This window comes from Bos indicus, chromosome 28 (genome assembly GCF_029378745.1).
Source record: "Bos indicus isolate NIAB-ARS_2022 breed Sahiwal x Tharparkar chromosome 28, NIAB-ARS_B.indTharparkar_mat_pri_1.0, whole genome shotgun sequence".
In the NCBI taxonomy this organism is placed as follows: domain Eukaryota; kingdom Metazoa; phylum Chordata; class Mammalia; order Artiodactyla; family Bovidae; genus Bos; species Bos indicus.
This window is the reverse complement of record NC_091787.1, coordinates 44,302,530-44,426,345: the sequence shown is the minus strand read 5'-3', so window position 1 is coordinate 44,426,345 and position 123,816 is coordinate 44,302,530. Positions and strand designations below refer to the sequence as shown.

Here is a 123,816-nt window from a genome sequence, read left to right as displayed (position 1 = left end):
AGCGTGGCCGGGAGGAGCTATCCCATGTCCAAGGAGCGGTGGCTGCGCGGAGGGCCTAGAGGAGCTACTGGGGCAGCCGTGAGGAGGTACCCCTCGTCCAAGGTAAGGAGCAGCAGCTGTGCTTTGCTGGAGCAGCCGTGAAGAGATACCCCACGTCCAAGGTACGAGAAACCCAAGTAAGATGGTAGGTGTTGCGAGAGGGCATCAGAGGGCAGACACACTGAAAGCATAATCACAGAAAACTAGCCAATCTAATCACATGGACCACAGCTTGTCTAACTCAGTGAAAGTAAGCCATGCCATGAGGGGCCACCCAAGACGGGCGGGTCATGGTGGAGAGGTCTGACAGAATGTGGTCCACTGGAGAAGGGAAGGGCAAATCACTTCAGTATTCTTGCCTTAAGAACCCCATGGGGAGTATGAAAAAGCAAAATGATAGGACACTGAAAAAGCAACTCCCCAGGTCGGTAGGTGCCCAATATGCTACTGGAGATCAGTGGAGAAATAACTCCAGTAAGAATGAAGGGATGGAGCCAAAGCAAAAACAATACTCAGTTGTGGATGGGACTGGTGACAGAAGCAAGGTCCGATGCTGTAAAGAGCAATATTGCATAGGAACCTGGAATGTCAGTTCCATGAATCAAGGCAAATTGGAAGTGGTCAAACAGGAGATGACGAGTGAACACCGACATTCTAGGAATCAGTGAACTAAAATGGACTGGAATGGGTGAGTTTAACTCAGATGACCATTATATCTACTACTGTGGGCAGGAATCCCTCAGAAGAAACGGAGTAGCCATCATGGTCAACAAGAGAGTCCGAAATGCAGTACTTGGATGCAATCTCAAAAACGACAGAATGATCTCTGTTCGTTTCCAAGGCAAACCATTCAATATCACAGTAATCAAAGTCTATGCCCCAGCAAGTAACGCTGAAGAAGCTGAAGTTGAACGGTTCTATGAAAACCTATAAGACCTTTTAGAACTAACACCCAAAAAAGATGTCCTTTTCATTATAGGGGACTGGAATGCAAAAGTAGGAAGTCAAGAAACATCTGGAGTAACAGGCAAATTTGGCCTTGGAGTATGGAATCAGGACAAAGGCTAACAATGTTTTGCCAAGAGAACACACTGGTCATAGCAAACACCCTCTTCCAACAACAAAAAAGAAGACTCTACACATGGACATCACCAGATGGTCAACATGGAAATCAGACTGATTATATTCTTTGCAGCCAAAGATGGAGAAGCTCTACACAGTCAGCAAAAACAAGACCGGGAGCTGACTGTGGCTCAGATCATGAACTCCTTATTGCCAAATTCAGACTTAAATTGAAAAAAGTAGGGAAAACCACTAGATCATTCAGGTATGACCTAAATCAAATCCCTTATGATTATACAGTGGAAGTGAGAAATAGATTTAAGGGACTAGATCTGATGAGTGCCTGATGAACTATGGACGGAGGTTCGTGACATTGTACAGGAGACAGGGATCAAGACCATCCCCATGGAAAAGAAATGCAAAAAAGCAAAATGGCTCTCTGGGGAGGCCTTACAAATAGCGGTGAAAAGAAGGGAAGCGAAAAGCAAAGGAGAAAAGGAAAGATATAAGCATCTGAATGCAGAGTTCCAAAGAATAGCAAGACGAGATAAGAAAGCCTTCCTCAGCGATCAACACAAAGAAATAGAGGAAAACAACAGAATGACAAAGACTAAGGATCTCTTCAAGAAAACTAGAGATACCAAGGGAACGTTTCATGCAAAGATGGGCTCGATAAAGGACAGAAATGGTATGGACCTAACAGAGGCAGAAGATATTAAGAAGAGGTGGCAAGAATACACAGAAGAACTGTACAAAAAAGAGCTTCACGACCAAGATAAGTACGATGGTGTGATCACTCAGACATCCTTGAATGTGAAGTCAAGTGGGCCTTAGAAAGCATCACTACGAACAAAGCTAGTGGAGGTGATGGAATTCCAGTTGAGCTGTTTCAAATCCTGAAAGACGATGCTGTGAAAGTGCTGCACTCAATATGCCAGCAAATTTGGAAAACTCAGCAGTGGCCACAGGACTGGAAAAGGTCAGTTTTCATTCCAATCCCAAAGAAAGGCAATGCCAAAGCATGCTCAAACTACCGCACAATTGCACTCATTTCACACGCTAGCAAAGTAATGCTCAAAATTCTCCAAGCCAGGCTTCAGCAATACATGAACTGTGAACTTCCAGATGTTCAAGCTGGTTTTAGAAAAGGCAGAGGAACCAGAGATCAAATTGCGAACATCTGCTAGATCATGGAAAAAGCAAGAGAATTCCAGAAAAACATCTATTTCTGCTTTATTGACTATGCCAAAGCCTTTGACTGTGTGGATCACAGTAAACTGTGGAAAATTCTTCAAGAGATGCGAATACCAGACCACCTGACCTGCCTCTTGAGAAATCTGTATGCAGGTCAGGAAGCAACAGTTAGAACTGGACAAGGAACAACAGACTGGTTCCAAATAGGAAAAGGAGTACATCAAGGCTGTATATTATCACCCTGCTTATTTAACTTCTATGCAGAGTACATCATGAGAAACGCTGGGCTGGAAGAAGCACAAGCTGGAATCAAGATTGCCAGGAGAAATATCAATAACCTCAGATATGCAGATGACACCACCCTTTTGGCAGAAATTGAAGAGGAACTAAAAAGCCTCTTGATGAAAGTGAAAGAGGAGTGTGAAAAAGTTGGCTTCAAGCTCAACATTCAGAAAACTAAGATCATGGCATCTGGTCCCATCACTTCATGGCAAATAGATGGGGAAACTGTGGAAACAGTGTCAGACTTTATTTTGGGGGGCTCCAAAATCACTGCAGATGGTGACTGCAGCCATGAAATTAAAAGATGCTTACTCCTTGGAAGGAAAGTTATGACCAACCTAGACAGCATATTCAAAAGCAGAGACATTCCTTTGCCAACAAAAGTCTGTCTAGTCCAGGCTATGGTTTTTCCAGTGGTCATGGATGTGAGAGTTGGACTGTGAAGAAAGCTGAGTGCCGAAGAATTGATGCTTTTGAACTGTGGTGTTGGAGAAGACTCTTGAGAGTCCCTTGGACTGCAAGGAGATCCAACCAGTCCATCCTGAAAATCAGCCCTGGGATTTCTTTGGAAGGAATGATGCTAAAGCTGAAACTCCAGTACTTTGGCCACCTCATGTGAAGAGCTGACTCATTGGAAAAGACTCTGATGCTGGGAGGGATTGGGGGCAGGAGGAGAAGGGGACGACAGAGGATGAGATGGCTGGATGGCATCACTGACTCGATGGACATGAGTTTGAGTGAACTCCAGGAGTTAGTGATCGACAGGGAAGCCTGGCGTGCTTCGATTCATGGGGTCGCAAAGAGTCAGACACGACTGAGCGACTGAACCGATGACTCACCTGGTGCCCTTCTCTGAGTTTTGAGACATTTCCTTTCTTTAATTAGCAGACTGCTAGTAGCTATATAACATCCAGCTAAAGACTAGCAGGGGGGTACTCTTTCTGCCCCCTTCTGATGCCTATGTCAGAAGCTTTCTCTATCTTATACTTTAACATACACAAAATCTCTGAGCGATGAAGCCCCGTCTCTGGCCCTGGATTGAATTCTTCTCCTCCGGAGGCCAAGAATCCTGGCGTCTTTTGTGGTTCAGCAACAACCTTTCACCAGGAGCCAGGAAGTACAGCTAGGCTCAGCTATCACCAGCAATGCTGCCTGCCCTGCCGCACTTCCTCACTCCGCTGGACTGCATCAGTCAATGATTTAACAAAATGAGGCTAGTTAAGCCATGGACCACTTCAATGGTCATGGTGCCATACACACCCTGAACTTGAGTCTGGCTCTCCTCAGTGCGGTGAGTCCAAGTAGAGTCTGGATATTTGGAACACGCACATTTGTGAGAATGACTTCAGCTTTCGCTCCCATGCTCACACACTCTCCAGAACCTACTCCTCCTCCCCACTGACTGCCAGCATCTGGTGGATCCAGCCTCCCTCACAGGGACAGACCGAGGCTGCATGACCTTCTCTGATACGGAAGCCAGAGGAACCCAGAAAGGGGATCAGACCACTGGAGTGCCTGCCAATATTCCCAGCTTCCTGGCAGGAAAACACTTGCGTGGCAAAGCTCCTTTTTAAAGAAATGCTTTATTGCTGCAATTAGACACTCCGTGTATAGTACAAACACCCCCCCACCCATACAGAGAATTATTCAAGCAGTAATACTGAGAAACAGTGACCATACACAAAATGATACAAAACTAGACATTTAGATAACTAGAAAGTTTCCAAGTCGAGGAAAACTTCAAGTGTGAAGTGCCTGTTAGAAACCACACCACGTATGCCAGTGTAAATTTGGTCTTTATTAACAATCAACATCCTACAAACATTGCATCTGAATAGGTGATGAGTTGCACAGTTTCATTACTTTCAAAACAAAGACAGACGCTTTTGTTTCCCTATGTTTCAGTCTTTCCTTGGGCTAGAGACAGAAGCTGCAAACTTCAGATCAGATGCAAGAGAGAAAGTATCTCAAAAGTGTGTTTGCGTCAGGCGAAATCCACGCCATCGTGGACCTTTATCCTGTGTGCCCCAGCCTCCTCCGGCTCCAGGGCCGACCACCGGTCAGGGGGGCAGCTCTACACGAGGCTTTCGGACCTGCCCAGCTGCCCGGGGCCTGTATGTCTGTAGCTAGGTTAGGGCACAGCTGCAGGTTTTGAAACTGGACCCATAAGATTGAAAAGAGTGGACCGAAGCAAAAAAAAAAAAGCAAGAGACCGTACAGGTCTGGAGGATGAAGCCACCTTTTATAATTTTCAGTGAAATTTTAAACTCAGCCACAAAAGCGCTTCAGTGGGACTACAGTTTGAGGGGAAGCAGAGGCCGAGTCAGAGACGGTTGGCTGGCGACACCCCAGGCTGCTTCCCTCTCCCCCTCGCCTGGCGTTCAGATTCCAGCCCTCCGGGCCCTGAGACCTGCAAGCTTACCCCGCGTTTCTATCATTTGTTCAGTCAGGTGCCAAACGATGAAGAAATGGGGAATGATTAACTCTTCAAAGCAACGCCCGGCAGATCCACAGCCCCACTAGGTGGCAGCACAGCGCCGCTTCACCGGCCTCGCACCTCAGGGTGGGTCCCTGCGGGCGGGGGTGGGGATTAGTTGGGGGTCAAAGGTGGTCAACAGACCCTGTGAGGGCAGAAAACGGCAATGGGTAAGCTGTGTGTGTGCCAACCCAGGAAAGAAAAGGAGAACGTGGGGCTGACCATCCACAGGCAGAGGCCTTTAGGAGCTTGGCTGGAGGTGACGGGATGGTGTGAGCGCGCTTCCCGTGAGAGCCTGGGTGGGCCATGGGAGCAACGTAACGGTGCTGGTTATGAAGCCACCTCTGCCACAGGTGGGGCACCAGCCACACTGGCTGGGATGTCCTGGGGCCACCCCCACCTGAGCACACTCTCCTCTCTATCAGAAGTCTCCGTGCTTTTCAGGGACAGCGCAGGGAGCTCCACTGTGGGAAGGGGAATGGTGCCCACTCAGAAATCCAGTATTCCCTGACGACTCACCTGCCATCAAGAGGGACAAGGGGCCTTGCCCGGGCAGTTCCTAAAGGGCGCCGGCAAGGCAGACCTGGGATGTGGCTCTCCTGAGCAGACTGCCTGTAGCTATTCGGTGTCCCCAGGCTGGGAGGGGGCGTAGGTAATTGCACTTTGGGGCACAGTGAGCACAGGCACGCGCTGGATGTGGCCTGGGAGGCGGAGAGGGCGAGCGGACCTATTTCCAGGGTGAGCTATGGCTGGATAGCACCTGCCAGGCCAGAGGAGCCATGGCAGGGCAAAGCCCTCCCCCGAGGCTTTCAAAACAAACCACTTCACGCTGAAATGCAGAGGAATCGTCTTCTGTTTGCTCCTTACTCTTGACAGGCTGGATCAAACACCTGAGGCTCAGAGGATGGAGGGCAGGACCCGGGGCCTCCACCCAAGACATCCAGAGAGCTGCCCGGAGAGTAAGTGCCTGGGCACACTCATCTCACACTGCAGAACTCCCTGGGCTGTTTTTCTGGAGTTGACTCTCTTTTGCCTGGTATGATGAAACTGGTCTTTAAAAACAGAATTTTAAGCAGACCTTTTTAAAGGTACAAAGGCCATTTGATGGTAGTGATTTTGGTTTTATGAAAAAATGGTACAGGAGATAATCCCTGACAACAGAATGGACTGAGAGCAGGGCCAGGGGTTCAGCCCAGTTAAGGCGGCAAATGGGCAGGGCTGTGGCTGGGAGCGGGACGCGGTGGGCCGTGGCAGTCTCTGCTCAGTCCTGGCCCTCAGCCAGAGGCAGCCCATCTGCCTCTCTGCCCCGGGCAGCGGCCCACGGAAGGTGCCAGGAGCACGGGCCCCTGAAAGCGCCTTCAGCGCGCGCCCCAGCTGGGCGACACATGCCTGCTTCTTCAGTGTGAAGTCAGCACAAACCGGAGAGCTCTGTCTGTAAAGGAATAGGTTTTAAATATTCCGTTTTGTTCTGATACCTCAACTTCCTTTCATTTAGATCTCATGAACCCTTCTTCTTCAGGACTGACAAAAAAAAAAAACGTTTAGGGCAGCCCTGTGACATGAAGACTTGTCATAAAACAGGCTTAAAACCACAAGATAACGCTCGAACTGCCTGCCATTTACCATCCATTCATCCCACAAAATGTTACGAAAAATGCCTCCGACCTGTTTGTTCTGCTTTACAAGTCCCTTTTATGGACACAGAGTAGAATCACATTTCTTAGCATATATAAGGCAAAAAGGGCTTCAGACCTATTACAGTGTGAAGGAGACAATCAGGGTCACGAAAGGAAGGTTTCTAAATGAGACGTCCTTTCCAATGTCAATCCTGCGTGACACACACATCACAAAATAAAGCTTCTCTTTTTGTAAAGTGCTTTGCTTTGCTTAGTGAATCACTCACCACCACGCACAGAGCACCACGGCCCGTCTGCTTGGGAACTGTGGCAGTGGCAGCCTCCCCGGGCCCTGTTTAGTGGTGGAGAAGCCTCTCCGCAGGGCTGGTCCTCCCCAACAGTTCAGCTAGTGGGCGGGAGGTGGGGCCTGCCGACCAGAAGAGGTGCGGCAGGGCCAGGTGCCGCCTGCTCCCATTCTCCCCTCAGCTCTGGCATCTTGCTCTCTCATCCTGCTCAAGGCTACGAGCCAGAACCCAGCCAGCACCCCATCATGGGGCCACAGGCTCATCCACCCTCCCTTCCTGTAGACTCGCTGGCAGAAGCAGAACCCAGCCAGGCACAGCTGACATGAGGGTTTTCCAGGAGAGTCACTAAGGAGGGTTTAGAAAAAAGAGAAGCCATTAAAAATAGTCACCTGCCCAGCCTATGCTATTAAAGGACGTAAGAAAATGCATACAGTGGCAGTAAACAATTTCCCTCAGCTGTTCTCAGCTGTCCAGGAGCTACAGCCTCCGTGCCATCAGACGTGAATGATCTCTGCTCCAGTGTCTTCAGGCTCTGTGCAACAAGAAGAGTTCGTATCGGAATGACAGACTCCACGTCCATCTTTACTTTCAAAGTTGGGCTCTGGTAGTGCAGGTTTTTCAAAAATGTTCCTTTTGCTTGTTTCTGGACAGTTTTGGACATAGATTACTCTGTTATAAGCCTTGAGTCTCCTCCATAACTGTACGTACACTTTGCACTGAACGTACATGAATAGAAGTCCACCGGTAAAACCAATGGCCACAACCACCAACTTAGTCCAAAAGGGCCACTCTAGGATTCCTGGAAGGGAAAAAACCCGATTAGCCTATCAGCACCCTGGTGGCTCAGACGGTGAAGCGTCTGCCTACAATGCGGGAGACCCGGGTTCAATCCCTGGTTTGGGAAGATCCCCTGGAGAAGGAAATGGCAATCCACTCCAGTACTGTTGCCTGGAAAACCCCATGGACAGAGGAGCCTGGTAGGCTGCAGTCCACGGGGTCGCAAAGAGTCAGACACGACTGAGCAACTTCACTTTCACTTTCAGACCTTATTTAAGATGTGAAATAAATAAAACACAGTTTCTGAACCTGTCCTAGCCGCAGATTCTTAACTCATCAAATGCAGTTTTGTGGAGGAGGCATGGACGAGCTCGTCCAGGCCCTGTCATCCTGTGCTTCCAGGGGCATTCGTGGAATTCTCTCCATGATTCGATCTCTCCTAACTGGGGTTTTTTTTTTTTTTTTTCCTTTTTTTAAAAGATTTTTTTTTTTAATATGAACCATTTCTAAAGACTTTTTATTGAATTTGTTACAATACTGTTTCTACTTTATGTTTTGCTTCCTGGCCACAAGGCATGCAGGATCTTAGCTCCCTGACCAGGGATCGAACCTGTGCCCCCTGCATTGGAAGGCAAAGTCTTAACCACTGGATTGCCAGGGAAATCCCGACTGGGTTATACAAAGTACCACCACAGCACAAGAAACATCCAAAAAGGACGTACGGTGCATCATAATGGATACCTCCCTCCAGAAGCCCAGACATTGGAGGTCAGACTTGGAAATCAACCTGGAGTAATACCCCAATCCTAAGATCCACTGTGCCATTCAGGATACCCTGGCTGGGCACACCTTTCGTTCTGACCACGTACCTGTTGCCTGCCCCTGCCTGATCTCCTCAGCAGTGCGGTCGATGAGCACGTACAAGGACCAGACCACACAGGTGATGGCAATGACGTGGAAGGTCACGGAGCACATGATCTTCCTGCGCTCGCTGGACGTCATCTGCAGCTTCTCCCACTGAAAAGACAGCACACAGACGTGAGGCTCAGGCTCCCAGGCCTCAGGGGCTACCCTGGGGTGAGAGCTTTGTTGATGGTAAGACTGGCTTCCCTCCCCACTACCCCTCACCCAAGCTAGATGAATTTCCCCAGACACTGAGTCATTCCCTTTAAACCACGTGGCTTCAACCAGGTACCAGGCTCTGGTATTCTGTCGACAGCCAACTTTCTATGCAATGAAGAGAAGCCGGGATCGAGATGATCTATGAATCACCACCAGCAATCCGGTCCCCCTGGCTGCTTATTCCTGCAAGCAGGCATTCACTGGCTTGATAAAAAGATTTTATGGTTTTGGTCCAGATGAAAACAGCATGTTGGGCCAAGACCCGGGTGGCACGCTTTTGTTTCCGTGAGCTGCTGACTGGCGTGAGTGAGGGGAAGAGGGGGCGGATGGCACCACAGCACGCTAGCAGATGGGCAGGCACTATGGAGTGGAGGTGATGGCGGCGGGCGCTCACTCTTTGGTCCTCTGCTACTTTGGCAGCAACACCGTGAAATCGATGCTAAGAGTTCCTGGCACAAGCAGTCTGTCCCAGTCCCATCTCCTCTAGGAGCTCATTGATTTACTCCAAATAGCCAGATTTTCTTTTTCATTTACTGGTTTCCGAATCAGCAGAAAGCACAAAAAGGTAGAGAAAAAAACGAGTGTGAGCACTGCACATGCCCTGTTGGCCCCAGCCACAGCCTTTCCAGATGGTTCTATGCAGGACAAGCTGAAAGCAGAGCCTTGGGGACCACCTGTATTGGCCACAGTGCCCTAAGACTCGCTCGAGGGATCAGGATGGAGTAAGGTACCTGATAAATGATAAGGCTTTTGTGGGGAAGAGCATTTTTTTTTAAGTAGCTTGGGCCTGCCTTCTCTAACATCTAGACTGCTTTCTGCTGCGGTGTGATAGCGTATCTTCACTTGGTTTCCCTCCTAAAACACTCCCCTGAGTTCCTAAGATACACTTAGTTTCAGCCTTCGTCCTTCTCTGAAATGCTCGCCCACCTTTAGGTGGGTGCTTTCCTCTGGAGACAATGCGAGCCCTTTAGACTCCTTCACTTTCCCTCTAAGTCCGAGTGATCTTTCAAGAACTGCTTCAACACCAAACATTCTATGGTGCTGCCCCACTCTGCTTCCCCGGCATTTCAATCCACAACGAACACTTCCTTCCTGAATATCTGACCCGCGCTCTCCCTGGAAGTTGGCGTTGTATTGGCACATCAAGTGCTACTACCTGATTATGTGATTCTCCCTGCAATTTACGTATTAAAGTTCTGAGATAAGAACAAGCCTTTTATTCTTCCAAACAAAACCTCTCCATGTGCTGGGCACAAAAACACATAGAGCAGCCAGTCTTTACACAGGAGGGGAGTGCCAGAGAGGCTCCTCTCAGCGAAAGCAAGGACACGAGGCCTGACGAGAGTTGTGCTTCACGTAATGCCCATGCGTCCCTTCTTTCCCATCTGCCCCCACCTCCTATCTAGCAAATATTTGTCACAAGCGTATAAAAATACATTTACTGCATCAGGCTGTGCTTCGTGCAGGAGAGGCACTCATCTCCGCAATGTGGTCTTAATTAGAGGCAAGGCCTGGATAGTTAACACACGTGAAGTCTAATACTGACTAAGACTTCACAGAATGGTGTGTGATCCAGGGCCAAACGACTGATACAGACGAGCAAGCAGTCTTAGATTCAAGGAAAAAGAAAACATGATGACTGAACGGTCAGAAAGAGCCTCTTCCTGCGAGGAGGGACTTGGAAATCAGCACCAGTAACACGAATGTACACACTGGCCTCCACTTCCAAAGGAAGTGGACCCAAGTCAGCCTCGGCCCACCCAGTCCCAAGTGCTGACTCCAGGGGCTCATCTCTGCGAGACTGAGCTGCCGGGAGCAGGCATATTGCATATTGAGTGCAGCACTTTCCACAGCATCCTCTTTCAGGATCTGGAATAGCTCAACTGGAATTCTATCACTGCCGGGAGCCAGCGTGAGGAGCTCCACCCATGACAAAGGTCATGAGGAAGGAGGCTCGGCAAAGGCGGGATCGAGCCTCAGGAGTCCCCCTGGAAATTCTCGAGCAGAGTCTGCCTACTTTCTGCTTTGTGCTTTCACCTACCCCTCTGACTTTACGGGGGGCTGTCCCCCACTACCTCTCTCTGAAAAAAGAGTTAGCTTACAGCTCCAGTTAATAATTCCTGCGTGTGACAGTGTTTCAACCTACAAACTCCTTTGGAAGTCCTCTAGCCTGCCTGAATAGGTTTTTCCGGCCTCATGTGATTGTTCAGAGCCTCCCAACTGTGAGAGGCAGGAGATGTTCTAAACTGTCTAAACACAGATTCCTTTGAGTAGTTAAAAGATTGATTAGAAATTGTATTGGTGAAGGGATTTTCACTTGTTGGGCCAATGTTTGCTGCTAAGTTTCCATATCCCTTACCTGCTGTGTCCCTGGCAGTGTATTGATTAATTGGTTTAAGTAGTAGCTTTAATGTTTGTAACCTTGGACCCTTGAGTTAATTCTTTTCTTGATTGAGCCCACCCCACCTTTGCCCTATAGGAATGCAGCTTTGTTCAATGATTTTTGGAGGCTGGTGCCTGACTTTGGAATAATCACCTTTAGAGAAAAATAAGTTTCTTAAAATGTTAACAGGCCTCCTGGCCAGAACATGATGTAATTCACCTGAACTTTTGCATATGATAAGTTTGAAAGCCTGGCTTTGATTAGGACCAGGAGCTGCTGTCCTTGCATGACTCCACTCCTTCCCCCATTATCCTCTATGCATAACTTAAGGTATAAAACTACTTTGGAAAATAAAGTGCGGGCCTTGTTCACCGAAACTTGGTCTCCCCATGTCGCTCTCTCTCCCAAATTCTGGCTGAGTCTCCATCTGGAGCGCAGAACCCGCCATGCTTGCTAAATATGCCTGGGCTTCTAAGATCCGACCGGGAAGGCCTCAGTGTCTCCTCTCCTTTGGGAGAACGGAAGGACGCCTGTGGCCTACGTAAGTGGTGCAAACTTCTTGTCTTGAAGTTTTATTGGTCTCCCGCGTAAACCAAGCTACTCAGCCTCTTTTCTCCACTGAATTTTCCTACTGAGCTATCCTCATCCTATTACTCTTTATATCTTTGATAAATATTTAAATAAATAGATCGCCTATGCCATCTCTCCTTCGAATACCCTGGATCAGCCGGGGCTGGTCCCCGGCACTGAGCCACTGCCGAGGGCGGCCTGCACGCACTTTTCTCAACGGCTTCAGCTTGGTCTCCATGATGAACTCGTACTTGCACAGCTCGCAGCAGCGCGTGTCGGAGCTCTTGATCCACTGCTGCAGGCAGGTCTGGTGCACGAAGTGGAGGCTCCCTGTGCAGCGGCAGGGCGTGATCAGAGGGCTCTCGTCATCCCCTTCACAGTGACAGATCCTGCGGCGGAAGCAAAGTCGGTCCTTACAAGCAGGGCCACACGACAGGGAAGACGACGCTTCAGTGGAAGGTCAGTCCACCCAAGGAAAATGTTCAGAAATAAACATCACAAAATGACTATAAGCACAAAAACATACAAACACAAAAGAAAACAGCTACTGCAAACTAAGACTTTCTAGCTTACCGCACCAACATGGAAAGTCTGGATGGCATTTGGCATCAGAGAGGAAAAAATGATATAAGAAATGACAAAGCAGTCATTTTCAGTAAGACTTTAGAATTTCACTAATAGGCAATGTGGAAGCATCTTCCAGAACTTATGACGTTAAAATAATCAGAGGTAAAATTCCTGTGTAAAACAAAACCACACTCTACCTTTCAAAAATACCAGGAACTTGGAATGATGAACACTGCTTGTCAGCTATAATCACTGACCTCACCTTCACACACCACACTACATATTCCCGTCCTCTATCAGCAAGTAAACAGAGAAACCACAGAGCTTCTCCTGGACCTGAAAAACCATTATAAGATACTTCCATTTCATTTCTTTTTCAGGACCACTCAGCAATGAGTGAGAAATTTAAATCATTATTTCTAAGGGTGCATGCAGCAGGTGTAGGCACTAACCTCAAGAAACTGAACAGACTGAGAAACAGAAGGGCCTTTTCCAGCAGCTGGAGAGCAGGTAGGGATACCTGGCCTAAAAGGAGCTGGGCTCTGGCCCAGCCCAGGCTCTCAGCTGTTTGTGTCTATGAGGGCGGCATCTGACCCAGCTGTTGAAAGAAATGATGATAGCTGATCCTGAGGAGGGGACGCTGTGGAAAGGTCAGAATGGGGAAGAAGGCTAAGAGTGGCGGCAAAAGGGATTCTGAAAGCTTCTGGGGGCCTGACAAGGAAGCTACACCCGGGAAGATAAAGCTGAGAAGTGGCTGAGGACCTGGGCAGAGGTGGCTGCATCCAAGTTAAAGAGAAGGGAGGAAGCAGCTGCTGGAGAACAGCCCTTCCCCCACATGTGGTGCTGCAGGTGGAGCAGGGGGCCAAAACGAGGCCCGGAGGGGAAGCCAGCACTTAACATCTAGACCATCGAGCTGGAAGACTGGAGGTACTATTCCTTCTTCCACTTTCTTTATGCAAACGCTACTTATTTTTGGTTGAGAAGAGTCAGCTTGGCCTTTAATATGTGTAGCTTCTTCATCTTTTACCATCTATGAGACTATCTTGGGGACCCATGTCATAGAAATTGGATTTTCAAATGAATCAATAATCTATTCCTCTGGAGAAAAACTATTAATCTGTAATTGTGTACAACTGTCTATACATTCTCCGGAAACTTCACATATTAAAGCAAGATGAGGCCGTGGAGCTACGGGGAGCAGAGGTGGCCAGGATGCTGGTTCTCAGCAAACCAACCTGCAGGCATCCCCTGCTGTGGACACAGGGGAGAGGCGGGGGCCCTTTTCAGAGGTGGGGGAAGGACAGTCCAGGTCACTGTCCTTCTCCGCGGAGCAGAGGGGCGCCCGCAGCAGCCTGCTCCTCAGCTTTGCAGACGTGCTGTCCTCAAAGACGTCGTCATCACCCATCTCATCGGAGCAGAAGCCGGTGCTCCCGGCCAGCCTGCTGGAGGACTTGGCGGGCTGCGGACTGCTGGCACGGCTCTCCAGCTCATGGAAACGGTGCAGGCTGCTGCTGCTCGAGCCGCGCGAGAGTGAGAGCAGGTACCGCAGCAGCCTCCGGCTTCGGGACAAGGCCTCGCCATCCACATTCTCGTCCAGAAGCAGGACATGTGTGCCCCCCTTGCTGGCTCCTGCCTCTGAGGCTGCTGAACGATTGGCAGAAAGGGATGAAACACAAGAATGTTTGGAACTGCCCAGGGCTTTGCGATTCAGTATTCTTTCTCTCTGGTGGAACCTGTTGGTTCTGAGACATGGGTCCTGAGGGAGTACCAATTTCCCTTCAGAGCAGGTTCTCTCCACATAGTCAAAATTTTCCAAGGCATCCCGGGCGTTCTCACCCACATCATTTAGGGATTTTGAGAACTTTAGCGTTCTTCTGGCTCTGGTATTCTTAGTAGGCTTCAAGGCCTGGACCCACTCTGAACCATAGGAGTTTCTCTTTGACGCCTGCGCTGTGTCTTGACAGACAACTGTCACAGTGAGCCCTTGGGTCAGAGGACTCTGGCAGGGAGGAGCTTTCAAGACAACAGCAGATGGCACGGGACTGTGGTGACAACACTCAGAAAACACTGCACTGGAACTGCATGCAGAGAACAGTGGGATAAAAGCACAGAAAGTAAAACAATATTAAAAGAGAACAGACATCAAAGTGAAGAAATGAGACTCGCATGGTAACCTGGTGAGCACATAGCACATAAAACCAGGCTGACTGTTTAGAGCAGAGGCATATGGAGAATCAAGAATCTGCAGACATTAACGCGTGTCCCCAGGATGCACACGAGCCACGGTAGCGTGCAGAGTGTTACCTGCAGATGTCCTGATTGGAGGGCGTGACAGAAGTGCGAGGGAAGGAGGACACTGGAGCCGACGCCACCGAGGAGCCCCCAGCCTGCAATACACAGCTCTGGTCAGTGTTTAGGAGGAGCCAGGGGACCACGAACACCACCTCCTGAATGGCGCTGGGCCTGCTGCTGCCCACGGCTCAGTGAACCGTGCTCGTGTTAGGTCCCTACGAGCCAAGGCAAGAACAGAACAAGCAGCATTCTTCTTTTCTCAGATGAAGGTAAAACTGTAGTCAAGAATATCTGAGAGCGTGGAGCAGCAGCATCCACCTTGTATGGATTCAATGGGCATTCATCTTCTAAGCAGCTAAACTGAAATTACTCGTACAGAAGCCGAGAAACCGAGCACCACAGGTACACGCAAACACAAAAGGACCGCGAGGCGCCTTCCCTGCGGCCTTACTTCCCCCAGCTGGCACTCTCTACCCCCGTGTCTGGGGCCATCCTGTGCCCTGCGGCCTTACTCGCCCGGCCGGCGCTCTCTACCCCTGTGTCTGGGGCCATCCTTGTGGAGGTTGGCAGGACACAACAGCCCTCACCACTTGGCAGTGGGTCCATGAACCCCCAAGCCCCTGCCAGCGCTCCTTACACAGAGGGGAGACTCCCTGAACTGCCAAACTTAGAGAAAAGATCCGGGAGGGTGAGGAAGTTCATGGTGGGAAGAGAAGCAGAGGAGAGAAATAGAACAGGGAGTACAGCTGAGCTGAGGCTGCAGGACGACTGTTCTGGGCGTCCCCCAACATCTACTCCAGCCCCTGCGGGGCACCTGCGAGGCCTCATCAAGACTGAATCCTGAGATTCCTCGGCCCCCGCAGCGGCACGTGCACTCTTCCCTCCTCAGGATAGCTATTCTGAGGGAGCAGCTGCTCCGTGCAACCTCAGGGGCCACACAGAGACAGCACTGAGTCTGTTACCAGTCTGACAGCAAGCCAGCATGTCCTCCCCACCCGCCCCAGGCCCTGTCCCTTGATTCTGGAAAGCCCCACTCTTGCAAAGTGTTGCCCCCGGGGCACGCTCTCATCCCAGCACTGCAGCTAAGGAACCCCTGACTTGCAACACCAACCCCCCTGCCTGGCATGTGCATCAGCCTGGACAGAACCAGAGAGAACCGGCGCTCTGCCTGAGGTGTTCATTGCACAGTGACTCCTGTTCCTCAACACGGAGATGAAACCATCGTAAACCCAAGTCAACCTTGGATTTGACTTGATCCGTGAAGTTACACGTTATCATGGCACGTGTGTATGCCAAAATTACGTGGCATTACTCAACAATCATATCTTCTGAGTCACCAAAGAATCCACATTTATTTTCTAAAAGCATTTCTGGTCAAAATTCTTAAGAATCTAACGTTTATTTGGAGCCAGAAAAATGACATTCCCCCAAATGACCTTGCACTACTTGGTTACGATTCTTTCTAAAACAAGAGGTGTCGGGGGGGGCTCAGGGGGGCTCTCAACACTTTGCTACTACATTCCCGTTGCATGAGCTACCCACTGCCCACACCCCACTTTCTCCTGTGCCCTCCTCCCAGACAGCTGTCAGAGGCTCCTCTATTCTCCCGAAATGGGAACAGGGAGCCTTTACTGTTACATCACAGGGAGATGGGCCAAGGAGGGCCACACTAACGTCCCTAGCTCCTACAATCGGCCAGGTCTCTGATATTCAGTCCCAACCCTACTCTGAGATGGACAGCCTCCTGGAACTTCTCGCTCCCTTCTTTAATCTGTGAGGGTGACCAGTTTTGTTCAGCATCTGTAGGCGGGGCCAAAACCCAGTCACGGTGTACAGCATGAGCCTCCGCAAGCAGACCTGGGGGGAAGGGAGGACAGGAAGGTCGGTTCGCGCCCTGTGCCCTCACACACCTCCCTGGGCCCTCAGATCTGCTTCCTCGAGGTTGCTGGGTCAAGCTGAGTCGCTCAGACTAAGGCAGAGAAGGAAGCGCCCGCCCCATGTGAGGATCGGCCAAGTGTGTGCTCATCCAGACGCAAGGCAAAGTCTTGTTATCTCCTTCCCTGTTGCATGCTGAGGCCTGGAGCCTCATGAAACACACATACTGTCTGATTCTGCAGAGAAGGCAGACCCTGTGAAAGGAGAGTCGGGTCTCATCTGCAGAACGCGATGCTCCCAGGGTCAGTGTCCTTGAGAGGAGGCAGGAGTCAGATGGGAAGCTGGAATCAAGACAGATGCTCTCTTACTACTATTCTGAACCTCGAGTAATTCACACGAGAAAGGGGCATCCAGGGGAACAAGGCACACCATCCCAGGCCCTGAAGGGGGCACGGCTTAGCAGCAGGAGGGAAGAGCCTCAGGGCGGAGCGAAAGCCTGCACTGAGGAGGAGGCCAGACTGCCACCCCCCCTGATGTCCGCCACCCTTCCCGTGAGCCTCCTGTCTCAGGCGTGCCACGGGGACTCCCACAGTCGTGTCTGCACTTGCAGCGGCCCTGCCACCCGGCTCCGTCTGCTCAGCACACAGGATCAGCTCCGGCCGCCTCTATCTGTGCCCCTACGCTCACTCCATCCTCTCCGATCCCACAAAGGACAGCACAAGATGCTCTGCTCTCAGCAGGCAATATCCAAGCCTCAGCAAGCCTCCCTCTAGCAGAGGCAAACTCTCCGTTCTTATGAGATCAGGAGGTTATGGGAAAACTGTTGATTTACATACATACAAACCAACAAATGCCTTATCCTTCTCAAGAGCAAGAAAATGAGCAAGACTCACGGGGCCATCACAGCCCCATTCCTTCCATTAGCAGCTAGAGAAGAGCACGTGGTGAAGGTCAGGACCAGGCCTCCTGCAGAATGATCGCCGAGCACAGTGACAGCATCTTTCAAGAGCTCAACTTGTTGCTGATACCAGGCTGAGTAAAATCTATCAACCTACCCACAAGGATTTAATGGCGACAATGAAATGAGGAAGACAGCTTCAAACACAGTTCCAGGGTCCGACCAGGGGGGTCTAGGTAAGTTAAGCGGCTGCAGTCCCCTATCAGACGCTCAGCCAAGAGCTACCTAGCCCCTCCGGACAGCAACAGCGAGTGGGGTGACATGTGGGAGGTTGTGGGGCAGTGCTGGCTTAAGGGAGAAGGAGACTGTGCCCCACACAACACAGGGAACATACTTTCCCCTCCTCGAGGGAGGATCAGGCCACACACGACTCTGCAGTTACTGATAAGAGGTGTGAATGTTCATAATGAGAACATTCAAATGTGTTGAGAAAACTGAAGCCCTCTGTTCCTGAAGTTCTTTGTTGGTTCTCAAACAAGAGACACTCCAGTCACGAAAAAGAATGTAAAGCAATCTCACTGCAAAAAAATTTTCATAAAAATCCCCTTTTTTTCAGATGTTGTAATCAATTATGCCCAAACAAACCTCTGGATTCTGTCTAGGCCTGAATCCCGGTTGCTCTTATTTCTTAGGAATGACAAGTTTGTTTTGCTGTTCTCAAGTCACTTAATGGTGGCTTTTCTATCAACTCACTGTTCCAAATGATTTTATCAAGGCTGCCAAGCACTTATAGCCAACAGAAAACTTTCCACATATCCCTGGTAGAAGTTGGCATGCCCCCCACCTCTGTTTCCCTTTAAGAGGACAAAGCACCACTGGGGCGCCTGTCAAAACAGACTCTCCAAGTAGCGTCCTCGGTCGCTGGAAGGAACTCAGCAACGTGGCGCTGGAGAGGACTTCCTTCCTGCGGGACGCCAACTGCACCTTCCCTCACCTTAACCTTCCCCACCGGCTTTTTGCTTCACTTCCTTCCCTTGCTCCTTTTACTACACTACTTTCCAACCTCCCTCTCGGCCACTTCCTCCTCCTTCTCTATTGCAGAACTTCACTGGGCCCTTCTGCGTTTACCAGCAAAGCTATTTTTAATACATTTTGTGCTCTCCTAAAAGTGAATCTGTCCACCTGATTTTCATCACCAGGTGTAGGGCCACAGGAAATGGTCTTGTTGGGCCTGTCTGCTTTTTAAGCCAGGAGGAACTTGAGGAAGGACTATAGAAGGAGATACAGAGAGCATGTGTTTACAACGGATCTCAAATTATAGCATATCAAGCAATGACTTAATAAAAAAAATGGGAAAGGAAATACAGACAGCTCTTACAACATAAGAGCTTAGCCTTTCTCACAATGAGAAATACAAATTAAAGCTCAAATGAGAAATGCCTTCATCATTAACAAGAGTTTTTAAAAAAATCAAATACCCACGTTGGCAAAAGTATGAGCTAACAATCACTCTCACACATTGTGTGAAAGCAACCCGGTAACCCTCCCCCTAAGATGGAGATTTGGCAATTTCACTCAGAATTACAAATGCATGTGCTGTGTCCCAGCAACCCTTCTTTTAAGAATTCATCTTTACACATATGCAAGAAAAGGTTTGTACAAAACTGTCTGGGAGCAGAGGGCTGACAAGTCATGACTTGTGGGCTTGGACATGAATGTCAATAGTAGTATAACAAGTCACTGCACTACTGTATTTCTACCAAAAAACAAAAACCCAAACATCAAAATGAATGTTGTAAGAGCCATGTATATTTCCTCCTTTAGAAGAATATGGCTAAATTAAGAAAGCATGTTACATTGTCAGCATAGAGATTTCAGAAGTGAAGAGTTCTGACAGCTACCAAGAGAGAGGTTTTTCCTCTGCAAAGATGGCATTCGCCACCTGTATCAGATTGTTATTATCCTGTTAACAAATTACCACACACTTAGTGGCTGAAAACCACAAGTTTGTCATCTGGCCCACAGCGCAATGGGACCTCTGCTCAGGGCCTCCCTTCTCTGCGGAGGCTCTGGGGAAGAACGCACTCCCACGTCCATTCAGGCCGCTGGCAGAAGGCAGTTCCCAGCAGCTTTAGGACTGAGGACCCATTTACTTTCTGGCTGTCAGCCAGGGGCTGCCTGCATTCCCCATCCATCCTTCCCCATCTTCAAGCCCACTCTTGCTTCTAGTCTCTGCCCCCAGGCAGGGAAAGCTCTCTGCCTTTAAGAGCTCACATGATTCCTTTACAATGATCTTGTCAGCAATATCTCTCATCACACTGACAAGCTTCGGGCATCAGAGTGGGACATCTTGGGGTGGGTTGGGGGGTGGCACTTCAGAAATTCTGCTTACCAGACCACCTTACCTTTACTTTCTGCTCAGGAAATTACTAAATGCTTCTGCCCTCCTGCCCTCAAAGCAGGAGACAGAGATCGGGTCCTTACTACCACTCAGCAGGTCTGACTTCAAATAATAAAACCAAATAGCATCTCACTTGGTGTTTAGACACTGCAACGTACAAACTGAGGCAGCATTTCAGCGAACTTTCTGCTCAGCACAGAAGTTTCTCCATGAAAAGAAATGTTTCATTCTGAGAGATTCTTGATTTCTAAAAATAAACACCCAGTTGTATTCAACTTCCAAGATGATCTACAGTTAAAGGACAGGCCAGTTCTGTGGCTGCTCTGATAAATACATGTTGACTCCTGACCAAGGGCTGTGCCAAGAATGAGCTTTCTCAATAGCAATTAATTAAAACTGACCATTAAAAAAGTCAATATAGAATATGTACAATATAGAATTCATGGAGGAGAGTGTACTGAATTCTAAAATGATTTCCATTACAAATGACTCTCAGTATTGTCTGGTGAGTAGCACAAACACTGAATTCTTTTTTTTGGTGGCCTTTTAGAGAGGGTTGGAATTACGTGAATAACAATATATCCCCAGCATAATGAGGGGCCTATGTCACAGCACTGCTAGAGGGAAAGCAGCAGCTGAAGGGGCTCTGCCACGGCCCATCTCACAAAGCAGGTCTTTAAGCTACTGTTGGGAAACTTGCAAATATAACTTGTTTTCAATAAATTACATTGAAGGCAATAGTTTCTGAGCAAAGATGGATTCACATTCCCAGAAGCTCCAATTGTAACCATATAAAGATCCCCAAGTCATCAGAGATCAAATTGCCAACATTCGTTGGATCATAGAAAAAGCAAGAGAGTTTCAGAAAAACATCTATTTCTGCTTTATTGACTATGCCAAAGCCTTTGACTGTGTGGATCACAACAAACTGGAAAAATCTTAAAAAGATGGGAATACCAGACCACCTGACCTGCCTCCTGAGAAATCTGTATGCAGGTCAAGAAGCAACAGTTAGAACTGGACATGGAACAACAGACTGGTTCTAAATAGGAAAAGGAGTACATCAAGGCTGTATATTGTCACCCTGCTTATTTAATTTATATGCAGAGTACATCATGAGAAATGCTGGGCTGGAAGAAGCACAAGCTGGAATCAAGATTGCCGGGAGAAATATCAATAACCTCAGATATGCAGATGACACCACCCTTATGGCAGAAAGTGAAGAGGAACTAAAGAGCCTCTTGATGAAACTGAAAGAGGAGAGTGAAAATGTTGGCTTAAAACTCAACATTCAGAAAACGAAGACGATGGCATCCGGTCCCATCACCTCATGGCAAATAGATGGGGAAACAGTGGAAACAGTGACGGACTTCACTTTTGGCTCCAAAATCCCTGCAGGTGGTGACTCAGCCATGAAATTAAAAGACGCTTGCTCCTTGGAAGGAAAGCTATGACCAACCTAGAGAGCATATTAAAAAGCAGAGACATTACTTTGCCAACAAAGCTCTGTCTAGTCAAAGCTGTGGTTTTTCCAGGAGTCATGTATGGATGTGAGAGTTGGACTATAAGGAAAACTGAGCACCAAAGAATTGATGCTCTTGAACTGTGGAGCTGAAGAAAACTCTTGAGAGTCCCTTGGACCGCAAGATCCAACCAGTCCATCCTAAAGGAAATCAATCCTGAATATTCAGTGGAAGGCCTGATGCTGAAGCTGAAACTCCAATACTTTGGCCACCTGATGCGAAGAACTGACTCATTTGAAAAGATCATGTTAGTGGTAAAGATTAAATGCGGGAGGAAAAGGGGACAACAGAGGATGAGATGGTTGCATGGCATCACCGACTCAAAGGACATGAGTTTGAGTAAGCTCCAGGAGTTGGTGATGGACAGGGAAGCGTGGCATGCTATAGTCCATGAAATCACAAAGAGCTGGACACGATGGAGCGACTGAACTGAACAGAATTCACCAGAAATACCATGGTAGAAGGGCTGGGTTTCTGAGTCATTTACTACTCAAAAGGACCCTTTACTACTACAGACTTCTTTTAAATATTTAACTTTTCAAATATAACTGAAATACATTTTTATTTCCAAAAATTCTTGGAGAAAATTCTGAGGTGGTAGCAAAAGCAGTGGCTTTTGACTCCAAAGTCCTCAGTCTGTGTGTGTTCTGGGGCCACCTGGCTAAGCACACCACCTCCCAAGAGCACACCACTCGGCACAGGAATTTAATCCTACGAGGGTCTTATAAAATCAGAGATGCAGAAATGTGACACACCATTCTTGGAAAGCCCCCACTGAGGAGAAGGCTTCCAGCTATACTCCTAGCTGCTGCTCGCTGGTCTGCAGAGTGAACTTTCAGGTGTTTCTGCGATGAACTGCCCCGTTCCAACAGGCTACCACTGTCCACTCACAGGGGATGAAAAGTTTCTGCTCAGGCTACTCACCTGGCAGGTAAACCTTTGCCCTGGGAAATGCAACTGAGAGGAACTCGGAGACAAGATGAACTCAAACTTAATACTAAGGCTCTTCCTCTAAAGCCAACATGTTAGGTAACAAATGAAATCAGTAATCTCTTTAAGCACATGCCCTCCCTGACCCAAAATCTAAAAGAATATTCAGAGACCTGCCTGAAACCCCACTGCTGCCTCAACATCCCAGGCCCCGCCTCCGTCTCTGCTCTGCGACTCTGCGCCAGCCTCCACCTAGAATCTCACCCACTCCTGCCTCCTCCTGGGGTGCTCTCACACCCCACCCAGCATGACTGGCCCTTCCTCGGCTTCCTCCCCAAAAAAGGCTTTCCACACCTATTATTCACTATCTGTGCACCCTGTTCACTTCTTCCCTGGCACTGTCAAGGTTTATAAGAAGATGTTACAGAACAACACGTTCGTTCAGAAGTCGCTGCTGTTTAGTCCTGCATGGCGCCTTGCACACAGGACGTGTTCAATGAACACTCGTTGAATGAATAAAACAAGGACACTCTGGAGCAACTGCATCTCTGTTAATATGTCTAAAACAGAGGTTCTCCAACTAGTTGGTCTCAGGGTCACTTTACACATTGAAAGAAAAAAAGAAAAACCAATGAGAGCCCCAAAGAGCGTGTGTTTATGTAGGTTACATCAACCAAAGGTTAGAAACTCCCCAACACAAGACTACCAGCTCACATGCTGCTAGTGACAGACAGAAGATACCATCTTGCATGCCACTCAGACTCTGGAAACTCCACTGTACACGTGTGAGACAGCGAGAGTAACAAAAGCAAATCATGTCTTCAAATTATTAGGAAACCAGTTTTAGCCTGGCCCCTTATTCTGCCAGGGGGTCCAGAACAAAACTGAAAGCTGCTGGTCTAAAGCTTTAACCAAAGACTCAACTGTGACAAATCAGGAGGAAGAACGAGAAAACAGAGTCAGTCAATTTGGCAAAAGGAGAGCCAAAGAGCAAGACATTGACCACGGAGCGTCATCAGGACCCAAAGTGAGGCTACATGGTATTCATGATACACATTAAGCAGGCTGTCACCTCTTGACGCCATTAACCCTGCCAATTCATTCTCCTTGTTTCTATTGAATGAAATAAGTACACTGTCTTTGAGATAGCTGCTTTCTTCAGTATAAATTGAGAAAGGCACATCTGCCTTATACTTAACCCACAGGTCTGAGTAAACTGTCTGTCACTAGTTAACTGTGTATTCAGAAACAGAGAGAAGGAGAACTTGATTGTGACAATCAAATCAAGGTGTGTGGCTAGCGAGTCGCCACCCTAAGGCTGTGTTTACATCTGACATGTGACATTCTGCTCCTCCTCATTCCTAGCTAATGGCAACACTAACAGGAAAATATTCAAGAGCTCTAGGCAAGCTCTGCTTGCCAAACAACAGAACAGCTATAATTTTAAGTGTTCATTACATATGTCCAATCTGACTTCTCCCCAGGAATACGCGATTAACCAGAGGCAGGCACATGATTCTTGAGATACTTGAATAACATTACGCAGAGCTCTAAAATATTCCGCTGGGTACGAGCCTTCGGAAACTGCTGGAGCTCAGTCGCCTCACCTGGCTGCAGGGAGGAGGCGGCACACGTGCTCCAGGCTTCTTGAGACGGCTTGCCGCCGCCATCTCCCTGTGGGAAGCACTACTCGTTGTGAACTTGCTCAAGAAATTGTGTCACCTGGACCAAATCCAGTTCCCAGAGTTGAATGAGAATGCTTCCCTCGGGGTAAGCTAATGCCGCGTCTGGGCGCTGCACTGTCCTGCAGATAACTCTCCCAGAGAGGTGTCAGCAGAGGCTCAAGGAAGCACAGCCCCCACAGTGAACCCGGCCTAAGCTGATGCCTTGTATCTGAAAAAATTTCATTTGGACAGAGTGAATTCAAGCCTCCTCAAGGAATCCCAATCTTCCTCTAAAGGATTTCTGGTCAAAGTACAGTGGTCCTCAGGGCTTCTCTGGTGGCTCAGTGGTAAAGAATCTGCCTGCCCATGCAGAAGACGCAGGTCCAATCCCTGGGTCTGGAAGATCCCCTGGAGAAGGCAAAGGCAACCCACTCCAGTATTCGTGGCTGGGAAATCCCATGGACAGAGGAGACTGGCGGGCTCAGTCTATGAGGTCACAAAGAGTCAGTCACGACTTAGCGATTAAACAACAACATGCCAAGTCGCTTCAGTCGTGTCTGACTCTGTGACCCAACGGAAGCAGCCCGCCAGTTTCCTCTGTCCATGGGATTCTCCAGGCAAGAATACTGGAGTGGGTTGCCATGCCCTCCTCCAGGGGATCTTTCTGACCCAGGGATCGAACCCACTTCTGTCTCCTGCACTGACAGGTGGGTTCTTTACCACTAGCACCACCGGGAAGCCTCACCAACAGTGGTCCTCACCGGAACAGCCCCAGCCAACACGGCCCCAGGGTTTACAGGCGCCTACAACTGGATGTCCAGGAGAGCCATCACTCCTACTGACTAAGACTGCAAATACCTTCCTTTTATCTCTACCTAAAGCACTGGATTTCCCAAGGAGGTGACAAACCAGTTTTCTACTACAGTTTAACCCCATCCTGGCCAGCTCCTTTCAACCCTTTAAGTCCTGTTGTAAGCATCCCCTCCTCAGCCAGACCTTCCCTGAGCAGCCCTTCCAACTCTGGTGCCTCATAATTTTGTACCTTAGCCCCTTTTCTTTCCCATTCATGATTCTGCCTAAAGGTATTTTATGGACATCTGCTTATTCCTCTCTCCTCTGTTTAGCTCAGCATTCAAAGCATAATGTCTGGCACAGAGTTATGTGCAGACAAAATCTGAACTCATGTAATACTCCTAAACACCACACTGGGCCTCCTTGTACACCTGACACTTGAGGGTACTTTATGCCAGGTGATGAGACAGCTTGCAGGTGGGGGGCAGTAATGGTACAATACCCCTGGACAGGGAGTCAGGTCACCTCACCCTTACATGGCAGGCCTTCCAGGAGCAACCTCTGTGACCACCTGAGTCCCCCGGAAGGCCACGTCAGTACCTGGGCACATCCCCCCACCAGCTCGCGCTCCAAGTAACCCAGGAGTGATGGCCATCAGTCAGAGGCTGCCCATCACTCCGAGAGCAGAGACCCACCTCACGCCCTCCCTTCTCTCCAACACAAAGCCTCCCAAATCCCACTGCCTGTCAGAGCTCTAGTTCACAAAGGGCAGAATCAGCACCAGTGGTGGTTGACAGAATAAGAGTTTAGGCGACATAACGAAGAACATTTTGTAAGCTTTTTAAACGGAGTGTAACGCAGACTGCACGTGACTGACTGACATGAGCACAGGCCAGCCTGAAACCCGGGCACAGGCCGAGTCGGCAGGAAGCGTCTCTTGACAAAAACAAAACCTCAGGCAGCATAACCTGTCCATAGACTGACCTCCCCTTGTATCTTCTAGTTCAAGGGTAGGAAGCATCTGCTTAAGTATATCTGCCACACTGAAGACAGGCGTTTTACATGTCTTGGCCTCAAAGTAGCCTCAAATAACAGGCTTGTTTTATAAACAGAACAAGCAAGAGCTGCATTCTCAAAAGCAAGTGTCATAGCAGCCCCGCCCTCTGTTCTTCAGCCCCATTTAACTTGCTCATCCCTAACATCCTTACAGAGAAGGCACTGGCACCCCACTCCAGTACTCTTGCCTGGAAAATCCCATGAACGGAGGGGCTTGGTGGGCTGCAGTCCATGGGGTCGCTAAGAGTCAGACACGACTGAGCAACTTCACTTTGACTTTTCACTTTCATGCATTGGAGAAGGAAATGGCAACCCACTCCAGTGTTCTTGCCTGGAGAATCCCAGGGACGGGGGAGCCTGGAGGGCTGCAGTCTATGGGGTTGCACAGAGTCGGACACGACTGAAGTGACTTAGCAGCAGCAGCAACATACTTAAGGAAGCTTTTGCAACAAAATTTCGTGCTGAGATCACTGCGAAGTTAGCTGTGTGCGCAAACAATACTCCCCACTTCCGAAGTTTTCTTTTGATCCCAGTGAAGTGTGCAGGAATTCCTGCTGTTGAAATGCAAGAAGCCCAAATCTCCTTTCTGAACTATGGAAAAAAAGCTTTGGGCTTTCACAGTTCTTCATTAACTCTGAAGTAACACTATAATTAAAAAACAAAGTTAAAGTCGCTCAGTGGTGTCTGACTCTTTGCAACCCCATAGACTGTACAGTCCATGGCATTCTCCAGGCTGGTACACTGCAGCGGGTAGCCTTTCCCTTCTCCAGGAGATCTTCCCAACCCAGGAATGGAACCCAGGTCTCCCACATTGCAGGCGGATTCTTTACCATCTGAGCCACATGGGAAGCCCAAGAATACTGGAGTGGGTAGCCTATCCCTTCTCCAGATCTTCCAGACCCAGGAACTGAACCGGGGTCTCCTGCATTGCAGGTGGATTCTTTACCAACTGGGCTATCAGGGAAGCTATACCTCAATTAAAAAATACATTATTGTTAAAAAATGCTAACCATCACCTGAGCTTGATTCAGCAAATCACAGTAGTAACATCAAAGACCACCAATCACAGATCACCATAACAAATACAATAATAGTAACGAAAAAGCTTGAAATATTTGGAGAATTACCAAACTGTGACACAGAGACAAGTGAGCAAATGCTGTTGGAAAAACGGTGCTGATTGACTGCCTCGAAGCAAGGTTGCCACAAACCTTCAATTTATAAAAAATGCAACATTTGAAAAGTGTAATAAAGTGAAATGCAATAAAACAAAGCCTGCCTGCAATTCTTCAATCAGGAGTGAAATAATAAGAAGACTGTCCCGATCCAATCAACTGAAGGTCTCCAGGGTTGAACCAAGTTTAGCAAGAGTCACTTTATTTATTGACTCACAACATTGAGGAAGCCGCCACAACATTCTGGCAAACGTTATCGCTAAGACTCACAACAAGCCTGAAGGTCGCATTGTTATCCTAATTTTACTCCTCAAAAAATTAAAGTTCAGAGGAGTATCCCTACTCAAAGTCACATGGCTGGTAAACCTTTGTTCACCTTACCCTAAAACCCTCACCAAGTAGCTTAGAAGGCCCACACCCCAGGTCTGTGTCAAGCCCATAAAATGTTCCTCTAGACACTGTTGCAGAGTTGTGTCTAGAGAAACATTTTGGACAGCTCCTTCAACAAGTCATAGGTCAAAACTGGCCATTTTATTCTGACAGTAACGATGCACCACTGCATGGTTCTACAGCTCCTGCATTCCTGGCTGAAGGAACAGCAAAGGGAAGAAAAGGAGGCTGGGACAGCAGACAGTATTCACTGAAAGGCATTTATATGAGGGGGCTAAAGCCACCCCCACTGATCTGGGGGAAGGCTTCCTAGGTGGCGCAGTGGTAAACAACCTGCTTGCCAACACAGGAGACGTAATGAGATGCGAGTTTGATCCCTGGATCAGGAAGATCCCCTGGAGAATGAAACTGCTACCCACTCTGGTATTCTTGCCTGGAAAATCTCACAGACAGAGGAACCTGGCGGGCTATAGTCCATGGAGTCACAAAGAGTCAGACATGACTGAGCGACTTTACACACACACACAGGTCAGCAATGAACCAAGAAGCACTCTGTAAATATTGTTCAGGCACACTAAGCACTATGGATTTTCTTTTTATGCAAAACTCAGTGGCAGAATGTCATGGTTAGATCACAAGCATGCCTAAGAACAGACCGATTAATGTCTTAGAGGATGTTCTACATCCTACATTCTACTTTTAATTCCAAAGGATACTACAGAGTGATCTGAGTAGAAGGACATGCGGCATATAATGTGGCTACTCTGAAGAACGAGAGGCCTGCGGCGCGGCCGGGTCTCCCCACGCTGCCGACCTGACCAGCCTGGGAGAGGGTCCACCCTTGCCAGGAGCCTTCCCAGACGCGCCTGCAGGACACGGGGGGGCGGAGCCTGTGTCTGGGCTGAGAGGTGAGCAGGGCACGTGAACAAGCTCACTGGCACGGGAGACGCTGTCTGTAGGCTCTGGGGTCACCCCAAGCATCCGATGTACTCCTGACAGACTACCCAACTGACTATCCCACAGGTGATCGGGCTGGCTGGCTGATTCACCCTCTCTGCCCTCCTTTTCCTAGCCACGTTCCCGCTGGCATCCAGCTGTGATCCAGTTCTCAGCAGTGAGATCTAAGCAGAAGTCAGGCAACCGAGTGGGGCTTCTGGGAAAGCTGGTGCCTTCTGGCTGAAAAGGGTCACTCTCAGCTGACAGACTGCACAGCTAGAGTGTCAGCTAAGGTCCAGCTCCCACCGCAAGACCATCAGGTGTCAGACAAGAGGATGACAGTGTGCCAAGGAAGATGGCACACAGGAAGCAGAAAGAGCTTGGGTCCCCGGCAACATCTGTGAGAAACAACACACCAGCCACGAAGCATCCACCTCCAGACATCTTGTATCAGAACCACATACATCCAAGATTATTTAAGTCAGTAGAACTGTTGTTACTGTCTCTCAAATGCATTCCTAATCGAGGTGACAGATTCTCTGATAGCTGAGAATTTTTACCTGAAAGTAAATGATTTCTACTGGAAGAAATAGGGTTTTCTCCTATTACTCACTCCCCTCAAACACATGCTCAGAACTGCCTCCCTAGAAAAATATAACTGTTATATACCTCACATATAACCCGGTTCCAGAGCAGATTAAAGCCATGTATTGAGATCTTTATGTCTTCAAAAGAGTATAAAACACACACCAGGTATAAATATGAAAGAAAAGAATATAAAAACCCCAGGCTATAAAAATAACATATTTCAGTGGCACCCTACCTTAGAAATGTTGCTTGAATGACTCATGGAATGTCCCAAAGTCTTCTCATTCTGCAAGAAAACCAAATAGGTTTAGGTTTACCTCACCTAAGGCATCAAGTTTTGATTAAAATGGGCTAACAAGTAACTGAACCTAACGATTCTACTAACACATTGTTCCCTCAATTAGAATTTGCTGTGCGCCAACTACTGTGTACAGGGCCAGCTATTAGACACTGGAGAATTTGGCAAGTATGAATAAAACAAGAGTCTTTTCCCTAAAGGAACTTATTAATAAGAAAAGGACAGGAATTTTGAGCTAACTGTAAAATACGAGGGCAAGACGTATCTTAAGAAGCCTTCAAGAGGAGGTTCAGAGGGGTGAACTGTGTTCCCAGTTGTGTGTGATGTGGTCCATGCGGTGAGGAGCTGCTGTAGGACAGGGACAAAGAAAACAAGGCCCAAGCCCCTCACAAAGGCTGGCTGGAAAGCGCCAGTGCCCTGCAGGGGCACAGCTCACACCCACTCCCTCAAGCATACTCCTCCTGGAGTAGAGACAACGGGGTCCTGCTGGTCTCCTCCCTCTCACACTCCCCTACCTTCAAGCTGCACAGTCCTTTTATCAAATTCTTCCCCACCAAATGCCTCTCAGTCTCAAACCTCCCCACCCACCTCCAATTATGTTGATGCCCTAACTCTAAATACTGAGAATGTGACTACATTTGGAGATGGAAGTCTTTAAAGAAGGAACTACTAAAATGAGGCCATTAGGGTGGGCCCTAAAGCAATATGACTGGTGTCCCTATAAGAAAAGCAAATTAGGACACAGATATACGAACACAGAAGACAGAGGAAGAAGACAGCCATTTATCTACGCATTGAGGAAAGAGGTCCACAAGAAACACCTAACCTGCTGACACCTTGATCTTGGACTTAAAACTTCCAGAACAATAAGAAAATACATTCCTGTTGTTTTTAACCATCCAGTCTATGGTACTTTGTTATGATATCCCTAGCATATGAATACAGCAATACTCCACACTATAAAACTGTAAAAAAAAAAAAAAACCAGAGAGAGAGAATGTTCCAAATGTAAATATGATTTTTAAAAATAATACAGTAACTTTCCTGCATCCACTCAGGCTTGCTCTAAATAAAATGAGTTTAAAAAAAAAAGAAAAGAAAACTACTGGAAATGGAGACGATCTTATGTGTATTTTTAAGATTATCTATTCTCCATTCAGTTCACATGCCAGGCAATACCCACGGCAAAGACCACAAAATGCTGAGACGGAGGCGGACTTCTTTTATCAGAAGGAAGTACAAAGGAGCGGATGGATCATATAAAAACTCCTTTGAGGAAGAGTTGATTCCATTCCACTAAGGCTCTCCTTCAAGAAAGCTGGCCACCAAGAAAATTCTGATTTTCTCCTTCCCCTCAATCCATCAAGTCACAGATTGCTTTGACTTTCATACAGTTTGCTTCTGTACACTTGGTATCACTAAAGTGATTATGAAGAAATGTTTCAAGACCTCCCAAGTAGCCTGCCACTCAGCACATGTTTTGGCAATATTGTCTTGTCTTTATAGCAATGTGTTTGTGTAATTTGGGGAATAATTTTATTATATTCTCCCTTACTTTATAAATCTGAGTACAAATAGAAGTTCATATCTCTTAAAAGTAATACAGTATGACAATGTTCTTAAGTGTTTAGTTTCATGGACTGTTTCTTGGGCTTAAGCTCATCACTTAGCTAGCTGTAAAGGAAAAGAATAAAATTATAAAGAATGTTCAAGGTGTTGGCAATATATCACCAATATCTATTTCTCTGGAAAATGAGAATCCACAGGCAAGGTGAATCTACAAACATGGAAGTTTCACTCATGAGTCGAGAACGCCCTGGCGACACACACAGGACACTGCTGCAAATCCAACCTAAAGGCTCATCTGCTGGCAATTTACTACTAAATTTTAATTTAGTCTACTAAATTAAAACAAAGATACCATATGCTTTGTATTATTTGTATAGAAAACCAATTATAACCGCTATCAAATTACCTGCTTACAAGAAATAGCCAGTTTAACACCGTCTGGAGATCTACAGAGAAGTTCCAAGCAGCAGAAATTCATGCCCTAGACCTTCCCAACATTCATCATTCCATAGGGAATGGTAGTGAGTGGGGAGAGCCTAGCTGTTAAGCTAGGTAACATTATAAATCAAGATTGAGATCTAAAAGTTGCTCTTTACCTTATGAACTTGAGAAATAAGCTTAATGATGTAAACTCTATCCTGTTTTCCTTGTTAGAACAAGTCATTATTCTACAGGCCCCAGAGCCCCGGAAGACACAGATGTTTAAAGCCTCAATATTTGGTATTGCTTCTGTACTATTTGGTAGGAAATTAACAATTCAGTTCCAGTAGACCGTAGTTTTTTTAAAACATTGCTACATTTATTTGGACTAACTGAAAGGAAGCAAGTCCCAGGATTCATTCACATCAGTTTCTCATTCATTCCGTATTTATCTACTACGCGACTGCCACATACAAACACCGTGTCGTGCACAGGGCACTGACAGAAACCAGGCCAGCTCCGAGGCCTGCACCAGGGGCCGCAGTGCCACAGCAGCGCCTGAAGCAGCGTTCCATGAGGAGCGCACAGCTAGGGAAGAGGAGACCGACGCAGGGAAGCGCGCGCGCACCAGCGGGCAGAGCGGGGACGCCGGCCCTCCTACAGTCAAAGAGCGTCAGGTTTCCGATGAGAAGAGGGAAAGTTTACCGAACACCAGTATCAAGAACTGGAATGAGGAATAACAGAGAGAGAGAGCGTTTCGCTGCAGCTCAGGCTGAAACTAAGCTTCAGTGCCCAAGCGACAGAACCCTGGCAAGCTGTCTTCACACAGCCTCTAGCACATTCCGTGACTGCCCAGCGGGCACCACCAGGTTCAGAGGAGAGCCTCACTGCCTGCTCCCTCCTCAGAGAAGGATGCCACACCACACACCTCCCAGCTGACTCTCAGCTCTGCCTCTCTTCGTGGGCTCTTTTTCTCTACATTAAACAAGAAAACTCCTCGGAACACAGCTCCTCTTCTCATCTGTTGCCTCTCTCAGACCAGTCCTTCCGAAACTTGGTACGTTTGAATTACTCAGGGATCTTGCTAAAATGCAGACTGTTAGGTCTGAGGACAGTTGAGATTCTGGGTTTCTAATGGGCTCCCAGGTGACTCCCAGGCTGCTGGCCTCCAGGCCACATTTTAAGATGCAAGTTTGATTGTAAATCCTGGGCCAGAATAATCCATATAGGATCTGACTCATTTTTTAGAAAAGTGAATCATGACTCCTGACAATGTAAATTTCTCTTTAAAAGATGGCAGTGAGCTCATAATTGAGTTAATACAAATAAATAAATCAGTCAGGAAACAGATTGATAAACAAGTTTGAGAAAAACAGTTTAAGGGTATAAGAAAGCAAAGTTCTGTTAATGTTAAGAAGTTACCAAATCACTAAGATAAAGAGAATCTCTGTTGAAAACTATGGGACATTTCCCAATTTAATCAGTTCTGTCAATGATTTTGCAAGTCTATGTGTGACTCCAATGAAATGGACCTGGGGCAGAGCCAAGACGCAAGCCTGCTGAGACCAAACACACCGTGGAAGAAGCCGAGAGCTCACAAGAAGACCATGGAGTGAGGCGTCTAAGCACGTCTTGGGGAATCTGCACAAAAGTGAAATGACAGAACTTCCCTGAAACTCTGACCACAACCAGTTAAGTCATTAAACACACACACACCCCAGTTTATGTGTAAAAGACACTGGTAACTACCTAACCAAAATCCATCATCTCCAGCAGAACTCCAACATTGTTCTGAGCAGCAACAGAATCAAAAGTTCTCACTTTCTCAAACTATTTTGCAGTTAAGGGTAAATATGCAAGACAGTTCTAAAGATATCACCCTTGATGTTTTCTGGGAGCACATTTTCCTTTCCTGATGCAGCTGCTATTCCGTTCTCTAGCATGCCTCCCACCCTGCTCCACCCTCGAGGGGTGCAGCAGTATATGCCACGCACACCCCATGGCACACGCCCGGGGGGGCAGCAGGTGCAGCAGTATATGCCACGCACACCCCATGGCACACGCCCGGGGGGACAGCAGGTGCAGCAGTATATGCCACGCACACCCCATGGCACACGCCCGGGGGACAGCAGGTGCAGCAGTATATGCCACGCACACCCCATGGCACACGCCCGGGGGACGGCAGGTGCAGCAGTATATGCCACGCACACCCCATGGCACACACCCGAGGGGACGGCAGGTGCAGCAGTATATGCCACGCACACCCCATGGCACACGCCCGGGGGGACAGCAGGTGCAGCAGTATATGCCATGCACACCCCATGGCACATGCCCGGGGGGACAGCAGGTGCAGCAGTATATGCCACGCGTACCCCATGGCACACGCCCGGGGGGACGGCAGGTGCAGCAGTATATGCCACGCACACCCCATGGCACACGCCCGGGGGACGGCAGGTGCAGCAGTATATGCCACGCACACCCCATGGCACACGCCCGGGGGACGGCAGCACCGTTAGTCTCAGGACTCCTTCACAACATAAAAACTGTTGAGAACTCCAAAAACCTTTTGTTTACGTGGATTACACCTATGGATATTTACTATATTCAAAATTAAAATGGACGATTTAAAAAATAGGTATCTCTTAATTCATTTAGAATTAAGAATAAACCCAGTTAAATAACATTTCTATGAAAACCAACTATTTTTTCCAAACAAAGTTAGCAGAGTAGCATGTTTTTACATTTTTATAAATCTTGTTATTGTCTAATTAATAGAAGACAGCTGGATTCTCAAATCTACTTGCACATTCAATCTCCTCTGATACATGGTTTTGACTGAAGACTCTTTGGCGTTATACAGTTATGAAGTTAGAAAAGGAATATGCATTTTAACAACCATGAAACAACTATGGTATTACTTTGTACTGCATAAAAACTCAGTAATCACCTGGGATGCAGACTCTGGTATTAATGAACTTTTAATACTCCAGTAAAATCAACTGCTCCATCTTTCTTTGAAACAATATCTTAACCATGCATGACTTTGTAACATCACACACTGGCCATTTAGAAATTACTGGCTCACTGAATTATGCAAATCTCCAAGATTAACACATTGTATTATGCAATATCAAAAAAACCACACTTATTAATATGACCATCAACTGTATCAGAAGAACCTTTAATTATCGCAAAGCGACTAAGCTCACAGTGGTGGATAATGTTTATCATCAATTTTAAAATGAGTAGTCATTGCTTTTCAAATACCCATGATCTGATTTCTCTTTTAAATGTTCAAATCTCCTGAAAACCTCTGGGTTTTGTCTACACAAAATCAAATCCTAAATGTAAAATAAAATACAATAAAAATTAACCTCCAATTAAAATAAATTTATATTAAAAAAATAAAATTTTTTCATATAATATAAAAAAAAAAAATTCATGACATCTTTTGCTCCTAAACCTGTCTTTGAGATTTCCCAAGGGGCCCTGAAAAATGACAAAAATGTATCTTTTTTTGTATCCCTATCCTATGAAGGGAGAGGTACTGAGACTCGTTTTACTTGATTTGTTACTACTGATGAAATCCATAAGAAGTCAGGAGTGAAAAGAGATTCGTGAGCGAGATATACTCATGCTCTATTATATTGTTGTTGTCAGACATGATTTCTGTTTTTTTAATGTTAACCTGGTCACTACTTTAAATATTTGAATCTAGCATCATCTAGGCCAAGGTTTTCAGTTGGGGATTCCCAACACTTTCTATGGAGTTTCATTAATATACAGGAAGTTTAGGACCTATTCCAGGCTTACTGAATCTCTTTACTTGACAGCCCTGATAAATCTGTGTTGTATTCATGGTATGTTAATGTCTAAGGATTATAATATCTCAAGATTTTTTTCTCTGCAAAGTTTATGCTCACTCATTTTTATAAACCAGATATACTGTTCACTGCATTCTTTGAACACAGAGTTAATTATGTTTATAATTATTTCTCCAAAACTGGGGGGTTGACTTAATTATCATGCTTTGCATGTGAGAGAAATAACCAAATTTCCCTGCCAGTTACATTTTTCTAAAAGAAATTCTATCAAATATTTCATTTTTAAAATGATCACTAACAGAGTAAGCAGAGCCATTTAAGTCTCTGTCATCTACAAACACTTTCTATTTATTTCAGTCTGATGTTTCCCTGAAGCCCCTCTGCAATCAGCTACAGGCTAGATGGCTGTGTCAGAGGCTCACTGCAAAGGACTCTGCCAGGTACTTTTCAGCACAGCCTTCTGACAGCATCATTTAAACAACCCTGAGACCACACCAGTGGACCAGGCCATGATTTCCAGAACTCGTATCAAGAGTCAATGGAATAAGAATTAATCGAATAAGGTTAAATGAACTGCTGGAATATTGTTAGTCTTGTTTAAGCTTTCTTGATATTGTCTGAATGTTCTATTTTCTAAATATAGAAGGAAGCCCTTTCTCTTTCCTTTAACTCACAATTCAAAAGACTCTGCTTTCATAAACTGAAACAAAATAACTCCTGTCAATGATCTTATTCTTCCTGTCTGAGCCCTCCAGAATTCAGAAACTCTTACTGCATATTCTTATTTTCGTAGACATAAAGTTATCTGCATAGGTTTCAATAAGAATCTGTCTTCTTTCTTACCAGGACATAATTGGAAACACTGAGTTTGCAACCAAGCTCACATTTGAGGATGGTGTTCATTCAATCAGATATGACAAGGCACATTTCAGGAACTTAGGTTACATTCTTGGAGCCATGAATGCAAAGCCTTTTGGGGAAGACTGGCTTACAGGGTTTCCAGCCTTACAGATAAGAATGGAAAGCTACTTGCTGGCAGACCCAGAAAACTTGAAATATTTATGAAATATCAAGAAATTAGAAATTTTTATAGGTACTGTAGGTGAAACTGGATAGCAAGTTCTTGGCTTGGCTACCTACAGTTAGGACCACAATTAATGAAGCTTTAAAAAATCCAGTCTGATATTCCTTAGAAAAACTCAGAGTAAAACAAACTTAAGAAGGACTGTAAGAGACATTAACACTTTTATTGTGCCTATATATATATATAAATCATTAGGCCAAATATAATAGTATCTTAATTTTGATCAATAGTAATTCTTCTATGAGGTTTTATTTTTTTATCAAAAGAGAGAAGGAAAAAATGTTGAGTTTCAGTTGAAAACTACTGAGCTGTGTGCAATTCTTTCTACACTGTAGATACTTGACAGATGTCCTATCTGAGAGTGACTTTGACTTCCACCCCTCACCCCCATGGAAAAACCAGTTTTTATCTCCATTTGAAATTATCTCAATATTTCCTTTACATAAATTGATGCTCTTTTGACTCTTTCTTTGAACTGCTTAAGCATCAACTTAGTTCTTTCATATCACATGAATATAATAAATTCCTTAACATGTGTTCATGAGAATCATGATTTCACCTTTTCCTGAAATATTTTTTCTGCTTTTAAGCTCATCTTATCTGTTTCATTCTTTTTGTATGTGGTGAAACACACAGAAAAACGATCACTCCAACCATTCTAAAGGACACAATTCAGTGAAACTTAGTACACCTGGAGCGTGCAGCAACCACCTTCACTCTCTAGTTCTAAAACATTTTTCATTCCCCTAAAATGAAACCCCACTCCTCTCTTTCAAGCCCCTCCATAACAATCACTTATCGCCTCCTATCTCTGGATTTTACATAAATGGAGTCAGGCAAAAAATAATGTGGCCTTTTCTGTCTGGTTTCTTTCACTTGATATAATGCTGTCAAAGCTCACTGATTACTTTATCCTTTTTTGCAGCTATATAACATTCTATTGTTTGGATTTACCACATTTTGCTTATCCCTTTGAGAAGGAAAAGAGAAAGAGATCCTTCTCTGTCTCTATACACATAATGTTTTATTAAGGCAGCCCAAGCAAACTAACACAGTTGGTAAAAAGGATTTGGAAAAATTAGGCAACAATCTCTACCTGAAAAATAAAAGCAAAACCTAGGCAGTTTTAAGGAATAACAAAAACAGCACAAAATATCATTTTACCAAAAAATTCAAATTTAAAATAAAATTTAGGGCACATTTAGTCATTACAATTTTAACTCAGAAAAAAATATAGTGAAAACCCTGCAATTTCTAAAACAGTATTTCAACAAATAGACTAATGCAATAAGTAACGCAAAATAGTTGCCTTCAGTGACATACAGTCCAAACTCATAACAGTGTGATTATCTGCCTCATTTTTTAAAGTATACTGTGACAACAACAAAGTGACAAGCAGCTAAAAAATCTGAGTTTGTCAAGCATAAAACCCTATCAGCTAACCAAGCATTTGTTCTTGGGCCATTCATCTGGGTTTTCTGGATTCAGTTTTGTTCTTTATTAAGTGGGTTTGTGTGGGAGTGGGGAGGAGAGAGAGGTTAACAGAGATAACTTCTTTTCATTGCACAAGGAGCTCTCAAATGTGATATTATCTATGAGGAATAAGTTGCCCTGCTTAGTTCCACTCAGCACCACATACACTGGTATCTTAAACTTACCCTAGAAGTTATGAATAAACAGGTTTATACTTTAAAAAGCCTCTGACATAGACAAATAAATTCAATACCTTTTAAAACCTTACATGTAACATGGCATGATTATATCCCTAATAATGTATTGACGAAAATAATCCTTTTCAAATCTATTTTTCCATTAAGTAATTTTCATTTTTTGAATATAAAGTAAAATGAACAATTTTAATTCCTGCTATTTTAAAATTCTTTATATATCCAAAAATACATAAATCCTTGAAGTCAGCTGAAAAATCTTTATCAATAAAATTCAGACTACATTTTTATAAAAGTTATTATAAAACAGTTTCCCTGATACCGGGTTTTTGAGAATTCTCGAGTAAGTAACTGTTGCTTCAGTTTATTCTTTTTGTTGGCTCAGAATATTATGTACTCAAATTCATGTGTAATTTTATGCCAGTTTACAATCCATATAGATATGATTAATAATAAATACTAGTTATCACTTTAAAAGTTACAGAAATTGTAACACTGTGAGTACTACCACCTTTGCAGGAATGATTCTAAGCATTCTTTAGTATAGACTGTTCTCACGTAGGGAACACATTCATCAGCCACTATGTGCCTGCTCTGTTCCAGGCCCTTGGGAATGATGAGTGAACAAAATAAAGATCCCTTTCTCTTGTGGAGCTTAAGAAATGATGCAGAAGGAGACTGCTGATCTTCTCTGTTTGTGTAGGAGCTCTCAGTGCATGTGTTTAAGGGATGTTTGCTTACTTAAGAGTTTCAAACTATAAACAGTATTTCATTATCAAATATATATACCCCATTTGGCCCAGATTCCTGGAGACTGACTTTTTGTATCTCTACCAGTTTTGTCCCTCCAGCTCAAGAGCATTTGATAGCCTCAGCAAGGTTGACAGACAGAGCATCCATACAAAATAAGACAGACGCGCAAATGGCAACATCAGAACGTCCCTGCAAATGAAATCACATGTCTGGCTTACTGAGAAAGATAGCGCAAGAGTGAGACAGCGCACGCACGCAGACACACACACACACAGTCAATAATACCAACAGACAGAACAAAGGCCCTTTGTCACTGTTCCATCTCTTATGCATTTTCCATCTTATGAGAAGCTAAAAGACCTTCCCCGAATGAATGCTCCGGCAGAAAGGACCAAGGTGCTTTTCCTCTGGAAAACACAATGGACCCTGCAGCTGCAGTCACTCACATCATAAACCAAGTTGTCTTTCTCATGATTTTCTAAAGCCATAGTTCCATGATTTTAAATTACATGACCAATATTAAGTCAATAAAAAAGCCGAGTTTTTTTAAAAAGCCATGTTTTTTACACCAGGAGTAGAAGATAGCATTAAAAAACACACTATAACTTATAGACTTACATGTGTATTTGAAGCAAGAATACTTCTCACAATTTCAAGGAACAGTTCTGTCAGAAACAAAGTACATACTTGAAAAGTGGAAATAAACTGCTAAGCCTGTCTAGCTGGCGACCTTACCAATGAGGCACCCTTGGCGCAACTCCAGTTCTCTGCAGACTTGTTCCATGAGGCCTAATGGCATCCCTAAGATGGATGAGAAATCCGGCTACTGCGAGCAGGGCAGTCCTCCTACCTGAAGCTTCATCTCTGGCAAGAAGCATCAGGGAGTCCTCAGGGAAGCTCTCCGCCAGCAGCATGCTCCCTGGTCCCGCCTGCGGTGCACAGCAGCTGCCGCCCCACAGCTGCCAGCAGAAGCACTCCGTCCCTGCTGCCGGACTTGTGAGGGCTTGCTGGAGCCCGCGGCATGCCACTCCTGTGATCCACTGGACTAACTACTTCCTCCAGCTGATTTCCCAGGAACTAGGTAGTGAATGAATAATTCATGACAAGTCCATTCCAGCAACCAATTTCTGCTCTACCATCCACTACTCCCCACAGCAATTTATAGTGTAAGGATTCTAAACCATGCTTGGTGACAAGCAAGACACAAAAGTTCAGTATTCTGGTCAACTAAAGTAAACGTTCGTGGATTTGTTTGCTGTTCTTTCAAGCTAACCTATCACCCGGACTTACTTGAGAGATTTTTTTTTAATGTAGAAAATGTCAATGATTAACCACAGATGTCTGACAGAACACACACACAAAATTTTTTTTCCATAGAACCTGTCCTACAAAGCGGGTTCTGGTTGTAGGAAAAGCAGTTTGCCCTGAGCTCAGCAGGTCAGGATTTACATTTAACAAAGACCAGTTCCTGCAAAGCCCAGAAAATCGTCGTGTGGTGGGGGAGGGGAGCTTTTAGTATCACTGCCAGGAAACAAATTGCTTCAAAGGGGAATTTTCCTGGTCTCTCAGGCTATAAATAAATCTTTCATCTCATTGGTATTCTTCTAGAAAGAACATGAACATTCATTTTTGCCATTTGTCAATGCTTACACATTTCCAAATGAGTGCTGTCTAAAGTGGTCAGTTTTCTGCAACAAAAAAAACTAATTCCAAGAGGAACTTGAACAGAAAAACTGAAGGCCCATACTTCTAGTTCAGCTCTGTCTCCAGGGACTCCAATGGCCACACCTTCATTTTCACCTGTTTCCATCTTTGTTTTTTTTTCCTTCTGCACTCACTGAATTTCTCAAGACTGCGCTCTGTCAGTCAGTTAATTTTTCAGCCATGATTATTCCGTTCCTTTGCTGTTGTTGTCTAGTCAGTAAGTCATGTCCGACTCTTTGAGACCCCATGGACCACAGTCCACCAGGCTCCTCTGTCCGTGGGGTTCTCCAGGCAAGAATACTGGAGTGGGTTTCCATTACCTTCTCCAGGGGATCTTCCCAGACCAGGGACTGAACCCGTGTCTTCTGCATTGATAGGTGGGTTCTTCACCACCGTGCCACCAGTGAAGCCCTAAAGAATGATCTGTAAGGAGTTGATGTAGTTGATGTAGTTTTTAGTCACTCAGTGATTATCACGGAGCCACTAGGGAAGGCCATTCCATTCCTAATTGCTTCTGTGTGTTCTGCAAACTGGTTCTCTCTGAGTCTCCCTGGCTCCGCATTTTCCCCCTTCCACCTCATTCTGTTATTTTATTATCATCATCATTTCCGAGCCAATGTGCTATGAAACTCAGGTTCTTAAAACTCATGCAGAAATTCTCTTCTTTTTTGAAGGGCAATTATTATTTCTTCCAGAACAGACTGCATCTTTTTTCCTCAGACACTGTGCCTTTCTCTTTGCCTTGCTGTGAATGCAGGGGCCTGGCCATGTCTTCTGCTTGGCTCAGGACATTCTTCACAGGACGTTCTGTGGAGCACTTCTGCTGGTGAACCCGTTCCCTCCCAGCCACATCCTCAGCTGCTAGCAGCTTTGTGTGGGTGTGCTGGGTGGAAGGGAAGTTCAGGAGTGTGATAAAGGAAAAAGCTCAGCTGGGGCTAGGGCTCCAAGCAGCCTCACTCTGCTCTCTTCTCCCAGGGATGCAGTCTGCTGCTGCTGCTAAGTCATTTCAGTCGTGTCCGACTCTGTATGACCCCATAGACGGCAGCCCACCAGGCTCCCCCGTCCCTGGGATTCTCCAGGCAAGAACACTGGGGTGGGTTGCCATTTCCTTCTACAGTGCATGAAAGTGAAAAGGGAAAGTGAAGTCGCTGAGTCTTGTCCGACTCTTAGCGACCCCATGGACTGCAGCCTACCAGGCTCCTCCATCCATGGGATTTTCCAGGCAAGAGTACTGGAGTGGGGTGCCACTGCCTTCTCCAGGGATGTAGTCTAACATTCTCTAATTTCCGCAATCCTTGTGAGATTTCATTCCCATCAGAATCTGGTTGTTCCTTTGTAATCACTCCCTTTCCTCCTAATCCTGACAACCCCCTGCACACCCCACCCCAATCATGAGTGAGATAAGGGAGCCCTGTCACCCTGGGCTCATGTGCCCCTTCCTCCGCTTACTGTGCTCCAGAGACTGACTTTATCAAGGCTACCTTCCGTCCGGGGTCCTGCTAACTCCCGGCTTACTGATGCAGACAACCGGCACCAGGGTATAGTGTCATTCTTTCTTTTCTCCTCGCCCAGCCTCAACATCTAAAGTACTGATCTCCAGTTTGCTTGTCTGGTCACGTGAGAGAAGCGCCCAGGGGAGTCTCCTGGAGACCCCAGAGTCCTGCAGCACGCACTGCCTGTCCTCAGCCACGCTCCCACTATGCCCGACTGATTTTGCAGGATTTTCTCACTATGCTTTTCTCTCATAGAGCTTTTCACAGTGAGAGGCTAAGAATGGCCCTGAGCCAAACCCTCTGAATTTGTGGAAACGTTTCATTTCTCTCACTGACCATCAGCTGTGTTCTTTGAATTTGCTGCTAGCATATTTCTGCTAATGTTTTATACATTTGTTGTTCACATATTTAAGTCTAAAAGGACGGATATTTTGAAATTTGGCTTCACTATGTCATCTTAAAACAGAAGTTACACTACTCAGACAAAAAGAAAGACACCTGATATGGCCACATAAAAAAACAGTCCCAACTCAAAAACCTTATGGCATAACAGACATCAAAAGAGTAGCATTAAAATAAAATGAGTATTATAAATAGAGCGAGTATTATTAGCCTGCCTCCCCTTCTTCCTCCTCAAAGTGAAGTCGCTCAGTCGTGTCTGACTCTTTGTGACCCCATGGACTGTAGCCTACCAGGCTCCTCCGTCCATGGGATTTTCCAGGCAAGAGTGCTGGAGTGGGGTGCCATTTCCTTCTCCAGGGGATCCCGACCCAGGAATCGAACCCAGGTCTCCCGCATTGCCGGCAGACGCTTTACCGTCTGAGCCACCAGGGAAGCCTCAACAGAGCCCCAATTCTCTTCAGTACTCCTCTCTCCCCAGTTACCATCTCAGGATGCTGACCCCAGCATTTTGTTCCTGGAGTAGGTGGACTGGCAAGAACCCTCTTCTGGCTCAGGAGGTAAGATCTGCAGGAGGCACCCGGGGAATACCTTCTCATCCTCAGAGAAACCAACACGCTCTTTCATGTGCAGCCGTGAAGGCCGACAACTAACTACACGTCTGCCTTGAGATGAAGTAAACCCCATTAATGCTAGAGCAGATGGAAAGACAGAACCCGGGTCTTCACGTACGTCCCTGATATGCTGCATCACCACCCCTGAAGCCATCATGATGGCATCAACAAAGCACGCCACGGACACCAGTTTTCCCTAGACTGTCAGTTAGCTGGTGGCAGGATTATGACTTCGTTAGCATTTAACCAGGTTATCAAAACTCTTTCTTATGGACCACACACCATGTACAAATCTACCCTAGGTTTTAGAGGCTTCTTCTACTCCGTAATCCAGGAATGATAGTATGTATATAGCTGTCCCTGTGTATCCATGGAGGGTTAGTTCCAGGCCTCTACGGATATCAAAATCCACAGATGCTCAAGTTCTTTATATAATATGTAATAGCATACAGTCTATATACACCCTTCCATATACCTTAACTCATCCCTAAATTAGTTATGATACCTAATACAATGTAAGTGTTGTGTAAATAGCTGTGACAAATTCAACTTTGCTCTTGGGAAATTGCTGGAATTTTTTTCTCAAATATCTTCGATCCAAAGTCGGCTGACTTTGCAGATGTGGAGCCTACGGATACGGGGGACTGAGCATATATTGTAAAGGGAGAACTTTCATGAGAAGGGCCTGTAACTGTTCTAAGAAGCTAAAACTTCACAAGGGAAGATGTTGGGACACAGTGACATTCAGTTTCCTGTGTTTTCCACGTCCTCCTTGGTAGGCTAAGGCTTAGGGGAACACATCTTAAATATATGTAACACATCTATTTAAGGGTTTTCAACATTCTCCCCATGACAAAACATCAGAGAAGCACAAGGAATTGTGAAGTGATACATGAATTCTATGTGATAAACTAATTCTCCGGTTTTAAGAAAATCATCACCATGGTCACCAATCCACTTTCTTCTATTTTTTAAATTGTAAAGTAAATTTATTGAGTTATCATTTTGTTTCTTCTTACTCTCTCAACTACTATCATCTATTCCTTGACTCATATCCTCTTTTCAAATATCTCTGTCGCTGGGTTTAAAATTCCCACTGACAGAACCATCCTTGATGACCTTAAAACCTACGTGTATACAGGTAAAGGTATTTTTCCATACAGTAGCCTCCCTGGCAGTTAATACAAGTGATGGACTCACACATATTCCAAGTACCTCATAAAGAATCCTGATTCCCTTTGGGTGTTGAGGTGAAAGGCTTGATTATTGGAGGGCCAAGTTTTTGTAAGAATTCTGAAGTAGGGCAAGGCAACAGTTGTCAGGCAAGTCCTTCCAGTTTTCATAAGAACTCTGCATCACAGTTGGGGCTGCCCCAGAGCACTTTTGATTCTATGATCATGGTGCATCATGAAATGTAGAAAAGAGAGACCAAAGTGAGGCAGAATGCAGAGTCCACACTTGAGGATATGTGTATTCTCCTTACTACTGACATTCCAACCCAGACCTTCAAACTCTTAAGACAAATGCAATCACACATCCCTGAAGCAGTAGGAATTATAAAAGGGAAGTATCAATAACCCTGCCTGCCTGCAGTCAACACCCATTCATGGACTGGTGAATTCTCTGCCATTGCTCTGAAGACCCTTCATCTGATGAACTTTTACTCCCCATAATCTCGAAACTCGGTCCCTCAAATGTTGCCCAAAACTCTGAATTAGATATCCCGTTTGCTCTGACCTTTATTATAAGCTTATCTGAGCATTTCAGGAGGACTGGACTTCCTCAGCTATTAACAAGTTGCCTGAGGGAGTGCCCTGTGGGAACCTTTCCACATTATCTCTATAATGTCAGTCCTGACCCTGGTCAGTTGATTCCAGCTCAGCTGGAAACCATGTCCTCAGACACTGGTAGTTTTCTACCCAGGACCCTCTTCTTTATATGCCACATTCAAGAGCATTTTTTAAGTCGTCAGTATCGTATCATCGCTCTAGACCACAATGCTTCTAATAAAGGGTGCATCATACAGTAATTAAAATGACTTAGCTTTCAAACCACTGAACTTGTCAGGGATCTGGAGAATGGGTCAGTTTTATAACAGAAGAATTGAGAATCCCACAGCTATGGAAGCTGTAACAGATATATTGTCAGGAAGTTTAAACAAGAAAATATTTGCCAGATTTTTCCACCTGCCATCTTATACTTTTTTGACCTGCTCTTAACGTGAAAATATAAATATTGTGTAAGAATTACAATTATCATTCACAAAAGATTGAGTATATGTTCATTCAAACATGGATAGCACCATCCTTAGTTACAAGGGATTTCTGTTGATGAAGAAGGTATCATCCCTACCAGTAAGGAATCCATACTCCACTATGGGATACAGACAGGTACGCAACTACCTGGTAACAACCACATAGCAGAATCTCTTAAAGGCCACATCAGAGGCAGAGATGCTCACTTCTCTTTTTCTCTTTTACATATCTACCCACTAGCACCCATCCATGGGGAAAGAGAACGGAGAACGAAAAGGAAGAATGGAGTCTCTATTGAACATACATATTATAGAGAGTTTATAAAGAACCCACTTAAATAGAGAAAAAACACAGTTTCCCAATAATAGCATTCTTAAGCATTTAAGTGATCCTTGAATACTTGACACAGAACATGGCACTTTTAATCTAAATTATATTAACAGCAGGTTAGATTTCCTCAATGCTGGAAAAGTCAATGCTGAAGTAGTGTTGGCCAGGATAAAATGTATGAATGAAGACATGTGTGATTTGGGCAAAGTTAAGTCAGACTTAAGATTCAGAAAAGAACTAGATTCTAAACTGGGCGTCACGCAGGAGTCAGGCTTGGGCCAATCACCAGGCTTCCAGGAGAACTCAGTCATGTGCTTCTGTTATGATCTAAAATTTATGTAGGCTATGAATTCCATTCTGCCACATGAGAGAGTGTGGAGCAAATACAAGGTGAAATTACTAATAACTTACTGTAATTACAACATTGATAAAAATAAATCAGTCTGGCAGCGAGAGTAAAATTTCTTTTTTTATTAATAGGAGGTAGAAAATATAAATTATTTTATGAGAACTAAGTATAATTGAAATAGATATTTCATAATATAGCTCAGTAAAAGAGGTATTAACTACTTTACTGAATGACATTCAGTAAAGTAAAACGACATTTGCATTTTATCAGAAAGATATCAAAACACTTTTATCCTCATATTTTACCTGGAATATCTTGAAAAACGGTATAGACAAGAAAATATTCCAGTCACATTTAAAACAACTGGTTTCACTAGCAAGTGCTACTTCAGCTGTTCAAATGTGCACTGCTCTACAACTAATGACCATCCGAGCAATTAAGAACCAAGAATAGCTAAAAAATCAGCTATTTTTAAATAAGTTACATTTTTAAAAATTTATTTCTAATAGGAGGAGAATTGCTTTACAGGGCTGTACTGGCTTCTGATGTACAGCACCAGGAATCACCTGTAAGTACACCACATCCCCTCCCTCTTCGACCTTGCTCTCAGTCCCTCCCCTAACCCACCCCTCAGGCTGTCAGAGCGCACCAGGCTGAGCTTCCGGTGTCAGGCAGTACTTCCCGTTAGCTGTTTACTCTCCGTAAGTTATCTAGGCATCTCAGTGCTACTCTCTCAACTCGTCCCGCCCTCTCCTCCCCCTCCAACTCCCCGCACTGTCCACAAATCTGTTCTCCCGTCTCTGTCTCTACTCCTGCCCTCAAGTAGGTTCATCGGTACCATTTTGAAAAAGCTATTTGTCACTTGAGGTTTCCTTTGCTTTGCTCTTAAAAGGTTTCTCCCTCAAAAACTCTTCATTGGAGAATGGCATTTTGGGGGGATGGAAGAGATGACGTTATTTTTTATACCAACCTGTATCTACAGTGTATCTGAGCTCAGAACATGCAATCATAGGCCAACATTCCCTACTTCTGAAGCCTCAGAAATATAGTTTATATAAGACAGGAAGAGATAAAATAACCAGGCAGGCACACAGTCATTTGATTATTTAGTAAAAGGAGATTCCCCAAAATAGTAGTTCTGACTGTCCCTTTGATGGCTTGAGATCTTTACTTCCTAGGACAATGCTGCTGAGCGAGTTTCCCACTTGCATCTCCTTTCTTCAGGTAGAGGAGGAGACGCAGGTGGCAAACTCATAGGAGTAGTTTTAGCTCAAGTGTATGTGGAAAAGGAAGATCTGAACACAGATCCTCTTAAGCCCACCCATGCTTGTGTGCCTTTGGAAAACTGCACACGCCTCCCAGCCTTGGACACACTAGTTTGAAGACTTTTCTTTAGTACATCACAGAAGAAAGGGCAACAAGAGACAGAGTAAGCCACACGTCTGAGAACACATCAAGCACAGACATGCAACAGCGTGAAAACCGAGACAAAGGAAGTACACCTCCCAAATACAACACAGAGGAAATCCAATCTAGTCACAACTTACAGTTTGAATATTCAAATGAGATGAATGAGAAACATCCATGATCAGCAATAAACAATTTAAAAACAGAACTCTATTTCAACAACTGGACATAAATATCAACCAATGATACCATAATCCTAAAACATTTGGAATCAGATTTTTAAGTGTCTGAATACCTATGAACTCATTAGATAATTCATCAACCAGCTTTATTAATTATCTATCAACTCTAGCTTTAACTCATATTAGAAAATGGCCTATTATTTCCCAAAACCTTTTATTTTGAAAATTTAAAAAATCCAAAGAAAAGCTGGAAAAACAGTATAATGAATACCCTATTATCCTTCAACAAGATGCAACAACTGTTAAAGAAATTGCCACAATTGCTTTCTTCCTCTTTCTCTGACACACACACACACCCATTTTGTTTCTTTTCCTTGCTGAACCATTTGAAAGTAAGCTGCAGACACACGTTACCTCTACACACTTGTGCATGCACGTCCTAAGAACAAGAACATTCGCCTCTATAACCACCGTGCCATTTTCACATCTAAGACTATTAGCCATAATTCTGTAATTATCATCTAAAATATAGACAATTTTCAGATTTCCCACCTGTCTTAAAAAACTCAGCTTATGGCTACTAATTTTTCCTAGCAGGTTCCATCAAGGTTTATACATTATATTTGGTTGCTATGCCTCTTTAGTTTCTTTAAACCTAAAGTAGTCTCCCCACAATTTTTCTGTTTTTCCTAATAAATGCTTTTTAAGTAAGGGGCTTAAAGCTCAAATTTTCTTCAAAAATCTCTCAGCATTATCTTGAGCTTTAAGGAATAATTTTTTCAAAGGCAGTGTCAAACTTCATTTGGTAAAATATTCTAGTCTCTACACCTGTGAGTTAGATTTAGGATGACAACTGCCATCTGGAGGTTGGTATGGGAGGGCCACTGGCGCCCAGAGAGAAAGACAGTGACACCGAGAGGCCACAAGCACCCTGCTGGAAAGCCAAGGTTCACACAGCACATTTGAAGAGAAGACCTTCGCTCTCAGGGAACAGAGAGGGATGAACCTTAGGGCACTGGATGACTAACCTGCGCGTATCTTTCACAATTTGGGTGGTGGTTCTGCTATATATTGTAAGAGCTAACACGACAGCTAGCAATACACAAGCATTATGCCTTAATCAGCCTAATTCAGTTCAGTTCAGTTCAGTCCAGTCGCTCAGTCGTGTCCGACCTAAGCCTAATTCAAAAACCAAAGCCCTGAGGGAAAAGATAGTATTAAGATGTTCCTGTAACAGCAGTCACTACTGGTTATTCACATATACTCAGATGCTGTGAATCCAGAAGTAGCCTCCTGATGCTTTAAAACAGACAGGCTTCTGAAACGTGGTCAACCGAGTTCACAATCAAACACAAACAACGCACAAACAAAGCACAAGGACAGCTGAATGAAAGGGGCGCCTCTTCTGTGCAGAACAGGCTGGAAGAAAGATGTAAAATACTCTGAAGTGCAGCAAGCGCCAAGGGCAACCATCAGCACAGGTGTCTGTGACACAGTCATACCACATGGTGACTCTGCTTCCTTAGGGTCCGCTCACACCTTGATTTCTCCTCACACTCTTCATTCTAAAATTTTATCTATTCCTAGGGCATCCTTTACTGCCTTTATGTTACCAACTCTAAAGTTTCTATCTCTGGCTTAGATTTTCCTCCAGAGATTCAGACAAAACTGAATTCTGGATATTTTCAGCTCGACGCCCCACAAGTACCTCATACTTGCACATCTGCCACCCAACTCACCATCCTTCCCCTAACCTTCCTCTCCTTTGTCAAAGTGAATGATGTTAGCCTTTAACCTGGGCCAGAGGCTCATCTATCTGGCCCTCTGTCTGACCACCACAATCTATCAGCCACCAACACTGTTGTTCTAGCCTTCCGATCTCTTGATCCTCTCCTTGCGATCTGCTCACTGCTCTCACCCTCAGCACCACCTCCTTGGTTCAGACCATCACTACCCAGTCTTAGCGCTACCACAGAGCCTACAGGAGCCAGGGCTTCCCAGGTGGTGCTAGTGGTAAAGGACCCAGCTGCCAGTGCAGGAGACATGAGAGACACGGGTTTGATCCCTGGATAGGGAAGATTCTCTGGTGGAGGGCATGGCAACCCAATCCAGTATTCTTCCCTGCAGAATCCCCATGGACAGAGGAACCTGGTGGAATACAGTCCATAGGGTCACAAAGAGTTGAGCAGGCAGAGCCTGTAGACTCCAGGACTGGAGTTAGGCCAAACCACTAATGTGGAGGGAGTAAAGCCTCACCCATCAGCAGACAATTGCATCAGAGATTTACTGAGCATGGCCCTACCCACCAGAGCAAAACCTAATTTTCCCCATAGCCAGTCCCTCCCTTCAGGAAGCCTGAAAAAGCCACCTATCCTCATCCATCAGAGGGCAGAAAGAAGAAGCAGGAACTACAATTCCATAGCCTCCACAACAAAAACCACAGTCACAGAAAGCTAACCAAAATGATCACATGGATCAGTCTTGCTAACTCAGTGAAGCTCTATGAGCCATGACTTACAGGGTCACCCAAGACAGACAGGTCATGGTGGAGACTTCTGACAAAGTGAGGTCCACTGGACAAAGGCATGGCAAACCACTCCAGTATTCGTGCCTTGAGAAACAGTATGAAAAGACAAAAAGAATATGACACCGGAAGAGAAGCCCCTCAAGTTGACAGGTGTCCAATATGCTACTGGGAAAGAGCGGAGAAACAGCTCCAGGGGCAAAGCGGAAACAACGCTCAGCTGTGGGAGAGTCAGTAGTGAAAGTAATATCCGATGTGCGCAGAACAATACTTCACAGGAACCTGGAACGTCAGGTCCATGAATCAACGTAAATTGGACATGGTCCGGGAGGAAACGGAAAGAGTGAACATCAACATTTTAGGTATCAGCCAGCTAAAATGGACTGGCGTGGGCAAATTTCATTCAGGTGACCATTATATCTACTGTAGGCAAGAATCCCTTAGAAGAAAGGGAGTAGCCCTCACAGTCCACAAGAGTCCTAATGCAGTAGTTGGGTACAGTCTCAAAAACGATGGAATGACCTCGGTTCCTTACCCATGCAAACCATTCAATACACAGTAATCCCACTCTATGCCCCAACCACTAATGCTGAAGAAGCTGAAGTCAAAACGGTTCTATGAAAATCTACAAAACCTTCTAGAACTAACACCAAAAGAAAAAAAAAAAAAAAAGATGTCCTTTTCATCACAGGGGATTGGAATGCAAAGTAGGAATTCAAGAGATACCTGGAGTAACAGGCAAGTTTGACCTTGGAGGACAAAATGAAGCTGGGCAAAGGCTAACAGAGTTTTGCCAAGAGAATACAAAGGTCATAGCAAACACTCTCTTCCAACAACATTAGAGACGACTTCACATATGGACATCATCAGATGGTCAGTACCAAAATCAGAGTGATTATATTCTTTGCAGCCTAAGATGGAGAAGCTCTATATGGTCAGCAAAAGCAAGACCAGGAGATGACTGTGGCTCAGATAATGAGCTCCCTGTTGCAACATTCAGGCTTAAATTGAAGAAAGTAGGGGAAACCACTAGGTCATTCAGGTATGACCTAAATCAAATCCCTTATGATTATTCAGTGGAGATGACAAACACATTCAAGGGATTAGATATGGTAGACAGAGTGCCTGAAGAACCATGGATGGAGGTCCGTAACACTGTACAGGAGGTGGTAACCAAAACTATCCCAAAGAAAAAGAAATGAAAGAAGGCAAAGTGGTTGTCTGAGGAGGCCTTACAAACAGCTGAGAAAAGAAGAGAAGTAAAAGCCAAAGGAGAGAGGGAAATGTATACCCAACTGAACACAAAGTTCCAGAGAATAGCAAAGAGAGATAAGAAAAGCCTTCTTAAGAAAACAATGCAAAGAAATAGAGAAAACAGTAAAAGGGGAAAGACTAGAGATCTCTTTAAGAAAATTAGAGATACTAAGGAAACATTTCATGCAAACATGGGCACAATAAAGGACAGAAATGGCAAGGACTTACAGAAGCAGAATCGATTAAGAAGTTCAGTTCAGTTCAGTTCAGTCGCTCAGTTGTTTCCGACTCTTTGTGACCCCATGAACCGCAGCACGCCAGGCCTCCCTGTCCATCACCAACTCCCGGAGTTCACTCAAACCCATGTGCATTGAGTCAGGGATGCCATCCAGCCATCTCATCCTCTGACGTCCCCATCTCCTCTTGCCTTCAATCTTTCCCAGCATCAGGGTCTTTTCCAATGAGTCAGCTCTTCGCATCAGGTGGCCAAAGTATTGGAGTTTCAGCTTCAATATCAGTCCTTCCAATGAACACCCAGGACTGATCTCCTTTAGGATGGACTGGTTGGATCTCCTTGTAGTCCAAGGGACTCTCTCAAGAGTCTTCTCCAACACCACAGTTCAAAAGCATCAATTCTTCTGCGCTCAGCTTTCTTTATAGTCCAACTCTCACATCCATACATGACCACTGGAAAATCCATAGCCTTGACTAGACGGACCTTTGTTGGCAAAGTAATGTCTCTGCTTTTAATATGCTGTCTAGATTGGTCATAACTTCCAAGGGAATGGAATACTTCAGTATTCTTGCCTTAAGAACCCTATGAACAGTATGAAAAGGCAAAAAGATAGGACACTGAAAGATGAACTCCCCAGGTCAGTAGGTGCCCAATATGCTACCAGAGATCAGCAGAGAAATAACTCCAGAAAGAACAAAGGGATGGAGCCAAAGCAAAACACCACCCAGCTGTGGATGTGACTGGTGATAGAAGCAAGGTTTGATGCTGTAAAGAGCAATAGTGCATAGGAACCTGGAATGTCAGGTCCATGAATCAAGGCAAATTGGAAGTGGTCAAACAGGAGATGACAAGAGTGAACATTGACATTCTAGGAATCAGCAAACTCAAATGGACTGGAATGGGTGAATTTAACTCAGATGACCGTTATATCTACTACTGCAGGCAGGAATCCCTCAGAAGAAATGAAGTGGCCATCATGGTCAACAAAAGAGTCCGAAATGCAGTACTTGGATGCAATCTCAAAAATGACAGAATGATCTCTGTTTGTTTCCAAGGCAAACCATTCAATATCACACTAATCCAAGTCTACGCCCCAACCAGTAACGCTGAAGAAGCTGAACGGTTCTAAGAAGATCTACAAGACCTTCCAGAACTAACACCCCAAAAAGATGTCCTTTTCATTATAGGGGACTGGAATGCAAAACTAGGAAGTCAAGAAACACCTGGAGTAACAGGCAAATTTGGCCTTGGAGTACAGAATGAAGCAGGACAAAGGCTAATAGAGTTCTGCCAAAAGAACACACTGGTCATAGCAAACACCCTCTTCCAACAACACAAGATTAAGAAGAGGTGGCAAGAATATACAAAAGAACTGTAGGAAAAATGTCTTAATGACCTGGATAACCACAATGGTGTGGTCACTCACCTAGAGTCAGACATCCTGGAGTGTGAAGTCAAGAGGGGAGGGCCTTCAGAAGCATTACTACAAAGTTAGTGAAGGTGAGGGAATTCCACCTGATCTGTTTCAATTCTTCAAAGATGATGCTGTCCAAGTGCTGAACACAATATGCCAGCAAATTTGGGAAACTCAGAAGTGGCCACAGGACTGGAAAAGGCCAGTTTTCATTCCAATCCCAAAGAAAGCAATGCCAAAGAATGTTCAAACTACTGTATAACTGCATTTATTTCACATGCTAACAAGATAATACTCACAATCCTTCAAGCTACGCTTTAGTAAGTGAACAGAGAACTTCCAGGTGTACAAGCTGGATTTTAAAAAGGCAGAGGAACCAGAGATCAAACTGCCAACATCCACTGGATCACAGAAAAAGCAAGAGAATTCCAGAAAAATAATCCACTTCCGCTTCACTGACTATCCTAAAGCCTTTGACTGTGTAGATCACAACAAACTGTGGAAATTTCTATAACAGATGGGAAAACCAGACCACCTTACCTGTCTCCTGAGAAACCTGTATGTGGGTCAAGAAGTAACAGTTTGAATCAGACATGGAACAACTGACTGGTTCAAAATTGAGAAAGGAGTACATTAAGGCTGTATACTGTCACCCTGCTTATTTAATTTATATTCAGAGTACATGATGTGAAATGCTGGGTGGGATGAATCACAAACTGGAATCAAGATAACTGGGAGAAATATCAACAACTTTAGATATGCAGATGATACCATTCTAATGGCAGAAAATGAAGAGGCACTAAAGAGCCTCTTGATGAAGGTGAAAGAGGAGAGTGAAAAAGTTGGCTTGAAACTCAACATTCAAAAAACTAAGATCATGGCACCTGGTCCCATCAGTTCATGGCAGATAGATACGGAAACAATGGAAATAGTCACAGATTTTATTTTCTCAGATTCCAAAATCACTGTGGATGGTGACTGCAGCCACAAAATTAAGACACTTGTTTGTTCTTTGGAAGAAAAGCTATGACAACCTAGATAGCATATTCAAAAGCAGAGACATTACTTTGCCAACAAAGGTCCGTCTAGTCAAGGCTATGGTTTTTCCAGTAGTTGTGTCTGGATATGAGAGTTGGACTGTGAAGAAGGCTGAGCGCCGAAGAATTGATGCTCTTGAATGTGATGCTGAAGAAGACTTTTGAGAATCCCTTGAACAGCAAGGAGGTCCAACCAGTCCAATCTAAAAGAAATCCGTCCTGAATATTCATTGGAAGGACTGATGCTGAAGCTGAAACTCCAATACTTCAGCCACCTGATGCAAAGATCGGACTGGCTGGAAATACCCTGATGCTGGGAATGATTGAGAGCAAGAGGAGAAGGGGACAACAGAGGATAAGATGGTTGGATGACATCACTGACTTAATGAACGTGAGTCTGAGCAAACTGCGAGAGACAGTAAAGGACAGAGAAGGCTGACATGCTGCAGTCCATAGGGGTGCAAAGAGTTGGACATGACTTAGCAAATTAAAACTAGTGGTCTCCTCCCCAGCTTCCCTTACCAAACTACACGGTCACCTAACTAAAACAGAACTTCAGCTCTGGACTCTATACCTGCACTGACATCTTGGTACCCTCAGCAGTGACGTGGCCACTCCTGACTTCTCTCACGGCCTGGCCTGCACACTTCCAGTTCCAGCACAGTGAGTTTCTTCTTAGTATCTCAGACATGCCATGTGTTCTTCTATTCCCTGGGAGTTCTGGCCTTGCACCTGTCTCTCTCTGCCTTTAGCTTCACCTAACTCTTACTTTGTAAGGACTCATCTTTGACATTTCTTCTTCCACAAAAACCTTCCTTGTCACCATGAGACTGGATCGGGGGTGCTTCCCTGGACTATGGTACCTACCACACTGAACTGCATACACTTTTCCCACCAGCAGTGCCCAGGGCAGGAAGAGACAGGCTGAAGCATGGAGAGCAGTATGTCGGCTGCTGCAGCAGTAGAAATAGTGAGGTCCTGGACCACAGCTGTGATGGGGCTGACAGAAGCACACGGCTTGAGAGATTTAAGCAGCACAGAGAGTGTCTCTGTGTTTATACCACATTTATACTGAAAGCCACCGTGTAACAGGTGCTTACATACTTTCCAAAGAATGAATAAATTACTGAAGACATGATTTAGACATACAAAGTAAACAGAATACCTAAAATTGGCTCAGTGCAGACTCATTAAGTGCTACAGGAATGTAGACACAAAGGGAGTGGAGCTGGGTGAGGTTCATTACGAGGGACGTGTGGCTTGAAGAGATAGTAGCTGGCTGAGTGGCATGCAAAGAGCAAGTGAGTGAACAACATGGGTGTGGAGGCTGGATCTGAATACCATTCTACAACAGGCCAATCACCACCCAGAGAACCTTGAGCAGCTCATTCAATTTTTCTGTGCCACACCCATAAAAACAGAGTGACAACAACCATACCTACCTCAGAGGGCTCATATGAGGACCAAATGAATTAATCTTTGTAAAGCCCTTAGAAGAACAGTGCCTTGTACAGAATAAACAGGATGTAAGTATATACATGTGCTAAGTCGCTTTAGTCGTGCCCAACTCTTTGCAACCCCATGGGCTATAGCCCGCTAGGCTCCTCTGTCCATGGCATTCTCCAGGCAAAGATATTGGAGTGGGTTGCCATTCCCTCCTCCAGGGGCCCTTCTTGACCCAGGGACAGAACCCGAATCTCTCATGTCTCCTGCATTGGCAGGCGGGTTCTTTACGACTAGCGCCACCCGGAAAGCCCAAGTATATATAAGTATACTACATCAAATTAAATAAAACAAATCCTTGGTGTGCCTTCACCTATTCAGATGCTGTAGAAATGGCCACATGTGAAGTGAGTAATTAGTGGACAGCTGCACACCTCCTGTTAGAAGGTAATGTATCAAGCATATTTACTGCAAACCATGAAGAACTTTCTTATCATCTAGAGTCTCAGGTTTTTATACATAAGCACAAAATGCATAGTACACTGGGAAAACTAAAGGAAAGAAACCTGAATTACATGTTCACAGAGATAAATGAGAAATAGGAAAACATAATGCAAATACCAGAAATTATGGGGAAAATATGTGAAATAAAAACATGTAGATGTTAAAATCTCAATGGAAGGTCTAGACCTGGCCAAGGAGAGTATCAACGAACAGAAGACAGTGAAGAAATCACCCAGAGCCCCGTGCACAGCCAGCCCTGAGATATGGCGGGAGACACAGCGAGCTCTATCCCCAGGCAGAGAGTGAAGAGGGTGCAGGGAGGCAACAGTTGAGGAAATGACGGGCGGAAAACTTCCAAAAGAAAGAAACATGTGGGTCCTCAAACTCAAAACCCGAAAAAGAACCCCTAAATACCACGCAGAAATGAGATAAAGAAAAACACAGCTACAGCATCATAGATCGGAAAGCTCCCGTCACACGCGCTGGGGAGGCTGCCATGGGAACGCCCAGCGCACTCTGCACCTCAGTGTCACAGTCTGCATCGCCCTCCCGTCTCCCTGCTGGACGGCAGGCTCTGTGCAGGCGGGATCCCGTCCAGCGTATTATATTCTGTGAATACCTGCTTGACATACAACTGCGTGAAAAAATAAATGTGTGGAGTGCATTTGTATTCACGTGAAACTATTTTTAAAGAGCAAGTAAAATAACCTAGGAAAAAATATACAAATTCAAGTGTCCATGGGCAAGACAGTTCTCTTTAGACCTGTTTCTCCATCTGTGTAAAACAAAGGAGTTATCTTGATGACATCAAATATAAAAGTCATTAACAACTATTATAGGATGCTACAGCTATATTATTTTTTGAAACCTCTGCATTTAAAAACAAATTTGGGTGGCTTTCTTATTTCAATAGGCTTACTGACAGAAAATCTGAAAAATGATCTGCCTCTCAATCATTTAATTAATAGGACATCTGTAAGAGAAAAGTGATAACCGATAAACCATAACCACTGAGTCCTGCATTGCTACCACGCAAATATATTCATGTGCCGTTTTCACTCAATTTACACATAACACGCTGAGGCCAACCGCCAGTGCTTCACTCCCATGTGCCCAAACTACACGCCTGGTTTGACCCCCGTGACACAGACTCTTATCTAGCAAATTCTCAACAGACCAACAACACAGAGGTCTGCTACAGTTATTCTGCACATCCGTCCAATTCTATACCCCAAATAAAGAGCAAACCATTACCAGTTTAAGACTTATGTGAGAGTCGGCTGGGAAAGGTAAGTTGCTAATACATAAAACAGCTAGAACCAATACTGCTGGCTTTTGACTAAGAATATTTAAAATGGCCAGACCTCATAGTTGTATATAATTTTATCTACATTTAAGCTTCAAAATCTATGTATGTAGATTAAAAGAAAATGTAATGGTTCAAACAGATAAACTTGTATTTAATGTTTGATAATGTTATTACTAGAAAAATATCTAATCTTATTTTTTCATTCTCAAAGACAATAAGTATATTATATATATATATATATATATATATATATAGTTCTCAAACTGCACCCATGCCATGACTCCCTGCGTGTACTTGAGCAAGCTAGAATAGCCCCCACTCTGTCACAATGAGATCTGATTGCCAGACAGGAAAAACATGGTTGGAAACAAGTTTGAAAAAAACCACTCCAGGGACCAAGAAAAAGGTAAACAGATGACAAAAGAAACCCTGGTTTCTAGGCATGAGGTTAAAACTCATGGGACTCTCGCAGGTAAAGCAGATAGATGATTCCAGAAGCCATACAAATGATCTCATGGTGGATGACACCCAACCAAAGACAGTAATTTGAGACAGGTATATTTTAAAGATGTATATTCATCTCTTTATTTAAACGTATTTCTAGGAAGAAACTAGGCATGGTCTAAAACCCTATACCATGTTTGAGACAAAAAAGCTAACGGCAGATCAGACATTGAAAGAGAAATGATTACCCTGGTGGTTCAGAGGGTAAAGAAACTGCCTGCAATCCAGAATACCCGGCTTCAATCCCTGGGTCAGGAAGATCCCCTGGAAAGGGAATGGCAACCCACTCCAGTATTCTTGTCTAGAGAATTCCATGGACAGAGGGGCCTTATGGGCTACAGTCCAGGGGTTGCAGAGTCAGACATGACTGAGTGACTAACATACAATGAACTTAAAAACACAACAATTAGAATTATCCAAAATAAAACATCCAACAACAGCGAACTACATCCTTTTAAAGTATACACATAATATTTACCAAATGAGACCACATTCTGTACCATGAAACAAGTCTTGATAAATTTAAAAGGATTTAAGTTATTCAAAATATGTTTTCAGACCAAAATGGATTTAAATTAGAGATGAATTAATAGCAAGATCTCTGGAAAGTCCAGGAAATTTGGAAATTAAACAGCACACTTAAAAATAACTCATGGATCTAAGAAAAAATGAAAAGAGAGATTAGAAAGTATTTTGAACTGAATGAAAATTAAACTCAACATAGCAGAATTTCTGGAATGCCATGAAAACAGAACTTGGGAAATTTATAATCACTAAATCCTATGATAGAAAATAAAGATCTCAAATAATCCTGACTTCCACCTTAAAAAGCTAGAAAAGGAATAACCAATTAAAGGAAACAGAGGAAAGGAAATCATAAATACCACACCAGAAATGAAAGAAACAAAAAACAGAATGACAACAGAGAAAAATCTATGACACCAAGACAATTCTTTAAGAAGACCCATAAAATTGATAAACCTCTGGCTAGATCAAGAAAAAGAAAAAAAGAGAGAAAATACAAATTACCAGGATAAAAACTCTTCAAAACTCTCAGGAAACCTGAAACAGAAGGGAACCATATGTTGAAGATTATCTACAAAAAATGTAACTAATGCTTCCCTCTGAGGTCACAAGGAACACAAGGGTGACTGTTCTCATCGCTTCTGCTCAGTACAGTGCTGGGGATTTCACCAGGAGAAGAAAGATGGAGAGAGGTACCCAAAGAGAAAGCGTAGTATAAAACTGTCTTCATTTACAGATGACATCACTGCTTATGCAGAAAATTCAGTGGACTCTACAAAAAATTTACTAGAACTAATAAGTGAGTTTGGCAAAATTGCAAGACATAAGATCAAGACACAAAAATATCTATTTTATTTCTCTGTGCTTGTAATGAACAAGAGGAAATGAAAATTTTAAAAAGCAGTATCATTTACAATAGCATCAAAATTACAGAGTACTTAGGGATAAATCTGACAGGAGGTGTGTAAAGACCATACACTGAAATCTACAAAACAACACTGAGAGCAATTAAATAATTTGGGCTTCCTTTGTGGCTCAGCTGGTAAAGAATCCACCTGCAGTGCGGGAGACCTGGGTTCGATCCCTGGGCTGGGAAGACCCCCTGGAGCAGGGGAAGGCTGCCCACTCCAGTATGCTGGCCTGGAATGGACTGTACAGTCCATGGGTCGCAGAGTCAGGCACGACTGAGTGGCTCCCCTTTCACTTTGAAGAGGAGATGCCCTTGGCTCAGGGCTAAGGCTCGACATTGTCAAAATGCCAGCTCTCCCTCAAACTGAACTACAGAGTCAATAAAAACCCCGGCAGAGCTTTGTGTGTAAAAACAGACAAGCCGATTCTCAAACTCACATAAATGTGCAAAAAACCTAGAATAAGCAAAACAAGAACAAGGCTGAAGAACACTATCTGATTTTTCAGACTTATAAAGTCAGAAAGTTCATGACACTAATGATGTAAAGATGGGCAAATACCTCAGTGGAACAGGAGACTCCAAAAATAAGCACACCCCTATATAAGCAACAGATTTAAGGTAATGTGGTAGAGAAAAGACAATCCACTCAACAGATGTTACTGGCCACAAGTGGATATTCATATAAAAAAATAATACTGGATGTATATTTCATACAGTCCACAAAAATTAATTCAAAATAGATCATAAACACATAAAGCCAAAACTACTGATGAAAGTGAAAGTGGAGAGTGAAAAAGTTGGCTTCAAGCTCAACATTCAGAAAACTAAGATCATGGCATCCGGTCCCATCACTTCATGGGAAATAGATGGGGAAACAGTGGAAACAGTGTCAGACTTTATTTTTGGGGGCTCCAAAATCACCGCAGCCATGAAATTAAAAGATGCTTACTCCTTGGAAGGAAAGTTATGACCAACCTAGACAGCATATTCAAATGCAAAGACATTACTTTGCCAACAAAGGTCCGTCTAGTCAAGGCTATGGTTTTTCCTGTGGTCATGTATGGATGTGAGAGTTGGACTGTGAAGAAGGCTGAGCGCCGAAGAATTGATGCTTTTGAATTGTGGTGTTGGAGAAGACTCTTGAGAGTCCCTTGGACTGCAAGGAGATCCAACCAGTCCATTCTGAAGGAGATCAGCCCTGGGATTTCTTTGGAAGGAATGATGCTAAAGCTGAAACTCCAGTACTTTGGCCACCTCATGCGAAGAGCTGACTCATTGGACAAGACTCTGATGCTGGGAGGGGTTGGGGGCAGGAGGAGGAGGGGACGACAGAGGATGAGATGGCTGGATAGCATCACTGATTCAATGGACGTGAGTCTCAGTGAACTCCGGGAGTTGGTGATGGACAGGGAGGCCTGGCGTGCTGTGATTCATGGGGTCGCAAAGAGTCGGACACGACTGAGCGACTGAACTGAACCGAATAAGACTTTTAGAAGAAAACACATAAGATATTATTTGCAACCCTGGGTTAGGCCAAAATTTCTTAATAGAATGCCAAAAGTACAATGCAAACAAAGAAAAAAAATCAATAAATTTGACTTGACCAAAATTAAAAACATCTCATCTTTGAAAGACACCAGCAGAAGCATGAAAAGATAATCTGAACATTTGGAGTAAACACTTGTAAAGCACGTATCTGACAAAGGACATGTATCTAGATGACATTAGAAATGCTCAAAATTAACAGTAAGAAAACTGGTGGGTTCTTTTAAATGGACAGAAGATTTGAATAGACAGCCCAACAAAAAAAGACATATGGATGATAAATAAGCACATAAGGGAAATGTTACTTATTTAAATCTTAAAAATTCCATCAAATAGATCATATCATTCAGTATTTATTGAATACCCACCTACAACAAATCTGCAATAGGGTTTTATGCAAAAAGCATCCCTCTGCTACAATGTTGGACACTTTCCTTTCTCTATTCCACACAAATATGTGCAGCTTCCACATATAAATACATACTAAGAAATTCCCATCTGGTACCCATTCAACACTACATTGAATGAAGAATTAATAGCCTCAACTTGGTATAGGCAAGTACTCTAGACCAAGGAAATATTCTACTGAGTGGTATTTAAATATCCATTTGGGCTAAGAAGAATTATAAGAAGAGGCTATTAACTTAATTGAACCTTAAATAAAGACTACTAACTTAAATGACAATTGAGAGAGTATGGGAAACATATTTGGAGATATTTTTGCATCTGCAGCAAGTTGAAAAAAAAATACTGAACATATGACATCCAGAAACCATGTACTCTACCACCAGAGATGACTGCAAAATCTGAAACCTAGAAACCTACAAAAAGACAACGTCTTCTGAGTAAAACTGTTCATACCATATGCTTTTATAAATTATTATAAAAAAAACTGGATCATCAGAGCTTATTCTAGACTGTTTTAATAAAAAGAACAAAAATAATGAAGCTAAAAATAGCATTTCCCTCCATACCTGTTCTTCCCTCTCCTTTTCTTTGGTTTTACTTCTGTAGACTCTAGCAGAGGTGGCATCCTGGGATGGAATAGCAGAGATCTGATGCAGTGGCATGTTCATCCCAGCCTCCTGTCTGATCTTCCTCTTTACGGAAGAAAGTCTCCAGTGGTAGAGTCATTTTGGGCCATGGACTTCAAGCTGAGAGAGGGAAGGGAAGACAAGACATAACTGATCTGCAACACTTAAAATTTCCAACAGTGAGATTAGTATTTTATATTTATATTCATATTTATTTAAATAAGTTACAATGTCATTTTCAAAAATGACAGAATATCATTTGGGGGATATTCTGCAAAATGTGGGGGAAGAACTGCAACACTTTTCTCATATAAGACGGGAGCACCTGAAAAAGTTGGTGAATCAGGTACATGTATGCGTGTGTGCACGCTCAGCTGCACAGTCCTGTCAACTCTCTGCAACCCCATGAACTGTAGCCTGCCACGCTCTTCTGTCCATGGAATTTCCCAGGCAAGAACACTTGAGTGAGTTACCACTGCCTTCACCAAGGATCTTCCCAACCGAGGGGTCAAACCTGTGTCTGCTGCGTCTCCTGCACTGGCAGGTGGATTCTTTACCACTGAGCCACATGGGAAACCCCCAGGTACATGCATAACCAGATATTAATCTTCCAATGGCTACTTAGTTTTTAAATGTAGCAGTGTCATCCTTTAATAATATTTTTGAAGTTACACATTTTTTCTTGAACCAGTGGATATCAGTAGTGATCTTTCCTTAAAACCACAGACCTTGAGTCCATATAATGGTGAGACTGAAAGTTAAGAAGTCTAAAATAAGTTTAAGATATCTATGATCCATGCTTAACCTTCTGAAAGTTTAGACTCTCTAAGACCAGTTACTGGCAAACTTCTCCTACAGAGAGCCAGAAGCAAGTATTTTATACACTGTGGGCCTATTTGTCACAACTACTCAATTTTGCCAGTGTAACATGAAAGTGCCCATAGTGAGCAAGTAAACAAACGAGAATGGTCACATTGCAATGAAACTTCACTTACAGGAACAGGTGGCAGACTAGATTCAGCCCATGAGCCTGGGATTTGCTAAACCTGCTCTAAGAATATTTGGAGAAGGCAATGGCACCCCACCCCAATACTCTTGCCTGGAAAATCCCATGGACGGAGGAGCCTGGTAGGCTGCAGTCCATGGGGTCGCTAACAGTCGGACACGACTGAGCGACTTCACTTTCACTTTTCACTTTCCACTTTCATGCATTGGAGAAGGAAATGGCAACCCACTCCAGTGTCCCTGCCTGGAGAATCCCAGAGACGGGGGAGCCTGGTGGGCTGCCGTCTCTGGGGTCGCATAGAGTCGGACACGACTGAAGTGACTTAGCAGCTCTAAGAATATTACAGGGAAGATGAGGGTCATCCCAGACATTCCTGGAACCATTGAAGGCTGCCTGTAGGTAAAGTAACATGTATGAATAAGCTATATTCACGATTCCAGGCAGCCCCTAACTCTTTTTTCTAGTTTTCTCCTACATTCCTCCAAAGTGCCTAGCAACTGAATTATATGTTCTTTATCTCTGCCTACACTGAGAACTATCAAACTCTGTGTATAAAACCAATTAAATATAAATTATCCAAACAATCCATAATGTTTAACAAGATAACATTTGATGCTGCTTGAGTTTTAACAAAGGATGGAAGCCTTAATACAAAAGAATGAATCTCTAACTTGGGGATTTTCATTTATTAAACATGTACTGGAGCTGGGGTGGTAGACAGGGAGTGTGAACAACGTAGGACCTGATAACCCTAAGTTCATGCTTGTCAAGCAGCCATTTGTTACACCTCTCCCCTAACTGTGCTCAGGACCAAAGGTAGGTGTCTGAGTAGCTGCTCCCACCTCTGACAGTGTTACTAACCAAACTGAAGAGCAGCAGGACTCACAAAATTGACTTCTTCCACAGGACTCTGATCAGCAAGCAACAGGAAAGAACAAGAAGCCAGACAGAATCAACACGCATGAGAAAATAAGCTAAAAGAATATCCTGTTTTTAAAAAGCCTAGTTTAATAACTGGCAAGTAATCACTGATAACCAACAGAACAGGAAAAGAGAGTCGATAATATTGAAAAAAGTGAAAGTGAAAGTTGCTCAGTAGTGTCTGACTCTTTGAAACCCCATGGATTTTAACCTGCCAGGCTCCTCTGTCCATGGGATTCTCCAGGCAAAAATACTGCAGTGGGTAGCCATTCCCTTTTCCAGGGGATCTTCCCAACCTAGGGATTGAAGCCTGGTCTCCAGCATTGCAGGCAGATTCTTCACCTGTGTCTAGATATTATATTTAATAATATATAAAATGTTAAAGTCTAGACATTATACATCACACACTCTATTTCAAGCCTTTGTGTGAGGCTGACCCAAGATGGAGTACTGTGCTCAAACAAGTGGTCTGAATCCATGTATCCACATTACATAAGACAAGAGGCACTCACCTACTGCTGTGATGTCTTATACTAATGAATTAAATTCCTCTGTGAGAGATGACAAACTCCATGTGGCCTCAGAACGATTACTCAAACTAACCGTGCCTTGGAGTCCCACCACATGGCATACCAAGAGTAGCCTTCGGTGCTCCTGGTATAACCATCATTATTACATCATTGGTACCTGACCATGTCAAGCCTGGGAAGACTGTGTATGCCACAGAAACACAAACTGAGAGTGGTTTACATTCTATCACAAAGTTTTACAGGACCTCCCTCATTACAGCCACATAAGCTACTCTTCTGCTCTCCACTCCTACTGCAGGTCCTATACCTAAAAGCTTGCCTGAGCAATCCCTGTCCTATGCCAGACATACTTAGGATAAAAAATGATAATTTAAAAAACCAACCTGCAAAATAAACCATGCCACTTTGCATGTGAAGGTTCATACGAAAAGCATAAAGCAGGTATTACTCATACTATTTTCTTTACATAATTTCCAACAATCATTTTATATCAATTCAAGTCATGCTTAAATAAGAGCAATAGTTAAACTTTTGCACTATGCCTGACAATCCAGGCATGAGGACTTCAATTCCACTAAAGTTACCTTGCAAAATACAACACACCTAATATGATCACCCATTATTTAGAAGAACTGAACTGAAAAAACTGATTGCTGAAGAGAATATGGGAATGAATACAGCATGTTCATGGATCAGAAGCCTTACTATTGTTAAGATGGCAATCCTCCCAAAACTTACCTACAAATAAAGCAATCCCCATTGAAAAGTCTGCTGACTTCTTTGCAGAAACTGGACAAGCTGATCCTAAAAGTTATATGGACCCAGAATATCCAAAACAATCTTGAAAGAACAAAGTTGGATAACTCATATCTCCTGATTTCAAAACTTACCTCAAACAGATGGTAAGCAAACCAGTGCGGAGTTGGGTTCAAAATGGCAGCATAGGAAGATCCTAAACTCACTTCCTTCTACAGACACAACAAATAGACAGCTACACAGGAGGACAAATTCCTCGGAACAGAACCTGAGAACTATCTGAACACCGGCTCCACAACAAGGGATAAAGGGTCACATTGAAACGGGTAGGAAAGGCGTGCTCTCACCAAATCCCCACTCCTCGTGTGGTGATGCACAATCCATTGAAACGGGTAGGAAAGGCGTGCTCTCACCAAACCCCACTCCTCGTGTGGTGATGCACAATCCATTGAAACGGGTAGGAAAGGCGTGCTCTCACCAAACCCCCACTCCTCATGTGGTGATGCACAATCCATTGAAACGGGTAGGAAAGGCGTGCTCTCACCAAACCCCCACTCCTCATGTGGTGATGCACAATCCATTGAAACGGGTAGGAAAGGCGTGCTCTCACCAAATCCCCACTCCTCGTGTGGTGATGCACAATCCATTGAAACGGGTAGGAAAGGCGTGCTCTCACCAAACCCCCACTCCTCGTGTGGTGATGCACAATCCATTGAAACGGGTAGGAAAGGCGTGCTCTCACCAAACCCCCACTCCTCATGTGGTGATGCACAATCCATTGAAACGGGTAGGAAAGGCGTGCTCTCACCAAATCCCCACTCCTCGTGTGGTGATGCACAATCCATTGAAACGGGTAGGAAAGGCGTGCTCTCACCAAATCCCCACTCCTCGTGTGGTGATGCACAATCCATTGAAACGGGGAGGAAAGGCGTGCTCTCACCAAATCCCCCACTCCTCGTGTGGTGATGCACAATCCATTGAAACGGGGAGGAAAGGCGTGCTCTCACCAAACCCCCACTCCTCGTGTGGTGATGCACAATCGAGAGAAATTTTAATAAATTAATGAACAAATCAATCAACAGGCAAACAAATAAATGGACCTTCTACCCAAGAAGCAGGGGTTTATACTCGCCCCAGGCACCACAATCCTTGGGTCCTGCATCAGAGTGAGGAGACTCACCCAAATGTCTGGATGTGAAAACCAACAGGGCTTATCTTATGGAGAAACTCAGGACTTCAGGGAATAAAGACTTCATTCCTCTCCAATAGAACCACTCACCCCAAGACCCAGCACAAAGAACAACAGTTTCTAAAGGGCTTAGACCACATGTGAAGGAAATTCATTTACTGATCTTACAGCATCTGTCAAAGGGACAGAAGTCTGCTGGGACTCTCCAGGGACGGAATACTGGCAGATGCCGTTTTTACAGGCTCCCTCTCCCTAGCTGGCACTGGCAGGCACCATTTTGCACTCTCATTCTAGTCTGCTAACAGTGGCGTGTGACAGCCCTGCTTAAGTCACAGCACCAATACCTGCAGTTGGTGAGCAGCCACGCACCCCCATTCCACCCGCACAACCCCACGGGCGCCAATGGGCATGCACAGCCTACACAGGGGATGTCCCTTGAGCGCCAGGCTCAGGCTGATAGGAGGACTGTGTTTCTGGACCCCACAAACCCCAACAAGTGCAAAGAGAGCTCAAGAAACAACCAAAATTAGGGCAAGGGTAAGCGATAAGGTTCATCGCCCACCAGAGCCACCCCTTGGAGACAGGGAGAGGCGGCTGCTTTACATGGTGCACAGACACACACAGAGTCAAGCCAAATGAGGAAGCAGAGGAACCTGCTCCAAATGAGGGAAAAGGTAAAACCCTAGGGGAAAAACTACTGAAGGGGAAAGAAGTAATTTACTTGATAAAGAGTTTAAAGCAATGGTCATAAAATGCTCACTGAACTGGGGAGGACAAGGGAGGAACACGGTGAGAAACTCCACAATGAGACAGAAAATATAAGAAATTTCCAAACGGAACACACAGAGCTGAAGAACACAAGTGAGCTGTAAAACACTAGTGGGAGTCAACAGAAGGCTAAGTGACACAGAAGAACAGACCGGTGACCTGGGAGACAGGGCAGTGCAGATCTCCAAACAGAACGGCAAAAAGGAGAAAAGAATTGCTAAAAGATGAGGATAGTTCAACGGACCCAAGGGACAACATAAAATGCACTAATATCTGCATTATGGAAGTTCCAGAGGGGAAAGACAGAAAGAAAGGGACAGAAAACGTATTTGACATAATGGCTAAAAACTTCCCTAACCTAGGGAAGAAACAGACATCCAGATCCCACAGGCAAAGAGAGTCTCAAACAAGATGAATCCAAAAAGAGTCACATCAAGACACATTATAATTAAAATGTCAAAGTTAAAGAGAGAATCTTAAAAGCAGCAAAAGAAAAATAACTAGGCACAAGGGAACCCACACAAGGCTACCAGCTGATTTTCAGCAGAGATTTTGCTGAAAAGAACCATGGGCACACTACAACACGGATGGCCCTTGAAAAGAGTATACTAAATGAAACAAGGACCGCATATCATAGGATGGCATTTGTGTGAAATGTCTGCAGTAGGTAAAAACATAGGGACAGAAAATTACTTATGGGCTTCCCTGGGGACTCAGATGTTAAAGCATCTGCCTGGAATGTGGGAGACCCGGGTTTGATCCCTGGAGAAGGAAGATCCCCTGGAGAAGGAAATGGCAACCCACTCCAGTCCTCTTGCCTGGAGAACCCCATGGAGGGAGGAGCCTGGTAGGCTACAGTCCATGGAGTCGGAAAGAGTCAGACACGACTGAGAGACTTCACTTTCACTTTCACTTTCAAGGGCTGAGGTAAGGACTTAGGGGAAGGCGGCAGTGATGGCTAAAAGGGTTTCTTTTTAGGGCAAACAATATGTTCTAAAATCTATTAAAACATAACTCTCAAAAAAATTATTATGGTGATGGCTGCATAACTCTTAAGTATACTAAAAGGCACAGAATTGTACCATTTAATGAGTAGACTGTAATGAATGTGAATCATATCTCAATAAAGTGAACGTGAAAGTGTTAGTCGCTCAGTTGTGTCCGACTCTTTGTGACCCCATGGACTGTAGCTTGTCAGGCTCCTCTGTCCACGGAACTCTCTAGGCAAGAATATTGAAGTGGGTTGCCACTCCCTTCTCCAGGGGATCTTTCCAACACAGGGATCAAACTCAGGTCTCCTGCATTGCAGGCAGCTTCTTTACCATCTGAGCCACCACGGAAGCCCATGGCTCAGTAACAATGTGTAAAAGTATGAAAATCACATGGGTTAAGACAGATCGCTTTTTATTTTTCCTTTGTGCTATCCCTAATGTACTTTACCTGATGACACGGAGGTGGCCACTGTTATCATCACTCTTCTGGTTTTAAGAAAGGTAACAGGGAGTACATAAAACTGGCAATCAGAAACCTAAGTTCAAGTTATGATTCTATTAAATAATAATACTAAGTACACGATGTTGGGCAAACTGATGAATTTCAAAGGCTGTTTCTTCATCTGTAACACAGAAAGGTAATACTCTCTACTCAGCTCACAGAGTTATTGTGAAGCCAAGTAAGATTACGTCCACATACACAAATACAGGGTTTTTCGCATCAGCGTATTTTCCAGTCTGCTTTTTCAAGCAGTTGAAATGATGCCTCTTACTGCTTTACAAAGGCCAGTTTATTTGCTTTGTCTTTCCATTACTAGTTTCTGTCCTTCTACACCTCAGTCTGACGCAAAATACACACCATTGGGACCTCAAATCCTTTCTGACGTTTACTGAGGATCTCCAGCAGCAAGACTCCAAGGGGGAGCGTGGCTGACAGTGCTATCCCTACAAGGGCAGAGGCAGGAAGGCCCAATCCAGAAGATGACCAGAGGGGCTTAATAATCAGGCTGTTCTGTGTGCTTCCCAGATGGTCAAGATAAGCGAAGGATTCTGCCCATTTCAGCAATGCTGGGGACAAACACAGATGACAAAGAAGGCAGCCAGGAGAAGACACAAGATATCAGTGGCAAATCCCCCAGGAGACGATCACCCCGGGTCTGCATGCCTCCACGCATCCCTGCACACAGGGTACCAGGCTCCAGCAGCACCCTCCTCCTCCCCATTGTGAGCTGCTGAATTGCAGTATCCTCACTGGCACTCTAAACAAACAACTGTAAGTTAAGCCTGTTTTTAATCAGAAGAATGGTTCCTATAAGAAATGAGAAGCCTATGAACAGCAGCTAGCACACACACACACACACACACACAAAAGCATTAGGAGTGAGGAGACCAGGTGTAACACACAGCACTGAACGACCGAGACCAGACCTAGAACAGAACTTGGAGGGAGGAGACAGACCATTAGAAAACGAGGACTGACATGATCTAGTGAGGGGTCTAAACTGTCCCTGGTTTCTGGCTGTGCCTTCACAAGACTGGAATGCAGAGAGGACTGGGAGATGCATGAGGGTTGGCCATGGGCACACTGAGCCTGACACACCTGTGGGAAACCCAGGACATGTACACAGCGTGCACTGGGGTCACCAGCATATTGTCACATCTGAAGACACAGGAACAGAGTCTGGTTTCCAAGGAAAACCTGCAGAATCAACCATTTATGTCATTAGATGCTATTAATATAATCAAATGATCAAACTCAACACCAGTACAGGATTTTAAAACCTTTTAGGGAAAAGCAAAGGAAAATGCCTAACTATTAAAAAACCTATCTCAACCAAAACTTACCATTATATTCACACAGCAAACTCTTATTAGAGTTTTAAATAAGTTTTAAATTAAAAATCAAAATAAGCATATTCCTGTCATTGTTATTTAATATTAATATGTAGTTAGGTACTAGGAGAGAAATTCACAAAAATGCTAACAGCAGTTTAATGATGTGGCAATACTTAGTGACTTTTCATTTCTCTATTTTCTAAACTTTCAGTAACAATGTAATACTTTTATAGTTTAGATACATATTTTTAAAGTGTTAAAAGCTCAAGTCATTCCACATAGGTCGGTACAGTCAGAACTTTATGTTATTGATGAATGTATACAACCGTAAGAGGGCTCATTTTCTGTGATGAATACATTTCTGAAGACCTCATAGAAATCAAGCCTAATTTTCCTACAGGAATAAAGTAGGAAGACGCATTCTCAGGACACTAATGTCTTCAACTACCGTAGTGTTTGCTTTATGCTCTCTTTAGATTTTTTCCAGCAATTCCTCTAATATTTTTGCACAGTGCTCTTCCTTAAAAATAAAACAGCATAGTGTATTATGGGAATCGCTTGCCTTTCTTTTCAGGGTTTTATTACATCTAACTTTCATTGCAAAGTTACTGATTTTGAAGACTGCTTTCTTTCATATTTTTATGCATAGTAAGCTTTTATTGGACTTCCCTAGTGGCTCAGATGGTAAAGAATCTGCCTGCAATGTGGGAGACCCAGGTTTGATCCCTGGGTCAGGAAGATCCCCTGGAGAAGGTAATGGCTACCCACACCAGTATTCTTGCCTGGAGAATTCCATGAACAGAGGAGCCTTATGGGCTGCAGTCTATGGGGTCACAAAGAGTTGAACATGACTGACTTAAGACTTTCGCAACACAAGCCTTTATTAATATTTCCATGTCACACTACTTTCAGTTTACATATTTCCCACAAAATGCAACTGCAGTGGGATGGCCTTTATACATCCTTAGAAATGGCGGCTCAGAACATGCAGTGCTAGGAACACAGCATTATTAACATGGCAGACAAGGGGAGGTTAGTACTTGTCCACCATCAATAAATCTGAGCATCTGCCCAGCATTGAGACTATCTGCTGCTTACACTGCTTTTTTTCCAGTGTATGTTTGTCCCTGTTGCTATGGCAGAAAAGTGTCTGCAGCAGGAACCATTATCTTTTGCAGAACACAGAAAAGAATAATAAACATGGGCTATTCGTAAATGCTTTTTTCTTTTAATGATGGTTATAAAAGAAACCTCTTGTTCCAAAATAGTGAAAGACTTCTTTCCACCAGAGGAAAAGAGACTGTTCTCTCTTAATAACAGATTTCCTTGTGTGAAGGAAGCCCCTGTGTATCTGACCATGAGATCAGGCACTTTTGCTGTTTAAATGACAATTTATTGTAAAAGTCCCTCAATTTCCCGCCACCAACCATATAAACCTGCCCATTGCTCTCAAGCCTTTCATGAATTAAATAAATTATATTATGCAGTTATGGGAAGAAGCAGCCCCAACTCTAGAAGTGTACCTGGGCTCTTTGCCATCCTCCCCACCTGGCTATTTAGGGGCCTCACTCTATCAGCCACCCCATTTACACCATATTGTCATCCCATCCTTTTTATAAAGACTCCTTCACGTCAACAAAGGAACAGAACCAGTTTTCCCCCAAAATGCATAAAACAAGTAGTTTATATCACTAGATGCTGTAGAAAAATTATAAAAATCTACACTGATACAGAATTTCAAAGTGCATTTTGGGTCTCTCATCTTTAAAAACAGAAGTAGAAAGAAAATACTTTCAATGCTCCTATTCACTTTCGCTCCGTAACCACTTTTTAAGTAACATTTCAGTGCTCTTCATTTTCTTGCTCCCACAACTCAGTTCAGTGCAGTCTATGTAATCTCTGCTCCCTGTTCTTGGCCTTTCTCACTTACTGATCAAACCTAGGAGAAGAGCTCTGAATGAAGGAACCAAAATAATACATAAGCACAAAAAGCAAAAAAAAAAAAACCCTCAGGGAAATAAAGATAACTTTCTAAAGTTTTAAAAATCCATTTAAACAAGCCAATCAACATCCCTATAGATGTACAGCCAGGTAATCAATTTCCCATGCACCCTTTTACGGTAAACTCCTGGAAGATGTACTCTAGCAAAATAAAGGACTAAATCAAGGAAAAGAAAAAGAAAGAATGCACAAAAGAGCCACTATAGCTTCCGAGCGGCACAAAGCGCAAGCTCCAGGACTGTAGCTGCACTGGCAGGCCCGAGACCGCTGGTGCAGAGTGGAGCACATGCGTGTAAGATGTCCAGAGGCAGGTCCCCAGAGCAAAAGAAGTCTCAACAGGGAAGATGGAGTGACAGATAATACCCTGGACATCTTAGAAGAACTAAGGATAAGTCTAATAACGATCATACCAGTGAGAATACAAAGTAACAACAGCAAAACTACAGTAGAAAGACAGCAGAATCATTTGTTTCTAAAGTGAACAGTAGTTCAATACTGATTACGGTGTAAATACTCCAGTGACATAAACAACATCATGACATAACCAAACCCGGTGGACAGGGAGGAGAGAGGTGGGGCACGAAAGGAAGTCAAGAGGTAACGTCTAATACTGCTAAGTCAGGGAATAGCATGAGCGTATCGTTTGAAAACACGGAGGCAACAGTCAGAAGATGCAACGATGACACATACGGAGCTGCCTCTGCGGAGCAGGACGAGGGCTGTGGCGGGTGGGGCAGAGGACCGCTGCTGCTCATTACAGGGGCCGGTACTGCATCTCCCACACACACTTCTAACATTCAGAAAAATACCAAGACAAAGCTAGCTTCTATTTACTTATATTTAGTAAAGAAATGTGTAAGTCTTGTTTAACATTAAGTGTTAGGTCTTATTTAACATTAAGACCTAATCTTAAACTCTTTAGGGGCCAAAACCTGACCTGAACTAATAGGAAGCTATTTATAGTTTCTTTTAATACCTATGCAACTCAGTATAAGTATTATACTTCAATAAGGAAATATTAATGAGTTTTATGGGTATCACCCCAATAAGAGCACTCACTATTACATACCACGTATAGATTACCTTTCTAGAATCTGAAAATTTCTGAAGTTTAAAGTATTTCTGACCTAAGACGTCTGGATGAGAGAGTTTGGGCCTCCATTACATTTTTCAAAAAGCTGTGTGTATTTATTACTTTTTTCATTTTGAAAATACTTTGAAGAAATAAATGGAGAGAAAGTATAAACAGAAAACAGGCAGGAGACTCATGTGACCTCAAACAGAACACTACCCATATCACATATTTTTACCAAATGTGGTATTATACCTGGGTCATGATTTAGGTACTGAATAAGGATATTCACTCTCTCAATGAAAATTTTAAAAAGAAAGGGAAAAAGAAAAGCATAAAACACCATCTGACTCACCATTTGTCTCCTGGGATCATCCCATTTATCTTGCTTTTCTAAAGCAAAACAGGGCTCTTCTTCTATACCCTAGAGCTCTTCTCCACTCAAATTGACATTTTTTTTACCTCCCATGCACATTTCATCTCATCACAATCTAGCTTCAGAACAGTAAGGTCAACAGCCATCTCTATAGCGGTTAAGCCTAAAGGACATTTTCTGGCCCATGTTATTTGACTTGACACATTTACTCACTCACATGACAGTAACTCTTTCGATTCCTCAAAGCTCCATTTTACCCTCTCCCACTCTTATTCTGTGTTCCCTTTTCCCAAGTTATCAAATCCATATCTCTGGCTTCAATGACCACCTCTGCACATTCTACTGAAAGGAAAATACTGATAAATCAGATGATCAAATTTAATAAGACTTCTGTGCTCTAAAAGTCATCATCAAGAAAGCTAAAAAGATGAATTAGGGGAAAAAATAACAATCATCTATCTGATAGACTTGCATCTGGAATATCTAAAGAACACCTACAACTTAACACAATTTAAAGATGGGCAAAAGTTTTTAATAGCCATTTCACCAAAGAAGATAAATGAATAGTTACTAAGCTCATGAAATGATCTGCAAATTAAAACCACAATGAGAAAATACTATACCCCTCCTGGGCTTCCCTTCCTGAGCTTCCCTGGTAGTTCAGACTGTAAAGAATCTGCTTGCAATGCAGGAGACCCAGGTTTGATGCCTGGTTCAGGAAGATTCCCTGAAGAAGGGAACAACTACCCACTCTAGTTTTCTTGTCTGGAGGATCCCATGGACAGAGGAGCCTGGCAGGTCACAGTCCATGGGGACACAAACAGCTGGACATGACTGAGTACCTAACATATCCCCCGGAGAAGGGCTATGATCAAAAAGACCATCGATATTAACTGTAGCATGTGGAGAAACTGGAGCCCTCATATACTGCCCTTGAGAATGTGAAGTGGTATAGAGACCTTGGAAAACAGTCTTGACAGTTATTCTAAGTCAAACGTAAACTTAAACAACAATAACAACAACATCCCCAGGAAATCCCACATTTACAGGCTTTACAGAATTGATGAAGAACCTCTACTTCATTAACAAGGATCACAACTGGAATTTTACTTTTGTTAAATTCTTTAATTAATGACTTTCACCCTTACTGGGCAGTAAGCTCCCTAAAGCCAGAAGTCCTATCTCACTTTGCTCACCCTTGTACTAGCACTCTCTAGCCCAGTGTGGTCACATAATATCCATTCAGTAAATATTGACTGAATCAACTTTTCTCCCACAAGAGCCAGAACTAACTGGGAATTTCATTTATGACTCAAACTATAACTAACACCGTTTACTGTCTCAAATGCTGATCAAGTAGAACAGTGGAAATTCAGACAACACAAAAATTCAGTATTTTTTATCCTGGTACAATTCATATCAAATGGGAAGAAACAACTGATCTTTAAATATGTGCAAGTTTGACCACATCAGACTAAGTCCAAAATTGTAATAATTCAAAATGGAATCCAAGTATTTTTAAGAATAATTCTAAAAGGTTACAATTATAAGTTATTAAGAACTGCGGATAAGAGCTCTTTTAAGAAAGAGAAAAACAAGTTTCATAAAATACAGGTTAGCAATTTCAATCTTTGAGTCAGAAATACAGTGAAGAATAGGTGACAAGTTACTAAAGAAGGGCATAAGATATGCTATTTCACTAACAGTATCCTTAAAGGCCTATTCCCCTCACTCAACCAGGGAAGAACGCTCTCTCACAAGCAACTCATATCTGGACACTGTCATGCCCACCCCAGACCAAAAGGTAACAAGGCATCAAGATTACCCTATTCCCACTCTTTACTGAAATTAAGATCAAAATTTAAGTTCAGGGTTCCGAGAATTTTAGGGAAGTTGGTAGAGTAACACTGCAAGGCCTGCATATGCCACCCAGTAAAAAACAGTCTGAGACAAAGCTCTGACTTGGCCTGTGTAACACTATGGTCTTCAAGAACCATGAGCTTATTAAAAATACCAAAATGCATTTTAAAAAGTTAAATGCATCAGAATAAAGTAGCAACTACCAGAAAATACAGATGCAATTACTGAAAGTGAAGGAAAAAATGATAAAACACACAAACACACCCCACAGACTAAATGAAGTTTACTCAGAAACAAACAAAAAAAAGATTTTGTTAGTTTTAAAGTCCCCTAGAGGGTATCCCTGGTACCTTCTCTCAGTGAGAAAGAATTCACCTGCCAATGCAGGAGACAGGGGTTTGATCTCTGATTCAGAAAGACCCTGCATGCACAGAGCAACTAAACCCGTGCGCCGAAACTACGAAGCCTGTGCTCTCGAGCCTGGGAGCCACAACCGCCGAGCCCACGCGCTGCAGCCACCCAAGACTGCGCACTCCAGAGCCCGTGCTCCTGCAGCAAGAGAAGCCGCCGCAGTGAGACGCTCGGGCACCGCAGCTGGAGACTGGAGCTCACTGCAGCTCGGGAAAAACCCGCACAACGAAGACCCAGCACAGTCAAAAATAAACACATAAATAAAATTAAAGACAGAAATGTTAAATAAAATAAAACCCTCTGGAATAATTCAGAGTATGACCAGAGGTAATAAAGAATAATTTCAATGTTACATGAAGAACAGCAAATAAGCAATGCTGAGGATAACTAGAAAATGAAATCCAAAGAATAAAAAACTTAAAACTGATAATGTAGGAGAAACAAACTGAGAAGTACAGAAATAGAACTTCTGAAGAGTAATTGGCTGGAGAAAAACTAAACAGATGAAGCACTGACAAGTCGTAAATGCTTCACGCGCATTATCTCCTTTGATTCTCACAACAGGGCCAGAAGGGCTCAGAGAAGTTACGCAACTTGCCTGAGGCTGCTCAGCCGTATTTCACTAGATGTAGCAGCCTGTGGCAATTTACAAGGGGAATCTAAAATATGTAGGTTTTTTCTTTTTCATCTCACTGTAGCACAGTTGTTAGAAAAAGACAAAACCCGGTGTGTTGTTGGCTTTATTATGAAAAGAAGAGGTATGATCGACATGGATACAAACAATAACACAGAATCCACAGTTTTAAGTATTAAATAGCAACATGCTTTTTGCTGCAATTTTGTCTGCATAGGGGGACATCTGACCAAAGTAATGGATATACTTATTAAAAATTTGACAAAATAATAATTTATGTACTTCAAGACTGTAAGACATGCCTGAAAAGTTAGGTCTAATTTATAACAAAAATTGGATATTTATCATTTTGAGTTGATTTACAAATATATATCACAAGTCACAGAAAAATACTGCATTTTAAAATTATAGTATATATTCTTAAACCATTGTTACACATATATTACATATATAATAACATAACCTTAAACCACTACAACTATTTAAAACTAAAGCTGTATCTTTAAACTACTCCAGTAGATTATTCAAGATTAATTTTCTAACACGCAGCCTGAAAGGCTGGTGAAAACAAAGTGTTAGTCACTCAGTCGTGTCCAACTCTGCAACCCCATGGACTGTAGCCTGCCAGGGTCCTCTGTCCTTGGGATTCTCCAGGCAAGAATACTGGAGTGAGTAGCCATTTCCTTCTCCAGGGGATCTTCCTGAACCAAGGGCTGAACCCTGTTCTCCTGCGCTGCAGGCAGATTCTTTACCGTCTGAGCCACGAGGCAGCCAAGAAGACAGAAAGTGTGGACTCTAGGTATCCCCCAAAATGCTGGCCAGCGGAAGGAGAAGAGGCCGCTCAAGAAAACTGAGGGAGCCTGGTGGGGAAGTCCTGAGCAAACACAGCTGGGCCAGGAGAGGAGAGTGCTGCAGGCGGCAATGTGCAATTTAGAATCTCAAGGAACAGAGCAAGAGAGGGGCAGGCCAAAGCTGACGGTGAGTGAGCAGCAGACAGTGTGGGGCAGGCAGGACTCAGATCCAAACAGTGCATGCCACCTGTGACCTCCCCAGTGACCCAGAGAGACCTCAGCAGAACCCTCCACCATGTGTGTGAACTAGCTGAGCCTGAGATGTTACAAGGAAGGGGCCTGGACTCTAATGTCTGACTTTCCCAGGAGAGTGTGAACCTGAGCAAAGTTAAGGAGGCATACCCATGGCATTCTTCAGGACAAATACAAGGGTACTGAAAACAGTAGTTCTTAACAAAAGGAAAAGAGGAGACTCGCTGGGGTTCTTGCAGCATTTCACTTCTGAGAAAGCAGTGTGAGTCTGACAGGCGTAAGAGATGGAAAGTACCGTCAGTGGAGTACAGAACTAATCTTCTTCCTCTAGTTCCTCCAAGTGCTCTTCTATGCTTGTCCTGTAGGGAAAAATCTAATCCTTACAGATGAGGAAAGGGGGACAGAGAAGAAGCCAAGGCCGCAGCAGCCCAGAGCCCATCCTGGGCAGGCACCACACTGTCCTGGAGGGACTCCCTCACCAGACTGTGGGCTCCTGAGGTCTCAGGAATGAAGCCAGAATTAGAATTACAGAGAGGAGTTCCTGCAATTAGTCACAGGATGTTTCTGTTTGCCACTGCTGCATAACAAACTACCCCAGCCCCAGTTGCCTAAACAGCAGGGATTTCCTACTTCTCACAAACCCGTGGGTTGACTGCACAGCTCTGCTGCTGCTCTTGCCTGACTTGTGGGCTGCTGCACTGGGCCCAGGTCAGCTGGGAACTGGGCTCAGGGAGGAGGGCTGGGCCTTCCCCCCAGGTGGGCCTCCTCTCAGCGTGGCGGCAGCAGTGAGGAGCTGGCCCGCTGCATGTGGCGCCTCTGCCTGCAGCGCGCCCGCTTATGCTCCCCTGGCCACTGCAGGCCGCCCAGCACGGCCCAGTACAAAGGCGCGGAAACAGACTCCACCACTTGGCTGGAGAAACAAGCAGGCCCACACTGCAGAGGGGCACAGGCACGGAGAGGTGAGCCACTCGGGCGCTGTTCCGTGCGTTATTCCACAGACACTGCTGTTGCTATTCTCTCTGGTAACTACTTTCCTTGGTAGAATTTTTATTTTAAAGTGTCTTTACCCCAATTACATCTAAAAATTTGATTATGTTCCTTAATTTGTAATGTGGGGCAAGGGGGAGTTACTGGGCTGTATTTCTACTTCAGAATGGATCCAAAAACATTTCAAGGCTTAAAGATTGGAATTATTACAGGCAGCAATTCACATCATTTGAAGATCTTATGTTTATTCACAAACATACATCTTTCGAAGCAATTCATTAAACTAACTGAAGAAAGAATTCTGGGCACATGTTATAACAGAAAAATCTAAGGCAGCCCTATCTCACTTGAAACGCTTTATGCAGAAGAATTCTCATCTCATTACACTGTATAACGTAGCATATAATGCCGGTGGTACAGACAGCCCTGCTCCAGCCGTCTGTCATCTCAGGCTGGAGCAAGCACCTTCTCTACTTAACGCAGTATCAAAGTAGAGGAATCAGAGCAGGGCCTGCCTCACCACCTAAGAAATCTCTCTCCAGCCGGGACAAATCCTCTCCCGCCCGTGCCATGGTCAGCTCCACCCTTGTTCATTCTACCACTCTCTTGGGATGTCGCACACACTCTGCACACCAGGCCAAAAATTTCCTGGCCTTCAGAGCACATCTTCACATTTATCTCATCTGTGAGCAAAGAAACATCAAAACAAGCTCCCCTACTCCTATCTTGCCACCCACAACATGTACCCAATACTCTTTACAGTTTGACATTTAAATATACATGCTGGCCAATTTTATGTATCAACTTGAATAGGCCACAGTACGCAGATATTTGGTCAAATATTATTCAAGATGTTTCTGTGAAGGTATATTCATAGATATGATTAACATTTAAATCAAGAGACTTTGTGTAAAAGATATTACTCTCCATAACGGGTCCTGTCCGACTCTTTGTGACCCCATGGGCTGTAGCCTGCCAGGCTCCTCTGTCCATGGGATTCTCCAGGCAGGAATACTGGAGTGGGTGGCCATTCCCTTCTAAAGGGATCACACCCAGGTCTCCTGCATCGCAGTCAGATTCTTTACTGTGTGACTCACTAGGGAAGGGCCTATAATGTGGGTAGGACTCATCTATCATATGAAGGCCTTAGAACAAAAAACCCCTCTAAGCCTCTCTTGGAAGAAGACAGAATTTTGCCAGTAGACCTGTGGTCTCAAATTTCAGATTCAACTCTTCTCTCAGTTCCCCAATCTGCCAGCCTAGCGTGCAGGTTTTAGACCTGGCAGCCTCTATAGTCACATGAGCCAATTTCTTAAAATCTATCAATAAGAATCTTTCTCTATCCATCTATCTTTTTATATACTATTGGTTCTGTTTCTTTGGCGAACCCTAAAACAAAATACTACCTAGTTACAGATCATTCCTCACAGTATAGAACCCTTGGCCTACCAAAAAGGCTGAACCCTCTTTGGACCATTACATATTTCTTTAGCATTCCCTGCAGTGTTCTGGATCGCCATGCATTTCTTTTAAGCATTCCCCACAGTGTTCTATATAGAGCACGGGTGAAATATTTCTGAAAATTTAACTGGTGTTTCTTTATGACTAAACCTTGAATCCTCCCAGTTTCCTAATCTTTCTGCCTTAATTACTGTGATCTGCATGATAATGTATTACAGAGCATAAGCTGAAAGAAAGAAAAGTAACTCTGGCCCCATTTTCCTCTGGGTAAATCCCAAAGGTGGTTAAAGTCTATTAAGAATTGGGAATTTTAATATTAATTTGCATGGGTGGTACAATGTAAAAGCCTTCAGTTTACTGTTTGCTCTATGATCCTGAAACTCAGTTTTCTCCCTCTAGATATTACTTTTCAGTGGAAAAAAACTATAGTGAGAAAAACTTTTCAATCATCAAAGTAGTAACCCAGTGCAAGTCGCTCCGTCGTGTCTGACTCTTTGCAAACCTATGGACTATACAGTCCACGGAATTCTCCAGGCCAGAATACTAGCCTTTCCCTTCTCCAGGGGATATTCCCAACCCAGGGATCAAACCCAGATCTCCCTCATTGCTGGCGGATTCTTTACCAGCTGAGCAACAAGGGAAGCCCAAGTAACCCAAGATCTAATTTAAAAATAATATAAATGTAAACTAGGAAATAGTTATTTGCTTTTAAAGTCAGCTATCACTTCTCAGAGGTTTTCACCTCATTATAAAACCCTTCTCTCTGGGAAGACACACAAAACATCTCAATCAAAGACACAGACAAGCATGCATTTTCATGCAGACAAGGAAGGCAGCGTGACCCCACACTGAAATAACTCAGCTAGTATGTTCTGAGCACCTATAAATTCTGTTTGCTAAACATTTCCTCTGCTCTGGACCCTCCAATAACTCTAATCTGTTGATTCAATCTGTGGTAAAGGATGAGTAAATAGAACCACGTACAACGGATAAGGTAAAAAAATTCAGAACTCTGCCCTTAACCGTTTAAATCTACATTCCACAAAAGATACTCTTTTTTTAACTGTAGGAAAAAAATGTAACAAAATTTATGAAATTAGCCATTTTAGATGTACAGTTCAGTAGTATTAATTATATTCACATTGTCAGGAAAAGATCTCCAAAACAGCTGCCCCTTCTCGGGGGTCATGATGGGCAGCAAGATGGCGTCTGCCAGCAGGGTCGTTCAGGTAGTCAAGCCACATACTCCATTAATAAGGTTCCCTGACAGAAGAGACAATCCTAAACCAAATGTATCAGAAGTTCTACGATCAGCAGGACTACCATCTCATACTTCTTCAATTTCACAGCATTCTAAGGGAAGTAAATCGCCAGACTGGCTGATGCATCAGGGTCCACCAGACACGGCAGAGATGATAAAAACTTTACCTCAGAAATACAGAAGGAAACTTGTGTCTCAAGAAGAAATTGAATTTATCCAAGTATGTTGTTGCTCTTTATCCCAATACTGTGGAAGACACCTTCACATTATTAGCTTTGGAGTTTCAGATGCTGATTTACATGTTCTTCCAATTGTCTTGTCAAGCGTGGAGGTCCAGAATAATCACTGATAATGTGGCTCTAATATTTGTCATCAGATAAAGAAGAGTCTTTCTAAAAAAGGACTTCCAGAATGAGAAATGAAAAATTGTATATTAAACAACTTTAATAAATATTCTGTAAAAAGGAAAAAAAAGATGAAGTATAGAAAATTTAGATGGACACTTATGTCTCCTAATTTATGTATCTTGGTCAGCTTCTCTATAAGCTTACCTGATTGTTTACATACTTTATACCTTAATTAAAGTATACATTTTAAAATGTTAAAAAAAAAAAAAAAAAAAAAAAGATCTCCAAAACATTTTCAATTTCCAAAACTGAAACTCTATACCCTTTAAGGAGAAGGCAATGGCACCCTACTCCAGTATTCTTGCCTGGAAAATCCCATGGACGGAGGAGTCTGGTAGGCTGCAGTCCATGGGGTCGATAAGAGTCGGACACGACTGAGCAACTTCCCTTTCACTCTTCACTTTCCTGCATTGGAGAAGGAAATGGCAACCCACCCCAGTGTTCTTGCCCGGAGAGTCCCAGGGATGGCGGAGCCTAGTGGGCTGCCGTCTATGGGGTCGCACAGAGTCGGACACGACTGAAGCGACTTAGCAGCAGCAGCAGCAGCAGCATACCCTTTAAACAAAAGATGCAATAAACTCACCAAAGTTATGGTAGTAATCATTTCATGATGCATGTAAATCAAATCATTTTTCTGTATACCTTAACCTTATACAGTGCTGTATGCCAATTAGACCTCAGTAAAACTGGAAGGAAAAAAATAAACCAACAGCAAAGAAGATGCTTATTCTGAATCCTCCTACCCACTGCCCATTTTACTCTATACATGAAGCAAAATCATTTTCACAGTGAACTTTATGGACTATACCAGAATAACAGCAGATTTAAAAAAAAATGTTCAAGGAAATGGAAGAGGTCAGAAGTATGACTATGGACAGAAGATCCATATGAACCCCTGTGTGGAGAGAGGACACAGCTGGAATATAGCTTCACGGTCACTCTGAATGCAAGTGAGGAGTCAGAAGAGGCGGGCCCACAGCTAAAGCAAGTCAAACGAGGCAGCACCAACTACAGAAGCAGCAGTCCTCTGGTGACTGCGTTCAGTGGGGTTTACCAGTCCTCCAGCTGCCCACAGTAAGGATGGCAAGACTGCTGGGAAGTATACAGTGCCAATCTAACAGGTGCACTGTGCCAAGCCTCATTCAACAGACTTTTAGCTAAATATGCCTATTCAGGCCTACAAAATAATAATAATGACTTAACTATAAATCTAGTAAAATAATCTACCACAGTATAAGTGTTCAACAAATAAAAGTATCCCTGATATTTTTCTACCTGTTACTATACTTTAAATGTAACTCTGGTGTTTCTATTTTAGAAAGATGAACCCTGATTAAATCACTAGCTTTTAAAATCACTTACATACATTTTCTTCCAAAGCCTGACTCCCAGCTGAGCCTGCACTGGGACGGCTCCAGGAAAGATAAGAGGGATTTTGCACATGACTGAGGTTATGCACAGGGTCAGTCCTGCTAAAGGCCAGTTTACAGAAGTCTGGGAACTCTCAAAGAGGTGGGGGGACAGGAGGTGGGGCGCCACTCATTCTAAACCAACGTCTAAGTTTAGTCCAAAGAAAGCCACAGACCATGAGAACAGAATGTGGCTTGGAGAGCGTGCTGCCTGTGGTTCACACTGCACTGCAGAGGACAAGGGAGCTATGAATACAGAGTTAAAGGCACTGCTGAGAGAGACTGTAGAACAATGAAGGCTCAAGGAACAGGCAGCGCAGGAAGCAGCAGCTGTGAGTCACAAAGCTGGGAGTGGCTCGGGTGACAGGGACACTGCGGACCTTCCACAGGTCTGGGGCGTGAACACTGGACAGCTCCAGCAGAGTAAGGAGCAAAGGCAAAGTTAGAGCCAGGACCGTGACAGCTAAGCCAACCAAGAGATTACTAGAGCCCCTTCCACTCACAAGGCCACGTGAATAAAATGTGCCTGTGATGAGTACTTAAGTACTGTACTCTAGAAAGTGGACAATGTTATCCATGACAAAGGTACACCCTACCTCCTGGCAGAATTCGTATTCAAATGGTCTCTTGAGGAAAATATCTTCAGTTAAGGTCCTTTGGACTCTCACAGATTAAATCTGAATAAGAAGAAAAGCTCACAATCAAAATTTACTTAAAACTGCTAATTAAAATCCAACTTATGAGATAATTTTATAAAATACAAATAGTTCCAGTTATACACTGCTTACAGAAGACACATGATGAATAATAACACAAAAAGTTGAAAATAAAAGAATTTAAAATGTTAAATATTAACCAAAAGAAAACAAGAATAGCTCTAACAACAAAAAATAAGCCTCTTTTATCTGTTACTCACTGTAAGTTGAGAGAAAGTTCAGAAAACATGGTCTTAAAGAATGGAAATCTCAACTGAGAAATGAAAATTATGAAACAGAACCAAACAAAAATCCTAGAACTGAAAAGAATGAAAACTTAACGGATGATCTTAACAGTAGTTTGGAGATGATAGAAAAGTTAGGAAACTAGAAAAAACAGACTAATGTAAATTATCCAAGCTGGAAAATAAAAAAAAAGACTGTAGAAAAATGAACACTCACAAAGCTGTGAAATAACATCAAACAGTGTAACATAGGTATAACTGGAGATCAGAAGGCGAAGAGAAGGATACCAGAGCAGAAAAGTATTTGGAGGCCCAATAGCTGTAAACCTCCCAGATATGATGAAAAGACACTGACTTATATTAGAAACCCAAGAAACGTAGTGAACCCTGCATTCAGTTCACTTCCATCACTCAGTTGTGTCTGACTCTTTGCGATGCCACAGACGGCAGCACACCAGGCTTCTCTGCCCACCACCAACTCCCAAAGCTTACTCAAATTCATGTCCATTGAATTGGTGATGCCATCCAACCATCTTATCCTCTGTCATCCCTTTCTCCTCCTGCCTTCAATCTTCTAGCATCAGGGTCTTTTTCAGTGAGTCAGTTCTTCACATCAGGTGGCCAAAGTATTGCAATTTCAGCTTCAGCATCAGTTCTTCCAATGAATATTCAGGACTGATTTCCTTTAGGATGGACTGGTTGGATCTCCTTGCAGTCCAAGGGACTCTCAAGAGTCTTCTCCAGGACCACAATTCAAAAGCATCAATTCCTCGACGCCCAGCCTTCTTTATAGTCCAACTCTCACATCCATACACAATTACTGGAAAAACCATAGCTTTGACTGGACAGACTTTTGTTGGCAAAGTAATGTCTCTGCTTTTTAATATTCTGTCTAGGTTGGTCATAACTTTTCTTCCAATGAGCAAGCGTCTTTTAATTTCATGGCTTCGGTCTGCAGTGATTTTGGAGCCCAAGAAAATAAAGTCTGTCACTGTTTCCATTGTTTCCCCATCTATTTGCCATGAACTGAGGGACTGGATGCCATGATCTTATTTTTTTGAATGTTGAGCTTTAAGCCAACTTTTTCACTCTGCTCTTTCACTTTTACCAAGAGCCTCTTTAGTTCTTCTTCACTTTCTGCCATAAGGGTAATGTCATCTGCATATCTAAGGTTATTGATATTTCTCCTGGCAATCTTGATTCCAGCTTGTGCTTCTTCCAGCCCAGCATTTCACAGGATGTACTCTGCATATAAGTTAAATAAGCAGGGTGACAATATACAGCCTTGATGTACTCCTTTCCCAATTTGGAACCAGTCTATTTTCAGTTCTAACTGTTGCTTCTTGACCTGCATATAGATCTCTCAGGAGGCACGTCAGGTGGTCTGGTATCCCCATCTCTTGAAGAATTTTCCACAGTTTGTGGTGATCCACACAGTCAAAGGCTTTGTCAATAAAACAGAAGTAGATATTTTTCTGGAACTCTCTTGCTTTTTCGATGACTCAGTGGATGTTGGCAATTTGATCTCTGGTTCCTCTGCCTTTTCTAAAACCAGCTTGAACATCTGGAAGTTCATGGTTTATGTACTGTTGAAGTTCTAGCTTGGAGGATTTTGAACATTACTTTGCGAGCGTGTGAGATGAGTACAACTGTGTGGTAGTTTGAGCATGCTTTGGCATTGCCTTTCTTTGGGATTGGAATGAAAACTGACCTTTTCCAGTCCTGTGGCCACTGCTGTTTTCCAAATTTGCTGGCATACTGAGTGCAGCACTTGCACAGCATCATCTTTCAGGATTTGGAATAGCTCAACTGGAATTCCATCACCTCCACTAGCTTTGTTCGTAGTGATGCTTTCTAAGGCCCACTTTACTTCACATTCCAGGATGTCTAGCTCTAGGTCAGTGATCACAGCATCATGATTATCTTGGTTGTGAAGCTCTTTTTTGTACAGTTCTTCTGTGTATTCTTGCCACCTCTTCTTAGTATCTTCTGCTTCTGTTAGGTCCATACCATTTCTGTCCTTTAGCAAGCCCATCTTTGCATGAAGTGTTCCCTTGGTATCTCTAATTTTCTTGAAGTCATCTCTAGTCTTTCCCAATTTCTTTGCATTTTGATCGCTGAGGAAGGCTTTCTTATCTCTCCTTGCTATTCTTTGGAATTCTGCTATTCTTTGAAGAACTCTTCTGTTGTTTGCTATTCTCTGGAATTCTTTGGATCAGTGGAGAAATAACTCCAGAAAGAGTGAAGAGATGAGCCAAAGCAAAAACAACACCCAGTTGTGGATGTGACTGGTGATGGAAGTAGAGTCCAATGCTATAAAGAGCAGTATTGCATAGGAACCTGGAATGTTAGGTCCATGAACAAGGCAAATTGGAAGTGGTCAATCAGGAGATGGCAAGAGTGAACGTCAACATTGTAGAAATCAGTGGACTAAAATGGACTGGAATGGGTGAATTTAACTCAGATGACCATTGTATCTACTACTGTGGACCCTTAGAAGAAATGGAGTAGCCATCATAGTCAACAAAAGATCCAGAAATGCAGTACTTAGATGCAATCTCAAAAATGACAGAATGATCTCATTTGTTTCCAAGTCAAACCATTCAATATCACAGTAATCCAAGTCTATACCCGATCAGTAATGCTGAAGAAGCTGAAGTTGAATGGTTCAATGAAGACCTACAAGACCTTCTAGAACTAGCACCCCAAAAAGATGTCCTTTTCATCACAGGGGACTGGAATGCAAAAGTAGGAAGTTAAGAGATACCTGGAGTAACAGGCAAATTTCGCCTTGGAATACAAAACAAAGTCAGGGCAAAGGCTAACAGAGTTTTGCCAAGAGAATGCACTGGTTATACCAAACTCCCTCTTCCAACAACACAAGAGAAGACTCTACACATGGACATCACCAGATAGTCAATATCAAAATCAGACTGATTATGTTCTTTGCAGCCAAAGATGGAGAAGCTCTATATAGTCAGCGAAAACAAGACTGGGAGCTGATTGTAGCTCAGATCATGAACTCCTTATGGCCAAATTCAGACTTAAATTGAAGAAAGTAGGAAAAACCACTAGATAATTCAGGTATGATCTAAATCAAATCCTTTACAATTATACAGTGGAAGTGACAAGTAGATTCAAGGGATTAGACCTGATAGAGTGTCTGAAGAACCATGGACAGAGGTTCATGACATTGTACAGGAGGCAGTGATCAAGACCATCCCCAAGAAAAAGAAATGCAAAAAGGCAAAATGGTTGTCTGAGGAGGCCTTACAAATAGCTGAGAAAAGAAGAGAAGCAAAAGGCAAAGGAGAAAAGGAAAGAACCCTATGTAGGATCAATATAAACAGAACTGCATCTGAGCATCAGAAACTAATGGAAATCAAAAATTAAGAGAAAAATCTTGAAAGCACCTAGAAAGAAACAATAACAATGACAACAATAACTACAGTATGAATTATCACTTTCTATCAGAAAAAAGCCAGAAAACAATGAAATGATAACCATAATGTTGAAAGAATTCCATATGCAGCAAAAATATCTTTCAAAAATCAAGCAAAATAAAGAAGTCCAGATGAACAAAAACTAAGGAAATTTATTTCCAGCAAATGATACCTGATAAAGACTAGAATCTACAAAAAGAAAAGAAGGGTAACACAGATGGAAATATGTGGATTAACAAAGAACTATCTCTCATTTTCTCCTCTTAGCACAACAAGTGTAACATGGAGGCTTGCAATGTAGATTTATGTAAAATATATGAAAACAACAGCACAGTGAACATGATGAGAATGGGATTACATTGTTGCAAAGTGCTTCTATTTTACAAGAATTGGTAAGACATTAATTATGAGAGTAGGACAGATTGCACTAAGTTGAGGATGAATGCTGCAACTGCAAATGCAACCACTAAAAATAAGTTATTCAATGGAATATCAAAACAATCAGTAGAGTAAGGGAGTAAGAGAGTAACAGAAAAGGGAGGGGATAAAAGATCTAAACCCGACTTTAGTCAGTTTTCACTGTGTACAGTCATCTTCCATAAAGTTGGCAGGAACATGGAATTAGTGAACACAGAACCATTGCTCCTAGGGGAGATACAAGGTGAGGTTCCAGGGAGCCTCTGGTCACAACACTTCAGTCAACCATCAACACATAAGCTTGTGTTAGTTTGCTTGTGTTTGAAGACACCTTATTTAGCAAATATATTTTGTCCATTCATTAACACTGAACTCATGATCAATAGTATTTTAACTCCTGCCTGAGGAAGCCTGCCTAATAACAAGCCTATTTTCTCCGTAAGGCACACTACAGTCTTCTTTACTTAGGAACACGAGGCAGCATCTCAGCACTATGCTTAGGGGCAATTTTAAACAGTGAAAGCATGAAAAAAAACCCTACAAAATGTGAAAATCATGGCACTGAAGAGATCACAAAAAGGACAGTGTGAGAGATGCAACAGGAAGGTAGAGTATGACTTGCTCAGCATCACTTCAGAGCCGGGACACTAGACGACTCAAACATTTCACTGCTTTGTGCGTGTCCGTGAATGATGCTGAGAGCACTGTCAGTACTGACTTGGGGATCAGAATTAAATTTTAGTGAGTAGGTTTATAGATTCTATTCTATATCTGCAGATATAGAATACATGAATAAAGAGAATCAACTGTGTGTCAGTCAGTGCATTAAATATAAAGGGGCCAAATATTCCAATTAAAAGGCACAGACTGTCCGAATGGGGATAAAGAAAAACAAAAGCCAAAAGATGAGACCCAACCATAGCCTGCAAGACACGCAGAGAGATGCACTCTGAGTCTAAAACACCGGTCTAAAGTGGAGAGAATGGAAAAAGAGAAACACAACTTTCCACAACTGACACATGCTGAAACTTGAAAAATCTGAATAGCAATACGTCTGTTAAACAAATTAACTGGTTAGTCTACCCTTCTACAACAAGAAAACTCAAAGCTCAAGTGGTTTCACTAGTGAATCCTATCAAACAATAAGGAAGAGAATAATTCCCACCTCATTTACATGCTTTGCCTAAAACTATCAGAAAAATCTAAACAAGAAAATTAAAAAAAAAAAAACTACAAATCATAAACATAGTTTATGCTGCTGCTGCTGCTAAGTCACTTCAGTCATGTCCGATTCTGTGCAACCTCATAGACGGCAGCCCACCAGGCGCCCCCGTCCCTGGGATTCTCCAGGCAAGAACACTGGAGTGGGCTGCCATTTCCTTCTTCAATGCAGGATAGTTCATGAACCCAGATGAAAACATCCTTAGCAAACTATTGGAAAAATCAGCAACTTATAAAAATAATAATATATCATGACCAAGTGGAGTTTATCCCAGGAACATAAAGTTACATGAGTATCTGAAAGTCAGTATCGTGTCACAGAATAACTGATGCAACAAAAGCACTTAACAAAAATCAACATCCATACTGAGTTTTTAAAAAAAAAACAAAAAACCTCAGCACACTAGACACAGAGAAACTTCCTTAATCCTATACACCTACAGCAAATAATACACTTAATAGTAAAATCCTGAGGCCCTTTCCACTTGATTGGCAACAAGGGAAGGGTGCCCGTTCTTACCACTTCTATTGAACAACAGACAGAAGCTCCTAGCCAGTGTAATATGGCAAAGAAAAGAAAGAATGGCTAAAAATTGGAAAAGAAGGTATAAAAACTGTTTCTTTTCACAGAGAACATAATTACTAACAAAGAAATTTCTAGGAAATCTAAATTAGTCCAGCCAGATTAATCTAAGTCAATTTAGCAAGGCTGCAGGATGCAAGGTCATCCTACAAAATCCAAATATATTTCTACAGACTAACAGCAAAATGAAAATGAAATTTTAAAATTTTATCTTAATGTTAAAGAGCAGATTAATTATGAATCATTTTTACAAAAGACATGCATGTCTCATATACTGAAAACTGAAATACACTTATGAGAGAAATTAAATATCTAAGGGCATGGAGACATACACCTTGTTTGTAATTTGGAAAATTCATTACTGTAAAGAGGCTGATTCTGCCCAGAATTCTGTTCATATTCCAAACAGATATTTTTGCAGAAATTGGCCATTGGATTCTAAAACATACAGGAAAATGTGAAGGATGTAAAAGAGCCAAAACAATCTTAAAAAAGAGTAAGTTGAAGGACTTACACTTCAAGACTTATTGTAAAGCCACAGTAATCATCAAAGTGTGGTCTTGGTCTCACGACAGACAAATCCATCAAAACAGAGAGTCCAGGGACAGACTCACACTGACACTGTCACCCGATTTTCCTAGGAGGCACAAAAGCAATTCAACAGAAAATGGAAATCCTTTTCAACAAACAGTGCTGAAGCAACTGGCTGTTCATATAGAAAAAATGATCAACTTTAACCCCTATCTGACATCACAAACCAAAAATAATTTGAGATGGATCCCAAATCTTTTTTACATTTTTGATGCATTTACTTTGAAGAATAAAATAGTCTTCTGATGTCAAAATTTATAAAGTAAGTTTCATGCTCTGAATTTTACTTTTAATATGCTATTTTTCCAAGTCAGTTTCAAAGTATCAGCTTTTAATGAGACAGTAAACTTCAAAAGTTTTAGTTCAGTACACACAGCAATTCTTTTTTTCTTCTAGTCTTACTGAGGTATAATTAACATATAGCACTGTGTAAATTTAAGGTATACAGCATAATGATTTGACCTACATCATGAAACATTACCACAATAAGCTTAGTGGACATACACCATCTCACATGGATACAATATTAAAGAAAGAGAAAAATACATTTCCTCCCTTGTGATGAGAACCCCTAGGACTTAATCCCTTAACAACTTTCATATATAACATATAGGAGTGCTAACTGTATTTATCATGTTGTACAGGACATCCCTAAGTATCTTTTACGTGAGTGTCTGTACCTTTCAACTACCTTCATCCAATTTCTCTCTCCACCCCATCTCGCCTCCAGTAACAACAAATCTCCTCTCTTTTTCTGAGTCTGTTTGCTGTTGAAGTGTAACTGACCTACAAGACTATGTGATTCCTGTACACAACACAGTGACTCAATATTTCTATGCGTTTCAGAACGATCACCATGAAAAGCATGTTATCATGTCACTATACAAAGACATTATATAATTACTGATCATATTCCCCATACTGTGTATTTCATACCTATGAATCATTTATTTTGTAACTGAAAGTTTGTACCTCCTAATTTTAACCTAAAGCCAAAACTATGAAACTCCTAGAAATAAACACAGGAGAATATCTTTATACCTTGTGTATAAACAAGATGCAAAAGCATACGACAATTCAAAACAAGGAGGGGCACCAGAATGTCTTAATTAACACTGGGTAGTATCAATACGAGCCGACAGTTTTTAAAATATGTAAGTAAAACCCACAAATGTATGTGTGCGTGTGCATGTGTATCTACAAACATGTCCTCGCTCTGCCCACAGAACAGGAGTAGCAGTCATGACACTGGTGCGTGCACCATGCACCCGGACCTAATTTCCCCCTAATAGGAGCAAGGCTATCTGATCTGAGGGCTGAGGCACAAAAAACTGGCCCAGAGTAGCCTGTGGCACCAGAAAGCAAAAAATGTTCAAAGAATTATGGAGATATAGAAAATAATCTGAGTAGTGAATTATAGGCCACTAAATAATAAAGTGCTGTGTCACTCAGTTGCGTCCGACTCTTTGTGACCTCATGGACTGTAGCCTATCATGATCCTCTCTCCATGAGGATTCTCCAAGTTAGAAAACTGGAGTGGTCTGCCATGCCCTCCTCTAGGGGATCTTCCCAACCCAAGGATCAAACCCACGTCTCCTGCATTGCAGGCAGATTCTTTACCATCTGAGCCACCAGGCAAGCCCCAAATAAGGACAGATCTATGAATAATTCAAATAGATAAATAAACAGGGGTGAAGCTCTTCTTTGCAGCAGAATACCAACTAATAAATACAGAAGTGAAGTCACTCAGTCGTGTCTGACTCTTTGCAACCCCTTCGACTGTAGCCCACCAGGCTCCTCCACCCATGGAATTTTCTAGGCAAGAGTACTGGAGTGGGTTGCCATTTCCTTCTCCAAATAAATACAGAAGGAAGTATGTATTTCTTTACTGGATGCTAAAATCATCATTGGACGCAAAAACATGTGGGTGAATGTTCAAAAAGGAGTAGGATTCCCTGGTGGCTCAGTCGGTAAAGAATATGCCTGCAATACAGGAGACCCGGCTTCGATCCCTGGGTCAGGAAGACCCGGGTTCGATCCCTGGGTCAGGAAGAAGGGAATGGCTACCCACTCCAGTGTTCTTGCCTGGAGAATTCCATGGACAGAGGAGCCTGGCAGGCTACAGTCCACAGAGTAGCAAAGAGTAGACACCATTGAGGGATTAACACTTTCACTTTTTGATACTTAATAACTTCAAAGGAAAAAATCTGTATCTTGGCAGTAGAGAAATCTAGAAAATAGTGACTTAATCAAGTGTCCAATGTCATCATCAATATTGGAACAAACTAGCATTGGGGGCACCAAACGTCTTGTGCTAAGAACAATAAAATCACTTTCCTGTAATTCTGTCTGCAGTGTACACCCTGAATCTAACCAGGAGGAAACTTCAGAGAAACACAAATTGGCAAACATTCTGGAGGGAAAAAGAAAAAATAAAAAAACTGGTCCATAGTCTTCAAAAAGGTCAAATGTCAAGGATGAAAAATTCGGGTTAAGGAACTATTCCAAATCAAAAGAGACTAAAGAAACATGACAATCAAATTCAGTGTCATTCTGGACTGGACACTGAACAGAGAACACAAGAGCAATAAAGGACATTACAGGGACAACCGCTGAAAATGCAGTATGAAGTCTGAATTAGTAACAGTACTGCACTAATTATTAAATTTTTATAAGGTCATTATAAGAGATTGTCCCAGGTCTTAAGAAATACACAACTTAGACTCAAATGAATCAGAAAAAATGTATTTATACACATGCATAGAGAGAGAGTGATAAAGCTAATGGGGTAAATTTCTAACAAGTGGTAAATCTTAGTAAAGGATATGTGGTAGTTCTTTGTACTCTTACACTTTTTCTCTAAATCTGAAATCATATCAAAATTAAAAGTCACACATAAAGCAAAAGGCACAACTGTAAAATCGGAAAAGTGTCTGGATAAACACGAAGGACAAATGATCACTTCCCTCAATATATAAACAAATTGTATAAAGGAATCAGAAAAAAGCAGTAACAGCCCCAAAAGATTAATGGGAAAAAACATGTGCAGCCAATTCACAAAAGGAACTAATGTACTTCTAAAGGAAAAACAATAACAAAAAGCCAACTTCACTAATAATTTAAACAGGCAAAGGAAGATAACAATGAGACGTTTTCCATCTGTTAAATCAATTATTTTCTTTTTTAAAACACCCAACATTGGCAAGAATATCCTGAAACGGCCACTCAACGTCCCGCTCGTGGGAATGTTAATTAGAAACTTTGAGCGATGCACTTCAGCAATTTAATCTAAGAATCTGAAGAATATCCAAACCACTTCACCCAGTTCATGACACCATCCCAAGGAGACCATCCGAACTGTGGGTTCAGGTGTACGCCCGAAGTTGTTCATCAGAGGGTATTTCCAGTAGCAAAGCTCTTTAAAATAAGCTGTATGTGAAGCGACTGGGAAGTGGTTAAATAAACTAAGACATAATCATAAAAGGCAATATGCAGTCCTTAATAGGTACTAAAAATGGGAAATGGCATGCAATAAGTGTTAAGAGAATAAAGCTTATAAAAACAGGCATTCAAGATGACTCCAATTAGGTAAAAAGCCATCAGTAGTACCCAGGAAAAAGTACTAATTATGAACACTGACTGTCTGAAAATTAATAAAACAAGGACTGCAAGCACTTGCTCTGGTCTCAAGTTTGTCTATCTTGCCCACCCCTTACCACCTGCCCCTACCCAAGATAGAGCCACCATTCCTTCCAAGGTGGTACATTCGCAATTACCTGTTTCTCGCTCCCTCTCAGCATTTCTTGAGGACAATGCACCATCCCCAGTTGCACTCATTAAACATCTTCTGCTTAATATTTACAAATTCTCCCACCTCATTTCATACACATTAAAAAAAAAAACTGGCTCTATCCAGCTACTGAAGTCACCTCAAAAATGAAATCTAAATTGAATATGGAAGTTCACCAAGATGTAGCTTCTCTTTCCTTTGCTTCTTTCAAATAAAAACATTAAGGAGAAAAGTGCTTTCTTTCAACACTCCACAGACTCCCAAGGCAGGCTTCAGGAGACATAACGACATCACAAACCTGATAAGTGCTGTGCGCCAGGACCACCCATGTCATCGTCATCTCAGGCTCGCGTCAAAGAACATTTGAGTCTAATCATTAGCTGCCACCAAAAAACACACCCATCTGCATGCTGCAGTGCTCAGCCACTACCCAGGGCCACACCTGACTCCAGCCCCACCCTATTCCCCACTGAATCCACCTTCCACTTGGCAACTTTCCACCTAATGAGATGAGCAGAGCACAGTCAGGAGGAAGAGGTTGTGAGCAAGGCTGGCAACACGGAGAAACCAGATGGGAGGGGAATGCCCACAACTGTGGCACAGGGCTGACTGAGAGGCATTCTAAGTCAGTGATCTTCAACTGAGGTGATTTTTGCCACTCGGGGGACTTTTGGCAAAGTCCTAGAGATATTTTTGGTTGCCCTAACTCTCGGGATGTTACTGGCATCCAGTGTGAAGAGGCCAAGAAAGCTGCTAACCATTCTAAAATGCACCAACAGTCCCCACAACAAATCATCCATACCCAAATGCCAACAGGGCTAAGGTTGAGAAACCTGTCATAAAGTGATTTATCCACCAATACAGCACAATCTAAACCCAGCTCAGCAGGAACAGGACACACAGTGGGTGAAGGAGACTTGAGCATTTTATGAAATGTAAACACACACACATGTACACAAAGCCTCCTCAGCCAGATGCTTAGGGCAGAGCGACAGAGTCGTTCCCTTGGACCAAACTTCTGCTGCAGGACTTGGGAACAAGAACACTACAATTTAATGAAAGTAATAAGAATACCTCTTCTTCCTCAAGGGCTTGCTCTGCCACATGTCACATATTTCTTCAAAGACTGCCTCACAGCAGACACTGTGAGGAGATAATACTATCAAAATTGCCCAGACTGGTAAACATCTCCAGAGAAGTTGGCAATGCACCCACATAGTTGGTGACAAATTTAGCTGCCTATCTCAAGGACCTAAGAACCCAAACTCACAGTTCCCAGCTTAGCTTAAAAGTGACAAACATTCAAAGATCATTCAAAGAGAAGAAAATAATAGTGCTCCTTTCCCCACAAAAACCATCAAAAATTACGTAAGACTTGAGAGAAGCAACAGCTTCAAAACTGAGAACAAAAAGTATTTAGTCTGCACTTCAACAACAAAAACCTGCAGATAAAAAGGAATTTAGTATATAAAATGCCATTATTATAATTCAGTTAAGGTTAGTGACCTCTGTGGCATACTACAGTACCTCTTTTCTTGATTACTTTAACAACTTTATCATGTCATGACTTCCACCCATGGGAGGCCAGAAAGCTAGAGAACTCATCCAGCACCATCCCTGGCTGAGACTTCAATAATTTTGACCTGACTCTGATACATCATTTGCCAGTCTGACCTTGACTTTCATCCCTGTAGGGTTATGAAGCATCCAGCACTTAAGGTGGCCCATTTCAATGTTGGACAGGAGTATTAATAAATGTTAGAAGTGTGTCCATTACCTGAGACAAGAGCAGCCCTCCTTCCATCCATAGGCATTAGTTTTGCCCTCAATTAGTACTGCGAGATGGAGAAAGCAATGGCACCCCACTCCAGTACTCTTGTCTGGAAAATCCCATGGATGGAGGAGCCTGGTAGGCTGCAGTCCATGGGGTCGCGAAGAGTCAGACACGACTGAGCGACTTCACTTTCACTTTTCACTTTCATGCATTGGAGAAGGAAATGGCAACCCACTCCAGTGTTCTTGCCTGGAGAATCCCAGGGACAGGGGAGCCTGGTGGGCTGCCGTCTATGGGGTTGCACAGAGTCGGAGACGACTGACGCGACTTGGCAACATCAGCAGCAGCATGAACTCAATTATGATTCACTGAGACAAAAAAGAAAAACAGAATAGAAGGAATATTAAAGCTCAACCTGTTCAAACTCAATCCTACTTTTATAAATGAGTAAAATAAGATAGAAAAGGATGAAGCAGGGCTGCTTGCCAAAAGTCCAGCAACTATACAGGAAAGCTTGGAGTAGAACTCAAGTTTCCTAACTCTTAAGTCTAATCTCCACAGAACTGTATCAAGTTGTATTAGATGCTGTTACTAATAGAATGGACATTTTTTTAAAGTTTTATGATAAAATAGAAAAATATTTTCAGTTTTCACAAGTTCAAAACAACTCACATCATCACAATCACCTTATGAACCAGTGTAATTGTGACCATTCACACTTTATGGATGGAAGAAACCCAGCTCCAAGGTCACCAGTAAACACTGAAGCTGGCTCTAGAAGCCAGATTCTTAAACCACATGCAACCTGGGTAAGCACCAGAGCGCCCCTAACACTACCACAACCGAATCAACAAACTTGAGACTTCCAGTGATTCTTTAAAATGTTAACGCTTTGATATAATCTAATATAAAAGATACCATTCCTGAAAAAATACTTAAATTATTTTTAACAAACCAAGATAAATTTAAAGATTTACAGTTTATAGCCTCCTAGCATAAAATAAAAGGGCATTTTAACTTTAAAAATTAGGTTACAGTATTACAGTATCATCTTCTACATCAACTACCCTAAAGAAATTCACCAAGAAGCAAACTAATCTTTTGGGGAGTAACACAGAAGGAACTCATTTATCACAGGGAACTTTTTGAGAAACCCTCGGCAAGCAAAGCTTCATGCTCTCAATTATTTCCCAAAGGCTCTTCCACATAAGATGTGTGCCATGAATAATATATAAGCTCTAAGCAAATAATATATTCAATCAGCCTAATTCACACAAATGTAATAAAATATTAAGAAGTAATAAAGGTGTGGACTGAATACTTAGGTTAAGTTCCTTTTCCACCAAGATCCTATTAAAATAATAAAAGGATTTTCTTAAAAAGAAAAAGCTTACACTTCTCAGAAGTTACAGTAAATGTACTTTTCCAATAAGGACAAGTAAAGGCTCTGCATATTTTATATAAAACAAATAGAAGACTTTCAAAGGCAGAAAGAAGGCAGACTAGCTAGGGATCTCAGGATTCAAGGAATGACGTCTTATTAAGTCTCCTGAGTTTTCTTTTTGCCTCATGTAATCCAAAGAATTGGAGCCAAAGAATTGGCAAATCCAGAAACATCAAGAAGTGAACAAAAGCTCCAAGAAAACCTTGCTATTTCTAACCAGAAGAGTAGAAAGAGTCAGCCTAGAAAGTAAAAAAAAAGAAAACCACCACCTGACTCCAGACAAACGTGTATTCATGTTTTGCTGTGCTCAACTGCTTCAGTCAAATCCAACTCTTCGTGATCCTATGGACTGTAGCCCACCAGGCTCCTCTGTCCATGGAATTTTCCTGGCCAAAATACGGGAGTGAGTTGGCATGCCGTCTTCCAGGGGATCTTCCTGATTCAGGCATTAAACGTGTGTCTCCTGTGTCTCCTGCATGACAGGTAGATTCTTTACCACTGAGCCACAAAACCACAGGGAAAAAAACCTGTGGTCACATCACTACCCATGCCAGCAAAGACCAAGGGTAGACAAGACATCTTCTCCCACCAAGACAGAACCAAGCATCCCAACATCCTCATCAGGGTGGTGTCAAGAGGAGGTTGGGTAAGTAGCTGGCCCTTTCTTCCTTACCACTGCTGTGTCTTGGTTTAAAAAAAAAGGGGGGGGGGAGCTCAGCAAAGATATAAAGAAGAGCCAAAAGGAAATTTTAGAACTGAAAAATACAATTACCAAAATACAAAAACCCAGAGATGGGTTCAGCAGAATGGTGTAGACAGAAAAAAGCAGTAACCCAGAAGATAGACAAATAGAAACTACCCAATCTGAATGACAAAGAGAAAGATAAACTGCAAAAGAAAAATGAACAGAGCCTCAGGGACCTGTGGGTCTGTAACTCAAGAGTTAACATTCGTGTCATAGGAGAGAACTGAGCTGAAAAGAACTTGAAATAATGGCTGAAAATATCCAAATTTGGTAAAAGATACATTTACAGACTCAAGATTCTGAGCAAACATCTGAGCAAACAGGATAAACTCAAAGAAATCCTCAGTAAGACATGTAAACAGTTAAACTTCTGAACACTAAAGGATAAAAAACCTTGAAAGCAATGAGACAGAAATAACACCTTACCTATAAGGGAAAAATTATTTAAATGGCAGCATATATTTCATCAGAATATAGAGAGGTCAGAAAGACACAACAGTTTTCAAGTACTGAAAAAAAAAAAAGAACTGTCAACAGAGTCCAATATCCAATAAAAATATCCTTCAAAAAGGAAGGGGAAATCAAGACATTTGAGATAAAAGTAAACTAAGAGACAGCTTCACCAGCAGATGTACCCCCAAAGGATGAAATGGCTAAAGGAAGGTCTCTGAACAGAAAGAAAAACCCTTAAGGTATCAGCAAACAGAATTCAGTAAATACAGAAAGAATTATAAACCATGACCAAGTGAGGCTTATCCCAAGGATACAAGATTCTTTTTCAATCTTTGAAAATTAATCAGGAGAAGGGATAAATTGGGAGTTTGGGGCTGACATATACACACTACAATACACAGCTGCTGCTGCTGCTAAGTCGCTTCAGTCGTGTCCGACTCTGTGCGACCCCATAGACGGCATAGAATAAGTAACAACAAGGACCTACTAGATATCACACAGAACTGTACTCAACACTCTGTAATGACCTTTATGGGGAAATCTTTCAAAAGACTGGATATATGTTCTATGCTACATAACTGATTCACTTTGCTGCACAAAGTGAATCAGTTATACAGAAAGTAACAAAATAGAAAGTATACACAAGCAGAAAGTAACAGAACATTGTAAATTAACTGTGAAAGTGAAAGTGAAGTCGCTCAGTCGTGTCCGACTCTTTGCGACCCGTGGACTGTAGCCCACCAGGCTCCTCCGTCCATGGGATTCTCCAGGCAAGAATACTGGAGTGGGTCGCCATTTCCTTCTCCAGGGGATCTTCCCCACCCAGGGAACGAACCCGGGTCTCCCACTTTAACCTCTGAGCCACCAGGGAAGCCCCTGTATTAACTATACTTCAATTAAATCTTTTTAATTAATCACTGTAATCTACAGTGTTGAGGCTAATTAATAAAATCATAGGATGATACCAATGAACAAGGGAAAAGCATATGACAGAACTCAACATCAGTTCATGATTTTTTTTTAAATCTCAGAAAATAGGAATAAAAAAGAACATACTTAATTTGAAAAAGAGCATCTATTAAAAAAAAAAAAAAAAACCTACAACTAACATTACACTTAATGATGAGAAAATCACTGCTCTGCCCCTAAGATTGGGGAAAAGGCAACTCTTATTTAATATAGTGCTATAAGTTCTAGCCGGGAGAAGGCAATGGCGACCCACTCCAGTACTCTTGCCTGGAAAATCCCATGGACGGAGGAGCCTGGTAGGCTGCAGTCCATGGGGTCACTAGGAGTCGGACACGACTGAGCGACTTCACTTTATTTTTTCACTTTCATGCATTGGAGAAGGAAATGGCAACCCACTCCAGTGTTCTTGCCTGGAGAATCCCAGGGACGGTGGGGCATGGTGGGCTGCCATCTATGGGTTCGCACAGAGTCGGACACGACTGAAGCGACTTAGCAGCAGCAGCAGCATAAGTTCTAGCCAAAGCTTTAGAGCAAGAAAAGAAATAAAAGGCACACAGATTAGAAAGAAATAAATAAAACTGCACCTATCTTCAGATTACACAGAACATCCCAAGGAAACTAAAAAAAAAAAAAGAACCTCCCAGATTAACAGAATTCAGCAAAGTTGCAGGATACAAGATAAACATACAAAAATTAGCTGTACTTCTAAATACTAGCAATGAAAATGAGGACATGGAAATTAAAAACACAACATCATTTACAATCATGAAAAAATGGCATATTAGGTGTAAATGTAAGAGAGATCTTCTATGCTGAAAACTATAAAAAATGCTTGTGAAAGAAATTAGAGGACTAATAAAAAAGTAATAAATAATTGTGTTCATGGACAAGACTCAACAAAGTAATAATGTCTATTATTCCCTAATGAATACACTAACTCAAGAAGATTCCTGTTAAATTCTTTTAAAGACTTTGTAGACACAGACACAAATATTTTAAAATGTATATGGAAAGACAAAAGGTAAACCAACCACCTTTGAAAGATAACAGAATGGGAGAAATCAGTCTACTGAATTCAAGACAAGGTCTGTATAGTCAAAGCTATGGTTTTTCCAGCAGTAATGTACAGATGTAACAGCCGGAGCATAAAGAAGGCTGAGGGCCAAAGAACTGATGCTTTTGAACTGTGGTGCTGGAGAAGACTCTTGAGAGTCCCTTGGACTGCAAGAAGATCAAACCAGTCAACCTTAAAGGAAATCAACCCTGAATATTCATTGGAAGGAGTGATGCTGAAGCTAAAGCTCCAGTACTCTGGCCACCTGATGTAGAGAGCCGACTCACAGGAAAGATTTCCCTTTCCCTCGATGCTGGGAAAGATTGAGGGCAGGAGGAAAAGTGAGTAAGAGAGGATGAGAGGACTGGATAATATCACTGACTCAATGGACATGAGTTTGAGCAAACTCCAAGAGATGGTGCAAGACAGGGAAGCCAGGAATGCTGCAGTCCACAGGGTCACAAAAAGTAGGACACAACTTAGCTACTGAACGACAACACAGAGCGACCCCAACCAAGACTGTGTGGCATTGGCAGAGAGACAGACATACAATTCAGTGGAACAGGATAGACAACACATGAATGCTGCTGCTGCTACTGCTGCTAAGTCGCTTCAGTCATGTCCAACTCTGTGCAACCCCATAGACGGCAGCCTACCAGGCTCCCCCGTCCCTGGGATTCACCAGGCTAGAACACTGCAGTGCGTTGCCATTTCCTTCTCCAATGCATGAAAGTGAAAAGTGAAAGTGAAGTCGCTCAGTTGTGTCCGACTTAGCAACCCCATGGACTGCAGCCCACCAGGCTCCTCCATCCATGGGATTTTCCAGGCAAGAGTACTGACTGGAGTGGGGAGCCATTGCCTTCTCCAAACACATGAATAGACCCACACAAATATGCCCAAATGATTTTTGATTAAGCAATTCAATGAAGGAAAAATAACTTTTCAACAAACAGTGCCAGAGCAATAAGGAAAAAAAAGTGAACCTCAAGTGAAGTTTCAACACCTGAACTCAAACAGTTCATTCACTTACATGTGCAACCTGAAACTATAAAGCTTTTAGGGAGAAAAAAGCATTTTAAAAAATCTTTAGGATTTAGGGCTAGACAGTTATTAAACTTGACACCAAAGACATGATTCCCAACTGGAAAAATTTATAAATTGAACTTCAAAGGGTGAAAAGGTAAGCCACAGACTCAGAGAAAATATTTGCAAACCACTGACAAAGCACTAGTATCTAAAATATTGTATATAAAGGACTCTCAAAACTTAACAACAAAAATCCAATTAGTAAATGGGCAAAAGACATGAAGAGACTTCCGCTGAGAGAACACACAAGTGACAGATACACACATCACAATACGTTCACTCTCACTAGCCACTGCTGCTGTTCCGCCACTCAGTGACGTCCAAGTCTGCGATTAGGGAAAAGCAAGTGAAGATCACAAGGAAGTGTCATTACATACCTACCAGAATTACTAAAACAAGAAACGGTGCCAACACCAAAATGTGGGCAAGGATAAGGAGAAACTGAACCATCCCTGCAGTACTGGCAGGAATGTAAAATGGTACCTTCTCTCTGGAAAACACTTGGGCAACTTCTTAAACAGGTGAACATCCTAGAGCCCAGCCACTGCGCTCCGGGACTATTACACCAGAGAAATGAAGTAATACGATTACAGGAAAACCTGCACACAAATGTTAGCAACAGCTTTATTCAACTAGATGTTCTTCAGCAGGTGAATGATTCAACAAACCATGGCACATTCATATCACAGAATACTACTTGGAAATAAAAAAGCAATAAAAAAGAACTATTTGGACATGAAACAACCATGATGAATCTGCAGAGAATGATGCTGAGCGATAAGAGCCTATCTGAAAAGGTCACACGATGCATAATTCCATTCATAGAATATCCCTGAAAAGACAAAATATACAAGTAGGAGAAGAGGTTAGAGGTTGCCAGAGGTTAAGAAGGCAGTGGGAGTAGGGAAAGTAGGGGAAGTTACAAAGAATAACATAAAGGATCCTTGTGATGACAGACATATTCTACCTCTGAACTATACAGATATCAGTATCCCGGTCATGATATTGTACTAAAATTTTGCAAGCTGTTAACTTTGGGGAAAACTGGATCTCTTAAACAGGATCTCTCTACATTATTTCTTACAACTGCATATCAACCTACATTTATCTCAAAATGAAAAATTAAAATTTTTAAAAAGGAAAGAAAAAAGACAAATCACAAGGCCACAAATGAGGGGAGAGAGCATTCAAGCAGATGAAAATGATTTCAACTGTTTTTTAAAGACAGAAAATATGGGAACAGTAATTAGCAAGATGGAGAAAGCCATAATAAAAAGTATATAAAATAATAGATACATAATGAGCTAATTTACCTATAACATGCCAAAGAACTTGTGCCTCAGGTTATGAGTAGTAGTAAAACATTGGCTAAAAATAAAGATAAAAAACAACTGATACTTTGGCCACCTCCCCAAAAGAAGCCACTACCAGAAGCGGGGTGCTATCCTAATGAAAACCTGAACAAGCTGCATTTTCTTAGTCACCACTCCATAGGCAATGATAAACTTCATATTAGAAAATGAAAAGATGATGATGCACTTTTAGCGACTGAAAAGATAGTTACAAAATCTGTTGATGGCTATAATTCAGAAAACAGATCACACACATGATGACTTTAAAACTGTTTGGGGAACAACTGGAAAATGAAACTTTATTTTCTATTGGCTATTATTTACTATTGGCTGTTGCTAGCAAAAACAAAAAATATGTTTGGCTACTGGTACTCTGAATCGACTAGAAATATCTTTACTGCTGACATGGAGAAAGTTTTAGTGGTCTGTATAGAAGATCAAACTAGCCACATTTTCTTAAGCCAAAGCCTAATCCAGATAATTAATGAGGCTGCTCCACTAAATGAGAGATTTTCAGTGAAGATGAAACAGCATTATACTGGAAGAAGATGCTATCCAAAACTTTCATAGCTAGGAGGAAGTCAGTGCCTGGTTTCAGAACTTCAGAGGACAGACTCATTCTTATTAGGGACTGCTGCAGCTGGTTACTTCAAGTAAAAGCCAATGCTCAACTATGAAAATCCCACGGTCTCTAAGAATGATGCTAAGTCTACTCTGCCTGTGCTCTATAAATGGAACAACAAAGCCTGGGTGACATCACATCACTTCACAACATGTTACTAAAGACTTCAAGCCCACTATTGAGACCCAATGTCCAGGAAAAGAGATCCCTTTCAGAATCACTGCTCCCTGACAACACCCTTGGTCACACAAGAGCACCGGGGGAGACACACTGTAATGAGATTGCTGTGTTGTTGTTTTCACGACCACTAACACGTCCATTCTGCAGCTCATAGATTAAGGAGTCATTTTGACTTTTAAATCTCATTATTTAAAAAATACATCTCAGAAGACTACAGCAGCCATAGATAATGATTCCTTTGCTACATCTGGGCAAAACTGAAAACCTTCTAGAAAGGATCCCATCATTCTAGACATCACTAAAAAAACATTCATGATTCATGGAAAGAATTAAGGGGCATTTGGAAGTAGATCAACTTTATCAAAATTAAGGAAAGTCTGGAAGTTAACATGGGTTTCCCAGGTGACCCTAGTGGTGGAGAACCAACCTGCCGATGCAGGAGACACAGAGACAGGGGTTCGAGCCACAAGTCAGGATGATCCCCTGGAGAAGGAAATGGCAACCGACTCCAGTATTCTTGCCTGGGAAATCCCATGGACAGAGAAGCCTGGAAGGCTATAGTCCATGGGGTTCCACAGAGTGAGACATGCCTGAAATGACTTAGCACACACGCATGACAAAACTTTAATGGGAGAGTACTTTTATGCATGAGCAAAGAAAGTGGTATCTTGAGATGGAATCTACTCCTGGTGAAGACGAAGTTCAGCTGCTGAAATGACAACACAGGATTTACAGTGTTACATACACTTAGTTAATAAATCGGTGGCAAAGGTTTACAAGGACGGACTCCAATTCTGAATGATGCTCTACTGTGGATGAAATGTTATCACACTGCACTGCATGCTACCGAGAACTGGCCATAGAAGGAAGAGGCGATCAAAGCGGCAAACTTCATTGCTGTCTCATTTTAAGACACTGCCACAGCCGCTCCAACCTTCAGATGTGCCTCCATCATTGTCAGCTGTAGCCATCAACACCAAGGCAAGACCTCCACCAGGAAAAAGACTGTGACTCACTGGGGGCTCAGATGATGGTGAGCACCTTTTAGCGACAGGTTATTTTTAAATTAAGGTATGTACATTGTTTTTAGACATAGTATTATGAGTATGCTCTTGCATACTTAACAGATTACAGTATAGCATAAACATAACCTTTATGTGCTTTGGAAAACAACAACAACAAAAAAATTTGCTTTATCTCAACATTTCCTTTATTGCCTTGGTCTTGAACCGAACGCACAATATGTCCAAGGTATACCTATACTTTGAACTGAGAATGAAACAGTTTGGGGACCAGAATGGACAACTAAAGAAAAGTCAGTGCTACTTATCCACTACACTGTTCCCTGTTCCTGGGCAAATTGGAAGACTACATTTGCCAGTCTCACTTAAAACTATGTTAGAGTTAATGTGACTGATTTCTGACAAATATAATATGGGAAGAGTAACACTAGCCACTTCCAGACCTGGCCTTTAAAAACATTCACTGAGCTCCTCCAGCTCTCTTCCACTGCCATCTTCAAAGTCAGGCGGCATGGCTACAGAGGGAGGAGTCACATCCAACTCGCCTTAGACTTCGCATGACAGGCATGGCTACAGAGGGAGGAGTCACATCCAATCGCCTTAGACTTCGCATGACAGGCATGGCTACAGAGGGAGGAGTCGCATCCACTCGCCTTAGGCTTCGCATGACAGGCATGGCTACAGAGGGAGGAGTCACATCCAACTCGCCTTAGACTTCGCATGACAGGCATGGCTACAGAGGGAGGAGTCACATCCAATCGCCTTAGACTTCGCATGACAGGCATGGCTACAGAGGGAGGAGTCACATCCAATCGCCTTAGACTTCGCATGACAGGCATGGCTACAGAGGGAGGAGTCGCATCCACTCGCCTTAGGCTTCGCATGACAGGCATGGCTACAGAGGGAGGAGTCGCATCCACTCGCCTTAGGCTTCGCATGACAGGCATGGCTACAGAGGGAGGAGTCACATCCACTCGCCTTAGACTTCGCATGACAGGCATGGCTACAGAGGGAGGAGTCACATCCAATCGCCTTAGACTTCGCATGACAGGCATGGCTACAGAGGGAGGAGTCACATCCAATCGCCTTAGACTTCGCATGACAGGCATGGCTACAGAGGGAGGAGTCGCATCCACTCGCCTTAGGCTTCGCATGACAGGCATGGCTACAGAGGGAGGAGTCGCATCCACTCGCCTTAGGCTTCGCATGACAGGCATGGCTACAGAGGGAGGAGTCACATCCACTCGCCTTAGACTTCGCATGACAGGCATGGCTACAGAGGGAGGAGTCACATCCAATCGCCTTAGACTTCGCATGACAGGCATGGCTACAGAGGGAGGAGTCACATCCAATCGCCTTAGACTTCGCATGACAGGCGTGGCTACAGAGGGAGGAGTCACATCCACTCGCCTTAGACTTCGCATGACAGGCATGGCTACAGAGGGAGGAGTCACATCCACTCGCCTTAGACTTCGCATGACAGGCATGGCTACAGAGGGAGGAGTCACATCCAATCGCCTTAGACTTCGCATGACAGGCATGGCTACAGAGGGAGGAGTCACATCCAATCGCCTTAGACTTCGCATGACAGGCATGGCTACAGAGGGAGGAGTCGCATCCACTCGCCTTAGGCTTCGCATGACAGGCATGGCTACAGAGGGAGGAGTCACATCCACTCGCCTTAGACTTCGCATGACAGGCATGGCTACAGAGGGAGGAGTCACATCCAATCGCCTTAGACTTCGCATGACAGGCATGGCTACAGAGGGAGGAGTCACATCCAATCGCCTTAGACTTCGCATGACAGGCATGGCTACAGAGGGAGGAGTCACATCCAATCGCCTTAGACTTCGCATGACAGGCATGGCTACAGAGGGAGGAGTCACATCCAATCGCCTTAGGCTTCGCATGACAGGCATGGCTACAGAGGGAGGAGTCACATCCAATCGCCTTAGGCTTCGCATGACAGGCATGGCTACAGAGGGAGGAGTCACATCCAATCGCCTTAGACTCCGCATGACAGGCATGGCTACAGAGGGAGGAGTCGCATCCACTCGCCTTAGGCTTCGCATGACAGGCATGGCTACAGAGGGAGGAGTCACATCCAATCGCCTTAGACTCCGCATGACAAAAATGCTTCGTTGCTGTTGTCGCTGTTGCCATAGCACAGGCCAGCACCTTCAAAAATGTTGCTGCAAATAAGTCATCTTGTTCTGATGCAGGGCCAGGATGTGGCCTGGGATCCTACATCTTAAACAAGCACTGAGAAGATACCAATGTGGACGGTCTATGGAATATTCTGTGAGGAGCAAGAGCCTTCAACTACCAAGACGCATACACAAAGGGAGAACAGATGATTCTCTGGAGAAACTGAATGACCCAGAGCAAAGGCCTCCCACAGGGACTGAGCAGTAAGACTAGAGAATTCAGACTCACATTAAAGCAAGATGATGAAAGGCTTTACGAGGAAAAACATCCAGAAGAGTACAGAGACTGACAGGAAAGGGGATATTGTAGATGATGTGATACAGCATCTGTTAAAAGTAATAATTTTTCTACGAGAAGGTATATGAAAAATGCGATGTATGTAAAAAAGTGAGGTAATAACTTTACTTTGCCCACAAAGGTCCATCTAGTCAAAGCTATGGTTTTTCCCCTACTCATGTATGGATGTGAGAGTTGAACCATAAAGAAAGCTGAGTGCTGAAGAACAGATGCTTTTGAACTGTGGTCCTGGAGAAGACTCCTGCGAGTTCCTAGGACTGCAAGGAGATCCAACCAGTCCATCCTAAAGGAAATCAGTCCTGAATATTCACTGGAAGGACTGATGCTGAAGCTGAAGCTCCAATACTTTGGCCACCTGATGTGAAGAACTGACTCACTGGAAAAGACCCTGATGCTGGGAAAGATTGAAGGCAGGAGGAGAAGGGGACGACAGAGGATGAGATGGGTGGATGGCATCACCAACTCGACTGACATGAGTTTGAGCAAGCTCTGGGAGTTGGTGATGGACAGAGAAGCCAGGCATGCTGCAGTCCATGGGGGTCTCAAAGAGTCGGACACTGAGCAACTGAACTGAAGAAAGGAAATGTAGTCACAGACTACAATTTGGCTCTACAGTTAAAAAAAAGTTGTCAGTGACTAAATACTAATTGGAGAAGGCAATGGCAACCCACTCCAGTACTCTTGCCTGGAAAATCCCATGGGCGGAGGAGCCTGGTAGGCTGCAGTCCATGGGATCACAAAGAGTCAGACACAACTGAGCGACTTCACTTTCACTTTTCACTTTCATGCATTGGAGAAGGAAATGGCAACCCACTCCAGTGTTCTTGCCTGGAGAATCCCAGGGACGGGGGAGCCTGGTGGGCCACCGTCTATGGGGTCGCACAGAGTCAGACACGACTGAAGCGACTTAGCAGCAGCAGCAGCAAATACTAATTACTGATTTCAATAAAAACAGGACTATAACCATAATTGAAATGGAGAAAATAAGTGAGGAGAGTTCAAGACGCCCACATTCTCAAAACAGGACAGCAATGCATAGCATTTAAAGTTGATAATCATTAACAGTGAGATAAGCATTAAGTTATGGAGTATGGAGGTAACCACCGTAACAAACAAGAAAACAAAAGGTGACAGTTTCGTTACAAGCATTTATGCTTACTCTTTTTACACAATATCCAAGTATTACTGTGATAAAAACTTAAACATTAATTTTAAAATACAGAAAAATAAAGAGGTTGCCAATACATAGTGTGGGCAAAAAAATGGGGAAAAGATCAACATTATCCGGGGAAATGCAGAGGAAATAAAAACTGAGACAACCACCACTACTCAATTTCAATCCCCGTCACCAGACAACTCCACTTTTAGCTTTCTATACTACAAGAACACTCCCATAAATGTTCAAAGACATTTACACAAGAATGGTCAGTGCAATACTGTTAAAAGAGAAAAATCAGAGCATGCTAAATACCCACTAATAGTACGGGAAGAGTTGAATTAACTACGAATAAATGTACCCCACCTGGGGGCTTCTGAGGTGGCGCCAGTGGGAAAAAACCCACCTGCCGATGCAGGAGACATAAGAGAAGAGGGCTCCATCCCTGGGTCTGGAAGATCCCCTGGAGAAGGGCATGGCACCTCACTCCAGTATTCTTGCCTGGAGAATCCCAGGCACAGAGGAGCCTGGAGGGCTACAGTCCACGGGTCACATAGTGTCGGACACAGCTGAAGCGACTCAGCATGTACTCACCCACCCAACTTGATTTCAGCCTTCTAAGACAAAAAGCAGACAACCCAGGCAAGCCAAGCTCACTTCTGACCTACAGAACTATGAGATTAAAACATGTCTTGGTTTAAGCCTCTAAAGTTTGTGGTAATTCATTAGAGTTCAATAAAAAACAAATACTTTTAGAAAAGCTGAAGAAATGCATTACCCTACAACACAGCAGCTACGGTTAGAAGTAATTATATGTTCAGAGGAAGTCTTGTCCATGCGCACCAGAAGACACACAAAATGCTCACATCACCGCTGCTCACGCCCCGAAAGAATTCAACAACGTGTTCAGTCATCAACAGGATAAAGGTAAAACGGTGGACTATTCATGGAACATAACGCAATACAACAGTGAAACATCAATGTCCCACAGCCACACGTGAAAATACGGACGAACGCGGGGTCATATTATGCAGGATAAGAAAGCGAGTGGCAGACGTGTGCACGCGGTGTGATTCCAGTCAGCAGCTCCACAGTGCACGGGTACAAACACCACAGCTTAGAGAGGCGCGCGGTAGAGAGACGAGAAACACGGGTCTTGAGCGCAGCCGTCATGTCTGCGGGGAGGTAAGAGGACGGGGGGAAGGGGAGACCGAGGCACACTGAAGGTAACGTGAGGTTTTGGTCTTAACTGGTACTAACTACAGAGCAATAGTGTTTAAATTCTAAAACATAGTTTAGATTTATTACAACGTTCATTCAGTATTTAGAGGACAAAATCATCCAGGAATAAAATATCTACAAGACAAAAAAAAAAATCCTTCCTTTTCTTTTGTCAAGATAAGTTCATTGAAAAAATAATTCAAATAATATATACAAGTCCAATCATTCTTTTAATCACCTAAAATTCCACCAGCAGACACAGCTGGTAACAATCTGAACGTGCTTCGGGACATTTCATGTCCATGTGCTTACACATTAAAGGATTTTAAATAAAATCATTACATACACACAAATATATTTGCTTATTCTATAAATGCTGTTTAGACCCCTGCTTTTTAAAAATCAAGTGTATTAAATTACTTTACATGAAATGAACCCATATTAAGTGTTGGAAAAGCTCTGACCAAAGTGTATGTAGTGTAACAACTACCCAATCAAAATTCAGACAAAACATTTTCATTACCACAAAAAGTTCTTTCCTGTGCCTCTGCAGTCAATTCCCTCACCTCTGATTGCAAGCAATCATTAATCTGCTTCATTATAGATTCGTTTTACTGGCTTAGGATCAACGTGAATGGAATTATACAGTATGCATTCTTTTGTGTGGGGCTTTTGTTCAGCATAAAATTTATACTATCAATAGTTCCCTTTATACTGCTACATAGTACTTTATTTGTATATTCATTAATAGACATTTGGCGTATTTCCAGTTTGATCTCTAAACACTGAGGTGTAAGTCAATTGTGATATTAAGTTTTTATTTTATAATCGGGGATAGAATTGCTGGACCACAGAGTATATGTACCTAACAGAAAACTGCCACACTTACTCAAAGTTTCTGTATCATCACACACTCCTACTAGCAATTTATGCAAGTTTTAGTTGCTCGGCATCCTGACCAACACTTGCTATTGTCAGTCTTACAAATGTTAACCACTCCTGTAGGCAAACAGCTGTTCATTTTTATTTGCATTTCCATAAATGACTAGATACGTTGAGAATTTTTAAAGTGCCTATCAAAAAATTTAAATGTCTTCTTTCGTGAAGGGTCTGTCCAAATCTTTTACCAATGTTGTGATTTGGGCACTGTGTGCCTTATTATTGATTATTGTTGTTGATTAGCCACTAAGTCATGTCCAGCTCTTTTGCAACCCCATGGACTGTAATCTGCCAGGATCTTGTGTCTATAGGATTTTCCAGTCAACAATCCTGGAGTGGGTTGCCACTTCCTTCTCCACGGGAATCTTTTCAAACAGATCAAACCCATGTCTCCTGCATTGGCAGGTGGATTCTTTACCACTAAACCACCAGGGAAGCCCATTGTTGATTATGGAGGTCCTTTCCATAGACTGGATGAAGGCTCTTTGTCAGATATATGAATCGCAAATATCTGTTCCCCACTGAAGCACATGTTTCCCTTGTCTTAAAACAGTACATGTGTACACGTTCAGTTGCTCAATAGCGTCCGACTCTTTTCGACCCCGTGGACTGTAGCCCGAAAGGCTCCTCTGTGCATGGGATTCTCCAGGCAAGAATACTGGAGTGGGTTGCCGTTTCCTCCTCCAGGGGATCTTCCCGACCCAGGGACTGATCCTCGCCTCCTGCATCTCCCGCATTGGCAGGCAGATGCTTTATCACTGTGCCACCTGGGAAGCCCTAAAACAGTACAGAAAGTTTAAATTTTAAAGTACAGAAGCTTTTAACTTTTATTAAGCCTAATTTAACATTAAAAAAATTATAGTTAGCACTTTATTTTGTATCATGTATATGACTGAATGTTTACTCCTCAGACTGGAAACAAAATATGGATGTCTGCTTACCACTTCTACCATCATATTGGACTTGAGATTCTAGCCAGGTTTAGCCACTCAGGCAAAAAAGAAAAAAAGAGAAAGGCAGGAGGGAAGGCAAGAAGCAATAAGCAGAAATAAATGAGTGAAGCTGTCATTATTCAATGATTACGTACATAGACAATCCTGAAAAACGGCCCTAAAGACTACCAGAAATAATCAGTGAAGTTAGAAATGCTGTGTGACACAGAGGGAATATACAAAACCATTGCATTTTTACATATTAGCAATGAAAAAGTGGACAATTACTTTTTAAATCCATTTATAATGACATCAAAAACCATAAAATATTAAAGATATAAATTTTACAAAATATGTATAGGACCTGCATACACTAAAAAACTAAAAAAAACATGTTGCAAAATATTAAAGAATTAAATAAATGACAGATTGGGAAATTCACTATTAAGATAGCAATTTTCTACAAATTGATCCAGAAATTCAAGGCAATTGCAATTGAAATTCCAATAAGTTTTTGAAACAAGCCGATTTTAAAATATTTATGAAAATACATAAAACCTAAAATACCTGAAACAGTTTTGAAAATAATGAACAAAGTTGGAGGATTTATAGACCAATTTCAAGCCATACATAAAGCCACAGTAAGGCAGACAGTACAGTATTGACATAAAGAAAGGAAGAAAGAAAGTGAAGTTGCTCAGTCGTGTCCGACTCTTTGCTACCCCATGGACTGCAGCCTACCAGGCTCCTCCGTCCATGGGATTCTCCAGGCGACAATACTGGAGTAGGGTGCCATTTCCTTCTCCAGGGGATCTTCCTGACCCAGGGATCGAACCCAGGTCTCCCATGCTGCAGGCAGACGCTTTAACCTCTGAGCCACCAGGACATAACAAATCAAGAGGAGACAGAGCCTAGAAACAAACCACACACACGCATCGCAGCTAATTTCCGACAGGAATGAAATTCAGTAGGCAAGGAACGGAGAAATTCAATAGGGAAAGGATACTCTTTTCAACAAATAATACGAAAACAACTGTGTATCCATAGAGGAAAATAACGAACCCAAACCCATACCTCACACCACACACCTCCATCAGCCCTCCCAAAATAGGTCACAAATTTAAATATATGAATATATGACCTAAAACCATAAAACTTTCATAAAGAAAACATATGAGAAAACGTCTATGGTCTACATTTTTCATACAACAATATCTCAGGTATCTTTTAATGTTAATAAATATAAATCTTGCATTTTTTAAAAAGTAAGAAAAATACAGAGAAAATCCTTAAAATTTTTTGAAACATGTCTTCATTTAAAATAAAATTTCAAAACTCACTGTGAGTTCCTCATTCATATGGTTTCATGAGTGACGTATTTCATAAACATTTTCCCAAAGAGCTACACTGACATCTGAAGGTCTTTGTAATGCAGAGATGCTCACCGAAGCAGTACCATGCTAATAAACTTAACGCAGATGGCAAGTATCACAGTGAATCAAAAACTACATGTAAACAAAATTATCAACTATTTTCAACCCAACAAAGTGTATGCTTTGTAGAACTGAAAAGATGGATTCCCTTGCCCTTTCCAGCATCCTTCCACAATTCTGTAAGCCTGTCTTCCTGACGCCACCTTAACCTCCATGACTCAGATTAAATACCACCTCCTCCAGGAAGTTCTGCCATTCAGTCTAACCTGTTGGGTACTGATCCTCCTCTCAGTTTCCACATTTGTGTCACTTCAAGGTCCTCATCACATTATCCCTGGATTGCACATGATTAACTCCTCTATCAGGTTAAGCACCTGAAGAACTAGCACACTGATCACCTCGGCCTGGCTCCAAGGCGGCAATCTTGCTTTTGCTGCTATTGGCTGTTAGATGAAAACACGAATTAGAAACTTCAGGAATTTCAGAGTGAGTTGAGCAGAGAAACTAGATCAGGCCTAGTCGGGGCTTTTTTTGTGGTTTTTTTTTTTTTCATCCTCAAAATAAAGAGTTAAAAATTATACTCCTTGAAAAAGAATTTCAACATTGAAAATCTTCAAAATAAAACAAACACAAAACTGATAAACAGTTAAAACTAAATGTCTACAGTGCCTATGCTGGTCACTTCCTTACTCACAGGCTGCCAAAGCAAAAGGCCTAAGGACTTCGTGAAGGATTATTTACTGTTGGAGCAGTCCACTGCTTTGGAAAAATGTCTTCAAGTGAGTCAGATAACTGGAGAATAAGTGGGATTGTAAAGTACTTTTTCTAGGAAAAAAACAGTATATATCATTTCATGATCCAATTTTGTTGCTTTTAGAAATTCTGGCAACTTTTTTTTTCTTTCAGTTATTTAAATTGTTTACCACCAAGAAGGTAAACCTAAATAGTATGTGATTATGGCAGAAAGGAAATTGCTACATGGCAGGTGGGGGTGGAAACCAATTAGAAACAGTGCAATTCTTCAAGAACCAGACACTGCTACTGATAACAAACAAGGGGTCTTGACTGCTTGAATCAGTTCACCCCTGTCTATGCATCTATAAAATCTTCCTGGAACTAATTTAAAGAAGACAAAAATGCTGGAGCTAAGGTTGCCAGATTTAGCAAATAAAAATACAGTAGACCCAAGTTAAGTTTTACATAAACAATGAATTTTTAGTAAAGCAAGTCCTATGCAATACTTATACTAAAAACTTACCCATTGTTTACTGAAATTCAAATTTAACTGGGTGTTCTGTATTTTATCTGGCAACCCTAAGGGAAGCCAAAATTAGTCCAATTTCCTCACTTAGTAGCAGAAACTATGACCCCAAGAAGGGAAGTGACTTGCCTACTTAAGCCAACGATCAAGGAAGTGAGTCTGCTTTGAAAAGAGAAAACACAAATACACGAGGGTCACCTTGGGTTCCACTTATGGTGCACCAGAACTCCAATTTTCATTCACCTCACTGAAGCACCAAGGAGACAAGCTCTCAATTATGGTTTTCCACTTTTAATAACTGTTAATTTTAATACACTTACCAATTTGAGTCTTCAAAAACAAATTAGGAGGTGTTCCCTGGTGGCTCAGTGGTAAAGAATCTGCCTGCCAATGCAGGAGACACGGGTTTGATCCCTGGTCCGGGAAGATCCCACATACCACACAGAGCAACTAAGCCAGAGTGCCGCAACTATTGAGCCTCTGCTCTAAAGCTCTGGGGCTGCAACTACCGAGCCCACGCGCTCCAACTGCTGAAGCCCTACTGAAGCCCTTGCGCCCTAGAACCTGGGCGCCACTAGAGAAGGCACTGCAATGCGAAGCTCCCTACTGCAACTAGAGCATAGCGCCCCCTCACTGCAACAAGAGGAAGTCCACCTGCAGCAACGAAGACCCGGCACAGTCAAAAGTAAATAAACAAAAAATTTAAAAAAAAAAGAATGGACAAACAACAACACAACAACAAAATAATAGGAAACTATTTCTCTTAGCTTAAAAAAAAATCCTCCTGGCAATCTTTGTGCCTACACACCACCTCCTCAGATTCTGTTTATGTTCACTCACTACATGAAACAGGATCTTTTCTCCCAAACACAATTCTCTCACAATCCACAATTCTCTTGCCCCAGGGTTCCAAATTTGGAATGTGTTCACATTAGTCCATGGCTCTAACAATTTTAGTTCCTATACTCTCCCAACTTTCCTGTTTTTCAGAGGAAATATCCTAGTGCCTTCAGTTGGTCTCAAATAAAAGGCTCGCGAAGTCCTCCATTCCCACTCTGTGCCCAAGCAGCTAAACCAGCAAAAAGGCATGAGGTCTCACTATCAACACACTTCCTTTCCCGGGACGGGGATGCAACAAAAGATGGAAAGAGAAAGGTCTTTCTAGGAAATTTGGGGCCTTCCTCCACTATATATGCGGAACATACTACGTGACATAGAGTTGGACAAAATCAAAGGAAGAAACAGAAAATTTCATATACTCATTACAGTCATCTTCCGGATCCCATCAAAGTAACAAATACATAAAACAGTCGCTCTGTAACAGCACTTCTCAACCTGGGATCTCTAGGGGCCTCATGGGGTAGTGGGAACCGGGGAAGGGGGAGGAAGACAGCAGGCAGATAAAGATTTTGCTTTTTACGTATCAGGGTCCCAAACAAGATTTTAAGAAAGAAGGTTCCGTTGTATTCCTAAAAGCCTGGGGTGGGGGTGGGGGTGGGGGTGGGGAAGTAACGTACAACCACTATGACTTTCTCTAAGTTTTCCATTAAAAACTGCACCCTAGTGAACAACAATCCAAATCGTGTCGGATGAAAAACCGAAAGTCAAACAGAAATTCAGACATTAAAGGACAAACTATCTACCTATCCTTTCTCTCTGGCAGCTGCCAAGGTATGCAGGTCTCTCTAGAGATCACACACGTCAGAAACGGAAGGTCCTCACAAATCACCTAGTCCAGACTTGCATTTTACAGATGTGGGAACTCAGGCCGAGAGGAGGGCTGACTTGCCCAAGGTCTCACAGCCCGTCGCGGGCAGGGCTTCAGTTGGGACTCCACGTTGGCAGCCCTGGGCCCTCAGCTTCCCGATGGCTCCTGAGGCCCCCAGCTTGGCCGGATCCAAGGGCGCCAGAGAGCCTGGGCGGAAGAGCCCACATCCCGGGGTCGCTGCCTGCTTTCGACCGGCTCCGCGCCGGGCCCGGCCCAGGGTGCTACGGAGCGCCGACCTGGACGGCCGCCCCCGACCCGCCCACCTGTCGCGGACCGCCGGGCGGCAGCCACACCCCCTGCCAGGGCCAGGGGTTCGGCCGGCCTCGACGGCGCCTGGCACCGGCTGCTGCGCGCGGCGCGGGGTACGCCGGCCGGAAGGCCGCAGGAGTTACCTCAAGTGGGCGCTGAGCTCGCGGCAGGGCCGCCCCCGCCGGCCTGGAGCATGCCGGAGACGCGGACGCAGCAGACGCTGCAGCTCGGCCACCGCGGCGCCTGTTTACACCCCTCCGCGGGAGGACGCCGACCGGCCCGTCACGTGACGCACACGTCACGTGCTCGCCCGGGGTGGGGCGGAGGCGTTGCCCAGCGACGACGGCGCTCTAGGGGCGGGCGGCTGCGGCGACGGCAGGGTCCCTCAGCGCTCCCCCATCACCTGCGTTTGTCCAGTCGACGAACGACGCGTCCTGACCGACCCGGCGAGGAAAAGCAACGTCTCCCACCACCCGGCTTCCTCGTTTAGTGACCTCCAGGGCTGACTGCTTGTATTATTCGTGTCTTGGATGGGGGAGGGAATTCTGTCCGGCTTTAAGATGTGGAACTTGGAGAGAAAAATGGAAAATACTGCCTTACCTACCCAAAGCTAGCGAACAGACGGCGAGCAGAGGAATAAGTAATGATGATTTGAGCTTCATTAACGAACAACTGTTTGGTTTTGCTCCCTACTGTGGAATGAAGGTCCGCAGCCAACCATCTCCCCCGCCATAGAAAGGGTGTGTGTGAAGATGGCTTATGGGACTTCAGATTTTTATTTTAATTTTATAGTATCAATTTTTCCATGATTAGTCTTTGTATATGTAAGTAAAAACATATCTGAGTAAATATTTGATTTGGCGCTGAGCAGCTCTCCGCATCAGACTTTCCTCATTATAGCGAAGTCACTCGGATTGTAGTGACTACTTCTACCAAGTGTGGTTTTTCCTAGATCAAACTTTGCAGAAGCATAGATTGAGACACTGACAGGTTCTCCCATAATATTCACTATAAACTGGGTAAAAGACATAGTTTATATTCTTACTGAATTGATGCGTAAAATGTGAGCAAATACCCCTAAATATTCCAGAGTCGTTCCGTTGTCAAGGTGTGAACTATCGAATAGTCATGTTCCTCCATTTATTTCCGATCACTTGGCATACTTAGCTATCTATGAGCAAATTGACACGGTCACAACAGTGGACTCAAAATATCCTCTAGGTCAGCATTTACCCGTAGTGTGCTGAGTCGCTCAGTCGCGTCCTACTCTGTGACCCCATGAACTGTAGTCCACCAGGCTCCTCTGTCCATGGAGATTCTCTGGGCAAGAATACTTGAGTGGGTTGCCGTGCCCTCCTCCAGGGGATCTTCCTAGTCCAGGGATGAAACCCAGGTCTCCCGCACTGCAGGTGAATTCTTTACCATCTGAGCCACCAGGGGCAGTAGGACAAGGTCAACACCGTCTTCATTTCTGTAACACACCCAGAATGCAGCACTCCAGAGTACAAAATATAGTGATGGATCGTCTGCATGTCCATCCTGTACTACGGAGAACAGGCAAGGTGCCACAACTTGGCTCATTTCTGCTGCCTGTGGCAGCGGATGTTCCTTGAAGGCAGAGCAGTATCTTCCACTGCTATTCCTTATGCCTAGACCGTATCTGGGAAGCAAAGAAAGTTGTCTAGTCTATGGCCATGGAACCCTGCCATCCTTCTGAAGGAAGTGGCAAAGAACCTTTGTAGATCCAGAAGGATCTGTTAGGCAGTACTCATAGAGGCAGTGAATGCTAAGGCAAGTCCTGGCTCACCCATTACTGTGTAGGCAGTTTAACATTTGATCCCCTTTCTCCATCTATCTAAGAAACTACCTATTGAATAAAGATGAAATAAAATAATGCTGGCACACCACTTTAAAGTGCCCAGCACATACAGTGCCCATTAAATGCTAATCGTATTATAGACCTATGGCAAGAGGCTAGTAGGACAGATCAGAGTCCCAAGGGAATGGGAGCTTACAACTTGAATATATCCAGGTCCTAGGTCTGGATTCTTGCCACATGGACTGCAGTTGGGGGCTTCCCAGGTGGCTCAGTGGTAAAGCATCCTCCTGTCAGTGCAGAGATGTGGATTTGATCTCTGGATTGGTAAAATAACCCTGGAGGAGGAAATGGCAACCCACTCTAGTCTTATTGCCAGGATGATCCCATGGACCAAGGAGCCTGGCATGCTATAGTCCATGGGGTAACAAAGAGGCAGACAAGACTGAAGCAACTCAGCATGCAGGGACTGGGGTTGAGGACAAGATTACCAGCAAGGAAACTATAAGCACAACTGGAAAGAAGTCTTTGCACCTAGAATGGGAGTTTGCTGGTAAGGAAAGTATGGGTGACCAGGTGCTCACTCCAAAGGGAGCACAATTCCAAGTCTGCCTGTGGCAATGGGGACTCCTAATATACTAGCTTTCCATTGCCTAAACCCGGAGAGGCATCGCCTACTCTTTCCTAGAGTTGTGGGCAAAGGGTCAGTCCTGAGCCAGATGACCAGTATTACCCCAAGAGCCAGTCAAACCTGACCATCCACCAAATGGTTAAACACATGTAACCATTTCCAGTTTTTTAATGTTTCACTGCAAACAAGATATAAGATATACTGCAATTGTACATAACTCTATAGTGGCATTTCCTCTAATACAGTGGCTATACAAGCAGCAGAATGATGACTATAAAGGAATAATGGGGACTTCCAGAGAGGGGACAGTAACCGGCAGAGGTGCCGCAAAGCTATGAAGGCAGCACCAGCCCTGGTATTTATGTTTCCTGATTCTAAGTGTCTTTTTATTAATAATTACAAAGTCCATGGTTTCATCATGCTGTTTGCCTCTTCTTTCTTGATTTTGAACTTCCTGTAGTACACTGGTGACAGTTTTCTTTCACATGTTGTTTGGTATATTTCAAATATAGAGTAAATGGGATTTTCAGACTGATTAGAGGTGGATGTGAAAGAACAGTGAAGGATGACAGGAAGGTTTCAGACCTGTACAACCAAAGGATCAGAACTGTCATTTAGACAGAGAAGAAGGGATATCTGCAGTTTTGGGGGGAAATCAATAATTTGATTCTGAACAGTAGACATTGAAATGGAGAAATACAGTTAGCAATGGATTATAAGATAGTGGCATTCTGGGGAGACACACAGAGATAAAAATTGGTCAGTGTGTTAAAGAAAGCCACAGGATTGAATGAGATCACAGAGAGCACTAACTTTGATAACTTCTGACCTCAATCCAGAATACAAAATATATTTTCCTTACTGACCAAATACATGTGTATAAAAGTTTCAAGAAGCAAATTTACCCTCCTTTTACCTTTATTTTGTTGGGGTTTTTTGTTTTTTTAAACTTCTGCTCCCAACTCAATTGATTTTTTAACTGAGTACTGGTTGTGTCCTACAGTTTGAAAGTCACTGAAAGTTCCTGACCAAGGACATTAATTACATAATTTCTGGCAAAAGAGAAATCCAAAGGCTAGTCACGTGGCACTTCAGAAATGAGAAGATCAGCAAAGGAAACTTAGGAGCAGCCAGAGGTAAGAGGAGACACAAAAGAGAGGAATCCTAAAGCCTGAAGGAGGAGAGTGCTGCAGGTGTCACTGGCCCTGAGGAGCTGAGTACAGTGAGAACTGACTTTGGGTTTGGCAGTACTATGGTCTGTTGAGGGCTTCAGACCAGAGCCTTTAAGACAGTGCTAGGCTGGGACAACCCTGAGGGATGGGGTGGGGAGGGAGCTGGGAGGGGGGTTCAAGGATGGGGGACACAGGTACACCCATGGCTGATTCATGTCAGTGTATGGCAAAAACCAGTACAGTATTGTAGAGTAATTAGCCTCCAATTAAAATATATATTTTTTAAAAAAGACAGTGCTAGGAATACAAGCTTGATGTTTTTCAAGTTTGAGTTTCAAGAGAGTAAATGGTGATAGCAAGTAGCTGTTTTTTGTTGTAAAGAGAAGCAGGGGAATGGCACAACAGCAGGCAAAAGATGTGGGTGTTTAAGGTTTTCTGTTTAAATATTTATATGCTAATAGAAACAGCCCAGTGATAAGGAAAGACCGATGCAGGAGAGTGTGACAACCATAGAAAGAAACTCCTCAAGAAGGGGTCAGTCATCTGCAGATAGGTAAACAAGGGCTGGTGAGAAGACAGATACGGTTAGCTTGGTAGACTTGTTTGAAGCATGTGGGATTTCTTCTCCAGTTATTCATAGTTTAATAAAAAATAAATAAAAGCTGAGGGGGAAATGTTGCTGTTGGTTTCGGGAGAGGGTGCAGATCATCCAGGAGAATGCTGCAGCCCCACGCAGCCCAGCCCTGATTCCTCACATGGACTGCCATACCTTTCCGCTTCCTGACTTCCACCCTACAGTCTTTTTTCTCCACTATCCCCAGTATGAGTTTTCAAAACTTAAATCCAGTTTTCTCAATTCAGAATAAAGCCCAAAGTTCTTGCCTATAGACCACTCCATGAAATACCCTTTATTTCCTGTCATCTCCCTCACTTGCTTTGCTCCAGCCACCAGGCTTCTCTGGTATTTCTTCATTCAGTTCACTCACTCAGTCATGTCCGACTCTCTGCGACCCCATGGACTGCAGCACACCAGGCTTCCCCGTCCCATCACCAACTCCGGGAGCTTGCTCAAACTCACGTCTGTCGAGTTGGTGATGCCATCCAAGCATCTCATTCTCCACCATCCCCTTCTCCTCCTGCCTTCAGTCTTTCCCAGCATCAAGGTCTTTTCCAATGCTGGAGCTCTTTCTGCACTCTCCTCAAGAAGCATGCTGGGCACCTACCGACCTTTCAGTGTCCTGTCTTTTCGCCTTTTCATGCTGCTCATGGGGCTCTCAAGGCAAGAATCCTGCGGGGTTCACCATCCCCTTCTCCAGTGGACCATGTTTCTCAGAACTCTCCACCACGACCCGTGTGTTCTGAGTGGCCCTACGTGGCATGGCTCATAGTTTCATGAGTTACACAAGGCTGTGATCCAAGGGATCAGTTGGGTTAGTTTTCCGTAATTGCGGTCTGCCCTCCTTTCTTCATTACCTCAGGCAAAGAACACTTTCTCCCCATTTCTTCACTTTGCGACTCTCCTTAAATGTTAACTTTCTCATAGTGACTGTACGTGACCACCCTTTTTAAAACAGCACTCATATCTGTCACCCTTCTCGGCTTGGTTTCTGTCTTAGCACTTATTACCATCTGTGGCTGAGACATTTCCAGCTCATGAACTATCCATTCCCCACCCCCACAATTCTTACAATTAGGGCCATATGCCTAGCTCCAACCAATGGGCTGTGAGCACAAGGATGCTTCTATGCTTCTAGGCAAAAGCATATGGGAGCCACCATGCAACCCTCCAGCTCTCTTCCACTGTTGCAGCAATCTCAGAGATCATGTGTTGCACCAGCAGGCCATACAACAGCAACAGACTGAATCACTGAGTCACCTCCTCAAGCAGTAAGTTGCCTGAGAAGTTGCAGGGGTGAGGAATAAACTTTGTTGTGTTAAGCCACTGAGCTTTGGGGAGTTAATGTGTTACCACATCATAACAGCATCTATTTATTATGGTCTGAATTATGTCTTTAAAAGTTATATGTTTAAGTCCTAAGTCCAAGGACCTCTGAATGTGACTGTATCCAAGAAAGGCCCTTTAAAAAGGTGCTTAAGTTAAAGTAAGATCATTTGAGTGGTCCCTCATCCATTATAAGTGGGCATCCTCGTAAGACGAGGACAGGTGCCCACAGAGGGAAGACAACGTGAAGACTCAGGGAGAAGGCTCCTATCTGGAAGCCACGGGGAGTGGCGTCACAGACCAGCCCTGCCAGCTCCTTGATCTCAGACTTCCAGCTTCCAGACCTGGCAGAAAACAAACTGGTTAAGCCACCCAGTCTATGATACGTTGTTACGACAGCCCGAGTGAACAAATAGATCCTAACACCAGTGCTCCACCTGGCATGTGTATTTCTGTGGTTTCCCTTCTCTAGAATGTAAGCACACGACGAAAGCATGCTATGTCCACAGCCTTTAGAATAGTATCTGACACCTACCTCCCAGAGGCTCAATAAATACTGAATGAATGAATCCTGTATTTAAATGAAATTTAAACTGAGGGGAACCCTTAACTGTTATGAGTAAAGACGAACTGGTAAAACCTACTTTGGAAAACTCATTACTATCATCTAATAGGTCTGTGATCCAGCAACTCTGCTCTTAGACAGACTCCAAAGAAATGTGTATAATGTGCTCCAAGGGACATGTGTACCAGTGTCCACAGCAGCTCTGTACGTAGTACTCAGAGCTAGAAACAACCCAAATGTCCGTTAACAGTAGATGGAAGAGTTGTGGCACCAGTCATATATCGGGTTGGCCAAACCGTTCAGGTTTTTCTGTAACATGGTACAAAAAAGTCTGAATGAGCTTTTTGTTCAACCCAGTAAAATAATACAGTGATGAAAAATTCAGTACTACATGCAACCCAAATAAGTCCCACAATCAACACTGAATGAAAAAAGCCATGGAAATATATGCCATACAATTCCACTAAGAGTGTTTTGTTTTTTTTTTTCCTGTAAAGCAAAACTGCAGGAATACATGCTTAGGTGGTAAACCCATTTTAAAAAATGCAATAAAATTACTATCACAACAAGGAAGAATGGTGGCTACCTTTAGAGAAGAGGGGGCAGTGACTGGGAAAGGGTAGGAAGCAGGAATGAGTTCTGGGTGCTAACAGTGTTCCATATTTCTTAATGTGGGCAATAGTTTACACAGTGATTTGCTCTGTGGTTACGTCCCTGAACCATATGTATTTTGTATATATTCACTTTTCTGTGTTTTTAAATTTTTAAATGGTTAAAAATGGGAAAAAATTAAAATGCAGGCTTTGTCTAGGGGACAAACCATCCAACAGAATTATCATGATAACAGAATAGAGGCAATGCAGAGATTAATTTTTTTAATTAAATCCTTGAGCTATAGAAAATGTTGAGACTTCAAAACAAGTAGACACATCAAACATCAAGAAAAATTGATGCAAGTGAAATTTAAGACATCTAAAAACTAAGACAAAAATCTGTAAAGTCTCCAGAAACAACCAAATAAAAAACAAACCACCTTACTATCCAAGACCTAAGTATTAGACTAGCACTAGGGTTCTGTCAGCAACACTGCATACGTAAGTGAGTAGCCAACTGTCTTCAAACTTTTGAGGGAAGAGACTGCTAGACCAGGCAAACCCCCAGCCAAGGGTGAGGGCATATGAAAGACACTTTTATACACGTCAGGAAGGCCTCAAAGCTGCTTTCTCCTAGGCCCTTTGAAATGTTCCTCAAGGATCCTGAACAAGAGATGAAAAGAAACACTGTTGTCTAAGTTGGTGAAGTTTCAATGGGCTGTGTTAAGACTGGATGGTAAAATAAAAGTCAATACTGATTTCCTTTTTCAGAGGGTTAGATGGAAGTTGTATAGGAGGGTGTCCTTAGAGGAAATAAACTGGAATATTTATTGCTGGATGGGCATGCTGCATGTTACTCTTAAATGGCTCAGAAAAAGACTAATGAAAATGATTATATACACTCAAAGAGAGTACAAAAATGAAAAATCAGCAGCTAAGGAATCAATGAAAGGACTGTGGGCATTTTTTTTTTTTTTCCTGTGCTTAAAACTTTTCTGTAAATTTGAAAGAATTTCAAAATAAAACAGGCTAAATTAAAACAGAAGGCAAATAAATGATTATGTGAAGAATGTCTTCAAGACTAATTCATAGGGAATTCCCTAGCAGTCCAATGGACTTCTGTGTTTTCACTGTCAAAGCTGAGGGCCAGGGTTCATTCAATCCCTGGTTGAGGAACTAAGACCCCATAAGCCACGTATGGCATGACCAAAGTGAATGAATTAAATAATAAAAAATTAAAATTATCAAAAAACAAAGGGAGAAAAATCAAATCAATAAAATCAGAAATGAAAATGGAGAGATCACAACAGACAACACAGAAATACAAAGGATAATAAGAGACTACTATCAGCAATTATATGCCAATAAAATGGACAACGTGGAAAAAATGGACAAATTCTTAGAAAAGTACAACTTTCCAAAACTGACCCAGGAAGAAATAGAAAATCTTAACAGACCCATCACAAGCATGGAAATTGAAACTGTAATCAAAAATCTTCCAGCAAACAAAAGCCCAGGTCCAGACGGC

General features: G+C 43.3%; 2 protein-coding genes across 11 annotated transcripts; one reads left to right on the top strand and one right to left on the bottom strand.

Annotated features, from left to right (window-relative positions):
* Window positions 1-4,141: 4,141 nt before the first annotated feature.
* Window positions 4,142-115,864, bottom strand: MARCHF8 (membrane associated ring-CH-type finger 8). Of its 10 annotated transcripts, XM_070782085.1 has the most exons (11): window positions 115,713-115,855; window positions 95,182-95,546; window positions 89,538-89,660; window positions 83,016-83,096; window positions 61,440-61,619; window positions 29,149-29,199; window positions 14,698-14,780; window positions 13,629-14,471; window positions 12,035-12,215; window positions 8,621-8,768; window positions 4,142-7,773 (listed from the first exon to the last, which is right to left on the bottom strand). In XM_070782085.1, exons 5-11 carry the CDS (start codon window positions 61,539-61,541, stop codon window positions 7,469-7,471), a joined length of 1,713 nt encoding a protein of 570 aa, XP_070638186.1. In that variant the 5' UTR covers window positions 61,542-61,619; window positions 83,016-83,096; window positions 89,538-89,660; window positions 95,182-95,546; window positions 115,713-115,855; the 3' UTR covers window positions 4,142-7,468. The 10 variants fall into 10 exon arrangements, with proteins under 10 accessions (XP_070638186.1, XP_070638189.1, XP_070638188.1 ...); XM_070782088.1 differs by lacking the exons at window positions 89,538-89,660; window positions 95,182-95,546 and having other exon boundaries at window positions 115,713-115,858; XM_070782087.1 differs by lacking the exons at window positions 83,016-83,096; window positions 89,538-89,660.
* Window positions 80,515-81,069, top strand: LOC139180392 (alpha-ketoglutarate dehydrogenase component 4). Its single transcript, XM_070782092.1, has 2 exons — window positions 80,515-80,823; window positions 80,928-81,069. The coding sequence occupies exons 1-2, from the start codon at window positions 80,530-80,532 to the stop codon at window positions 80,943-80,945; spliced, it is 312 nt and encodes a 103-aa protein (XP_070638193.1). The 5' UTR covers window positions 80,515-80,529; the 3' UTR covers window positions 80,946-81,069.
* Window positions 115,865-123,816: the final 7,952 nt, after the last annotated feature.

Coding starts and splice junctions, on each gene's coding strand:
- MARCHF8 (XM_019954047.2), bottom strand. CDS start 61,541: ATGAACATGCCACTGCATCAGATCTCTGCTATTCCATCCCAGGATGCC. Junction 14,472..14,697: donor TCCAATCAGGACATCTGCAG/GTAACACTCTGC, acceptor CTCTGCATGCAG/TTCCAGTGCAGTGTTTTCTG. Junction 7,774..8,620: donor CAGGCAGGGGCAGGCAACAG/GTACGTGGTCAG, acceptor TTTCCCTTCCAG/GAATCCTAGAGTGGCCCTTT.
- LOC139180392 (XM_070782092.1), top strand. CDS start 80,530: ATGATGGGCAGCAAGATGGCGTCTGCCAGCAGGGTCGTTCAGGTAGTC.